Raw genomic sequence first — 117,647 nt, 5'->3', positions numbered from 1 at the left:
AAGGATGACCTGGGAGTGTTAGTTGGGCTCTCCTTGGCTTTTTCAATTGATTCACAGTTTTGAGGATGGTAAGCAAAAGGGAATTCTGGAGGGTGGCATTTCAAGAAGTGGCAGGCTTTCTTACATACTGTTGACCAGGAATTTGCATTTTACGGTCTGGTGATCACCTGTTCATTGCTAGTGACTGTCAGCTTCTGGTACACAGTTTTATCCAACATCTTCACTGGTGTACTTCCTCTTGAGGTCACAGGAAGGTGACCACAAGGTGCTGTTGTTTTTCTTCTTTATTTGAAGTTCTGGTTTGTGTTTGGTGATTTGCTTGCCACTCGAGTATCAGATACAGTTACTGAGAGGGCGGGAGCGAATGCCAGGGGTCCAGCAGAGGATATTGCTGTGAACAGATTCTGCATCGGTCTGAGTTCTCTCCCACCAAACAGCCAAGAGACCTTATGCTTATTCATCTGTAAGTGTGGAATAACAGAATTGACTTTCTGCAGATGCAACGAAAAGTAAATAGGGCAACCCTCACAAAACTGATAGAAACCCATGAAGAAAACTTACTGTTGCTGTAAAGACAATGTTAGGTATTGCAGTAAGTCTTTAGTTTCACTTATCAACAACTTACTACCACTTGGGTGACAGACATGATATCTATCGTTTTCCCTTTCTTCTTTCATCAGTGTCTATAGACTGCAGTGAATCCTGGCTGCAGGTCAGAATTAAACGAAGACCTCATTTGCATGACCAGCAACCCCAGCCCTAAAAACTATTTCTAAGAATGGCTGCACTTTAATTGGAGCACTGTTGGACTTCTTTGAGTCCCTGTCTCTTCTTGTGGGATCAAAACTGAAGTAAGAACAGCTAGTCAGCAAATAATTTACTCTTTTTTAAAGAGGCAAATAAATTAAAACTGCTATTAAAATTTAATGTTATGGTGAATGTAATATCTGAATTTTTTTATAATTTAACAGTAGAAGTGATATAGGGTAAATTGTGGAACTTTAAAGATTATACATTTGTTTATCAAATTTCTGCAACCCATCTCTTGCCTTTGCTGGAAAGATTTTATATTCTCTGTAGTAAAGTATAATTTGAGAAACAATCTATTTTGAAACACTCCACTGGCTCCCAACCCTTTTTTTTTGTCTAAAATTTCAAACTGAAATATAGTGTATAAGGCTATCATAGCTGCTGTAGAGTTGAGTGAAATCAAACTTTCTAAAACCAGAAAAGTCAAAATTACAGTAACTGTTGTATATAAAGTGGTCACGGTAGAGAACTAAGAGAAAATGAGGAAAAGTCACACTCAGAAACAGTTGTGTGCCTGTTGTGCTGACGAGCATTTCAGAGGCCTCAGCTCTCTGAGCCTCAGGTTATTTTTATTTAACAAGTGGTGCTAACTTAGCACCGGGGGGCTTAAGTAATCTTCATAAAAACCCAGGTCACTAGTATTATGCCACTTGAAAGATGAATATATTGAAGCAAAAATAACTTGTACAATAACAATAAAAATGTACAATAACTTGTACATTGCCACACAGTAGGTGAGTCACTGTTTTTTGTTTTTTAAAGATCTTTGTGTGAAACTGGGGGTGGGTGAAGGGAGAGAAAGAGAGAGAGAGAGCGAGCAAGCTGAGCTGATCCGAAGCCAGGCGCTTCTTCCAGGTCTCCCATGCAGGTGCAGGGGCCCAAGGCCTGGGGCCATCTTCTATTGCTTTCCCAGGCCATAGCAGAGAGCTGGATAGGAAGTGGAGCAGCCAGGTCTTGAACTGGTGCCCGTATGGGATGCCAGCACTTCAGGCAGTGGCTTTACCTGCTACACCACAGTGCCGGCCCCCATTCCTTCCATCTATTATATAATTTCCAAGTCCACTTGAGAATTCAGGTTCATCCATTTGTTCATATGAAAAAGCTGAAATTTAGGAACATCAGATTTCATTTGGTTTCTGCTTCCACTTTTGTTAGCTTTGAACCAAAAGTAAATTTTTATTTTTCAAAATGTTATAGTGCAATAAATTAACTGGCAGCATTTTACAAATCTTGAAAAAAAATCATGCTTTGAGATGATCTCTTGAAACTGTTTACTCTGGATTTTGAATCAGTTGACAAAAGTTATAAGGGGGGAGTTCATAATCATAATATATATATGAAATATATATTTTTTTGACAGGCAGAGTTAGACAGTGAGAGAGAGAGAGACAGAGGGAAAGGTCTTCCTTCCGTTGGTTCACCCCCAAATGGCCGCTACGGCTGGCGTGCTGCACCGATCTGAAGCCAGGAGCCACGTGCTTTCTCCTGGTCTCCCCTGCGGGTGCAGGGCCCAAGCACCTGGGCCATCCTCCACTGCCTTTCCGGGACCACAGCAGAGAGCTGGACTTGAAGAGGAGCAACCAGGACAGAATCCGGTGCCCCAGTTGGGACTAGAACCCGGGGTGCCGGCACCGCAGGCGGAGGATTAGCCTAGTGAGCCACAGCGCTGGCCCATAATACATATTTTTAAAAATATTTATTTATTTATTTATTTGAAAGTCAGAATTACACAGAGATAGAAGGAGAGGCAGAAAGAGAGATGTCTTCCATCCAACAGTTTACTCCCCAGTTGGCTGCAAAAGCCAGAGCTGAGTCAATTTGGAGCCAGGAGCCAGGAGCTTCCTCTGGGTCTCTCACACAGGTGCAGGGGCCCAAGGACTTGAGCCATCTTTTACTGCTTTCCCAGGCCATAGTAGAGAGCTGGATCACAAGTGGAGCAGTCGGGACATGAACCAGTGCCCAAATGGGATGCTGGCATTGCAGGTGGCAGCTTAACCAGCTATGCCACAGCGCCGGCCCCTATAATATACTCTTCATTCTTGGTCAAGTTGTCAAAAGCTTTGTTCAAATCTATGTCCTTCTTATCTTAACCAGCCAGTCAGAAGGAAGAGCACCCACCTTGTAGTATCTGTAGCACCAGGCAGATTCTGCTAAAGAACAAAAAAAACCCCTATAAGGTTTTTTTTTTTTTTTTTTTTTAGCAGCTGGGAAGACAGGATGGGAACAGGGAGGGAGCAGGGGATTGCAGCCTCTTCCCATTCACAGCTTCTCCCCTTTCCTTCCTCTCCAGCTCTTAGCCCAGCTGAATGTCCCAAACTTTTTTTTTTTTTTAAGATTTATTTATTTAAAAATCAGAGTTGCAGAGAGGCATAGGCAGAGGCAATAAGAAAGGTCCTCCATCCACTAGTTCACTCCCCAACTGGCCACAGCATCTAGAGCTGAGCTGATCTGAAGCCAGGAGCCAGGAGCTTCTTCTGCATCTCCCACGTGGGTGCAGGGGCCCGAGGACTCCAGTCATCCTCCACTGCTTTCCCAGGTGCATCAGCAGGGAGCTGGATCAGGAGTGGAGCTGGCACTGCAGGCAGTGGTCTTATCTGCTATGCCAGAGTGCACCCCCACAAGCTTTTAGAGCAACACTCTCCCTTCTTAATGATGGATTGTAGATTCAATTATTTTAAGAGGAAAAACGGAGAGAAAGTCTGTAAGTACACTTGTCTCAAAAAACTGCTCTTTCTTGGATAATGAAGAAGGAAATATTCTCTCAGTACGATCTTGCTCTATCACTTGGGCTTTATTTCCCTATTTTTAAAATTCTATTTCTCTTTCTAGCAAGCTACTTGGGGTCTTCACTGACATATATATTTACTAAGATATCCATCCCTGGATGTAAGAATGTGCTTGTGATTTTAATTAAATTCATAAGGAAAGCTTTTTTTCCTCTCTGGCGATAAATGAAAATATCATTGATTTCTAATAAATTTGACAATTATCTGTTCAAGTTGCTGTAATTCCTCATGTCAACAACTAACCCATACATATATCCTCTCTATGCCAATGCTTTCAACTTAAGTATTTCTTTTTTTTTAAACTTTATTTTTTTTTATTTTTATTTATTTATTTATTTATTTTATTTTTTTGACAGGCAGAGTGGACAGTGAGAGAGAGAGACAGAGAGAAAGGTCTTCCTTTGCCGTTGGTTCACCCTCCAATGGCCGCTGCGGCCGGCGCGCTGCGGCCGGCGCACCGCGCTGATCCGATGGCAGGAGCCAGGAGCCAGGTGCTTCTCCTGGTCTCCCATGGGGTGCAGGGCCCAAGCACCTGGGCCATCCTCCACTGCACTCCCTGGCCACAGCAGAGGGCTGGCCTGGAAGAGGGGCAACCGGGACAGAATCCGGCGCCCCGACCGGGACTAGAACCCGGTGTGCCGGCGCCGCTAGGCGGAGGATTAGCCTAGTGAGCCGCGGCGCCGGCCAAGTATTTCTTTGTTATATTTATATTGATGAAGTTTTAGAAAACCAAGAATAGAGAGAATTCCTACAAAATAACTCCATTAAGGAAAACAAAAACAGATGGTTTACCAAGAAGTGTTTTAAAGAAAAATCACTTAAATACTTAATCTGTCATCACAGATAATTTTTACAATAAGGGTGATGCTAAAGTTATACAGTGTATAAGTCATTTAACACTGAAGAGACCACTGATCAGAAACCAAATTATAAATCATCACACATTTACAAATAAGAGTTTCAGTATGTAGCATATGAGAGCTTTGATAATTTCAAAAAGTGAAAATTCCTATATTTCCCTGTATTCATACCCTTAGCTCCCAAGTTTTCATGTCTTATGTGCCAGGGGTGTGCTTCTCCATCAGCTGAGACATAGATAATGTGTCTTATATTATGGGAAAATATAATGATCTGGTGCCCAGAGTGGTGAACCCAAGCCTTCTGGCTTAAATTGTTTTGTGGTTCAAAAAATTTCCTATTTATTATACTTACATCTATATTGTGGAGGCATAAAGTCAAACCAGCAGGGCCACTTTAAGGCAAGTGTTGAATTTGAAACTTCAGATTGTTGGTTTCTGTTTTGAGATACTTACAGGCAAAACTAACAATCATTACCAGGGGGGTAAGTAGAGAAGAAGATTGGTATCTCCCAGTCCTTGGGATGTAATAGGCAGCTTGATGTGCTATTGACTTGAGTCTTTAGGAAAAGGTCAAGGGGAGGGAGGGTTTTTTCTGGGCTTCCTATTGAGGTTGAGATGTGAATTGTAAAAGGAGGGTGCACACTAGAAGAAAAAGGATGCACAGCCTGGACAAACTTGTAGTGCAAATGAGGGCTACTCCTCTGGGGAACCGCTGCATCCCGACCCCAGAACACTCATCTGAGTGGAGGATAGGGTTATCTGTTCCATTCCACCAGTCACTTAAACCTGTTCCTGAAAAGTCCACTAAAAATTCAACCATCCCTGTGGACTGAGGGTGTTACGGAGCTGTGGATACATCATGTGCTTGTTGTTGCATGCACACAAGTGTGGCTTAGGCTACAAAGCCATTAACAGATGCACTGTGTTTAGGGAACCCAAACAAAGTAAGTATGACTTTGTAGGACTTGGATTGTATGGCCTAAATCAAGGGAATGATGGTTAGGTCAAACCTGGAGAAAGTGTTACCCGTAATCTGGATCCAGATGCAAGTGGATAGGATGATAGGATCACAGGTTCTATCATCCTGGCCATTGGCAGAAGCATTTGTTCCTGGACAATATTTTTAGTTTTGGCCAGAAGCTAGCTGCCACAGCTACTTTTCCATGGCATCTTCTGATGACAGTGGCAACCCACACATTTAAGAGCAGACTAGGATGGAGCCTGAATTTGTATGAGCCCTGCCTTACAAATTCAGGGGCTATTGGTTACATGTATGTTTGCTCTGTGTTACAGAATAATCCAGTCTCCAGATTTTGCTCACAAGCACAGACATTTCATTGACTATGGTTCCCCTTCATTAGCAGAGAGACCTTTTTGATGAATGAACAAAAAGTTTCTTAGCAGGAGAGCTCACTTTAATCTAATGTCTTATCCCCAGAGAGGGACCATTATATGTGAGTCTGAGTCTCACTTCTGGCCTGACCAAACAGTGAAGCTATTAGTCACTGAAAATGACTAATGGCTTATTTGCTAGTGTTTTTAGAGAGCCATCCACATTGCATGAAACTTTGCCTATTTTACTAGCATCATTTGCCATGCTCAGGAAAGAGTTCTCTTTCAGTTAGAATATAGCCTCATCTTAGTCCATTCCTTTAGAAGTTACCTGGAAAAGCCATTAGTGAACCAGACCCATGCATGATCTAGGAGGTTTTTCACCTGGGTCTCCACTGGACCAGTAGAGGCAGTAACTTCTTGGATGATATATCTAGCAGACAGAGGCACACTCCTGAGACAGTCTCATTTCTTTCTTTCTTTTTTTTTTTTTTTTTTCGTTAGCTTATTTATTTCTTTGAAAGGCAAAGATACAGAAAGAAGAGGTGAGATGGACAGAGACAATGAGAGAGAGAGGGAGAGAGATCTTCCATCTGTTGGTTCCTCTCCAATTGGCCACAATGGCTGGGGCTGGGCCAGGCTGACCAGGAGTCAGGAGCTTCATCTGGGTCTGCCACATGGGTGCAGGGGCCCAAGTGCTTGGGCCATCTTCTGCTGCTTTCTTGGGTGCATTAGCAGGGAGCTGGATTGGAAGTGGGGCAGCTGGCACTTGAACCATTGTCCATATGGGATACTGGCAATGCAGGAGAAGGCTTAGCCTTCTACACCACAGCACCAGCTTCTCCTGAGCTATTTTTATGGAGTTGCAGATCCCAAATTGTCCATGTTTTCTCTGCTCCTGTTCATACAATTTCTACCTCACTGTAGAGGATTCCTGAGCCACACTCATCTGGTTATTTGGATCTATAATATGATTGGAATTTCTGGTTATAAAGCCACTCCATGCGCTCATCATCAACTAAGAAACTCCCCACCCCCACCACCGCCAAAAGAGGCTGTAGCATTAAGGAACTATTTGAAGGACGAATCCATGGGCAACAAGGCACTCAATGTAAGGATCCAGCAATCAGAAGACAAAGAAACAGAAAATTTATTTATAATCAAAGAGAAAGAAACATATAATTAATTTTTTTTATTTATTTGACAGATAGAGCTAGACAGAGAGAGAGACAGAGAAAGGTCTTCCTTCTGTTGGTTCATCCCCCAAATGTCCTGGCCACGGCCAGGAACTGTACCAATCTGAAGCCAGGAGCCAGGTGTTTCCTCCTGGTCTCCCATGCGGGTACCCGGGCCCAAGCACTTGGGCCATCCTCCACTACCTTCCCGGGCCACAGCAGAGAGCTGGACTGGAAGAGGAGTGACCGGGACTAGAACCCGGTGCTCATATAGGATGCTGGTGCTGCAGGCAGAGGATTAACCAAGTGAGCCACGGCACCATCCCCAGAAACATATCATTAAAACATCACTAGTTTAGGGAAAGACACCAACTTCTGAAATATCATGCCTGGGAATCCTGGAACACTTCTCTCAGGTCCTGATGGGGTGGGGGGTCCCTGACAGAGTTTCCCCTAGATGGGTGAAATTTCAAAGTTTCTACCTCCCAAGTTCCTTCAAAATTATTCTGAATAAAGGTGGCATTCATCTAAGTGTCCTTGTGTGACTAGGTAAGGTGTTTATTTTCCCAAGAGCTAGCTAGAGATCTGAGAGCCCACCTACACTTGTCCCTGTTTTGTATTTAAAAAATAGAGCTTGTTTTTCCTGACAGAGAGCCAGGCCCACAAGAAAAACAGCACATGCAGCCTCTGGGCTTTGGAGTTCTTGGTGCAGACAAGGACACGGAAAAGCTTTCATTTTAACCCTTCAGAGCCCAATCTAGTTCTTAATATTTAAGAAGAAAATAATTCAATCTTTCTTAAAAAAGATTTATTTATTGAAAGACCAAGTTACATAGAGAGATGGAGAGACAGAGAGAGGTCTTTCATCTGCTGGCTCACTCCACAAATGGCTACAATGGTTGGAGCTGGGTCAATCTGAAGCCAAGAGCCAGGAGCTTCTTCCAAGTCTCCCAGGTGGGTGCAGAGGCTCAAGCCTGGGTCATCTTCCACTGCTTTCACAGGTGCATTGGAAGTGGAGCAGCTGGGGCTCGAACCAGCACCCATATGGGATGCCGGCACTGCAGGCGGTGGTTTAATCTGCTATGTCATAGCACAGGCCCCAATAATTCAATTTTAAGCAAATTCTTTGAGAGAACTGATAAAGGGACAATAATCTCCTTTTGTGGAACTAGGGTAATACTGTACTGATAACAAAACCAGACAAGGAGAATAAGAAAAGACCAGGTGGTATTCTCATTGATATACATGGAAATAAAAGTTCTTTTGAAAAGTTAGATAAATGAATTCCAGATATACAGAAGTAAAGATGGTACATGATGATAAATTAGGTTTCCAATTACAAGGAAATTTGTAATTTATATTAGAAAATTATCAAAATATTTCATCATGATACTAGATGAATGAATAATATGATCATAATAGTTGGTGCAGAAAAAAGTGATAAAATTTGTCAGCAGTGATAAAAGAAGCAAAACATTAAAAAGTACTTTTTAATAAAGTTTAACTAAATATTCTATATCAAATAGCATACTTCATGATGAAATGTTGATGTTTTCTTCTGATATCAGGAGTAAGATAAAGGCACCCACTATCACCAGTTTACTCAATTCTATGTTGGAAGTTCTGAGTGGAATATACGGCAACATTAGGGAACAAAAGATAAAACAGTTATCTAGAAAGAAATGGTATTGCATTGTTCACAGATGAGTAACCGCACAGAAAAAAACAGACTTGGGGCCAGCACTGTGGCTTAGTAGGCTAACTGTCTGCCTGCAGCGCCGGCATCCCATATGGGTGCTGGTTTGTGTCTCCACTGCTCCTCTTCCAATCCAGCTCTCTGCTTATTGCCTGGGGAAGCAATGGAAGACGGCCCAAGTGCTGGGGCCCCTGCATGGGTGTGGGAGACCTGGAAGATGGTCCTGGCTCCTGGCTTTGGCCTAGCGCAGCCCTGGCCATTGTGGCCATTTGGGAACTGAACCAACAGATAGAAGATCTTTCCCCCTCTCTCTGTAACTCTGCCTTTCAAATAAATAAATTTTTTATTTTAAATTCTTCTTTTAAAAAAGGAAAGGAATATATTTGTAATAACATGAACATATCAAATATCTGTGAATAAATCTAAGAAGTTTTGCAAGAACACTAAACAGAAAATTAACTGAAAAGTGATCCCTGTTAAATATAAGAGTGGGAATAAGAGAGGGAGGAGATGTACAGTTCGGCACATGATCACTTGGACTTACTCCTAATGGTAGAACTAGAAACGTGCCAGGGGATTCCAATTCAATCCCATCAAGGTGGCATGTACCAATGCCATCTTACTTGTCAAAGTGATCAGTTTAAGGTCATACTTGATCAAAAAGATAGGATTAAGTGTCAAAGGGATTACATAAATAAGACCAGTGTCTGCAAATAAAAATTGATGGAATTAAAAAGGAGAGAAGGATCCTACACAGGAAACAGGATACACAGCAGACTCATAGAATGGCAAATGCCCTCAGAATCAGCCCTTAAGGCATTTGGATCTGGCTAAAAAGCCCATGAGAGTTTCTCAGGCATGGAAAGCCAAGACACTATGGCAAAATAAATAAATAAATAAATAAAAATAAAAAATAAAAAAAACCACCTAAATGAAAGACCTCTGCGAGTGAGATCCCAGTGGAAAGAACAGGCCATCAAAGAAGGAGATACCTTTCTCTGAAGGGAGGAGAGAACTTCCACTTTGCTTATGGCCTTGTCTAAATAAGATCAGAGTTGGCAAACTCAAGAGGCTTCCATAGCCTTGGCAGCTCATGACAAGAGCCTTGGTGATTACTGACGTCATAAATAAGAGTGTCAATTGTTAAACCAAACTTAATTTAAAAAAAAATTTTTAAAAATTTATTGAGAAGTAGAGTTACAGAGAGGCAGAGAGAAAGGTCTCCCATCCACTGGTTCACTCTCCAGAAGGCCCCAATGGCTGGAGCTGAGCTGATCCAAAGCCAGGAGCCAGGTCTTCCACAAGGGTGCAGGGGCCCAAGGACTTGGGCCATCATCCACTGCTTTCCTAAGTCATAGCAGAGAGCTAGATCAGAAGTGGAGCAATTGGGTCTCGAACCAGCACCCATAGGGGATTCCGGTGCCGCAGGAGGAGGCAGAGCCCACCATGCCATACAAGATTTTCTACTGTAAGTTTAAATACCCAAAATAAAGCCTAGGCAACAGCATCTTGGATATGTACACATTTATGAAGAGCACCTTTTTGGAAAGAAAAACCAGAAAGCAAGTTTTCTGTGTTTTGCAAAGCTTAGACCTTGGTTGTGTGGATTTGTTTACTTCAATCACAATCTCCTGGAACTTGTTATAAGCACAAATTAGTGTGTCTTTTCCCAGGTTTTTTAGATCTGAGTAATTGACAGGGAGGTAGGACATTGGCATTTTATGAGAATCTAGAGTAAACATGACATACAATATCTTTTTGTGTGTGTATATTAAGTATTCCTTATTTATTTATTTTTAAATTTTATTTAAGGTATACAAACTTCAAATATCTTTAATCAATCCACCCAAGAATCTTCTATACCTCCCTCAACTTGTCCTACAAACCCCTGCTTTAACAGTCCAATAAGCACAAATCAAATATTGTGAAGGACAGTTTCCTACCCACTTTTAGGGAAGGTGCCTTGGCGAGGTGTACGGTGTAGAACTTTTCACATTTTCTCCCCTGATTTTCTGATTTATGGCGAGTACTTCAAAAAGTTTTGGAAAATGGATTCAGAATTTTTTTTGAAATCTACCTATGTGAAGGGTCTTTAAAAAGTTGATGAAAAATGAATATTTTGAAAAAAATTATGTATGGGTTTCAAAAAAATTTGCACGAAAATAAACTCACCTTGTTATTGCATTTTCCACAACTTACTGAGAGAGCCATCATATAATTGTAGCTTCAGCTGTGAGGAGGAAAATCCAACGCCATGCCGAGGGCTACTCCGTGCTTTCCAGCCTGAGAAATCGTCTCCCACAGCTGAGAAGGCAAGGGGTTTATAAACACCTGCAGAGGCACGGCCCCTGCCCTCCTGTTTTCCTGTGGCACCGTGGGCTGCGATCTGAAGAAATAATGAAGGTTTCTGGCGTGCTAGGAGGGCTCCTCATGCTTTTTGTGTCTGTTCGTGGTTCTGCGGAATGTAAGCCAAGGAGGGATTTCTAGAGACGGTGATTTCAAGCTGCCGGAATGATTTCAAACATAGGCTGAATTGGGGGTTTGCTTTTTTTTTTTTTTTAAAAAAAGATTTATTTATTTGAAAGAGAGAGAGAAAGAGAGAGGAGAGAGGAGAGAGATCTTCCATCCATTGGTTCACTCCTCAAATGGCCACAATGGCCAGAGCTGTGCCCATCTGAAGGCAGGAGCCAGTCTGCACCGTGGCTCACTTGACTAATCCTCCGCCTGCGGTGCTGGCATCCCATATGGGTACTGGGTTCTGTCCCAGTTGCTCCTCTTCCAGTCTAGCTCTCTGCTGTGGCCCAGCAGGGCAGTGGAGGATGGCCCAAATACTTGGACCCCTGCACCCTCATGGGAGACCAGGAAGAAGAACCTGGCTCCTGGCTTTAGATCAGAGCAGATCCGGCTGTAGCGGCCATTTGGGGAGTGAACCAACGGAAGGAAGACCTTTCTCTCTCTGTCTCTCTCTCTCACTGTCTATAACTCTACCTGCCAAGTAAAAAGAAAAAAATTATGAAGGCAGGGGCCAGGAGCTTCTTCCGGCTCTCATGTGAGTGCAGAGGCCCAAGCACTCAGGCCATCTCCTGCTGCTCTCCCAGGTGCATTAGCTGGAAGCTGGATTGGAAGTGGAGCAGCCAGGACTCGAACTGGTGCCTGTAGGATTTCCATGCCACAGGTTGTGGCTTTACTCTCCACAACACAGCTCCAGTTCCAGGCATTTGCTTTTTATGGACTATGTTGCTCCAACAACTCATGATGTTGGGTCGCAGCTGGATGTATGAAACTTTTCCATCTGTCTTCACCACTGTGCTTCCTCTTCAGTCTGTCTTATTGGTTGATCTCAAGATGCTGGGTTTGGTATTTTTCTTTGCTGGGTAAAATGCTTCAGGTTTTTCTTATGTTTAGAGGCTGGTTTGTCACTTTGCAGAATATGAAGTACTTGTAGTGACTTGCAAAATCGAGAGACTGCGGCTACCCAGAGAGGAAATTGCTTAGTTCTGCATTTGGTTGCCAAGCAGTGTGACGTTTGGGCAGACTGCAGTCAGCTGTATTCAACTGTAAATGATTCCTCTTCAGAGTCGAGGGGCCCAACAGGTCTTGCGTAGGTTTTAATCCTGCTCGGCTGCCAAACAGCTAAGTGATATTAAGTTTATCTATCAGTAAGTAGGAGATTGTAATAAAATTGACATTATAGGGATATAATAAAAATTAAATAAGACAAAGAATTCGACTTGCTTAGCAGTCATAAAAAGTTATCATTAAGCAACGATGATGATATTTTATTTCAGAATTTTCTAGTTTCATCTAGCACCCCAGGTAATTTTTAAAAAACATTTGATGAAAGTAATAGTATACATACCTAGAAATGCACTTAAGTGTACAGATCCATGAGTGTTTTCTGTCATCTGGTCACCCTTATAGCCAACACCCAAATTAGTAGCAAAGCATTGCTAGTACCCCAAGAAGTCCTCACTATTCCTCCCTCTCCATTTTTCATTTTTTTTTAAACCTGTGGGTTGAGATGAAACCTCATTGTGGCTTTTATTTGCATTTCCCTGGTGGCTAGTGATCCTGAGCATTTTTCTCAGGTGTATGTTGGCCATTTGTGTTTCATCCTTCGAAAAATGCCTGTTTATATTCTTTGCCAATTTCTTAGCTGAGTTTTGTTGTTGAGTTTCTTGAGCTCCTTATATATTCTATCAGGTAATATTGAAAAGCTTAAATGTTTTGATGCAACTTAAAAATTTAATTGGAAGCATAGGATACATTTTTCCAACTGTGTATAACCAAATATCAAAGCTTTTTTATTCCTATTTTTAAAAAATTTATTTGACAGGTAGAGTTCTAGACAGAGGGACAGAGAGAAAGGTCTTCCTTCCGTTGGTTCACTCCCCAAATGGCCGCTATGGCCGGAGCTGTTCTAATCTGAAGCCAGGAGCCAGGTGCTTCTTCCTGTTCTCCCATGCGGGTGCAGGGGCCCAAGCACTTGGGCCATCCTCCACTTCCCTGCTGGGCCACAGCAGAGAGCTAGACTGGAAGAGGAGCAACTGGGGCTAGAACCTGGTACCCATATGGGATGCCAGCACCGCAGGTGGAGGATTAGTCAAGTGAGCCATGGCGCTGGCCCCTCTATTCCTATTTTTAAAATTTATATCCATTATGCTTGGAAATATGGCAAATCCATTTATGAGATCTGCTGGTAAAATCAGATCACTAAAAGACCAGAAAGATATTTAGTTTAGAACTTCTCAGGAATTATCACCTATGATTTTTCTACCTTCTTATAAAAAAAAAAAAAAACAACTTAGCCACATAGAGAAGTTACCCAAAATTTCATGGTGGGAAAATATATTAATAGAAAAACACTTTTCCTTTCTAGTTGGGAATTCAGTTGAGTTAGGAGGTTGAAAGTTTCCTGAGCCATTATTTGGGGACAGATGTATTAAATGTTTTCTCTGTATTTTTTTTTCACCAGTGTCTGTAACCTGTACTGCATCTTGGCTCCATGTTAGAATTAGACGAACGCCTATAATACATGATCTACAACCTCAGCACAATGAATTGTATCTAGGCAGTGGCTGCCCCATAAATATCATTGAGACAGACTTCTTTGAGTTCCTTTATCTCCTAAGTTTATGTGACATCAAAGTGAACGTAAGAGCAATTGTTTAAATATGTTTCTGATTGTTTTATGGCTATGCATCAGTGATCAAAACTGAGCTGTTGAAATTTAATTGTTGGCTAATGTTATAGCTCATAATATTGACTCATTTCTCTCAAGTTTTTAAATTCTTTCCCTAGTAAAAGAGACAGTACTTGGAGTTTTAAAAACTATGCATTCTTTTGCTTACATTCTACCAGAAGATCTTTTGCCTTTGATAGAGTGATTTTATATTCTCTGTGGTAAAACCTAATTTTAAAGAAACATTTTAATTTGAAGTAACTCTTCAATCCCCCATTCTTTTGCTGTTGACCTAAAATTCCAATAGACATAGTTTATATCAGATTATATTGTTCCTTTACTAATAAAACAGGGGTCAATATTTCTTGAAACCAGAAATTTTTTTTTTTTTCCTTTGTTATCTTGTTGCTGTGTTTGACAATTTGGTTTTCCTTGGTGGAAACACGTCTGCTCCATTTGGTACAAATGAATCTGTACATATTCCTGGTTACAGGTACATGACCCCATTTGTTTGCTGTTCTATCTCAAGTATCTAAAATGCAGTCCAGAACATGGCAAGTTCTCAGTTCAACACATAGCCAATACAACTCAACTCCCATATTGAAACATCAGTTTATCAGCTATAGGAACCAAGATATCTGGAAGATAAATAGAAAGGCTATGCCAAGTTTCATTCAGAAAACTGAAATGCTCAAACTGAAACTCTGTAGGGATTTTACCAGGATTTCTAGGGAAGAGGCTCACTCTTTGTCATCCGGACTTCAAACAGGTAATCTTTAAGCAGAAAGTGTTGAGGTCTCTACTTGCCACTTCTGAAGGCAGAAATTAAGAAAGAGGGGACTTGGAGAAATGAAAAGTCTGAGGTTGTTGGGGGAGAGTGAGGAAAAGTTATTTGATAGTGTGATTGTGATTCTGTTATCTATCAGTTCCTACCCAATATCCTGGGCTCTCCAGAGCATGGGCCGATATATTCCTATTTGTGAGAACTCAGATTAAAATGAAATTCTTTTTTAAAAAGATTTATTTTTCATTTGACAGGCAGAGTTAGAGAAAGGGAAAGACAGAGATTTTTCATCCATTTTTCTTCAGATGGCTGCAATGACTGGCACTAAGCCAGGCCAAAGCCAGGAGCCGGAAGTTTCTTCTTGGTCTCCCTCATGGCTAGTCAGGCTCAAGCACTTGGGCCATCTTCTGCTGCTTTCCTAGGTGTGTTAGCAGGGAGCTGGATTGGAAATGGAGCAGCCAGATCTCAAACCAGCACCCATATGGGATGCCAGCATCCCAAGTGGCGGCTTAACTCACTATGCCACAACACCAGCTCCCATAATGAAATTCTTGAATGCATAATAAATATTGTCTTGTAAAATGTTCAACTCTAAAAGTTCTTACCATGACAATTTTATTTGCTTTTGGATTATCTGAGATACCAGCACGCTTTCTTGAATAACATACTCCCTAGATGTTAGATGAATCATGGGCAAGAATTGACTATATTTGAACACATGGGAGAGTTGAGTGCTGTCACTTTTTTTAAAAAAATATTTATTTTATTTATTTGAAAGAGTTACAGAGAGAGAGAGGCACAGAGAGAGGGCTTCTATCTGCTGGTTCACTTCACACAATGGCCGGAGCTGTGCTGATTTGAAGCCAGGAGCCAGGAGCTTGTTTCAGGTCTCCCACGTGGGTGCAGGGGCCCAAGGCCTTGGACAATCTTCTACTGCTCTCCAGGCCACAGCAGAGAGCTGGATCGGAAGAGTAGCAGCTGAGACTAGAACTGGCGCCCATATGGGATGCTGGCACTTCAGGCCAGGGTTTTACTCTGCTGCACCACGGTGCCAGCCCCGAGTGCAGTCACTTTTGATAGTACCTTATGTGTTCCACTTATAGAATATAAGTATTCTATATTGTAGCATATAATTACATGCATGTTAATTGTTTTTCACTCTATGAAATTCACTACTCTGAAGGTAACTGAATGGACTGAATTTTTATTTCAATTGGTTTCCTTAGAAATATTTAGTTTGATTGCTCTTACTTGTATTCAATGTACTATTACAAATCATGATTTAAATCTATGGTTGGCAGCTATGACCAATAGGTCAGAATCCAGCCAGCTTCCTATATGTGTAAATTATTTAATTGGAGCAAAGTTATATTCATTTAATTATTGTATATGGTGTCTTTCACAGTGAAAAACCACAATGGATTTTATCATAGACACAGAATGGTCTTTAATGACTAAAATGTTATCTTTCTGGCCCATTTTAGAAAGCATTTTTCCAACTATTTATGTTATCTTCATTTTATTGATAGGAAAGATGTAACCTTTTCTGAAGTTGTCCATATTTATCCAGAGTAACTTAGTCTTCATAAGTCAGACTTTTTTTTTTTCCTTTTAGACAGTGAGAGAGAGAAGAGAGACAGAGAGAAAGGTCTTCCTTCTGTTGGTTCACCCCCAAATGGTTGCTACGGCCAGTGCACTGCACTGATCCAAAGCCAGGAGCCAGGTGCTTCCTCCTGGTCTCCCCTGCGGGTGCAGGGCCCAAGGACCTGGGCCATCCTCCACTGCCTTCCAGGGCCACAGCAGAGAGCTGGACTGGAAGAGAGGCAGCTGGGACAGAACCGGCGCCCCAACCAGGACTAGAACCCGGAGTGCCGGCACCGCAGGTGGAGGATTAGCCTAGCGAGCCGCGGCGCCGGCCAAGTCAGACTTTAATACAAATATAATGATCAAAAGTTGCCTATGCATACTTAACTGTCAAATAAACACAATTTCCCTGACACTATAACAGAAGATATTAATATATGCTAAAATCACATTTTATCACTTAGCTCTTGTGCTGTTCTTACATTTTGCATGTATATGTCTATTCTAGGTCATAAAGTCAAAATGATGATAGTTTTTAAAATGCAATAAGTAGACAATCTTGAAACTATTTGAAGGAGATGTAAGTAAGATAATTTATACCCTTTATATCTTTAGGAATACCCATTAGCTATTCTCATTGAAAGTTCAATCACATATGAGCCGATGAATTTAGATTTTACTGGCCACATCCCAATATCGTGTTATATTCAAAGGTAAGCTTAGTAGACTATCAAAATTAAAGTTATCTAATGTTATTTTTGACTGTAGGTGTTCTGATGAAAGTATAACTGTTGGATTAAGCGTTGGACCAAATATTGTCTATGTTAGATAATATGAGTACATCTAAAAATAATAATTTGATTCTCTTAATGTATTTTATAAATGAGTAAATGAGGCTTGTTTGGCACATGAAAATTAAATATACGTTCAGCAGAGATTATACTAGATTTTTCTTGGTAAATTTTGCTTTCTTGGAATATTCCTTGTTTGTGCCCACTCCCCCATGTTGCCCCATTCACAGGTATTATGCATGTATATACACAAGTTCTTAAAAATTTTAAAGACCATACTGTACATCTGCAGATGTGGAAGATGAACCAAGAGATTCCAAATTGAAGTGTTTCTCCAAAATTTTAAAGCCAGAGCTCAGTCCATCTCTGGTGACTTCCTATGAGATACAAAAATCAGAACTTGCTAATGAGCCACATTCTCTCCTTATTTGAGAACACTCCTTCAATGGGACAATGAAGGAGAAGAGCCTATTGATACAAGATCAGAGAATTCTGCTTGTGGTCAATCTCAAGATTCGACGCACTTGCCTGTGTGCTGTCTCTGCACATGCAGTTTCATTCCAATTTCCCTCCCTCCCCCAATGGTCTGACCTTTGTGGAGAAACAGGCTTAAATGTCTGATTATCTTGTAATCAGTTATTTCAACTGTGTTATGATGAAATCTGCTTTTCTTACTCTTTAATAACATCTTTGGTCCTTTTCACAGTGAACATATAATCAAGTCAAGTCCATATCTTCAATGTTAAATTTAGGTTTCCTTTCTTGAAGTTTTACAACTCTGGGCACAAAGGGTTGGGAGGAGAAGATTTCATATGATTGCAAGTATATTTTTTTCCCTCCTACTTTTATTTTCATTCTTTGTTAGAGTATGACAGAGGATGGCCGGTGCCGCGGCTCACTAGGCTAATCCTCTGCCTTGCGGCGCCGGCACACCGGGTTCTAGTCCTGGTCGGGGCGCCGGATTCTGTCCCGGTTGCCCCTCTTCCAGGCCAGTTCTCTGCTGTGGCCCGGGAGTGCAGTGGAGGATGGCCCAAGTGCTTGGGCCCTGCACCCCATGGGAGACCAGGAAAAGCACCTGGCTCCTGGTTTCGGATCAGCGCGGTGCGCCGGCCGCGGCATCCATTGGAGGGTGAACCAATGGCAAAAGGAGGACCTTTCTCTCTGTCTCTCTCTCTCACTGTCCACTCTGCCTGTCAAAAAAAAAAAGAGTATGACAGAGGATGAAAGAGGCAGAGTCTTAAGTATCTCATGGTTTTGTGGTTTACTGGCACCTGTTTTACTAATACTGGCCAGGTAATGATGCTTTCACCTTGCATGTCAAATAAGGGACCATGAAATTATTGAAGACCCTCATAGGAGATGGTCTTCCCAACTGCACAATATTTTATGGAATAGTATAGATTAGGCCTGCTTTCATACAACTCCCATCAAAGACCTCCAGCTAACTTCTCTGTTTGCTGTCTTGGTTGTCATTTTTCATTCTAGCATTTGGCTTTTGAGTTCCTCTCTCCTTTGAATAGACATGCTTAGGTTATATCCTGGAAAAATACCTACGACTCTGGTCATTACGGGAAAATTACTTAGTCATGCTACAATGTATGCTGGAGGAAAATGTTCTACCCCAACCCCACTTTCTAGTTTTCCATATATCTCATGTGCGAGTCTGCTGCATAAACAGCCACTTAGGAATCGGTCTCCTGTTGGCAGCATCCTCCGTGTTTGGGAGAGGAGTTTAACTTAAAACATACTTATTTGGCATCATAATGAAATGGAGAACTTTAGCAGTCCCCCTCTCACCTTTTTATTAAAGGCCAAGAACCCAAAGCTGTGTGTCTCTAATTAGTCTCTGAGTGGTGAGATGATTAGAGATAATATATCTACTTCAGCCACTTATCAAAAGTTTCTGGTATAGGAAACTTCTATTAATGAGCTTTGGAAGTCAGTAGAATTTTCTGGGGGTAATGAAAAACTGTATCCAATATTCTGTTAGCATTTTTTCTTGAACTGTATGAAATAACAAAGTTCCATTTTTGCCCATAATAGTTGATTTTTTTTTTTTTTGCTTACAACCAAGGATGGTTGTCTGATTTAGTTTGTCTTTCTACCCAATTCCTTCCCTATTCCCAAAATTCTAATATACACAAGGCTCAACTCTATGAAACTTTCCTTTTATTCAGAGTGTTTCCAATGACCTTGGTGATGAAAAGGAGAGACGATAATAATCATGAATGCAAAAGGCCCATAGGACAGAAGTGCTCACTATCATGTAAAGTTGAATGCTTGGGATTCCATACAGGAGCATCATTTAGGTGAGAGTGTTTTGAACTGGTACCATAAATGCTTGCAGTGCACCTATTAAAAACAGTAAAGTGAAATAATAATGCAATGAATCAATGAAATGTGCTCATGTGGTTTAATCTGGGATCATTATAGTAACGCAGTCTTAGGGCCAGCACTGTAGTAAGCTAAGCCTCTGACTGCGGCACCAGCATCCCATAACGGTGCTGATTCGTATCCCAGCTGCTCCTTTTCTGATCCAGCTCTCTGCTGACTGCCTGGGAAAGCAGTGGAAAATGGCCGAAGTTCTTGGGACCCTATACCTGTGTGGGAGACTTAGAAGAAGCTCTTGGCTCCTCGCTTTGGATGGGCCCAGCTCTGCTGTCTCAGCCATTTGGGGAGAGAAGCAGTGGATGGAAGATCTTTCTTTGTCTCTCCCTCTCTGTAACTCTGCCTCAAACAAATAGAATCTTAAAAAAATGCAGTTTTGGGTCCGGTGCTGTGGCGCAGCGGGTTAAAGCCCTGGCCTGAAGCGCTGGCATCCTATATGGGAATCGGTTCTAGTCCTGGCTGTTCCACTTCCTATCCAGCTCTCTGCTGTGGCCTGGGATAGCAGTGGAAGATGGCCCAAGTCCTTGGGCCCCTCTACCCGCATGGGAGACCAGGAGGAAGCTCCTGGCTTCAGATTGGCGCAGCTCTAGCTGTTGCAGCCATTTGGGGAGTGAGCCAGCGGATGGAAGACCTCTCTCTGTCTCTGCCTCTCTCTGTAACTTTGTCTTTCAAATAAAATCTTTAAAAAATGCAGTTTTTTTGTTAGGAATATATTTAATCTTAGCATTTCTTATTTTCTCTTCTAAAATATAAATGATATGCCATTTTAACCTCCATGGCTATTTAATATTGTCAATCCACCCCAGACAAACATAACATCTTTGGATTCTAATATGAATATAGAATGGGATTGTGAATTTCTATGAAGATTGTAACTGATATGTATGCCAACTCTTACATCAGTTTTTTGTCCTAAAAGAACTAAGTTCTATAAAAGAATTCTCTTAAATGAATCTAAGAAATATTCAGATAAAGTATAGCTTTTGACTTTTAATATGACCCAGGGACAGACTTCCACATATCAACTGGCCCTCATAATTCAAAATGAGACAATATGCTCATGTAAAATTTATGACCATTTATGTAGCATTTATTGTTTCTCTGTCTCATCTGCTTTACTTGAATTATTAAAATATTATAATGGCTTCTGGATGCTTAAAATTGATGTATTCTCCTCCCATGTTTTTGCTTTGTTGAGCCTCAATGATTCTTTAGTTATTTGATAGTTTTCTATTAGTTCTACTAATGTGACTGTTTTCCCTTCCTTTCAGGAATATTTTTTCCTTGTTGATCACAAAAATATTAGCCCTTCCTGTTGTGTCTAGAAATTAAGCTGTAAATTCTCATGAGGAAACCTGACTACTCCTGCTACCCTGGCTGCGTGAGGGTTTCCTTGGACCTCTTAGAAGTTGGACTAAAGCCCATGGATATCATTTTTTACCATTTTAAATGTGATCTTTTGATATTTTTAAATAGAAAACATGATTCTATCAATATTTATGAATTCTTTGGGTGGAATAATATAGCTTCTCCAGATAATAAACTTGTAATAAAGGTACTTTTATAAAATAGTTTTGGAATTCGTAATAGTTTTCTTTTAAAAAATGTAAGTCCTGAGTCACAGGACATTTCAAAGTGTGAGAGGATTATATTTTTGTGGTTAGGCTTACACATCATAATTTGTTCTGTGTGGCAAGTGAGTAGTTAGTGTACTATAATTCTCCAAGTAATCTCCATTTCACTATTTTTTCATGACATGTAAAATCAGAATTTTCATTATATCTGATTAAAAAAGACTATTACATTCTCTTTTTGTTTTTAAAAACCCATTTTAAAAATTTATTTGAAAGGCAAGTAGAGAAGTAGGAGCACTTCCATCTTCTGGTTTATTCCCCAAATGTTTACAATAGCCAAGGTTGGACCATGTTGAAGTCAGTAGCCCAAAATTCAATCCTGGTTTCCCCAATGGGTGGCAAGGACCCAAGTGCTTGATCACCTGCCTTCCACGGCACACTAGAAGGAAGGTGAAATTGGAAGCAGTCTGGGACTTAAACCCAGGCATTCCAACACAGGATGTAGGCATTCCAAAGAGTACCATAACTGCTATGCCAAATACCCAACTTCTATCTTTTGTTTTCCTCTGCATCAATTTCCTTTTCTTAGGGATAGTAATCTCAAGTAAATATGAAGAATTAGGATCATCATTTTTTTTTTTTAAATTTGACAGGTGGAGTTAGACAGAGACAGAGGGAAAGGTCTTCATTCTGTTGGTTCACTCCCCAAATGGCTGTCACGGCCAGTGCTGTGCTGATCCGAAGCCAGGAGCCAGGTGTTTCTCCTGGTCTCCCATGGGGTGCAGGGCCCAAGCACTTGGGCCATCCTCCACTGCCCTCCCAGGCCACAGCAGAGAGCTGGACTGGAAGAGAAGCAACCGGGATTAGAACCTGGCGCCTATATGGGATGCCAGCGCTGCAAGTGGAGGATTAACCAAGTGAGCCACGGCGCCGGCCCAGGATCATTTATTTTTATTCCATATAAAAATATAATAATTTAGGGGGGAAATAAAATTCCAGTTTTTGCATAAATTAGAATTTTTTCAAATCAAAGAGAATCTTTCTTGTCCAAATGTCTTTACTTTTATAGCAGTACATTAACTGGCAGCATTTAAAAAATTTGTAAAATTTCTAGCTTTTAGGAGATCTCTTTAAACTATTCACTGGTAATCTACATATTATGGATCAATTGATAAAAGTAGCAAGGGGCTCATACCACAACATATTCTTTGTTCCTGGTAAAGCTGTTGAATCAGAGATTAGTGCCCTGAATAAGTGAGTCTTCCTTCAAATCTCTAACCTTCCCTGACTCAGTCAGAGGGAGGCGCCCTTGCCTCAGTTTCCAAGATGCAAAAGATCTGGGGCCAGGTCTATTTTTTTTTTAAACTTCTATTTAATGAATATAAATTTCCAAAGTACAGCTTATGGATTACAATGGCTTCCCCCCGCCCCCCATAACTTCCCTCCCACCCGCAACCCTCCCATCTCCTGCTCTCTCTCCCCTTCCATTCACATCAAAATTCATTTTCAATTCTCTTTATATACAGAAGATCAGTTTAGTATATATTAAGATTTTAACAGTTTGCACCCACATAGAAACACAAAGTGAAAAATACTGTTTGAGTACTAGTTATAGCATTAAATCTCAATGTACAGCACATTAAGGACAGAGATCCTACATGAGGAGTAAGTGCACAGTGACTCCTGTTGTTGACTTAACAAACTGACACTCTTGTTTATGGCATCAGTAATCACCCTAGGCTCTTGTCATGAGTTGCCAAGGCTGTGGAAGCCTTTTGAGTTCACCGACTCTGATCATATTTAGACAAGGTTGTAGTCAGAGTGGAAGTTCTCTCCTCCCTTCAGAGAAAGGTCCCTCCTTCTTTGGTGACTTGTTCTTTCCACTGGGATCTCACTCACGGAGGTCTTTCATTTAGGTCCTTTTTTTTTTTTTTTTATTTTTTCCCAGAGTGTCTTGGCTTTCCATGGCCAGGTCTATTCTGAGACCACAAAAATACAGGCAATTGTGTAGACTAATTAGGAACATAGGTTATTAATGTTGAAAACCAATTACAAAGCTTAACCAAGTGGATGGTGATTCTTTGAACATAAATATAAAGAGAGAGTAGCAGATAAAATAGGTAATAAAAGGGCATAAAGAACAATTTCATGCCAATATATCTGAAATTAGATGATATTGACAATATTGACAAATGTTTGAAATTTGTTACTCACCGAAGTTAACTCTGTGATTATTTTGCAAAAAACAAAACTAGTCCTACAGCTACTACAGAAATTATCAAAAACCTTCCATATCAAATTCCAGAAAGAAAACAATTCTAACCTAAAGCGCTTCAAGAAAATAGAAAAAAGAGGAAACAATTGTCAACTAATTTTGTAAATCTAGGATACTCTTTTTAATACACATTTTATTGAAATACAATATTCATACCAAGAAATGCATATAATTGTACACATAAACTAATTTTTTGGTTATTTTTGCCACGTCATAGCCAATACTGTAATTAAAAATGAAGCGTTCCTAGTACTTTAAGAGCCCTCACTATTCCCCCCTCCATTTCTTTTTTTAACATGTGAAAGAATATATTATACTTTACATGTTATGCTTTAATGAAGCACTACTTATAGCTGTCTGCCAAATGATATGACATCCACACAGTTTTTAAATTTTTATTTATTTAAAGATTTATTTGAAAGGCAGTTAGAGAGAGACAGAGATCTTCTGTTCACTGGTTCAACCCCCTAATGGTCACAATGCAGAGGCTCGGCTAGGCTGAAGGCAGGAGCCTCGAACTCCATCTGCATCTCCCACATGGGTGGCAGAGGTCCAAGCCCTTGGGCCATCTTCTGCTGTTCTCCTGGATGCATTAGCAGGTAGCTCGATTAGAAGTGGAGCAGCCAGGATTTGAACCAGGTCTCATTGGATACTAGCATCACAGGCATTGGCTTAACCCATGGAACCGTAACACTGGCACCAATTTTTATACTCTCTCTTTATAATAACCACCACAAATAAGAGAAAACATATTATATTTGTTTTTTGTGTTGGGTTTATTACACTTAACAGAGTAAGCTCCAATTGCATCCATTTTTTTGCAAATGTCAAGACTTCATTTTTCTATGGCTGAGTAATATTCTATCATACACAGACATCTATATATCACATTTTCTTTATCTAGTCATCAGCTGATATACATCTAGGTTGATTCCATCCATATCTTAGCTACTGTCAATTAAGCTGCTATAAACATGGGAGTGCAGGTAACTCTTTCATAAGCTTCTTTCATTTCCTTTGGATATATTCCCAGAAGTGGGATAAGCTGTGTCAAATGGTAGATCTATTTTTAGTTTTCTGAGGAATCTCCATATTGTCTTCCATAATGGTTATACCAGTTTGCATACCCACCAATAGCATATTAGGGTACCCTTTTTTCCAATATCCTTATCAGCATTTGCTATTTTTTGATTTTTGGATGCTAGCCATTCTAACTGGGGTGAGATAAAACCTTATTGTGATTTTTATTCACATTTCCCTGATGGCTAGTGATTCTGAGCATTTTTTCATATATGTTGGCCATTTGTATTTCATCCTTTGAAAAATGCCTGTTCAGGTCCTTTGCCCATTTCTTAAATGGATTGTTTGTTTTGTTGTTGAGTTTCTTGAGCTCCTTATATAGTCTGGATATTAGTCCTTTATCATACCACAGTTTGCAAATATTTTCTCCCATTAAGTCAGTTGCATCTTCACTCTGTCATTTTTTTCTTCTTGCCATCTAATGGCTCTGGCTGTGCTGTGGCATAGAATGTTAAGCCTCCACCTGCAGTGCTGGCATCCCATATGGGCGCCAGTTCGAGTCCCGGCTGCCTCGCTTCTGATCTTTCTAAGATAATCTTTTTTTTTTTTTTTTTTTTTGACAGGCAGAGTGGACAGTGAGAGAGAGAGACAGAGAGAAAGGTCTTCCTTTGCCGTTGGTTCACTCTCCAATGGCCGCCGCGGCTGGCGCGCTGCGGCCAGCGCACCGCGCTGATCCGATGGCTGGAGCCAGGAGCCAGGTGCTTTTCCTGGTCTCCCATGGGGTGCAGGGCCCAAGCACCTGGGCCATCCTCCACTGCACTCCCTGGCCAGAGCAGAGAGCTGGCCTGGAAGAGGGGCAACCGGGACAGAATCCGGCGCCCCGACCGGGACTAGAACCCGGTGTGCCGGCGCCGCTAGGCGGAGGATTAGCCTAGTGAGCCGCGGCGCCGGCTCTAAGATAATCTTATAACAAAACTTGGTAAGAGCAAGGGAGATATTTATCTTTTAATAAAATAAATAAACATTTAAAATACTTGATAAGAGCAACAAGGAGGGGAAATACAGATCATTTTCATTGACTAATATTATTATTTTTTTTTTACAGGCAGAGTGGATAGTGAGAGAGAGAGAGAGAGGGAGAGAGAGAGAGAGAGAGAGTTCTTCCTTTTACCATTGGTTCATCCTCCAATGGCCGCTGCAGCAGGCACACCGCACTGATCCGTTGGCCGGCGCTGCGGCTCACTAGGCTAATCCTCCGCCTTGCGGCGCCGGCACACTGGGTTCTAGTCCCGGTCGGGGTGCCAGATTCTGTCCTGGTTGCCCCTCTTCCAGGCCAGCTCTCTGCTGTGGCCAGGGAAGGCAGTGGAAGAAGGCCCAAGTGCTTGGGCCCTGCACCCCATGGGAGACCAGGAGAAGCACCTGGCTCCTGCCATCGGATCAGCGCAGTGCGCTGGCCACAGTGCGCCGGCCGTGGCGGCCATTGGAGAGTGAACCAACGGCAAAAGGAAGACCTTTCTCTCTGTCTCTCTCTCACTGTCCCCTCTGCGTGTCCAAAAAAAAAAAAAAAAAAAAAAAAAGAAAATATAAAAGAATCTAAAGATAAACTATTAGAATTAACAATCAGTTTACAAAGAAACAGGAGTTTAGTATACCAGCAAAAATAATAACAGAATAAGAACATTTAATACTTTGAAGTAAACTAAGAAAATATGGGGGCTGGTGCTACGGCATAGTGGGTAAAGCTGTTGCCTGTGGTGCTGGCATTCCATATGGGTGCCGGTTTGAGACTTGGCTGCTCCACTTCTGATCCAGTTCTCTGCTATGATCTGGGAAAGCAGTAGAAGATGTCCAAGTCCTTGGGCCCCTGCACCCACATAGGAGGCCTGGAAGAGGCTCCTGGCTCCTGGCTTCGGATTGGCGCACCTCTGGCCATATTGGCCAATTAGGGAGTGAACCAGCGGATAGAAGACCTCTCTCTTGGCCTCTCCTTCTCTCTCTCTGTAACTCTGAATTTCAAACAAATAAACAAATCTTTAAAAAAATATGGATAAGAACTTCAAATAGAAAATTCTAAAGCTACTCTTAGGCATTAAGTATGTTTTAAATGAATGGAGAGATAATATGTTCATGTGTTCTAATACTCACGGGGTTTTAGATTGATTCTAATTCCTCCATAGTCACAACTTTGTTAAAAATTGAAATTTGGTGAGCTGATACTAAGATTTATATGGAGTGATAACTGGTCAAATATGGTCAAACACTCTTAAACAGAGAGAGTAGGGCTACAGTAATCAAGATAGTATAAGAGGGGCCAGTGCTATGATATAGTAGGTTAAGCCTCTGCCTGCCTATAGCACTGGCATCCCACATGGGCACTGGTTCGAGTCCTGGCTGCTCCACTTCTGATCCAGCTTCCTGCCAACGGCCTGGGAAAGCAGTGGATGATGGCACAGGTACTTGGGCCTCTGCACACATGTGGGAGACCTGGAGGAAACTCCTGGCTTTAGATCAGCCCAGCTCTGGCTGTTGCAACCATCTGGGGAGTGAATCAACAGATGGAAGGCCTCTGTTTCTCTCTGTCTCTCCCTCTTTGTCTGAACTCTCAAATAAATAAATCTTAAATAAAGATAGTATGAGAATATGGCATAAGACTATATACATAAACCCATGATCAAAACATAGAATTTGGAAATAGATATACACATAAATGAAGGCCCTCAAAATGTTCACAGAAAAATACATCTAGAAGCTTATCCTGGTGCAAAACAACCCTGAAATCTATGCATAGTTTTTTTTTTTTTTTCCATTCTATGTATTTACTGACAACGTTTTGAAGTACTCTTGTACTGACCACAAAGAGATAGACTGGGATAGCCATCTTTAAAAAATGGGTCTGGGTTGTTTGGATAGTTTTCAGTACATGCATATGGTTAAATACCTTTCCCTATTCATAAAAGATCATTAATTTCAAGTGGATTAAGAAACTCAATACGGAGAGCAAATTTGTATAGCTTTCAGAAGAGAATAGAGGATTATTTCTTTATCATTTTGATGTAAGGAAGTTATTATAGGAAACATGGAAACCACTAACCATGAAACAAAGACAACTTATACATTAGCCTGACACAGTAGTGGTGCTGAGTACAAAAGATACAGGATCTTGGGGGCAGGTGCTGCACGCAGTAGGTTAAGCTGCTGCTTGAGATTCTTGCATCCCACATCAGAAATCTGGTTTGAGTCCCAGCTCCTCTGCTTCCTGTCTGCCTTCCTGCTAATGCACGTGGGAAGGCAGCAGATGATGGCAAGAGTGCTTGGGTTCCTGCCACCCACGTGGGAGGCCTGCGTGGATTTCCCAGTTCCTGGCTTCGGCCTGACCCAGCCCTGGCTATTGCAGGCATCTGGGGCATGAATCAGTAGATAGAAGATCTTTCTCTCTATCTCCCTTTCAAATAAATAATATATATCTTTAAGAGATCAATAATCTATAGAAATGAAATTGACACTTTGAGATGCAACATTGAACAGCCTTTGTCTCAACTGTTGAGAAAGTTTTTTTCATACTATTTGTTGAACTCTTTACTTAGTATAAAATTAATTATATGTGTATAAAGTTAATTTAAAATAGATCTTAGTAAAAAAATAAGAATGAGAATAGGAGAGGGAGGAGGAGGAAGATGGGTGGGAGGCAGGTTAGGTGGGGAGAATCACTATGTTCCTAAAGTTGTATTTATGAAATGCATGAAGTTTGTATTCCTTAAATAAAGGGTTTCTGGGAATAAAAGATAAATAGTGTTCATATGTGGAAGCTATAAAAAGTTGTGCTGAACTTAGAATACTGATAATAGAGATCAGAAGGGTCAGGGGTCAGAGGCACAAAGGGGTGTTGATAAGTTCTAGTGCTCCTCGGCACAGTGGGGTGACTAAAGTTCACGGAAAGCTGTGACATATTTTATGAACAAATAAATGATCAAAGCTTGAAGGCTCCAAGCATGAAAGCAATGACAAGGTAGGGGAAGGTAATTATCCTGATTTTGTTAGTAAGCATTGTACTTTACACACTTATTCAAATATTACACTATATCCCATAATACTTACAATTCCATGTCAAAAACATTTAAAAAATTCTTTAAGAAGATGGAGTGCTAACCTGAATCAATCTTTGCAAATTGAATGCATTTATCAAATTATTACACTGTACCCCATAAATATGTACAATTAATAAAACAAACAAACAAAAAAAACCAAAATAGTGATGAGGAAAAGAAATTTTTCTCTAGGTCCCTAATAAAGATAGAGACTTATGCTTGGTTAGGTCTCATTCCTGTGTCCTGGAGGAGGTACCCCAGCTGTATTATATTTAGTGGGAAGAACTTTCACTTGAGGTTTCTGACAATCACAGATATGCCTTTTTACTCTTTCCTTGCTACATCAACACATAATCTTGGAGGTTTTTATAGATAAGCATGATAATATCCATGAGGTATCCTGCACTTAGAAGCTGTGACAATCTATGTAGTCTACATGTAATTTGTGGAGATAATTTTATAAAGCCGTGTGTTTGAGATGTAGCTTCTGTAATAGTTGTTTTCTGCCAAAATATGATCAGGAGAAATTATTTTCATCCTTAATCCCTCTCTCTGTCAGGATTTTGCATTCCTAGGTTTTATGCGACAAAAATTCTCTTGTGAACTTTTCTTTAGCAAACTGTAGATGTACACATTTGTAATAAAAGACTCCTGGGAAAGCAAAATAAAACAGAAAGCAGAGCTTTTCAAAGCTTAGAGGGCAATTTTGCAAATTTGTTTACCTGAATCAGAATCTCCAGGAGCTTGTTAGAGCAGATTAATGGGCTCATTGTGTCAGAATCATTGACTGCAAAGCTTGAGGCAGAGAATAAAGGGAATACATTTTTTTTTCCACAAAACCCCAGAGTGGTTAAGGTAACTCTACTTTTAACACTCCAACAGAAACATGTCAAGTATTTTGTAAGACACAATTTCAGTCATACCACACACTTGAGGAAGATACCATGGGTGAGAGTTGGATACAGTGTAGAACCACGTTTTCCACATTTTCTCTCTCTGATTATCTGAATGATGATTATAAAATGACTTCTGCTGGGAGGAGGAAAAGGCAACAAAGTGTTGAGGGCTTCCAGAGCTTTTCAGATTAACTCATCACCCACAGCTGAAGAGGCAAGAGGTTTAAAACAGCAGAGGCCCACTTCCCTTGATTTCCTGCTTCCTGTGACACTTTGGCTCAAGATCTGGAAGCCATGAAGATCTTTAATGTGCTGGGAGGGCTCCTCCTGCTTCTTGTGTCTGCTCATGGTGACGAAGAAGACTGTAAGACCTCGAGGGAATTCTGGAGGGTGGTGATGCAAGCCATTGGGGTGTTTGTGTATTTTTGACTGTGGTGCTTATTATCCGGTCATTATCTGCTGATATCTAATGGCTCTCGGTTTTCAGTCATGAGATATTTCTGTGCATCTTCATCATGTTTCCTCTCAACCCCATCCTAAGATGACCTCAAGATGCTGCTGTTTTCCTTTTTGCAAGTGTTTTGAGGTCTTTACTAGGGCACTTAGAACAGCTGAGGGCAAATGGAATTAACAGCTAAGTTTATTTTGATGCGAAAGCATGAAATCGGCATCTTATTTTATAATATGCATTTCTACGAGCTCTTCGAAGACACCTCCTATCCTTTTGTCTTGGACATGCTTGTCACCCTTTAAAGGCTGAAATAGTTGTGATGAATGGATGAATCAGGATAACTGGCCAGGTATCTAGGGAAAGAGATTTAGGTTCTAGTGACTTTGTCCGTATGGTATGTAGGTTGGGCAGAGTGATCAACTGCTTTCAATTTTAAATGATTTCTTTAGAGACTTCATGTAGACTAGCAAGCTAATATTAACTGGTGAAAGTGATTTTTGAATCAGTGAATCAAAGCAGCTGATGCGTAATTTCCAAGTGGTTCCAGATCTGCATCTATTATGTTTAGAAAAATTTAAAAATATTCACAAGGCTATTTTATATGTGAAAATTGAATAACTTCTAAGGATTGTGGAAGCTTCATCTTATTTCCTTGTAACCAATGTGTATAATTTGAATCTCCCAAATTTCTAGCCATCTTGTGTTCCAAGGAAAGCTTAGCATTTCCTCTTCCTGATGGGTCGTGTCATCCCCAAGTCTGTAGTATTGTACAGGCACCTCCTGACACATCTTTTTCTCTTTTTAAAAACATTTACTTATATTTTTGACTACCACAGTGACCGAGACCTTACCATCCACTAGTTCACATCTCACTTGCTAGTAACAGGGACTAGGTTAGGCCAAAGCCAGGAACTCCATACAGATCCCCTGTGTAGGTGATAGAAACCCAAGTACTTGTGCCATAATACGCTGCCTCTTGGGCATTAACAGGAGACTGGATCAGAAATGGAGATGGCAGGACTTGAATCGGCACTGCAGTATGGGATGTGGGTATCACAAGTGGCAGCTTAACCCTTCATGCAACACCCAACCCCATGGCACTCTTTATCTCAATTCCTCTTCAATTTATTGCCTCATTTTTATTCCCTTTAAAGTTGCTTGTACTCTTTGATTTATCTTTCTTTTTTAATTTGAAAAAGTTATGTGGGTGGGGATGGGTGGAGAATCTCCATCCACTTGTTTACTACCCATTCTGCCCCAGTGACCCAGGTGGGGGCCAAGCCAAAGCCGGGAGACAGGAGCTTCCTCCAAGTTGTTCCACATGGGTGCAGGGGCCCAAGACTTGGGCCATCTTCCACTGCTTTCTCAGGTGAATTAGCAGGGAGCTGTATTGGAAGTGGAGCAGCTGGGAATCAAATTGGGCCCTCTATGGGATGCTGCCATCAGAGGCCTTGGCTTAATTTGCTAAGCCTCTACATTGACTCCCTCTTTTTTTCTTGCAGACCTGCTTTAATGAGCTTTACATCAAAAGGACTCCACCAAAAGTTAATTTGTCTGGAATGTTGGTAATTTCTATATAGGAAAATTCAACAGTCACTTCATTAACAGCAGAGAACCAAGATAGTGGCAAAAAGAGGAAAGATTGATGTATAGATAAACATGATATTCCAACCTACATAGATTCTTGTGAATATAATGTGATAAAGGCTTATAATATAAGATAAAAATCCCCTGAAGAAATGGTTGTAAAAATTTTCGCATGTCTCCCTTGGAGGGTTTGTTACAACATAGATTTCTGGACCCTAACCTCACTGTACTAAGCAATAACACAATATGGTTACTGCTTAGGAATTTGAATTCCTAAAAAATTACTAGGTGATGCTGACCATATTGGTTCGGGGTCAAACTGAGAACTACTGATTCAGATCATGTGTTCTGTTTCAAATTCAAAGTAGCACAAAGTTGTAGTGAAACCTAGGTGTTTAGAAGCATGACAATAGAAGTAAGAAAGGATATTTCAAATCTTGCGTGGGGATAAGACAGAATAAAATGTAAAGGAATCATAAATATTTTATAGGAATGGGGGCAAGAAAAGTTTCCTTGATATATTCTATGTGAATAAAGGAAGAAGTCAGGTGAATTCATTTGAGTAGAGGTTTTAATGGGTTCTATTTGATTTTTAAGTGATATTTTAAAAATTGCATTTGATCTGAAGTATTGTTACTTTATATCAAACATTATTGGGTAATGACAAATTTAGCCTAAACTTGACAATATTTGATTATATTAAGATATTCTTTGTGACCAAGCCCATACTTAATCTTTACAACAGTCCCAGGGTCATAAAAGTATTCTTTTTGGACCATTAATATACTTCATGGTTGCTTCCTTCTCTCACTAGAAACATGGTTGCTTCCAAATCTTAATAGGGAATTATAGCTAAGCCTGGTATCTATTTTATTGTTAAACTGTCACATAGCCCTAGTAATACTAAACCATCTCACAGAATTAAAGTAGAATGCAAATATAGGTAACTTCTCTTACCAGATATCAGAAGATAGTCTGAATACGCTTCCAAAAGTTCATAGAAAAATTGAATTAAAAGGTAACCTTATTTGAATGCAAACATTTTTGAAGTCTGTCATTTTTTCATAATATGAATTTTCCATTAACTTTCTGAGGATGCTTTGTATAAGCCAGTAATCAAATCAATATAGGGCCATGGCAAATTGCAAAAGTGAATACGTACATGATGAATAGGATGGGAGAGGGAGTAGGAGATGGGATGGTTGCGGGTGGGAGGGAGGATATGGGGGGGAAAAGCCGCAACAATTCAAAAGTTGTACTTTTTTTATTTAGTACTTTGTAAACATATATATTTATTAAAGACAAGTAGGTACCATATATACATCTACTGAGAATACTTCAAAAAGTTCATGGAATAGTGCATTAAAAGATAAATATTTCAATACAAAAATTTTTTTAAATTCATGCGCAGTCTTTCATAGTCTTTTTCCATGAATTTTTGAAGACCTCTGGTCTGTACTCAGAAAAGGGGTATAATTTATTTGACAGTGAGGGAGAGAGACAGAGTAAGGTCTTCTTTCACTGGTTCACCCCCCAAATGGCCACTATGGCCAGAGCTACACCGATCTGAAGCCAGGAGCCAGGTACTTCTTCCTGGTCTCTGACATGGGTGCAGGCGCCCAAGCACTTGGGCCATCCTCCACTGCCTTCCCGGGCCACAGCAGAGAGCTGGACTGGAAGAGTGGCAGTCGGGACTAGAACCCGGCACCCACATGGGATGCCAGCTCTGCAGGCAGAGGATTAACCAAGTGAGCCATGGCGCTGGCCCCAGGGGTATAATTTTTCAAAAAATGATGGGCACTCACTGGCTTATTCTTGATTTGTATGTACATATGGGAGAATAAGTTTAATATATAAAAATCTTGTCAGATAAGAGGCTATTTTTCTTATTGGTAATATCAATATTTCTTAGATACTACATACATTACAGACTCTTGACTTCATACTTCATGATTCCCAGGATGTAGCCCTTACTATCTCACCCAATTTGGATGAGGAGACTTAACCATGAAAAGGTTGAATGACTCATCTAAGATCTCACAGTAGAAAACATAGAAATAGTCTGTTTTCACTCTAGAGTGTGTTGTTCAGGTCAACTATGGGGTTGAACATTTTCTAAGCTGTTGGTTGAAGACAGACATGCTATTTCACGTTTTTATTTTATTTTTTTCCTGGTCAGTGTTTGTAGCCTGTAGTGAATTCTGGCTCCAGGTCAAAATTAGGAGGGCACCTTTTGTGGATGAACTGCAACCACAACCTTATGAGCTGTATCTTGGAACTGGCTGTCCCGTAAGCAGAATATTGCCTAGTTACTTCGAGTTCATCTATACGCTTACTTCTTGTGGCATCAGGAAATATGTAAGAACAATTATTTAAATAAGTAACTTGTTCTATTTTAAAGTAAATCTACTTACTAACATTGCACTATACTTGTCAGTTGACTTTACACCTCATGTAATACTGAGTATGCTCTGCCTTAAGTTTTTGGATAGTTTCCCAGTAGAAGAAATCTCTCATTTGCAAATAATGGCTTATTTGCTATCAGCAGTTCCTGGTCAAATTCACCAACCGCTTGTATCTCAAATTTTGTTGGAAGATAAGCACATTCATTTAGGTATGATGTGACAGTTCTTATGATGTAGTGGCAGAATTAAGTATTTTCAAGACAGGTCTACAAAGACTTAAAATATTTTGTAGTCAGATTTAGAAGTTTAATGAATCTTGATTTATATTTCCATATTAAAATTGGGGAAGGTGGAACCTGCTCTGAAACAGAGTACTTAATACCCAGAGTAAGCTGCAGAGTTTATCAAACAGGTCTGGCAAAATCAGACCTTAAATCTTACACAAATGTGGTGGCTAAGAGTTGTCTGTGCAGACCCAACTGCCAATCAGATACAATGTCCTGAGCACTAAGTCAGGGGCTATTGTGGTACCTGGATCTTTTCTAAACATGGACATCTTGTCAGCTCTGCTGTCCTCATCCTCCTCTCCCTTCCTCCCTCTCTTTTAAAAAAGACTTGTTTATTTGATAGGCAGAATTACACACAGGGAGAGGGAGGAGTAGATGTGGGTAATAGAACAGCCTTGAGCTTTGGGGGAACTTTAACTTTTTATAACTGAAAAGAGAAACACTACACTTTGAGTTGGGCCAGAGATGGGAGACTTGAACTCCATCCAGGTCTTCCATGTGGGTGGCAGGGGCCCAAGCACTTGGGTCATCCTCTTCAGCTTTCGCAGGCACTTTAGCAGGAAGCTGGAGTGAAAACAGAACAGCTGGGTCTCAAACCAGCACTTACATGGGATGCCTGCATCATAGGCTGCAGCTTAACTTGCCAAGGAACAACACTGATCCCTCCTTAACAGAAAATGATAAATTCATACTCTAAATTTTACTTTTAAAATGTTTTGTAACTATCAGAATTAACTGGGTACTTTTTTGCCCTTCAGGAACGTCTATGGGGTATTCTTATTGAGAGTTCAGTTTCATATGAACCAGTATTTCTAAATGTCAGAGGTCACGTCCCAATATCATGTTCTATCCAAAGGTAAGTAACTATCCAGAGATTAAAGTTATTTAATATTTCCTTGGCTACCAAATGTTTGAGAGTTGCTGTTTGAAAAGATGGTGAGACTGACTTAATGTTTCACTCAGTCATATGAGTAGATATAGCACTCATCAAATAATATATGCACACTCATACAAATTAGTCATCTCTAATTTTTAAAGATATATTTATTTAAAAGAGCAATGTAGAGGGACAAACAGATGTTCCATCCACTGGTTCGCTCCCCAAGTGGCCATAATAGCTGAGGTTGGGCCAGAAACCTAGAACTTTCCTTGAGAGGTCCATGTGGATAACAGGGGCTAAAACACTAGGGCCATCTCCTGCTTTCTCAAGTGCACTATCTGGAAGCTGGATCTAAAGCAGAGCAGCCAGGACTCAATCCAGCACCCCAATGTGGGGTGCTGTGCTTCAAAACTAATCCTTGAATTTTTCTTAAATGAACTTGTTTAGGTGAAAAAGTTTTACTATAAATTTCACTGTATTACTATTAATGCAGCTTATAAAATATTTATTGGAAAACAAATGGTTCAGGGTTTTTGTCTCCTCCAGCCTATGCACATAACATTTTGTACTATCCCTCAGGGAAAATTTAGTTGGTATGTTAGGTTTGAAGGATTGAGTCAAAGAGACTATATCAGAAGGATATATTTATTTATATATTTATATATTTTTCTAGTAAATACTTACATACAATATAAATATTGTATAAATTTATAATACAATATAAATATATTTAATATATAAACATACATATATAAATTATATAAACATAATGTATTATATATTATATCTATTATATATTAATACAAATATTCTAGTAATATTTATATGTATTTCTAGTAAACTTTCTTTTGGGCATTCCTTATCTGCACTCTCCATCACCAACCTGTCTCATCTCCAAGGTGCTTATAGGAACAATTAAATTATTTTGTGACCTTACCATCTCTGTAGTTGAGAGGAGGATGACCCAAGAGGTTCAAAATCAAGGTTTCTAAGACTTTCAAACTAAGTGTGAAACAATCTCTATTGATTTATCTTAAGTTATAAAAATAAGGACTTGCTAGTAACCAACATCCTCTCCTGTTTGAGACACTTTTCAACAATGAGAAAAAAAAAAAAGAGCCAATAGATGCAGAGTTTAGGTAATCTGGCTTGTCCCTAATGGGTTTGTTCACATGGTCTGATTCCATGGTGGTTGGAACTTTAAATACAGTCTATTTGAACAATCTTGAGTTCAATGAAGAAGCTGCACCTGTTTAACAGCAGGTGAGCTCAGCTTTGTTACATAAAACCTTCCCTTCCCTTCCCCTCACAGTATCTTTGGCATTTTCCAATAATAAATTATTTTAATATAAACTTTGAAATTTATCTCTAATGCTTTTCTTACTATCAGTTCCGAGTACAACAGTGGAGACAATGAGGCCTCAAAATGAGCTAGAAGCCTTCTCCTGTTTCCTTATACCATGGCATGTCAGAGGAGAGGCAAAGGGTGAAATGGGGGAAGGAAGGACTATCTCAAAACTGGTACAGTTGCAGTCTGTTTCTAGTGACACTGGTTAAAAGTGTATACGGCAAACTCTAAATGTAGCTCAAATTGTGAACACTAGGGGGATGCTGCAAGGCACAGATGCCCACTGGATATGTTTTGAAGAGGCAGTTTGATAGTTCTCCTGGCTTCACTCAAATACCGCATTGGAGGGCATCTCTTAGTCCCCTAAATAGGTTGTTGGTCTTTGTGCCTCTTGTTTTATGGGAGATCCTTATCCATGCGATAAGTAACTTACAGGTGGCATATATTGTTCTGAGCTATTTCTTAAGTTATATATATTGTTTTGAGCTATTTCCTACAGACATGTAGGAAGATATCTACCAAATGCCAGGCTGTGTTCCTTTTTGTACTACTTAAAAAAATATTTGAAAGGCAGGGGAAAGGGGGACAGCAGGAAGAGACATCTGTTGGTTCACTCTCCAAATGGCTGCAATGGCTGGGTCTGGTCCAGGCCAAAGTCAGTAGCCAGGAACTCCATCCTGGTCTCCCATATGATTGGCAAGGACCCAGATATTTGTGTTAGCCTCTGCTGCTTTTCCCAAGTGCATTAGCAGGAAGCTGGATTGGAAGCAGAGCAACTGGGACTTGAATCTATGTTTCGATACAGAACGCTGGTATTGTAAGCAGCAGTTTAGCTCATGGCACCACATTGCTGGTGCCCTCCTTTCTCTTCCCTATCTGTGTATCAAAGGGGTGTGTGCAGAAGATCTACCAGTCTATTGCATAAGCAGACAACCACTTGGCAGTGAGATGTCATTCTCCAGTGTAGCTACTCTTCTGTGTTTAAGGCTCCTTTAAAACACTTTCTTTCATAAAAAAGGAAGCACTTTCATATCGCTCTAACCCACTAGGAACACAAAACTCTAATCATCTTCTGTGAACTATGGAGTGAGGTATTTGTAGATTACAAATTTGTAAGTTTCTGCCAGTTGATACTACTTTGGCTTTATTTCTGGATCACAATCACTAATTCTGGTATTGGAAAGTAATGGAGGTAATGTTCTGTTAGAAACTTGGGACCAGCGCAGTAGATTAACCCTCTGCCTGCGGCGCTGGCATCCCATATGGGCACCAGTTCATATCCCAGCTGTTCCCCTTCCCATCTGGCTCTCTGCTATGACCTGGAAAAGCAGTAGAGGATGGCCGGAGTGCTTGGGCCCCTGCACCCACATGAGAGACCAGGAAGAAGCTCCTGGCTCCTGGCTCCAGATCAGCTCAGCTCTGGCTGTTGCGGCCAATTGGGGAATGAGCCAGCAGATGGAGGACCTTTCTCTCCCTTTCACTGTCTGACTCTACTTCTCAAAATCTTAGACACTTTGCAAATTTGCAGATATAAAAATAGAAGTTTGCCTTGTATATCAAACCATTTGATTGCCATTTTATTTTTTACAACCCAAAGAGTTATCTCACTTAGTTTCTGTCCTCATATTTCTAGTCATTAAAAATAACAGTAATCAGACACTAACCTCAGACTCCTATCTTTTCCTTTTCCAGAAAGCTTTCTTTTACCTTTACATCAAAAGAAGTAGAAAGTAATGGTAGTGCATCTGGAGAAACATCTCGAGGGCCAGTGGAAAAGAAAAATTCAACATGTCAAGTAGAAAATTTTGGGACTCATCCAGGGCCATCATTTGTGTAAGTATTTTGACTTTGTATTGTGAATGATTACTAATACATTTATAAAAAGGCAAGGGTTCAAGGTGACACCATATGTGGTGTACCATGTATCCATATGACTTCAGTTTAGGACCATTGTGACCATTCATTAATGGTGATTAGGGGCATATTTTGTCATGGCATTTCCTAGTCTGATTAATATGTGGATTTTAGAAGAAGCCTCAGTAACTACTTAGGTTATCATTCCTAACATAATCACAAAATGCATTTTTGATGACTAACATGAGTAGGGAATAAGACTAGAAATTCCAAAGAACATCCATGAGGATAGTGACTGAGCTGTGTGGGAATTCTGAATACCTGTGCTTTGTTCTGTAAGGACATATGACTAAGCAGAAACCCTCTTGGATGTGAGGGACCTTAAGGATTGATCAGATGCTCTATGGCCCTTGGACTTAGCATCACAACATGGCCAGACCTTATTTTCATTTTTAGGAATCTAATAACCATTTAAAACTCTAGATGTTATTACATAAAATCTACAAACTCCTATTAACAAGAGCTATACATAAGTAATGGATAAATTATACCTGAGTTATTACAATATTGTAATAGATTATGACACTTAAAATTATGCCTTTTTCATTTTTAAGTTTCTTCTTCATTGAGCCACGGTGAAATATCTAAGGGATTTTAAAATGTAATTAGTTCCCAATAGTACTCTTATCTGACAGTTTCATTTCTTCCTTACAGGAACAGTGTTTCCCTTGGAGGGGTTGTAACTTTTCCTTGGTCTTAAGTGGAGGAACTAAGCTATAAATTCTGGTGGTTAAGGCACTCTTATTAATACTGGAACTCTGACTATCTATGGATTGTACAACTTAGAAGTTGGACTAATGTCTGAGGATACCATCTTTTTAATGTTCTTTTAAAATGAATTTGTGCTGCTGTATACCATTATGAATTTGGGTGGAAGGCAAAGGAGCTTTCTGAAACTTTTAAACTTGCAATAAAGGCAATTTTTTAAAGTTTTGAATATCTGGGTGACTATGACTCCTCTTTGAAGAAATCTTGACTTACAGAAGGCTGATACAGGAAACTTTTATGAAGGGGAATACTCATTGTCCAATGTGGAGGCCAACTGAATGACTTACACTGCAGTGTAGATCTGATTAATCCCTATTTGACTTCCTTCTAATATGTTTAAAGTGAAATCTAAGTTCCCTCTGTAAGACAGACTAGACCATTTCTAATTTCTAGCCTTCTACCCCCTGCTCCTTGTTATCCCTTTTTTTTCTGTATGGTGATAAATTCTCAAACTGACTTGAAGTTAGGTACATCCATCTGGCTCATACAAATAGAATATATACTTTTTGGTAATGGAGGTGGGCATAGATTCTACTTGATGTCAGAATTTGATAGCTTTAACCTTGAAGCAAATAGACATTTGAAAGCTTTTATAAAAATTGTAGGCCTTTAGGAGTTTCTTTGAGTCCATATTATGGGCCAGTTGACAAAATTAATAACTATATGGTTACTGTACTATGGTCTGTACTCTTTATAAAACTGTTTAGAGGGATTAAGTCCCAGAATAAAATGCGGCTTGTTTGAAAATCTGCCCTTCTTGAGCTTCTGTACTGCATGAGACCTGGGAGCAAGGCAGATTGCAAAAAAGGCCAATAGAAAGCCAGATCAATGTGCCAAGTGATACCCATCCTGCAAATGGAACAAGGATTGAATTCTCTATACAACTTTTTCTGTTTTCTACTTCACCCCCTTCCACTTCTAACAACATACTTATTAGAGGGCTTATTGACAATATGGAATATCTATAACCCTGGCTATAAGAACATTTTTACTTCAACTCATGAATTACTTTTTGTTTTCCTTCTCCAAACCATTAGGGCTCCTCAGTTCTTTGTGAATTGAGACTGAAGGTTAGACTGAAGACAACTTGTTTTAGCTGCAATTCCTTCAATAAATGAATGCTCAATGTTTGGAAAAACTTAACTGGGGAATATGTATTTTTAAATCTAAGTATTAAATACAACTTGCTCAAAGTCTTATAGAAACACACTGAAGATACAGGCACACAGATGGAAGCACTACACTACCAGAATTCCATCCTTATTTCCAATATCTGCCTATGGCACCACCCTTCTCTATTGAATGTGTGATCATGAAGTGGCAGGGACCAGTGTTGAGGACTGAGAGGTTGTAAATGGAAGGCGCTCAGGGTCAATGACATGATTTGCTTTATTGGAGAGACACAGTGGTGAGTATTAGAGGTCATAGCTATGATGTAACATCAAGGGATGTATCCCTGTGTGTTTGGGAGTGGGTGGGTGGAATAGGACACATATGTGTCAAAAGGAGACCATACTAGATGTTACTAAATGGTGACTAGTTTGGGGTTATGGAATTATTTGGTCAGTTTAAGCATGTGGAAAGAACATTTTTCTACTTTTCTCCTAAATAACACTCTTGCTTATTTCATATTTTCTATTTATCCCCATTATGCCTTCTTGTTAGTAACTCGCATACATTGGCCGGCGCTGCAGCTCACTAGGTTAATCCTCCACCTTGCAGCGCCGGCACACTGGGTTCTAGTCCCGGTCGGGGCACCGGATTCTGTCCCGGTTGCCCCTCTTCCAGGCCAGCTCTCTGCTGTGGCCAGGGAGTGCAGTGGAGGATGGCCCAAGTGCTTGGGCCCTCCACCCCATGGGAGACCAGGAGAAGCACCTAGCTCCTGCCATTGGATCAGCGCGGTGCGCCAGCTGTGGCGGCCATTGGAGGGTGAACCAACGGCAAAGGAAGACCTGTCTCTGTCTCTCTCTCTCACTGTCCACTCTGCCTGTCAAAAAAATAAAACATAAAAAGAAATAAAAGTAACTCACATACATTGACCATACCTTGTTCATTATGCCAATGTTTCACAAGCTTCTGTCACTTATGATATTTGATTCTCATTTTCTCAAATTTAGAGACAAATATCCTTAAACTATATTGTAAACCACATTCTAATGTTTATGAGCATGATCTATAAACTAGAAGCCTATAAAATAATAGCATTAAATTCTTAGCAAATTTATTTAATCCTTTTTTTCAACTATATTTAAGCTACCTAGAATTAGTGGAAAATTTTTAAAAATTAAAGCAGAATTAACTTTAGATAACCCTATGAAAATGTGAAGATACCCAAAACAAAATAAGGCTTACATAAATAACAGATCCCTTCCTAAAAACTATTAAATTATGTGTGTTAGGCCATTACAAAACACACCAAACACCGGAGTAAGGGAAAGGGTTTATTGGGGAAAACCCAGCAGACCAGAGGGAAGAGGCGAGGAGGGCAAGAGAGAAGGAGAGTATGATAGGATAGGAGCTAGCGAGGAGAGAAGAGAGCACAGAAGAGAGACAAGATGGGGAGAGGAGAGAGAGTGAGAGAGCCACGTGTTCAGGCACAGGTCCTTTTAAAACTTTGTCAGAGGGTGGGCAGGGAAGCAAGAGCAGCGAATCCCATTAGGATGGGGGTGGAGCTTGACAACAGAGGTTGGGCCGTGTGGCCACCTGGCTTCCAGCAATGGCGGCAGGGGCTAGAGCCTAGGATGGTGTCAGGGTGTAGGTTGTGCCATAGATCAAACTGCGCCATTTTCCTAACAATGTGGTCCAAAAGAACGAACATGAGCACAAAGTTAGAGAGTTAATATATTAGCATAATTTATTCTTTTTAAAAAAGGTTTGTTTATTTGGAATGCAGAGTGGCAGATATTCCTGGTAGCTTTGGGATCTGCAGGAGAGAACACCCACACTTCCGGGAATGAAAAGTCCTTGCCAAGGTCCCCACGGGCGCCTAAAGGTCAACCAGTGAGGATCAGACACACCTCAACCTTTAACCCCCATGCCCTGTATCTATAAAAGGAACCCTCTCAACTTCTGATGTGAGACTTCCCCGGCCCCTGCCCTGTTGGGACCCGGGAACCTTGCATGGGAGCGGAATCCCAATAAAATCCTGTATATTGATTCATCTGGCTGGGAAGATTTGTTATGCACAGGACACCTTGCCATTCCATTGGTTGGTTTACTCCGCGAATGGCTGCCACAGTCGGGGCTGGTCCAGGCCAAAGCCAGGTTCCCTTTTTCCCTTTGCTGATGTTGTCCTGTATCTTTTGCTGTAAATAGTCTATTTGTTGAGTCAATGTAGCCAATAAATGGAATTAGGGATGGCCTTGAAGACCCTAATACAAGAAGTAACTTCTAAAAATTAAGAAATGCAATGAAAGTTAAAAAGAAATATCTAGAAAAAAAAAGGCCAGCACCGCGGCTCAATAGGCTAATCCTCTGTCTGCGGCACCGGCACACCGGGTTCTAGTCCCGGTCAGGGCGCCGGATTCTGTCCCGGTTGCCCCTCTTCGAGGCCAGCTCTCTACTGGGGCCCAGGAGTGCAGTGGAGGATGGCCCAAGTGCTTGGGCCCTGCAACCCATGGGAGACCAGGAGAAGCACCTGTCTCCTGGCTTCAGATCAGCTCAGTGCGCCAGCTGCAGCGGCCATTGGTGGGTGAACCAATGGCAAAAGGAAGACCTTTCTGTCTCACTGTCCACTCTCAAAAAAAAAAATATATAGGAACTTACAAATTGTTGGGCAATTCACTACATAGAAATAAGGAAACAAATCAAGTAAGTAAAACTCAGGCTTAAAAAAGTAATGTGGGGCCAGTGTTATGGTATAGCAGGTAAAGCCACCACCTGTGACACTGGCATCCCATTTAGGCACCAGTTTGTGTCCCAGCTGCTTCACTTATGGTCCAGTTCTGGGTAATGGCCTGGGAAAAGCAGCTAAAGATGATACAAATGTTTGGGCCTGGCCACCCCGGTGGAAGACCCCGATGAAACTCCTGGCTTCAGCTTGGCACAGCCCTAGGTGGTGTTGTCATCTAAGGAGTAAACTAGCAGATGGGAAATCTCTCTCTCTCTCTCTCTCTCTGTAACTCTGCCTTTCAAATAAATAAATATCAGAGGCAGAGAGAGAGATCAGTCTTCCATCCACTGGTTCACTCCCAAATGGCCACAATGGCTGGAGCTGGACTGATCCAAAGCCAGGAGCCAGAAGCTTCTTCTGGGTCTCCCATGTAGGTGCAGGGGCCCAAGCACTTGGGCCATCCTCCACTGCTTTTTCCTAGAAAAGAGCTCGATTGGAAGTGGAGGAGCCAGGACTCAAACCAGTGCCCATTAGGCATGCTGGTCTGCACGTGGTGGCTTTACCTGCTACACCACAGCACTGGCCCCCAATAAATAAATCTTTAAAAAGAAATGTAAAAAAGTCCATCTCATAGAAGCTGAGTGTAGAATAACTATTAGCAGAGGCTTGAAAGGGTAGAGGGGTTGCAGTAAGTTGATAAACAGGTACACAGTTGCAGTTAGAAAGGAGCAATAGGCGGGCTCAGCTCTCTGCGCTCTGCTGAGCCACCAGCCTGGCCTGCCCAGGTGAATTCTCTCCATTCAACCAGGTAACCTCACTCTCCACCAGTCTGAGTGACTGGATGCTCTCTCCCTATCCCTCTCATTCTGAAGGAGGCCCTATTCCCAATAAAGCCTTATGACTCTGCTCTCTGTCTCACGCCTGAATTCTTTCTTGTGTGAAGGCAAGAACTCCATGTCTTCCACGGCCTTTTCTCTGGCGATATTTGGGGACCCAGATGGGACCCACAAGAAATCCACGAGGGAATTCATGAAGGGATCAGGAAGGGATTGAAAGAAAACTCCATCCAGGTCTGTATATCTTCTCTCAAGCGCGATCGGATCTATGGGAGTGACCGTTGATCTCCCAGCATCCCACAGGTCCCCAAGAATGCGGAGTCCCCCAGCCACAGTGTAGCCGTGGCCCAGACTCCACAGAGATTGAAACGGGCAGGGCAGCTAGGAAGGGCAGTTGGCTGAGAGCCTGGAGATCGCTCAAGTTTGCTTTGGCTTTCCAGTGGCTGGACTGCGACCCTAGAACTTTTCCTCTCTCTTGGAGGACTCCTGGTACGCTGCCTACTGCTACATGAGTGGGGCTTAGCTTCAGTCTAGGTTAATATTGGCCCTCCAGGTAAACTCAGACAACTAGAGATAGCAGGCAATCAAGAGCAATAGGAGATTTTGAGCAGTTGGTGAAACAGCGCGCCTACCCAACCCCAGGGCCAGTCCTATCAGGCTCAGGTGTGCCCAGTCTTCCCTTTCCCTGCTCTCTGCCAGCAGAATGGCTCACTGCACCCACTCAGGCACAGCCGGATGTCTCTGGCAAGAGATGAGTGCTCTCTAGGGCTTTTTTCCTCTCTCTTCATTTCCAATTCAATACCCCTCCTAACTATGAGGGGGGAGGGCAAATGCCTCTGGCTAGGGCTGGCCTTACAGGTTTCCCCACCTAAACAAGAGACACCTTAATCTATGAAACCTTTCCAATCTGATGGATGGGTTTTTCTCTTCTCTGCAGTTGATGGAAACTTTCCTTCAACCCCACAGGAGTCTCTCATTCTCTGCCTCTTTCTTTCCTGGTGTGTTTCACTGTCCTAAGTAATGGGCTCATACGCTGATAATCAGTTTTTTTTTTTTTTCCTGTGCTACTGTAGCTGACTTAGCTAAGGAGAGTTTTCACGTGTCTTGAAGGTTTCGTGTTTTTCTGTTGCCAGTACTGAGTCTTAAATGGGTGAACTGCATCTCAGTTGATTATGATATCTGCCTATTCGTAACGTTTGAGAGATTATCTTAATTCGGATCAGATCGAGCCTGCAGCCTTGGTTAAAATGCTCAGGTTAAATGTACTATTTTAGCTAAATGGTGTGACTTTGACTATTTAAATTCTAAACTGAGTCTTCTGACTTTGAGGCTTCCAATCGATCCCTGGAATTCTCAAAGGATGAGACTCTCAATTTGTTAAAATAACACTTGTTTGAGTCGATTCAGATTATGTAAAATACATTAAAAGGTTATAAACGAAGTCAGACCTATGTTGTATTCAAGTTACTGCTTTTCAGCTAGAGTGGTTTTGTAAAGATGAGAGTAAATTCTGTGTATACAAGCTTTTATGTTGTTAACTAAAGTAAGCCAATACAGTTGATTCAAAAATTGTGTTACTCCAAATGCCCTTTCATTGGCTTGGTTTACATGTGTCTTTGATGATATGCTTTATACTTGTTTCTTTAAAGGATGACGATATTTTCAAAGTTGTTAACATACACTAGAGTCTGTGTTTACTGTTCAGGTGGTGTTATCCTTATCAGTTACTTGAGAACATGGAAGTATAGCTTTGACCTTAGAAATAATTCAGATAATGACATAGTATTCATTAATATCTCAGTGTCTTAAGTCGTCTAGGCATCGTTGCTAAGCAAAACTTGAGAAAAGGCATCGTGTGTCTTTTAGCATCTTAGATTCTGTGAGGGGGACTGTTCAGGTTTGTTAACATGTATTCTCAGAGGTTGTCCATACATGACCATTCAGGACTACTTAAAAGTAACTTTGGGTTTAAGTTTCAGGAGCTGTGAGCAAGTCACAAAAAGTTTGAGAGAAATCTTAGAGGAAAAGTTTGTGATTTTAAAATATTGTTTACAGAGTTTCTACAAGTTGAGTGCTAATGCCAAAGTTACACTTGTTGTAGGTAGGCATACAGGATATAACTGATCAGGTTTGTGAGCTGGAAGGCCATGTCTTCACCATGCCCCTGTGTGACCTCATGCCTCTACCTGACCACACCTGTGTGCCCACCTGCCAATCAGACTAGTTAACCACTCCCCTTTAGAAGGGATTAAAGGCCTGGAGCATGATGGGCCCAGTCCTTTATATGTTGGCCCTTTTGCCTTTTGTGCTGGGCCCTTGCTGCCCCTGTGCCTTTGGGGCATGTGGCCTTTGGGCCATCCACTCCATGTTTCCTGGCCTATATGCTGCTCAATAAGCTGGCTCCTGGTACTCAGTATGAATCCAGATTTCTCTTTTTAGATAGGGCCCTTACTTTTCTATGCATCTCCCTCACTGAATAAAAAGCTTAAAAACTTATCATGCTGCCTGAGTCATTTATGCAGGTATTCAGAATTCTTAATTCTTCTCTGAGTATTAGGCAAGAACCCACACAGGCTTGTTAATATTGGGAATTTGTTAATAAGCACACAGTAACATAATTGGAATCCCATATTCCGATATCACATTGACCCAAGGTTGAAGTCTGATCTTCTGTTACAACAAGGTTTTTGAAAAATGCATATTAATATGTTAGTAAATATCTGGAAATGGCCTCAGTCATAGATCTTAAATTCTGTTTTTGCAAAAACTGTAACATCTCCATTTAACAGTTTCTGTTTCATTGGTTACTCTTTGCCATTTCTAGAGTAGATCCTGTATGCTCTTTTTGACTGTTAAATTGTTCCAAGTTATGTGGTTATTTCATGTGTTAACTCTTATATTCAAAGTTTTTTATTTCTGGTATATTTGACAAAAAACATAGATTTTGTGTTCTGTTAATCTATTGTGTTCTCTACTGTTAAGTTCTGATTGATGAAAAGTATTGAGCCTATAGGCACATGAAAAAATGTTCAAGGTCGCTAGCAATCAGGGAAATGCAAATCAAAACCACAATGAGGTTTCACCTCACCCTGGTTAGATGGCTCACATACAGAAATCTACCAACAACAGATGCTGGGGAGGATGTGGGGAAAAAGGGACACTAACCCACTGTTGGTGGGAATGCAAACTGGTCAAGCCACTATGGAAGTCAGTCTGGAGATTCCTCAGAAACCTGAAGATAACCCTACCGTTCGACCCAGCCATCCCACTCCTTGGAATTTACTCAAAGGAGTTTAAATTGACAAACAAAAAAGCAGTCTGCACCCTAATGTTTATTGCAGCTCAATTCACAATAGCCAAGACCTGGAACCAACCTAAATGCCCATCAACGGTAGACTGGATAAAGAAATTATGGGATATGTATTCTTTAGAATACTATACCACAGTAAGAAACAACGAAATCCAGTCATTTGCAACAAAATGGAGGAATCTGGAACACATCATGCTGAGTGAAGTAAGCCAGTCCCAAAGGGACAAATACCATATGTTCTCCCTGATCGGTGACAACTGACTGAACACCAAAAAGGAAACCTCCTGAAGTGAAATGGACACTATGAGAAATGGTGACTTGATCAGCATAGCCCTGACTGTTAATGAACAACTTAATACATTATCCCTCTTAGTATTTTTTTTTGTCTGTTCTACTTAATATGACTGGTTTAATTCTGTAATTAATACACAGTTATTCTTAAGTGTTGAAAATTAACTGAAATGTGATCCCTGTTAAACATAAGAGTGGGAATAAGAGAGGGAAGAGATGTATAATTTGGGACATGCTCAAGCTGACTTGCCCCAAATGGTAGAGTTAGAAACATACCAGGGGATTCCAATTCGATCCCATCAAGGTGGCATGTACCAATGCCATCTCACTATTCCAAGTGATCAATTTCAGTTCACAATTGACCATAATGAAAGGACTAAGAGTCAAAGGGATCACATAAACAAGTCTAGTACCTGCTAGTACTAACCGATAGAATAAATAAAGGGGAGAGTGATCCAACATGGGAAGCGAGATACTCAGCAGACTCATAGAATGGCAGATGTCCTAAATAGCACTCTGGCCTCAGAATCAGCCCTAAAGGCACTCGGATCTGGCTGAAAAGCCCATGAGAGTATTTCAGGCATGGAAAGCCAAGACACTCTGGCAAAAAGATCTCTGTGAGTGAGATCCCAGTGGAAAGAACAGGTCTTCAAAGAAGGAGGTACCTTTCTCTGAAGGGAGGAGAGAACCTCCACTTTGACTATGACCTTGTCTAAACAAGATAAGAGTCGGAGAACTCAAGGGGCTTCCATAGCCTTGGAAACTCATGACTGGAACATAGGGAGATTACTGATGCCATAAACAAGAGTGTCAATTTGTAAAGTCAACAACAGGAGTCACTGTGCACTTACTCCTCATGTAGGATCTCTGTCCTTAATGTGCTGTACATTGAGGCTTAATGCTATAATGAGTACTCAAACAGTATATTTCACTTTGTGTTTCTATGGGGGTGCAAACGGTTGAAATCTTTACTTAATGTATACTAAACTGATCCTCTGTAAAAAAAAAAAAAAGAAATTATCAATTCCCAACTTGACTCTCACTGGGATTAAACATGACAATAGGTCTGATCTGATTTCATCATCATTTAAAAAAAATCATCTATTATTTTTCACTTTATGTTTCTGTGTGGGAGCAAACTGTTGAAATCCTTACTTAATGTATACTAAGCTGATCTTCTGTATATTAAGATAATCGAAAATGAATCTTGATGTGAATGGAAGGGGAGAGGGAGTGGGAAAGGGGAGGGTTGTGGGTGGGAGGGACGGTATGGGGGGGAAGCCATTGTAATCCATAAGTCGTACTTTGGAAATTTATATTCATTAAATAAAAGATAAAAAAAAAAGAAAAAAAAAGAAAAGTATTGAGCCTTAAAAGTTTAAGTTATTTATATGTATTTATTTAAAAATATTTGGTCACTTTATCATTATGATTAAATCTGCTCTAAATTGTTGAAATTGTCCTAAGTGGATATCATTTCATGATGTTAAGGAATTCTATTTTTTTTTATTATAAACACTTTTATTTAGTAAATGTAATTTTCCAAAGTACAGTTTATGGATTACAATGGTCCCCCCCCCCCATAACTTCCCTCCCACCCACACTCCTCCTATTTCAACCAGATACTTTAAGTTCTCTTGGCATCTTCAACAGTTTCTGAAAATCAAAGTTCTAAATTCTCTGGACTTTAATATTTCCAGATGGACCCCTGGAGATATCAAAGGATATATCTCTCATCTTGCAGAGATAATAGCCAATTAGGCTATTTGGTTTAAAGGTGTTGCCAAGGTGTGAAATGATGCTAAATTTCAGTTATAAGCTTGTTTCTTTCCAGCTACTCCAGCCTCTGGTTTGAAAGCCAGATTCTTTAAGGCAGACTGACAAAGTCTCCATCCAGCTAACACTGAATAATCAGGCATTGCTAGTTCAAAATATGGAACAAGCGGAGGTCCAGCCAAAAGGAAGAAAGCATTCCAAAAGACACTTAGAGATGATTGGAGATGGCAATACAGCTGATACTAGAGAGCTGGGTCCTTAGAGCCCAAGAAAGCTCTAGTGTCCACAGGCTACACAGTGAAAATCCAGAAACCCAAAAACTTACTACATAAATCCAAAAACTCATTTTTGAGTTATGTGGTAAATTCTAGAATAAACTTACGGGTTACACAGTAACACTAGTTAAACCGGGCAACCCAGGCCATAACCTACCAGCTCATTGTGAACATTCAGAAGCCTAAGGATGGCAAAGATGTCTGCCACTTCTTCTCTAAGTCAGGCTATGCAGTAGACACTGGTTAAACACTGGTTAAATCCGAAAGCCCAGGAAGTCAGGCCAAGCAATCAGGGAGGCCCGACTCGCTGCCTCATTTCTCCTTTTCTCTTCCAGAAGGGAAGTTGACTATTTAGGATTCTCTACTGTGATGTACAGTTTGCTCCTCAGACTTTATAAAAGTGAGACTGACCTTTTCTGTAACAATGTCTAGCCACAGCATAGAGGACCAAATGATATAGCCAAAAAACTATTAAATAATGTTACAGCTAGATTGGTTTTTCTGTGTACACAGTAAATGGGCAGAATTACCCCTTTTAAACCAAATTTAAGGAGAGAGAGGAAGTTGTACCGATGACCTCAAAATATATACACAGATCACCATATTTGATCTTACCTGAAAGGTCATAGTTCTCCTCATGGGCATGGTTTTAACTCACAGGGAAATACTAAGTTGTAGGCAGCCCATCGCTTCTCGGCCTTTTGGCTAAGATCTCCTGTAGGCAGCCCATAGACAAGTCAGACAAGTCAAAGTCAGCCTCGGCTTGTGGAATTCCTGGGAGGAGAAAGTCACAGACTCCCATGTTGAAGGAGGATGCACTCTGCTAAAATTAACTATGTTATGACTGTGTTGCACAAAACCCAATAAGTTGCTTGCGTGTGTTGTTAACTTCCGTGTTGCCTTGAGCTGCAGCTGGTTATGCATAAAATATCGCTGAGACGCTGGAATAAAGGAGCCTTGATCAGCCTTGTTGTCTTGGCTCCATTCTCTGCGCCCTTGTCCCTCTTTTCATTCCCACTCCCTCCTTCAGGTTCTATTCGACTGGTGCAGCTGGCCCGCACACTCTAAGTGTCACAATTTGCCCATGACCATAGCTTTCTAGCACATCTGATGATATTAAAAAAATCTTAAAAATCTGGATTGGGTTGAGCACCCCCTTGACTGACATCCTAGAGGCTGCATCCGTGGTCTACTTTATTAGAGGCCAGGAGAATGAGGAGCAAGCTAGGCAGAAGGAGCAATGTAAGGATAGAAGGCAGGCCAATTAATGGCTGTTTTATGCAGTGATTTTCCATTAAGGAGACCCAACAAGGCCAGTCCACCCCAAACAGCACCTGTTTCCGATATGAGGCACCAGGGCATTAGGCAAGCAGCTGTCGTGACAGAAACTGGCTTCTGTCAGCTCTGCCAAGAGCAAAGCCACTGGAAATGGAACTGCCTTGGGTGTCGAAGGATCCCTGGTTCAGAACCACAGACCCTGTGGTCCAGAGTTAAAAAACCTTTGTTTCTGCCCAGCTTCCAACTCTAACCAAAGCTATTAGAGGATGGCCAAGGGTCAGTGAAACATAAGTTGCCTACTTGTACTAGCCTCCTATTCAGTTCTCTTCCTAGTCCAGCCATGTAGTGGGAGTCAACAGAGTGCCTCCCTTAAGGAGATTCACATGTCTCTTGTGTTTCTCTTCCAGCTCCCCATGGGTAGGTCTGGGCCTCACACAAACCTGGCCAGGCCTTAAAGCCTGTTCAAATATTATTAAGCTTCAAAAAAGCACTTCCTGGGGCTGGCAATGTGGCACAGTAGGTTAATCCTCCACCTGCGGCGCCGGCATCCCTTATGGGCAGCAGTTCTAGTCCCAGCTGCTCCTCTTCCAATCCAGCTCTCTGCTGTGGCCTGGAAAAGCAGTGGAGAATGGCCCAAATGCTTGGGCCCCTGTACCCACGTGGGAAACCAGGAAGAGGAATCTGGCTCCTGGCTCCGGATCCACGTAGCTCCGGCTGTTGTGGCCATGTGGGGAGTGAACCAACGGAAGTAAGACCTTTCTCTCTGTCTCTCCCTCTCACTGTCTGTAACTCTACCTCTCAAATAAATAAATAAAAATCTTTAAAACAACAACAACAACAACAACAACAAAAAAAGCACTTACTGTCAGTTCTAAAAACAGGGCTTAGAGTAACAGCTAACTTAGATAGTCCTACACCTATCTGCACAGGTTCTCACAGAGGACTTAAAGGACCTATCTCTTGAAGGAGATGTGAAATAATCTAAAATGTAGATGGTTAAATGTAAATGGTTTATTAGTCTATTTCCTTTCCAAGCCTGAGACTCCGGTCTTGTACATTAGCTTAACTTCCTAGCTACTAGGCATCCAGAAGGGAAAAAAGCATAGCCAGTCCACTAGAGAGTTATTTTACCCTTAACCTCACCCCTGGGAAGAGAAAATGAGTCCCAGAGAGGATATTGGCCATGCAGCAAATTCCTGCTTCTGCAAACTTCAGGCAGTCTTCGATGAGGTGTCTGTTTCAGGTCTTTGACCCATTTTGAAGTTGGGTTGTTTTCTTATTGTTGAGTTAATAAGTACTCTGTATATTTTGAATGACAATTCCTAGTCTGTGGCTTGTTTTCATTCTCTTGAACAAGTTGGTTTTTATTTATTTATTTTTTTTGTAAACAGAAACTTTGCAAGTTAATCTTAAAGTTTATACATCAGTGCAATTGGCCCAGAAAATAGAATTGGTCAAATGAGAGAGAAGTATAACTCACCATATCAATATTAAAACAGCTCTATAGTAAATAAGATAAATACATAGATCAATGAACAAAATAGACTCTGGAAAATCCATGTACATGTATGGACCCTTGGCTACAGAGAAAAAGCACGATTCTCCCTTCCTCTTAAGTGTACTCTAAGAGGCAGCAGGTGATGGTCCAAGTAGTTGTGTCCTTGCCATGTATGTGGGAGACCTAGATTGAGTTCTTGGTTCCTGACTTCTGTCCTGGACCAGTTCCAGATATTGTAGGCATTTGGGAGTGAACTGAAGGATAGGAGATTCATATTCTCTCTCTCTCTTTTTCTCCTCCTCCTCCTATCTCCCCACTGCCTTTCAAATACATAAAAAATTAATTTTTACAAAACACAGGCTTTTAAATAAGTGTGATGGATCATTTCAATACCCAAGTGGATATCCATATGATCACATATACTTTTTATTAACAAAAATCAATTTCAAGTAGATTTAAAACCTACATAGACATGTAAAATCATAAAGCTTTTAGAAAAAGATATTGGAAAATATTCTTATGGATTTCATACTGGTAAAGATTCATTGAAAGTGACCCAGAGTACACTAACTCTGAAGGGAAGTTTCATTGATTAGATCACATTAATAGTTTTTTTTTGATAGAAAACTTTTATTTAAAAAATATAAATTTCCAAAGTACAACTTTTGGATTATAGCAGTTCTTCCCCCCCGATAATCACCCTCCCACCCACAAACTATCCCATCTCCTACTCATTCTCCCATCCCATTCTTCATTCAGATTCATTTTTAATTATCTTTATATACAAAAGATCAACTCTATACTGGGTAAAAATTTCAACAGTTTGCACCACACGGACACACAAAGTATAAAATACTGTTTGAAGACTAGTTTTACCATTAATTTTCATAGTACAACACATTAAGGACAGGGTCCTACATAGGGAGTAAGTGCACGGTGACTCCTGTTGTTGATTTAACAATTGGCACTCTTATTTATGTCGTCAGTAATCACCTGAGGCTCTTGTCATGAGCTGCCATGGCTATGGAAGCCTCTTGAGTTCACCAACTCTGATCTTATTTAGCCAAGGCCATAATCAAAGTGGAAGTTCTCTCCTCCCTTCAGAGAAAGGGACCTCCTTTTTTGATGGCCCATTCTTTCCACTGAGATCTCACAGAGATCTTTCATTTAGGTCATTTTTTGCCACAGTGTCTTGACTTTCCATGCTGGAGAAACTCTTACGGGCATTTAGCCAGATCCGAATGCCTTAAGGGCTGATTCTGAGGCCAGAGTGCTGTTTAGGGCATTTGTCATTCTATGAGTCTGCTGTATATCCTGCTTCCCATGTTGGATCATTCCCTCCTTTTTAATTCTACCAATTGTTATTAGCCGACACTGGTCTTATTTATGTGATCCTTTTGATGCTTAATCCTATCTATGATCAGTTATGAACTTAAACTGATCACTTTAAATAGTTTTGTTTACTCTTATTAAGAACACCATTAAAACTTAATCAGATTTAATAAAATTAACAAGTATGGGTTCTCCAGAGAAATAGAACCAATATTAGATACATAGAAAATGGGCTCATGTAATTATGGAGTCTCAGAAGTCCCAAGATCAGCAGTTGGCAAGTTGAAGAGCCAGTAGAGTTGATAGTATAGCTGTAGTCCAAGTCCAAAGGTCTGAGGTCCAGGAGAGCCAGTGGTTAATTGTGTAGTCCAAGTCAAAAAAGGAGACCAATGTCCCATCTTGAACACAAGCAGAGAAAGTGAATTCTCCCTTAACATCTTTATTCTATCCAAGCTGTCAATGAACTGGATATGTCCACATTAGAAAGGACAATCTACTTTATTGAGTCTACTGATTCAAATGTTAATCTCACTAAGAAACAACCTCACAAACACACCAGGATAATGTTGACCTGAAACCCAGGGTTCCAGGTGTCTCAATCAAATTGGCATAACATTCTTACTATCATACCCACTACAAACTGGTAGAAGATATTCACCAAACGAATAAACCAAAATGTTCTTATCCTATTATTTACAAATTAGTTTTAAGAACACAGACAACTAAATAGAAAATTGGAGAAATGATTTCACAAGAGAAGGCAGTCAAATTGTCAGTAAACATGAAAATCTGCTCAAATTCACAAGTAATTCATGAAACTCAAAACTAACAACGAGAGGATGAGCAAGACATCCAACTGCAGATGTATCATCTGTGTCTCCCTCCTGATGCTCATTAAATCCTAAAGCTCTTGTTTCTTATAATTTAATTAACAAGAATTATGTAGGTATGAGAGATATCACATAGGCATAGCATGTTCCTGGAGATGTACAATAGAATTATTAACTTTATGACATAATATCTGATACTAAAATATCTTTTATTTTTGAGGTAACATTCAAATTTACACTACAGTCAAAGGCTTAATGTTCCACTAAATAGAGTTTAACAAGTAAAAAGTTTAAGGACCATAGCAGGTGGCCCAGATTGCCAAGAAAAATGCCTCTCAAATTTAGTATGCAAATTGACTAGTTGACAGTCTTGTTGATGTACATGTGTTGTACACTGATGCTGTAGCTCTACAGTGGAACATATTTTCTATCTAACAAGTTCTCAGGTGAGGTTGTGGAGCTCCTGCTAGCTAGCTGACGGACCATGCTTTGGGAAGTTACTAAGGGTTCCCATGGGCTACCCAGGTAGAAGGTAATTGTAGACAGCTGAGTGTGGTCAAGGTTTATAAGCATTTAAGGAAGCCCAGCTCCTTGCTGCTTCCTATTCCCTGTGAGTGTTGTGTCCTGTAGTCTGGCGTGATGAAGGCCTGTGCGCTCTTAGGCGAGTTCTTCCTCCTCTCTTTACTATTTTGGCATTCTTCAGGACTTGAGCCAGGTATGAACAACAAATGCCTTTGGAAGATGGTGATGTAGAGTGATAAGGTTTTTTTTCTTTTTAATATTTTGTATTTGAATGTCAGAGTCACAGAGAAAGAGGGAGAGAGAGAGAGAGATCTTTCATCCACTGGTTCACTCCTCAAATGGCCACAATGGCCAGAGCTGGGGAAGACTGAGGCCAGGAGCCAAGAGTTTCTTCTGGGTCTCCCATGGGGTGCAAGGGCCAAAGCACATGGGCTCTTTCTCTGCTGCTTTCCCAACTGCATTAGCAGGGAGCTGGATTGGAAGTGCAACAGCCAGGAATTGAACTGACGCACATAAGGGATGCTGGGGCTACAGGGGGAGACTTAAACTGCTATGCCTCAGCACCGGCCCTAAGATTAGTTTCTAAAACACTGCTGTATGAAGAATTATTTTTCTCCTTGATTATAAACCAATAGTTAGGGTTACTTGTTTCCAACTAGACGGTTTTTTTAAAAAAACAATGTGTTTTCATCCCCATAATCCACTGTGTTTAAGCTGTACTCAGGTGTTGGCTTTTATTACAAACCTGTTTGAAACTCTTCAGGTTGAATTTATCTTATATCACTAGCTGTATTCCAATGGCTAGACCCATGTTTCTGATGTAATTGGGATTCATATGATTTGAGAGAGCTAGGAAGAAGGGCTACCTTATTCATGTCTCCAGATTCCTGGGAAGGAAGGTTGTAGACATTTTTGGCCTATTTTCAGTGCTTGACAGAATAAAATAAACAGTGAGTAGATGAGTTTGGGTAGGTTCTAGTGAGTTCCTTTGAAATTCTGAGTTTTGGAAATGCGTTATAACCCCAATTCTGGTGCTTATTAGATGCATGAACCCGGGCTTTACTTGAAGTCTCTTGGCCCAATTTCGGCCACTTTTAAAATTACTAGGGATGGAGCCGGCGCCGTGGCTCAATAGGCTAATCCTCCACCTTGCGGCGCCGGCACACCGGGTTCTAGTCCCGGTCGGGGCACCGGATTCTGTCCCGGTAGCCCCTCTTCCAGGCCAGCTCTCTGCTATGGCCAGGGAGTGCAGTGGAGGATGGCCCAGGTGCTTGGGCCCTGCACCCCATGGGAGACCAGGAAAAGCACCTGGATCCTGGCTCCTGCCATCGGATCAGCGCGGTGTGCCGGCTGCAGCGGCGGCCATTGGAGGGTGAACCAACGGCAAAGGAAGACCTTTCTCTCTGTCTCTCTCTCTCACTGTCCACTCTGCCTGTCCAAAAAAAAAAAAAAAAAAAAAAAAAAAAAAAAAAAATTACTAGGGATGCATTTGCACCTTGCAATACAATGGTGAGAGGACCAATGAAGTGAGTTGCTCAAATGTAAGTGTTGGTATCACATGAAGTAATTGAGAGGGTAGCTACAGATTGCCTCAGGATGCCAACCTGATGGCAATTGTGGCTGATGTTGCTGTAAAAGGTTTGCCAAGGAAAGCCTGTGGACTCTGTCTCATGGCTGTAAGCATGTTGCTTCTCCACCTGTACAAGTACTTTAGAATACTGTTTCTCAACTGGGGGGTTGTTTGTCCCTCCAGGGACATCTGACAACATCTAGAGGCACACTTGGTTGCCACAGCTTGGATTGCTACTGGTATCCAGTGGATAATGGTCAAGAATGCTACTATACATTCTATGTATACAGCCAATAAGAACAGTCAACTGCGAATATCAATAGAACTGAATGAGAAATCCAGTTTCTGCTTAGTTGGAAGACTCCTTCACTATGCAGAACTAGTTCCAGACGGATATTTAAAAAAAAAAGATTTGAGAGAGAAAAAATCTTCCACTGCTTTACTTCTCAAATAACTCCAACAGCCAGGGCTGGGCCAGGCTGAAGCCAGGAGCCTGGAACTCCATCTGTATGTCCCATGTGGGCAGCAGGGTCCCTAGCACATGGGCCATCTTCTGCTGCTTTTCCAGGTGCAGCCAGTTTACCTTTTTTAAAGTTTGACTTTTTTTTTAAAAGATTTATTTATTTTGAAAGAGTCAGAGAGACCAAGAGAGAGAGGTCCTCTATCTGCTGGTTCACTCCCCAAATGGCTGCAATGGTTGAAAGACTGGACCAGGCTGAAGCCAGGAGCCAGGGACCAGGAGCTTAACCCTGGTCTTCCACATGATTACAGGGTCCCAAGCACTTGGGCCACCTTCCCTTGTTTTCCCAGGTGCATTAGCAGTGAGCTGGATCAGAGGTGGAGCATCTGGGACTTGAACCCACACTTATATGGGATGCCGGTGTTGCAGGTGGCAGCTTAAGCTGTGCCGAGTTGCTGCACCAAGCAAATAGTAGTATTAATCTTTACAGCAAAAATACACTTTCCTGAAAAGCTAGATGACATGCTCCATCTTGTGCTTGTTTCTGCCCTCTTTCAGCCATTGCAACAAGCAATAGTGTGAAGTTGTCCCTCCAGATTTCTAGGCTAGATGAGGCCACCTTTCTAAGCCAAATGGAGTCTGCAGATCACTGGATACTGCCAAGTGTCCCAGGATCAGATACTTGGTAAATGTCTCATTCAAGTGGTTTGGCAAATCATTTATTTAATTAAAACTCATGTTGAAGACCAAATGCATACCATGTAGCTGGGGATGAAGAATTGAGGATTCACATTTGGGTGAAAGATAACAATGTTTCTGATGTTTACTTGTTTAAAATGTTAATGGGTTGAGCACAGCCTCTATGGGTTAAGATGAGAACATTGTGCTGTGTATGTTTTAGTATTAAGATTTTGCTCTAGATTTAGTTTATTTTTTTTAAAGATTTATTTATTTGAATGTCAGATTTACAGAGAGGAGAGGCAGAGAGAGAGGTCTTCCATCTGCTGGTTCGCTTCCCAATTGGCTGCAATGGCTGGAGCTGCACCCGCTAGGAGCTTCCTCTGGGTCTTCCCACGTGGGTGCAGGGGCCCAAGGACTTGATCTATCTTTCACTGCCTTCCCAGGCCATAGCAGAGAGCTGGACTGGAAGTGGAGCTCTACCCATATGGGATTCTGGCACTGCTGGCACCAGCCTTGCCTGCTATGCCACAGCGCTGGCCCCTAGATTTAGTTTAGATCACTGATGCTGAATATGGACAGACAGATCTGTCTCCATAGCAACAATTTGATTATAGTACCTTACATAAACACTTTGAAATTACTTTTACCTTAAATGAACATTGAGCACTTAAGTTCTAGGTTTTAGTCTAAGATATTTCTATGCCTATGTCATTTAATCACCACCAGACCTTGAAAGGTAGGTAATAATTACTATACCTTAAATATGACTAAATGGTTAAAAAGAAACTAAATTTATCTCTTTGGATGAATTTTTATTGCAATGTAAAATGGAAAGATGCAAATTGGTCACTACCCTCAAGTGGTTATTGGAGCACTTGAGATGTGGCTATCTGAATTGTGCTTTAAGTATTTTAAATGCATAGATTTCATGAAATCTGCTTGGAAAAGAGGATTTAAAAATCTTAATTTTTATTACATGTTAATGATAATATGAGATATTAGATAAAATAAATATTAAAAATAATACCTTTTATTTTTGACTATAGCTTTCAGTTTTCTAATAGCCATAAATTTATATGGTGTGTTATGTACTGTACTGTGTTACGTACTGTACTGTTATGTATAGTACTGACATAGAAAGTGTTTGCTTTGAGATAAAGATGTGCCAACATATTAACATTTTGGGTTTTTTTTATAGCAGTGACTTCAGTGTGTTCTGACGATTGGTTGGTAGCCAGAATAAGAAAGAGACCCTTTGATAATGACACGGAAGTTAGAATTGGTGACATCCACCTGGGAAACAGCTGTCTCGTCACAAGGATGCTGTCATTCAACTACGAGTTTTCTTATCCTATCGTTTATTGTGGAATCAAGAAATTTGTAAGTGCCATGATGATTTTCCTTAAAATGCATTCTGCATTTTTCAGTCATATTGTGTCAATGGTTACTTTGTCATTTAAAAACTTCAAGATACTCATACCTTGCAATGAACAACTCTTGCACAAGAACCAGATGCTGTACTCAATTTCAGATAAGTGGGTTTGAAGAAGTTCAAAGTTATGGTACATGACTTCCAATTTCCCAAACATCATCTGCTGTCAGATTGAAATATTTCAAAGCATTGTGTGGTTATGCACAATGAGGGGCTATTTTGGAAATGTCTAATATACTTTAAAACAGTCCCTCAGACAAAAGTGTGCTGTCTCCTCTGGTGGTAGAGATGGAGACAAAGAGTTAAAAAGACAGAAGACAAGGTGAATAAACTGTTTCTCTCTCATAACTACTGCATTATTTTTGTTGAATTAATGTAAAATGGCATTTTCAGGTTTTTCTGGAACTGATATATGAAGTTCAAATCACTAAACCACCAAAATTTTGTTATCTAGTGTTAAAACTCTCAATGCTTTCAGATATTCCAAGGGAATGATGTTTTCATATTATCTGAAATCAACTACAAACCTAGATTGGATACCAGCTACACGTTCCCAGTAGTTTGCTTTATGAAGAGGTAAGTGTAGCCAACTATTCCCTTACATATATTTTCTTAAATATATCCTTTGTTGTTTTATCCTTTGTTTTTGTTGCTAATGTAGCTATTAAAAATTATCCTGGGGATACCTATGACACTACTAAGATTTCTAAAATTTCTCTATTTCTTGTCAGGAAAATTTTCGAATCTAAAGAGTTGAAAAGAACTTTATGATAAACGTCCATATACTCAATAGCTAGAGTCTGTCATTTTTCAAAACTTTATCACACACCCTTTCCCTATGTAACAATTTTTTTAGTGCACGTCCAATTGAAGGCATGAGCACACTCCCCCGAGCACTTGAACATGAATATAATGAATTGGGGATCAATATTTATTTAAAGGTAATTCTTTGAAGAAAAATTCACATACAACTAAATATATATATGAGGGTGCTTCAGAAAGGTTGTGGTAAATTATTTTGGTGCAAAAATTTCTTTTAAAATACTTGTTTGAAAGTCAGAGTTAGAGAGAAAAAGGGAGATAAAGATCTTCCTTTCGCTAGTTCACTCCACAAATGGCCGCAATGGCCAGGGCTCGGCCAGACCAAAGCCAGAAGCTTCATTCACATTTCTCACATACCAGATTCTACCCAGAAATTCTATGATTCTCTGACAACCTGTGGGTGTCAGGGGCCCAAACACTTGGGCCATCTTCTCCTGCTTTTCTCATGCCATCAGTAAGGAGCTAGAATGAAAGTGTAGTATGACAAACTGGTGCCCATGTGAGATAGATACTGGTATCACAGGTGGAGGCTTTACCCACCATGCCACAACACTGACCCCCATAGTGTTTTCATAATATCCCTTCTTCAGAAACTTTTTGAACTTTATAAAGGTTACAGAAGTTTGCATTTGTCAGCTTGTCTGTATGTTTCACACTTCACCTTGCTATTCCTGTCTATAGTTTTATATAAATGGATCATAGCATCTGTTCTTTTGTATCTGGCTTTTTTCAACTAGCATAGTATCTCAGTTTATTTATGTTATAAAAACGAATATGTTCTTCCTCTTATGTTGCTGAGTGGTAGTCCATTATATGTTTATTATTTTGATGAGGACTTGTGCTGTTTTCAGTCTTTTAATAAATCTTCTATGATCATTTTTTTGCATGTCTGTTCCTTTGAATGTCTAGAAGTATTGCTTGATTATACAGAAAGTATGATTAGTTTTGTAAGAAACTGCAAAATTTTTCCGAATAGGATGTTTGTCTATTTGTACATATATCAGGAATGTATGAGAGTCTTTTGGTTTTACTAGATGATGTCCTTAGAAAGGATTTATTGGTGCTGGCACCGTGGCTCAATAGACTAATCCTCCGCCTTTGCGGCGCCGGCACACCGGGTTCTAGTCCCGGTCGGGGCACTGGATTCTGTCCCGGTTGCCCCTCTTCCAGGCCAGCTCTCTGCTGTGGCCAGGGAGTGCAGTGGAGGATGGCCCAAGTCCTTTCTCTCTGTCTCTCACTGTCCACTCAGCCTGTCAAAAAAAAAAAAAAAAAAGGATTTATTTATTTGAAAGAGTTCTTTAGAAAGGAGAGACAAAGAATCTTTTATCTGCTGACCTATTCCCTAAATGGCCTCAATGGCTGGGGCTGAGCCAAGATGAATGTAGGAGTCTGGAACTCTATCCAGATCCCCCATGTGGGTGGCAGGGGCCCAAGTACCTGAGTCATTTTCTGCAGCTTTCCCAGGCACTTTAGCAGGGAGCTAGATGGGAAGTGGAGCAGCTGGGACTGGAACTGGCATTCATACGAGCTGCTGGCACAGCAAGTGGCAGCTTATCCTGCAGCACCACAACTCCAGCCATCGCTCACAATAAGATGTTAGTCCTTTTATTCTAGTCATTCTAAGGAATGTATAGTAATATAGTAATATCTTATAGTTCAATCTACATCTTACATTTTGCATTAACTATTAATGCTCACTGGTCTCCTGTGAGTTGTCTTCTGTCCATTTTTGTCATCATCCATCTTACTGAGTTGTAAGTGCTTTTCATATATCTTGACTACTAGGCCTTGGTCAGATGTTTTGTTATAGTTCCAACATTACTTATTCATTGTCTTAATGGTGTCCCTTGATAAGCACACATCTGTAATTTTGAAGTTTAGTTTATATATTCTTCCTTCTATGGTTATTTTTCTCCTCTTACAATTCTTTTACTGACAAATCTTTAATTTTCTTCAATCTTTGATTTTGGACTAGCTTACCTCTACAATCCATCTGAACTTAAATTTTCTATGTAGTGTGAGGCATATTAAAATTCTCTTCTCAAATAGCTATCTTGTTGATTCTGCACCAGCGATTTTGATGACCTTCCTCTCCCTCTTGGGTTGCTTTGGTTCATCTATAAATTGATGATCATATAAATTTGGATATTTTATGTTCTACTTATCTACTTGACCTCTTTCTCAGTACCATGCTTTCTGGACTAATTTCATTTTCAACTTGGCAATGTCATTTTCATCTACTTAGTTTACTTACAGATGAGCTCTTACTATGTGAAGGATCTTTGAAAAGTTCTAGAAAAATGCATATTATAAAGCACATGAATTTCAAAATTCTTCACTAAAATAAGCCTTTTAAATTCATTTTCCTGCAAATATTTTGAAGAATCCTCCATGTCCTTATAATTCTTTATGGAGAGAAGATAAGAAAGTCAACCAGGCAAGGACTGACTTGAAACTAGCATTAAAAAGGATCTCGTGCCCTTCAAATTCCACCAGTCAAATCTAAACCTGTGCTATGTGATACAGTGGCCAGTAGTCACATGTAACATTTATCTGTAAATTTATTTAAATTAATGCAACCTGAAAGCTAGTCCTTTAGTTGTACTAGCTATTTCTCAAGAGCTTAATATCAGCCTATGAGTAGGGTAACATCACAAAGTGTGGATGGAGAACATTGCCTTTATAGAAAATTCTACTAGATAGTGCTGCTACATAAGAATAAATAGTTCTGAACTAGATAGTAAAAATCTAATTCTTTTTCTAGGAGTGGTTCTGAGCTTTAAGTAGTCCTGTATCTTTTGATGCCAGTTGTCTTCAGATTGCATGATGTGAGGATTAAGACAAGAAGATCTGAAAGACGGTGATGACTAAGGGGGAGAAGGAAGCTCACTGAACACTTCCGTGATAACAATTTCCTTAAATCATCTAATTTCACCTAAATTCTATAAAGGAAATCTTGCAATCTTTACTAATGAAGATGCTGAGGCATGCAGCTATTATGACTTACTAAATGGCAGAGCTACAGCTTCTGTGATTCTCTGACAATCTGTTCTTTAAAATCCTCTGTAAATAAGATATTAGACTCTATCTTTAGACATAAGGCTAGTGAAACTAAATTCCAATTTCCAATATTAGGATGCTTTAGTCTTTGATCTTCTAAAGAACATGTTTTCTTGGCAGTATGAAGTGTTTGCAAACTGTTCTGTCATACTGCCTGGAACAAATGTAGAAAGGTGCTCGGTGTGTGTGTGTGTGTATGTGTGTGTGTGTGTGTATTTTAATATGTGGAAATATGTTTTCTCTTCCAACTTCAGGGTCTTTTCAACTTCCATGGCTAAAATGGTAGCTGGTATATTTTACAAGAACCACAAATCTGTTCACCCAGGTTAGCTCCTGAATTGGGTGCTGCCAGTCAGTTTTTCAAAAAGCCTTTGCAAACCTGTCACCTGCTCAGAGGCTGACAGCCTTGTGATAAGAGGCTCAAGCCATCAATCTTCTGTTTTGGCTGATGAAAGAGGAGATCTGCTCTAGGCAATGATCACGTAAATGTGGTGATAAAAGATGTACAGCATTCCATTTCTTCCAAGAATTCTATAAACTTATAAAAGAAGCCTTACTATTCTCCCTGCAAAAATATCGATATAGCACTTAATCGTGTGCATTTATTTCATTTTCTCTACTTCTAGGCTTATATTCTCGTCTCTGGTAACTTTTGGGTTGAATGGTCATGAAATCAATCTCTTGAGTGATAGCTCTCAAGTAAAAAGAGTGCAACAGTCATCGATTTCCTTCCAAAGTGAGAAATGCGAACCTGATTTTAGCAGTGTTCAGAAGGTGAGAATATCCAGCTTTTCCATTTTATCATGGTTAACTCTAATTGGCCAAATATAATTTTTAAAAAAGATTTATTTATTTGAAAGTCAGTTATACACAGAAGGAGAGGCGGGGGTGGGGGGAAGGTCTTCCTTCCGCTCGTTCATTCACCAGTTGGCTGCAATGGCTGGAGCTGTGCCGATCCAAGGCCAGGAGCCGGGGGCTTCTTCAGGGTCTCCCACATGGGTGCAGGGGCCCAAGGACTTGAGCCATCTTTTACTGCTTTCCCAGGCCATAGCAGAGAGCTGGATCAAAAGTGAAGCTGCCAGGTCTCTAACCGGTGCTCATATGGGATGCTGGCACTGCAGGCAGCGGCTTGACCCACTATGCCACAACGCTGGCCCTGGCCAAATATAATTTTAATGGAGGAAACAACATGAACTGTTTGCTCAAATTGCTTGGCCTTTATGTGAACCGTTTACACTTAGGAATCATAGACTGTTCTTGGGTACAGTCATAGCTTTCTTGTTAGTTGGCACGTACATTTGAATAGGTTCCATACTGATCAATTTCCTTAGCTTTTATATTAAATATCAAATTGTATGTTTTCATATAAACTATGAGAAAATGAAAATTGTCTTAGAAGGCCTATACCAGGTCTCAAATTTCAAACCAATGCCTTCAGAAAAACATGTATACATGCATACTGTATGTAGGTATACAGGTATGATACAATATAAAATGAGAGCAGGAGGATTCAGAGGAATTTTATTACTTTGCATTTGTAACTAAGCTCAGATACCTGCAGAAAAGCACTGTTCTTAAAGATTTTTCTACTAAGCTTATTTCAAAAGGGTGCTACAAAATTTGTGCAAATAGACTATGGTTGTAAAGTTTATTTCATAAGAAAGTGAGCTTTGTTCTAGAGTTCTGATAACCATTTAAAGTTGTATAGCCTAAATATCTGGTGTAATAGTTTTGGACAAGCAGTATACTATCCATACTTAGATGCAAACTATTTCTGATAACATAATGTCTAGCTTATATATTTGATTATAGTTGAGTGATGCTATAGATTACATTTGAGGACAGAAGTTTGCTTTTTCACACTGCTTCTGATTAAGCATCCTTGAGTTCTCTGAACAAATTGTTAGGGGAAGGTTTTATGTAATTGGTTCTTGACTGGTTTTCCCCCTGTCCTACAGGAACAGCTAAATCACTGCATCAACAATGCCTGTGTTATGACTTCTCCCTGAAACACAGGAGCAAGTGGTATATACCTGTCTGGGAGCCAGGTTCAGTAACACTGTGGTTCTATTACCATTTAAATACCTTCTGAAATTTGAGATACTGAAAATCTACACTGTGGCATTTAAACTTTTCAGTGAATTCATCATAAATGAAGCTATCCTGTATGTGAAATCAAGGTTATAATAAAACCACTGCTATATGAAGACTTGCTCAGGTGCAGTGTGAGTACTTTTATGACAGGTTTCATATGACTGAGCATTTTCAGGATTCGGCTACTAACTTTAAACTTCTACCTATTACTCTTAGTAATTACTTAGTGTCCAATACTGAAATATACTCCCCCAACTAAATCTTTCTTCTTTTTTATAAAGCTGGGAGAAGGGGAGATAATCTATGCTACCTGTATAGTTGCTTTAACAATTGGAAGACTTTCCCATAAGTCATTTATCTTGGCTTGATAATTCTTTTCTGATTAAAATACTTCCTCATGGGGCATTATAAATTTATTTTGGAATTGTGCATTTATCCTTCCATTACTTTGAGGCAATATTGGAAGAAAATATTCCAATTGTTTTTCAGCCTAATCTTGAGAATCATAATCAAAGAAGGCTACAATTACACCATAAACATCTTTTCCACCTACCTCTACCCATAGATAAGTGGGTTGCTGGAGGTTTCTTCATAAAAAAAACACTTGCTCTTTCCTTTGAGGTTCCTGAATGAATTGATTGACAAAATGTTGATCAAGGAGGTACAGCTACCAATCGCAAATGAGGATTCCCATTGTGTGGAGGAGGGCAAGGATCATAATAATGCCAGCCATGAGTAGCAGGAGCTCATACCTTGGCCTGCTGCATCTATGGGTTTGAATTCAGAAAATGAGGACACCACACACATGGCACTGTTTGGATATAATTCCTGTCTCATGTGTTGAGAAAGGAGACAGAGATGCATCAGAAAAGATGAGGCAGAATCACTTTCTGTAGTGTGCAGCAGCAGTCTGCCATGGTCAGCAGGTGATTCTTAATAGCCAATGAAGGGTGGTGGGTTGTATGCTCTCTAGAGCTGCAGGCAAAGACCTTATTCTCCTCCTATGGCAGGAGATACCCAGATGGAGTTGGCCTCGTGATATGAGGAGTGGAGAATGCAAATAAAGGAGAAGGAGACAGAAGAGACATTTAGGATTAAAGAGCTGTATATTTTGTACTTATACCATGGAAAATGTTCTTACAGGAATAAACTTCTACAAAAATGGCTGTCAGTGGATAAAGTCTACTGAATTCCAAGCTAAGATTTGGCTTTCTCTCCTGTGTTAGAGTATAATGACCACTTACTTTAGCAGGAGAGACCACCATTCTTGGAGAAGTCCATTTGTTCTTTTTTATCGCATCTCCAACCATCCCACTTCAAATATCTTCTAGATATATACTCAGTGGTTCTCAAATCTGGCTTCAGATTAGAATTACTTTGGAACTTTGGAACAAACCAGCATGGACATTTCTAAAACAGAGAAACTAAGGTTTATAAACTCTAGAACATTCTACTGAGTAGCTGGAAGTAGAGGCATTGCATTAACATTTCCTACCTAGGCTGTGAAGGGATTTCAAAATATTCTTGTAAAATGATATTAGGATAACTTTATTTGGGTTTGAACATTTCTTGAAATCCATGACATTTTTTCATAATGTCTTCCATGAAGTTTTTGAAGGTTCTTTATGATTAAATTTAAAGATTTATTTTGGTGTGAAAAAATTAATCCCATTTCTCAAACTTTTTCAACTTATTGAAAGTACAACTTTTTGATTATAGCAGTTTTTCCCCCCATAACCTCCCTCCCACCCACAACCATCCCATCTCCTCCCTCTCCCATCCCATTCTTCATTAAGATTCATTTTTAATTATCTTTATATACAGAAGATCAACTTAGTATATACGAAGTAAAGATTGCAACAGTTTGCACCCACACAAATACGAAGTATAAAGTATTGCTTGAATATTAGTTTTACCGTTAATCCTCATAGTACAACACATTAAGGACGGGGAAGTAAGTGCACAGTGACTCCTGTTGTTGATTTAACAATTGACACTCTTATGACGTCAGTAATCACCCGAGGCTCTTGTCATGAGCTGCCATTTCAAACTCTTTAAAGTACTCTTGTATTTCCCCATTGACCAAAAAATATCATGACAAATTTTTAAGATTTACTTTATTTGAAAAACGAAGTTAGAGAAAGGGCACGCGCGAGAGATCTTTAGTTGGTTCATTCCCCAGTGACCACAATGGCCTCAGTTAGACCCATTCAGAGCCAGAAAACAAATTCTTCCAGGTTTCCCATATGGGTATAGGAGCTTGAGTACTTGGGCTATCTTTTGATTTCCCAGGCACGTTAGCAGTGAACTGGATTGAAGTAGAGCATCCAGGTCTTGAAACTGTTGCCCGTAAGGGGTGCTAGCGCTGCAGGTGGCAACTTTATCCTATGCTACAGCATGGGCCCTTGAATCAGTATTTCTAGTCTCTGATAACAATCTTTGCCCATCTTGACATTAGTTTTACAATTATAGCAAATGTCACTTTTAGTGGAACAAATTCAAAGCAATGACTTAAAGTCTTAGTTATAAAATTACGAGCCATGAATCAAGCACAGTTAGTACATTCGAAAGTCAGACTTTAGGTGAAAATGCTTGTTGAGGAAACAGTTATACATACTTAGATATATAAAGGTGCTGTCAAGAAGCATGTAATCTTAATATATTCACTAGATAATGTAAATATTACATAGAATAAGACAAAGCTTGATAAAATATCATTTAAAATAGTTAAATGGTGCAAGTGTAAATGAACAGGTAGAATACAGATGAATTCATTCAAATAGAGATTAACTTATTTGAGAGGAAGAGAGAAGGACAGAGCTCCCATCTGCTGATTCACTTCCTAAATGCTGACAATGACTGGGGCTCGACCAGGCTGAAGTTGGCAGCAAGACATTTGATCCAGGTCTCCCATTTGGGTGGCAGGAAGCCAACCGTCTGCACCATCACCTGCTACCTCGCAGGGAGTGAATTAATAGGAAGCTGGATCAGTAACAGAGCTGGGACTCTTTTTTTAAAAAGGTTTATTCATTTATTTGAGAGGTAGAATCACAGACGGAGAGTCGGAGAGAAAGGTTTTCCATCTAATGGATCACTCCCCAAATGGCCACAACAGTTAGAGCTGGGCTGGTCTAGAGCCAGGAGATTCTTCTTAGCCTCCCATATAGGTTCAGGGGCCCAAGTACTTAGGCCATCCTCTGCTGCTTTCCCAGGCACATTAGCAGGCATCTGGCTTGGAAGCAGAGCAGCCAGGATGCTAATGGACACCAAAACAGGGGGTGTGGCCTCTACTGTCTGTGCCACAACGTGTATACCCAGAGCTGGGTCTTGAATCCAGGCACTTTGATAATGAATGTAGGCATCCCTACTAATGGCATATTTGCTAGGCCAATTGAGTATTATCACTTAGCAACTCAATTATTTAAGATATTTTATCACTGAAAGTAGCCAATCTCCCCCCAATCATATCCTCTTATAATTAGGAGATATTGCATACAAGTAGAGGAAAGCCCTATGAGTCGTCTTTCTCATCCTAACTCACATTTAAATATTTTTTTCTGCATTTATTTGACTCCTCCCCCAGATTTGAGGTAAAATAAGATGGTAGATTCCAGGAAGCTAATGTGCAGCATGCTGACTTAGTTAACAAAACTGTGTTGTGTATTTGAAAAGAGTAGATTCAAATTTTTAAAAAATTTATAGAAAGGGAATAAATTTTGTATAGTTCTTTAAGATTATTTATTTGAAAGGCAGAGATACAGAGGAGGAGAGAAAGAGACAGATCTTCCATCTGCTGGTTCCCTCCCCAGATAGCTTTAACCAGGAGCTTCTTTTAGGTCTCTCACATGGTTGGCAGGGGCCCAAACACTTGGGTCATCTTCCACTGCTTTCCCAGAGCATTAGCAGTGAACTGTATTAGAAGTGGAGCAGCTGGGACTTGAACAAGTGTCTACTTTAGGCAGAAGGCTTAACCTTCTGCTCTACAGTGCCGGCCCCTCATGTACACAGTTTTAAGAACATAATGAAACTTCCCTCTCTCCTTCCCTCTTTTCCACCCTCCTGCTTCCTCCTCATTTTTCTTTTTAATTTTTGTAATGACATACTTTAAATTTGCTTTATAATCACAAGTTTAACCCTCCACTAAAGCATTCAACAAGTAAGAGTAGATCTCAAATGTTCTCACTAATGAAGGAAAACTAAGAGCTAAGATGGCCACATACACTATGAGTGTCAGTTCAAGTTCTGGCTGCTTCACTTCTGATCCAGCTCCCTGCTAATGCACCTCAGAAAACAGAAGACGGTTCAAGTGCTTTGGCCCCTGCTATGTATAAGGGGGATTGGATCGAAGCTGCTGGCTTCAGCCTGGTCCAGCCTTGCTGGGAGTGAACCAGTGGATGGAAGATTTCTCTTTCTCTCTGTAACTCTACCTTTCAAATAAATACTTTTTAACTTTTATTTAGTAGATATAAATTTCCAAAGTACAGCTTATGGATTACAATGGCTCCCCCCCATAACTTCCCTCCCACCCACAACCCTCCCATCTCCCGCTCCCTCTCCCATTCCATTCACATCAAGATTCATTTTCAAGTATCTTTATATACAGAAGATCAATTTAGTATATATTAAGTAAAGATTTCATCAGTTTGCCCCACACAGAACACAAAGTGCAAAATACTGTTTGAGCACTAGTCATATCATTAATTCACATTGAACTACACATTAAGGACAGAGATCCTACATGGGGAGTAAGTGCACAGTGACTCCTGTTGTTGACTTAACAAATTGACACTCTTGTTTAAGGCATCAGCAATCTCCCCAGGCTCTACTCATGAGTTTCCAAGGCTATGGAAGCCTTTTGAGTTCTCCGACTCTTATCTTGTTTAGATAAGGTCATAGTCAAAGTGGAAGTTCTCTCCTCCCTTCAGAGAAAGGTACCTCCTTCTTTGATAACCTGTTCTTTCCACTGGGATCTCACTCACAGATCTTTCATTTAGGTGTGTGTTTGTGTTTTGTGTGTTTTTTATTTTTATTTTTATTTATTTTTTTGCCAGAGTGTCTTGGCTTTCCATGCCTAAAATACTGTCGTGGGTTCTGGTGAAGTGGAATGGACACTATGAGAAACAGTGACTTGATCAGCCCTTGTCATCACTGTTGATGTACAAATTAATGCTTTATCCTTTTTAGTATTTTTGTTCTACTTAATACTATTGGTTGAGCTATGTAATTAACACAATTATTCTTAGGTGTTTAAAGTTAACTGAAAAGTGATCTTTGTTAAATATAAGAGTGGGAATAAGAGAGGGAGGGGATGTACAATTTGGGACATGCTCAAGCTGACTTGCCCCAAGTGGTGGAGTTAGAAATGTGCCAGGGAATTCCAACACAATCCCATCAAGGTTGCATGTATCAATGCCATCTCACTAGTCCAGGTGATCATTTCAGGTCACAATAGATCATAATGATAGGTCTAAGAGTCAAAGGGATCACATAAACAAGACTAGTTTCTGCTAATACTGATAGAATAAAAAAGGGAGAGTAGGATTCAACATGGGAAGAGGGTTACACAGCAGACTCATAGAATGGCAGATGTCCTAAACAGCACACTGGCCTCAGAATCAGCCCTTAAGGCATTCGGATCTGGCTGAAGGGCCAATGAGAGTAAATAAATATTTATTTTAAAAGGACAATTAAATGAGTTTGTGGATGATTATATGAGGTTAATTATCTTGTTTCTGCTGATTATTTTGCAGCATATCCATATATCAAAACATGGTATACTGGTAAATACATTCAATTTTTACTTGTGAGTATTCTCTTGAAAGCAATTCTTTGCAACCATTCTTCAAGGAATAGAAGAGGCCTCTCATTTTTAAAATTTATTTTGAACTCATATGATGATCTTAATTACTAAGACATTATATGCATTCTATTTTTTATTTAATAAATACAAATTTACAAAGTACAACTTTTGAATTGTTGCGGCTTTTTCTGCCATAACCTCCCTCCCACCCACAACCATCCCATCTCCCACTCCCTCTCCCATCTCATTCTTCATCAAGATTCATATATGCATTCTATCATTTAAACTTTCTACTGTTTTCTAAGGCAGGTATTATGTTCTTACATTTACAGCTGAGAGAACTAAAGCTTTGAGTTTGTGGTTTATTCTGCAGTTCTAAATCTATGACAACAGGTGGAAAGGATGTACTTTTGTTCCCTTTACTTCCCCATGTTCTGTTTGTTCTTCCCTTAAGGCACTGCTTGCCATTTTTCTTCAGTATTCCACTGGCAATGGCTCTGGCTAAAATGAGATGAGAGTGTCACACCTTCATCATCATCCTTGCAGCTGTTTCCCCCTGACTTCTGTTACCAGTCCCCTCCCTTTGCTCACAACTAGACCCTCCATAGCTTCTGTGCCATACTCAGGGGCCAGGCCTGCTGTAGAGGTCTATGCATTCTGTTCTCCTGGCTGCTGGACCCCTATTCATTGTGCCTCTGCAACCTCTCCTGCCTCAGCTGTCCTGCCATCAGGGAACTTGGAACCTCTTTCTCTTTCCCGTGCCAGTCCCCACTTATGCTCTGGTTTCCAGGACTGGGTTCTTGCAGTGAGCATTCTTTCTCTCCCATGGATCTGGGATTGATCCAGGCTTTCCTCTCAGGCGCTGTCTTATGACCTCGGTAAAGATGATGCTTTGCATCTTCACGTACTACCTACTTCCTTACTCTGTTATTTGGCTCTGATCTTTTCATCATCTATTTCAGGACACTTATTTATTATGGATGATTATGTATAATTTGTCATCTAGATGAAAACTGAGAGGGGTTATTATAATCAGCATAAAAATTATGACTGGTTTTCCCATACATAGAACCTATGTGTGGATTTGGCACACAGGTTTGTTGGTGTGATGGTCTGGATGTGTCCTCCCAAACTCATGTTGAGATTTAATTACCATTGTGACAATACAAACAGGTTGGACCTTTAAAAGATAATTAGCTTATGAGGCCTCTGCCCTTGTTAATGGATTAATATCATTAGTGAGAAGTGGGTTAATTATTATGAGAGAGAGTTCCTGATAAAAGAATGAAGTTTTACTCTCATTCCCTCCCTATCTTTCCAATGATTAATTGCCCTTCTACCATCTTATAATGTGGCATGAAGGCCTTTGTCAGATGTCTTGGACTTCCCAACCTCTAGAACCATGAGCCAAATAAACTTCTGTTTATAAATTACCTATTTCCTGGTTGGTATTCCATTGTAGCAGCAGAAAGTGGACTAAGGCAGCCAGTTAAATGTTGGGAAATATGATTAACTTTTATTTTTTTAAATTATTTTATTTGAAAGAGTTACAGAAAAGGAGAGGCAAAGAGAGAGGTTTTCCATCAGCTTGTTCACTCTGCAAATGGCCACAATGGCCAGGACTACAACAGGCCAAAGCCAGGAGCCAGGAGCTTCATCTAGGCCTCCTATGCCAGTGCAAGGGACCAAGCACTTGGGCTATCCTTTGCTGTTTTCCCTGGCATATTAACAGGAGGCTGGATTGGAAGTGGAGCAGCCAAGACTTAAACCAGCACCTGTATGGGATGCCAATGCTGCAGGTGGCAGCTTTACCCACCATGCCACAGCACCAGCCTTCTGGTAAACTTTTCTATGCCATATCAATATCCTGAAATTAAGTGTTAGTAATAGTAGCTAGGACTTGGGTCAATGTGAGAATGGAATGAGTTAATGCATGTATGATATTTAGAATGGTGACTTGCACATGATCTTTTAATTCATTTAAACCACAATTAGTGTTGTGTCTATGACAAGTAGTTAATTTTTCTCAGCCTTTGAAAATTGAATATTATCATGCATTTAAGATTCAAAGGCACATTATATAAAATAACCTCCACCCTCTGTCTTCCAGATGCTAGTCTTACTGCCTGATATCTTTTCTTACTCTATGAACAACTGTTTTACTTTCATTCCACAATGGTTTGCCTTCATTCCTTACCAATGATCTACCCACATTTACTGCTCTTATTTTTTGCTCCAACAATGTGTTAAGCAACATCTCAAGGCCGGAAGACAGTTACTCCTGGTGCCAGTTACCTAATCATCACGAAGGCTTGGAGAAACAGGACTGATCAGAGAAACCCCAAATACAGATATGATTGGCACAGTCTTCAGCAAAACATTTTCACCAGCTCCACCAAAGTGTTGCATAAGGCAAAGAGACGTTAAACTGGAGGAAAGAGAGCCTGCCATGTTCTGGGAAAGACACAGTTATCATCATTGCACATATCATGCTTGGTGACAAGATGAACTTGGGAGAAAAGAGGTCTGCCAGAGCCTGACGCCTCCAAGGTAAACCTTATTGCTCCCCTCTCCATAGAAACCCCCAGCTGTTTTCTGTTAAAGGTGCCTCCCAGTGGGCCTCCAGGGTTGTCTGCAAGATTTTCTGTTTGGTTGACATTGTAGAGAGTTGGAATATTTTTTTATGAGGATGGCTTCCCCTTAGAATGTGATAGGTACTCCGACACCATAAGAAAAGATGCTAGACTTAATAATACAGTGATTTCTTTTGGAAGATGCCAGTATGGAACCACACACACACACACACACACACACTTTAGGCCTTAGATGTATTAAGTACTAGTGGATGCACTTGAGTTTGCCTGCAGCTCTGATAATGAGGGTGGTTTGGACATCCCTGAGATTTGGAGTTTGGTGAATGAATTTTAGTGTAATGCTAAGTAGAGCCAGAGAACTATAGTCTGATACCTAGCTCCTCAAATTTCTGGCTATGTGGTCTTTTTTTTTTTTTTTTTTTGACAGGCAGAGTGGACAGTGAGAGAGAGAGAGACAGAGAAAGGTCTTTCTTTACCTTTGGTTCACCCTCCAATGGCCGCTGTGGCCAGTGCACTGGGCTGATCTGAAGCCAGGAACCAGGTGCTTCTCCTGGTCTCCCATGCGGGTGCAGGGCCCAAGGACTTGGGCCATCCTCCACTGCCCTCCCAGGTCACAGCAGAGAGCTGGCCTGGAAGAGAGGCAACCGGGACAGAACCCGGTGTGCTGGCACCGCAGGTGGAGGATTAGCCTATTGAGCCGCGGCACCGGCCGGCTATGTGGTCTTAAGCAAGTTAATTAACTTTCTGTTCCTCAGCTGTCTCACCTGTAAAATCGAAAGATTCTAAGAGCAATGCCCACTCATACGGATGGTGTGAGCACTAAATTGGCTAACATGAATAAAGCAGTTAGAGCAGCTCCTGCCACACACCAAAAACTGGATTGGTGAAATGAACTAGGTAGGTCCTTAGGAAATCTACATTTCTTGATTCTTTTTAAAAGCCAAATTGACCAAAATTTGTAAAACGTAGCCTGTTTTATCTGAAGCCTGAAAATTCTCCCTAATTGTTTTTTTTTTTAAAAGTCAACTTGTATAATGTGGTTAGAATAGATTTCTTCCCTCCATAATGGCTCTGGAGTTTCATGATAAGAGAGGCTCTTGTGCTTGTAGATATATTTTCCATTATGATCCATGGGCTACATGGGGCTGGGCTCAGGGTATGTTTGTTTATTAAATGTGGCTTAGCTGAGTGCCCACTGTGCTACAGATACTGTTCTAGACATGGGAGTTAACTGGGTAAGAAGACAATGAGAGACAAGTATTGAGGCAATAAGAGCTCAGACTGATGAAGTGGTTTGAGGAAGGAAGCTGGGGAAATTCTGAGAATAGCTGAAACAGGTGCATCATCCAGTCTTTGTCAGGACTAAAACAGGTGTCCTGTAAAGTATGATGTGGGGCTGACACAGCCTGGTAGAAGAGCAGAAATCTTCTAGGTGAAACTTTGGTGGGAAGTGTTCCAGGAGAGGGGAATGGTGCTGAGAAGGATTGGAAACATTTGAGGGCAGTTGTAGAGACTGACAGAACTGGAGCAAGGCTGGACTGAGTTTTGAGATGGAAGAGAGTTAGGAATGAAGCCAGAGAGCTAGGCAAGTAACCATCTGATCACAAAGGAGAGTACTCCCCACCTTACTTAATCTTAGCTTATTAGATATTTCATCTAAAATATGTGTCCCAATCACAAAATAATTTAAATAGGGTTATTCTATCTTGAATTTTTCTTACACTTATTTTACATAATTACATAAACATTAATTAAAATAGATTGGTTGTAAACTTTATTGATTTTTCTTCACTTTTGATTTCTGTGCATGACCTTGAACAGGAAAGGTAAGAGTTTCTTGTCACCATACCTTTATTAACATTTAAATAGATAATGTTCCTTAATGCTAGCTGAAAATCAATATTGGTGAGACAATTTTATGAAGTTTATAATGATCTTGTAAATGGCTTTCATAGGAAAATTTTATGAATTTTTATAGCAATTCCCAGTGTGACAAAATTAGAATGTGTTCTGGCCCTCAGAACACTAATTTTAAAATTTTTTAAAATTTATTTGACAGATAGAGCTAGACAGTGAGAGGGAGAGAGAGACAGAGAGAAAGGCCTTTCTTCCGTTGGTTCACTCCCCAAATGGCTGCCATGACTAGCACTGCGCTGATCTGAAGCCAGGAGCCAGGTGCTTCTTCCTGGTCTTCCGTGTGGGTGCAGGGGCCTAAGCACCTGGGCCATCCTCCACTGCCCTCCTGGGCCACAGCAGAGAACTGGACTTGAAGAGGAGCAGCCGGGACTAGAACCTGGCACCCATATGGGATGCTGGTGCCACAGGTGGAAGATTAACTAAGTGAGCCATGGCGCCAGCCCCCAGAACACTAATTTTAAAATTAGTGTCTTAGTGATTTGTTATCACACTTGAATAAGTGTAATACGTACTCCTTACAATGGAGAATTAGAAAGGCACACATCATGAAGGGGTATGGCATGTTTATTTTGACAAAAATATATCTATTAGAAAATGAATCTATAATTTCTAACAAAAAGTACTAAATAAGATGTTATTCTAAACTCAGTCAATAGTTTTGACAGAATTCAGCAGCGCTTGGTGGATTGATAATTCCATCTCTTCCACCTCATCAGTTAGAAAAGCACGTAAGAGTTTTGCAATTGCTTTGCCTTGGAGGACTATGTATGCATCAGGAAGTTGTACTGCTCAACATTCAGAAGTACAAGCATCCTGTGTATACTTGTGTGATGTAACATTTTTAACTGTAAAGACTGAGGTGTTGGTTTGGTGAACCCTAGATCATACAACTAGTAAGTGGCCAAATCTGGATTTGAATCTGGTTCCTCCATAGTCCTCAAACTGCTTCTGTTATGCTTTATTACCATTTATGTAGTGCCACATGCAATGTATTCACTTTGAAAGTGTTGACCCTTTCCCCCCATGGCACTCTGTTTGGGGTCTCTGATTCTAACAAACCTTGCTTTAAAAATAAAGTGTTGGGCCTTTAGGTAGAATGTCTTTAGTAGAATCTGAAATCACTTATCACCTGTACAATTTTGTATGTTTCTTAATCTATATGCCTTGATTATTCTTATCAGTAAAATGAAAATAATAATGTTAAGACATAGAGTTGTTGGAAAAGTTAAATATATTATTAGTACATTCATAGCAATAAGACAGTGTCTGGAACATAACCATCAACATTAAATAAATGATAATTATTGTCATTAGATGTTGTCTAGAGCCATCCTCTTCATACAAGTGACTACTGGTCAGAAGAACTTTGTATTTGATGATTGGGTTGAGGAGAGGCATGGGCCTGCTAGTGCACATGGAAATGAGAAAAGAATTATTCTTTACACACGTGAAGTATCCAGGCTGATTACAATGATTCGTTGGTATCTACTGCTTTAAGACAATTGGAAGTGAACATTATACAAATTATTCTTCCGACCACATGCCCCATCCATGAAGAATCTTTTTTGTTGAACAGACAGAATAGACCATTTCTCTTAAACTAAAAAAAATATGATTGCTATTGGTAGAAGGTAAAGCACAAGCTTTTGGATTTCTTTTCCATGACAGCCATAAAAATCATCAATGGCTTCCCAAGAAGTTGATAAAGCATTGCCGGAGACAGCCTCAGCAGCTGGTTTCCCAGGCAGCCCGGAACCAGAGGGAGTGAGTACTTCTTCATACCAGTCCATTGAAGAGTCAAACATTTATCAGAAGGGAGAACTACAAGCCCTTGGGGTGAGTTGGCCCTGTTCAAAATATTGGTTTAAAAGGGAAGAAATTAAATATCACATGGAAAATGTTATCGTTGCCCGTAGGAATACATTCTAAGTTATTCTTCATTGACTCAATGAAGAACTGAAGAAAAGACTGAGATGTACTATAGCCCCCACAAACGGAAATGCTGCGGCATTCTCTCCTGGTAGACAGCATCATACCAAACCTTGGAAAATGGATTCCAAGGCCCTTCGATCTCTTATGATGCCCAATCAGGAGGCTGAATTCTAGGAAGCTCATATTCTATATCTTCAGTTAGAAAAATGGGTTTATGACACGTTCATGAAGGAAATGGAGTGAGGGGTATATGGGAACTCTTTGTTAGTTCCCATAAAATAAAAACTACTTCTTAGTTTTTTTTTTTTTTGTAAATTTAAAACTATTCTGAAACAAAATGTTTTAAAAAATTGGGTGGATGAAAAGGCTGAGTAGAACACTGCTTGCCATTCATCTGCTTTCAATCTGTTGTGAGTCCAAAGCATACTGGGAAGATGTTTGGACTTGAGCTATCTGATCAGCCATATCGCTAGTCTTTTGACACTGTAAGAAGAGGAGTTGTGGGAATAAGTAGAAACTGAAGAGAAAGAGAAAAGAAAGAAGAGAAAGTGAAGAAAAAGGGCTGCCCCTGGAACTGATGGGACTACTATAGTAAGCAACATTTCAGTATAAGTCCTTCTATTTAGGCTTGACATTTTATTTTTACTTTAAAAATATTTTAAATTTATTTTTAAGCTTTAAAATTTAACAATTTTTAACATTTTGCCACATATACTCCCTATGCGTACACTTTATATGTATATAGTACACACACACACACACACACACACACACATATGTAGTAGTTTTCATTGAAAACAGGGATATTAATATCACAAAGTGAGGGCTTCCTAACAATGATCATAGTGTAGGGGAAAGAAGGGTGTATTTTCACATACTGTTAAAATTCAGTGAAGCAACATTTTTATAACTATATACCAATGCTATGACAGCCTCATGGTCTTTATACTCTCTCTCTCTGTAGGCTTGACATTTACACCATTTCAAGCATTTACATCTCCTTTCTGAGGAAAATTAAAGTGGAATTATATGACTTCTCACTTCTTTTTCTCCTTGCAGGCCATCCAGATCCTGAATGGAGCAATGATTCTGGCTCTGGGTGTTTTTCTGGCCTCCTTACAATACCTGTCCCATGCGTTCAGGCACTTCTTTTTCTTTACCTTCTACACAGGCTATCCGATACGGGGCGCTGTATTCGTGAGTATTTGTATTTCCCACAAATGGATAGCTTCTACGACATCACTGTTACAAATGTTTATGAGAGTGTGGTTGGACGTTATTTGGAGGTTGCATGCTGTGGCTTTGATTTACAATTCTTGATACAAATAATTTTTTAAAAAGCCAATATCTTTCTGATTCAAAGAAGGCACATTTCCTTAGTTCAAATTAAGTCCCAAATATCAATTTAATACCTATATGTTAGATTTATAGATACTAAAAAATATTGAATGGGAAGTGAGTATTGGAGAATTGCCATGTGGTTTGCCTGGCTTAGGAGATAAGAAATGTGTCTGTTAATCAAAGGATGGTCAAGAAAAAAAATGGTAGCTACTCATTCCTTTATCTACTTTACTTCCTATTTTCAAACAGTTTATTAGTTCAGGATCCTTGTCTGTTGCAGCTGGGAGGAAACCCACAAGAATGCTGGTAAGTGGCAGTTCTTCCTCTTTTTCTAGGACAATAGTAAGAACAGAAAAAAAAGATCCTTTAACAGGGGGAAAGTAGAGGTTGGTGAATCCAGCTGAGACACTGTGTTTTATGTAATTCATGAGGAAATTAAAGCATTCAGATGGTAGGTCACCAGATGGTGAATATCCTACCTGGGATGGTTGTTCTGAATGTGTGATGAGTGTTAGAAAACGGTATCTTAATTTTTATGTGCTGTCAAGTTTTGTCAATTCTAATTATTTTGAGCCACTGGTTCCAAAACTGAATATGAAAAACTCTATTCCTTTAGTTGTTCATCAAAGAACACCCACTTCTCTTCTGTGTATGCAGTCAGTGCACATATAGCCATTTATCCTCACTTTCCTGTTCAATTCATTCACTTCCCCTCCTTCTTAGAAGCTATTTTATCATCCTATTCTTATCTCAATGCTAATCCTTTTTCTTTCATTCTTACTCTCTGTTGATAACCTTGTTTCCTAGTCTGAGAAAAATAAAGCTGTTGGAAGAGAATTTTCATATCCCCTTTATTCTACATACCCAGTGGGCCAGTCTATACCAATGTATTTATCACTCTAGCCTCTTACCATGGGTGAATCTAATCCCCCTCCTTTAATTTTGGATTCCATTCTTTTTACTCACTCATAAATGCATAAGCATTCAATTACTGTTCTTAACTTAAAAAGAGAAAATTCACCTTGACATATTTTCCCTTGCTATTACAGGCACTTCCCCCCCCCCCCCCCCTGTAGCTAAGCTCCTTTAAAGAAGTTATTCATGCTATGCCTCCAATTCTTGTCTATCGAGTTTCAATTAAATCCATTTTTGTTAGACTTTATTTTCTTCCCTACCATGCCCTGGAACTACTCGCTTTCTTTAAGATTTATTTATTTATTTGAAAGGTAGAGATACAGAGGGAAATGGGGAGAGAGAGAGAGAAAGAGAGGGAGAGAGGGAGAGAGAGGGAGAGGTGGAGGGAAGGAGGGAGAGAGAAAAGGAGAGAGATCTTCCACTGGCTGATTCAGTCCCCAAATGGCAGCAAATGCCAGGGCTGGGCCAGGCCAAATCCAGGAACCAGGAACACAGTCCAGGTCTCCCATGTGGAAGAAAGAGACCCATCTACTTGAACCATTAATACTGCCTCTCAGGACCTGCATCGTTAAGAGACTGGAATTGAGAGCAAATCTAGGACAGGAACCTAAGTACTCTGATAAGGGACACAGGTGTCTTAAGTCAAATACCTGCCTCAGTGGTTAATTCTTGATTCTCATCTATCTTAATTATGAGCAACATTTAGTACATACGGTCATTCACTCTTCCTTCCAATAATTTCTTCACTCGGCTCCCAGCATGTGTCAATAGGCTCATCTTTTGCTTTCTCCTCCTCAATCTCCTATGTTGGTTCCTTTCATTCCCCCTGACCTTTTAATGTTGAGGTGCTACAGACTTCAAGTTTTCCACCTAATCTTCATCAAAGCAATGATTATGGGTTGAGATCTCATTCATTTTCCTGGACTTGAATAACATGTGTTTATCCATGAATATTAAATTTAGTGTATATTTCCAGCCTAGTTTTCTCCCCTGAGTATTTGACTGGCATGTCTACTTGCTTCCATTTTCATATCCAAAAGTTCCAAAGCTCAGTTCCTAATCTTCCCCTTCAAGCCTTCTACATGCCTAGTCTTTCTCATGTCAGCCAAACTGCATTCCCAGATCAAAACCTTGGTATATATCTAACTCTTCTTTCTTTCACAGATCCTGAGTCCTGTTTGTGAGTAAATCCTGCTGTGTCTATCTTCAGGCTATGTCCCAGTCTGACCTTATCTTTCTGCTGATGACACTTTATCCAATGGACCATTCTCTCCTCTATGGACTTCCTGCTCCCACCCTTGAGCTTCTCTTCAGTAGTGGGGACAGAAGGATCCCCTTAACTCATAAACCTCAGTTTGTCACCCCTTCCTGAAATCCTCCAACAGCTCTGTAATTTTCTGATTTGGAACCTTTGCTTGATCTACAGAGACCTTTATTACTTAACTCTGAACTTTGTCTTCTTTTCCTAATATTGTCTACTTGCTCCAGCAACCTTGTCCCCCTGGCTGCCCTGGAGCCCTTTAGCTTCAAGGCTTTGAAGTGGGAGTTTCCTCATTAAAAGGACATCCCCCAGAAACTCTCTTGGCTAACACTTTCAGCTCATTTTTGTCCCTTTTCATGTGTCATTCCTGTTTGACATCAGACACATTTACTCCTGTCTCTGGATTTTCAGATTCTCATTAGCCGATTTTTATCTCTTACTTCACTCTATAATATTAATTACTTTCAAAAACATTGTACAATTTGCCTATTATTTTGGCTATTGTTTCCTTTGTCTATTGCTATAATGGAAAGTGCATGGTGGAGAATTGTGTTTATCAATGTTTGCCCTACATCTAGGATATTGCTCAGTGTGTAAATATTATCCAATCAATATTTGAGTAAGAGAACTGTTGCTAGGGAAACAAAATATGTGCTATATACTAACTGAAAATTCTTATTTCCTTTTAGATGCAGAACAGTTTTGGGATGAACATTGCCAGTGCTATAATTGGACTAGTTGGAGTTGTTTTTCTCTCATTGAATTTAGCAATTAATAGCAACTCACTCAAAAGTTGTCAGTCCTCACAGTCACTGGACTTATGCATTTACATGGGTTCCACATCAAATGTATGTTTCTTTAAAAATAGATTATATGTAAAATACTTTAAACAATCCAAAATTCACACAAAATAGTACATAAGGTACATCCATGATATTTTAAATTTTGTTCACTTGTTTGGAAGGCACAGTTACTGAGAGGGAGAGAGAGAGAGATCTTCCATCCACTGGTTTACTCCCCAAATGGCTGCAAAGGCCAGAGCTGGGCCAGGCCAAAGCCAGGAGCCAGGAGCTCCTTCCAGGTCTCCCATGTGAGTGCAGGGTCCCAAGTTCTTGGGCCGTCATTCTCAGCTGGATCAGAAGTGGAACATATGGGACTTGAACTGGTGCCCATATAGGATGCCAGTGTTGCAAACAGTGGCTTAACCTGCTACCCACAACACTGGCCCCATCTATAATATCTTGATTTGAATCTTGGCTCTGCTACCTATTAACATTATAATGAAGGGCACAGAAGACAGTCTCATTATGCTTTTATTTTCTCATTTTTCAAATGAGGATAATATTCATTTTAAATGGTTGCTGTAAGAATTAAATAAGTTAACATTTGATAAGTAATTATAATCGCTCAGCACATTGTATTATATTATTCTTAAAATTACTTCTTATACTCCCAGGGAGATTCAATTTAAAATTTTATTTTTATATGCTCTTACAGAATACAACAAATTTGAGAACTTTACAACTATCTCCATAGTCTGGAATGTTTAATGAAGTATTGAGTGACTTCACTTTTGAATTTACTGCAGTATGGTATTTCAAAAGGGAAGTTCTTTAATAAACTTCCAATGTTATGTTTTGTTCATGTGTACATATTCTACCTCTTAGGCCATATTAGAAATTAATATTTTTCTTCAAATTTTCCCATTTTGACTCTGATTTTCTGTAATCCATAAGCATACTGAATTTTCCCCAATTCTCCCGTGTTCTGACTCTGCTCATGGAAATATGTATAGTTTCACAGCATTATATTTTTAATTATCTAAATTTATTTTTATCAGATTTTTATTTTTCAGTGCACTTGGTAGTATTATTCCACAGGAGAAATTTTCATGTTACTTTTCTTCCAGGTGCCCCAGTGATAATAGAAGAATCACTAGTCCAGCAGCAATTCATTTGGTGTTGATCTCAGCTTTGTGTTTTAGTTTCTAGGGATAATGTAAATGCCTAAACCACTATGAGCTACCATCAGTGAAATGGTGTTAGACTTATTTGTGTTCATTTTCATAAACTGTCTGTTATCTCCTAGTTTAATACTATTCCAGTTGGGAGGGTTAGTGATAGTGTCAGAATTTTGGGTTTACAATTTCTTCCCTCTGTTGACCATCTTGTATGAATTGATATAGAAATACATCACACCTCTTTCTTCTTTTTAAAAATTATATTTTATTCATTTGAAAGGCAGAGCTGAAGAGAGAGAGAGAGAGAGAGAGATCTTCTCATCTACTAGTTCCCTCCCCAAATGGCCACAACAGTCAGGACTGGGCCAGGCTGATGCCAGGAGTAGGGGATTTATTGAGGTCTCCCATGTGGGTACAGGGGCCCAAGCACTTGGGCCATTTTCTGATGCTTTCCCAGGTGCATTAGCCAGACTGGAATCAAAAGAGCTGGGAGTTGAACCAGTAATCCTAAGGAATGCTAGCATTGCAGGCAGTGGCTTAACCAGCTGTATCACAACACTGTCTCTCAAACTCATCTCTCTCTTAAGGGAAAATGTCTCTATGCTTTTAGATTGAAATTGTATCCCTTCTACAGTGTTTGTGTGTATCTATCTTCAGTCTAATTTATGGTTCTCTTTTTCCATGATGAGGGAGGAAAATATTATGGTCTGGCTTCTTGCTGATCTCTTCTCCCTCCGGATGTTTCCGCTTGGTTTGACATGGGCATTGTATCCCCTAGGGCCTGGTATCTCTCATGCTCATCCTCACCTTGCTGGAACTGTGCATAACCACCTCTATCTCAATCATGTGGTCCAAAGCGAAGTGCTGTGCTTCAAGACCAGTAAGTTTGTTGAAATGGCTAATCCTGTAGGATTTGAAGTTGTTTTTGGCTCTTGGAACTAGAAACAAACTTTTATATGAAAATGAGTTTTGGGGGCTCATGGATTAGAGATTTTATAATGTTCAAGACAGAATGAAGTCTGGGAAAACATTCAACTGCGAAAAAGCAAGTGGAAACCTTGTATTTAATATTTAAGAAGCCTTTTTCTTTGGTACCTGGAATTAAATTTATCTTCTTGTAACTTTTAGCTTTCTAGCTTTTTGACCCAGGAAAAATTGCAAATTCTTTTTAGATATACAGTATCTTAGCTGTAAAGCTGAAATAATATTTTTATTCTCTTCTGACATTTGTTGTGAGGATTGTGTATGCAATCATAACATCATGTTTATTTTAGTATAGTAACAACATGTAAATAAGTATTATTGATGATCGTGATGATAGGAAGAAATGGTAGAAGAGGGAGACGATGACACTATTCTTAGAGACCGATGTTTTCTTTTCCAGCAGATTTCTTCACCTTCCGATTCTGTGGAATCAGGAATACCTCCTGATGAAAGCCATCCTGATGAATACTCAAGCTAAAGTTGCTAAAGTCTCCAATGAGTAGGATATTCATCCAAGAACTCAAGAGAACATGAACCTGTAAAACTCAATCCTCCTATGATAGCACCAATCATGAGAAACGTGGACCTCTAACTCAATCTTCCTTATCTTAATTGTAAATTCTATTTTCATGCTCTGAGTATGGGAGGACAAATATAATCCTTTAGGCATTCTTGGATTTCAGATCATTACTCTAAAGTTATTTCTAGAAACTGGTTCTCCTTTCCCACATAAGTCATTACTTCATAAGGCTTAAGGAAGGAAGGTAATATAATACCCCTATATAATGTATTCTTACTAAAATCCAACTTCCAGCCATCCAGTGGGGAGGACAATAAATCAGACTTTCTTGACTTTAGCTGACATCAGCATTAAAAAACCTGCCAAATTAATAAAAAATCACCAAGATAAATTTTCACTATGTTTGAGGTGGATTGAATAAGCCTCAGTGACTCTATTTCAGTCAACTACTGGGATGTACATATACCTAAATGATGGTTTAAATTGGGGACTTTGAAAACAGTGCCAATGTCTGTTCTTCAAAGGACCACGAGAAACTGCAAAGTAGACAAGACAAAAACCAGGGCTTTAGAATATAATATCTGACTTCATATTCTGACCCTTATTATCTATCTGAACTTGGGCAGTTACTTAATCTCTGTGGTGCATTTTCCTCATATGTAAAATAGACATTATAACATCAACTGCCTTATCAGTTATTATGAGGTTTAAGTGAAAACAAAACCGTTGTGAAACAGCACCACTTCTTGATGATGTGTTGCTGTTAGTGATCTTCTTGCTTCTGTTAAACATGAGGTGCAGCTGTGGTCTGATGTGCTGTAGGAAGACTGAAACCCTCTCTCGTCTGTTGTGGCTTCTGTACCTCCAATAGCTACAATGGCCATCTTTTCAAGGTAGCAATTATTTCCCGAAACTCTTTCCATCTCAGTGCCTGATTTATGAATCAGCTGAAGTAGTTATATTTCTGATTTAGAAATTAATTTTCCCTCTTGATGTTGAATTGGGACATCTATAATGTCCAAACATTCATATTCATAAGTTGCTTTTAACTCCTCATTTATCATATGAACAAAGGTTGTTCCATGCTTGTTTCTACTAGTTCATTGCCATCTAGTTATACAATATACATTCTTCTATATTTTAATCCATTCAATAATCACTTAAAGAGGGTCTACTAAGTATCATGTTCTGTGCTTAGAGTTTGACATACAATAGAGAATGAAGCAGTTTCTACTATCAAATTGCTCATGATGGAAGGTATAGACTCAGAGAAATAAGGGCTATGATAGAAAGAATATTAGGGATCTTGGGAGGCACATAGGAAGTGTTTCTAACCTGGATACTAGGGAATGTCAATGATAATTTTTCAGAATTTTCTTCTCAACTGACATGATGGGGCATTAGCATCATGAAGGGGGAAGGAACATAAAGGAATATGCGCTAATCTAGGGAGGATGTTTATATTCAAGGAACAAACAAAAGTTTACTGTGTGAGGAGTAGGCAGAAAAGACAAATTTGGAGAAGGAAGAATATGCATCACAGGTCTTAAGACAGGGCAACTCTAAGTCGTAAGAAGTGATTGAAAATGTATGCAATGCGGCTGGCGCTGTGGCTCACTAGGCTAATCCTCTGCCTTCGGCGCCAGCACCCCGGGAGTTCTAGTCCCGGTTGGGGTGCTGGTTCTGTCCCAACTGCTCCTCTTCCAGTCCAGCTCTCTGCTGTGGCCCCGGGGGTGCAGTGGAGGATGTCCTAAGTGCTTGGGCCCTGCACCTGCATGAGAGACCAGGAGGAAGCACCTGGCTCCTGGCTTGGGATCAGCGCTGTGTGCCGGCCGTAGTGGCCATTTGGGGGGTGAACCAATGGAAGGAAAACTCTCTCTCTCTCTCTCTCTCCCTCTCTCCCTCTCTCCCTCTCTCCCTCTCTCTCTCCCTCTCTCCCTCTCTCCCTCTCTCCCTCTCTCCCTCTCTCTCTCCCTGCCAAAAAAAAAAAAAAAAAGACAAAAAAATGTATGCAATGATGTGCAGCAGTGTTGGCTTGTGAGAGCCAATTTTACATTTTCTGGGAGCACAAATCAACATAATTTGGGTAGCTTGAAACTGGTTATGAGAGGAACATTTATACAGCAGAGATTGGCTGAAGCCACAAATCACACTCCCACCTTCCACCATCTCCTCCCTAGAAAGCTAGTTGTTAACCATTTGACTGAATACCACCAGATGTGTATGAATAATCCATATACTTATTTTAGAATTTAGAAATGTCATTGTGGTTACAATGTAGAGTGCATTGGAAGGAGTACATGGAAAGAATATGGTTGGTTAAGAGTAAACAAATCAGGGGCTGGTGCTGTGGCATAGTGAATAAAGCTGTCGCCTACAGTGCTGGCATCCCACATGGGCACCGGTTCGAGACCTGGCAGCTCCACTTCCCATCCAGCTCCATGCTCTGGCCTGGGAAAGAAGTAGAAGATGGCCCAAGATGGCCTCTGTACCCCTGTGGGAGACCTGGAAGAAGCTCCTGGCTTCAGATCGGCACAGTTCCGGATGTTGTGGCCAACTGGGGAGTGAACCAATGGGTGGAAGACCTCTCTCTCTCTCTGCCTCTCTCTCTCTGTAACTCTCTCAAGTAAAATAAATTTTTTTAAAGTAAACAAATCAAACAATGGAGAAATACAGATTTCAGAAGGAAATGTTTCTATTAATATTTGTAGTACCATTTTCATTAGTATTTTTCTCTATTGTGTTATTGAATACATTAATCATTGCTTTGTATTTTGAGAAAGATGGCAAACAGATCAAAATATATTAACTGCCTGTACTGGACACTGTGAATGCCTCATCAGCATTCATCCACCACGTCTCTACCCCCATCCCCTACTGATGCAACCGTGAGATTTGGTGCAGTTAACCTCAACCTTGAGCTTCAGGAATACACCCTGGAAAATCTAATTCCATCAGGACAGTTCCATTCATGATTACATTATACCATTGTGTGATAACATTCACTTGGATGAATGACCCTATGGATTGCAAAGCACTTCTCCTTACTTTTCCTTTATTGAGTCTTGGGAGGGTCCTTCAGTTAAATCAAGGCTTTATTTTCAGTAGGCAGAGAGAGTGATTGGTAGAATAGGTAGAATCATGAGAAATATTTTGACCAGTTCTGAAGAGGGGGTATTTTAGAAATATCTCAGTAAAACAGGAAAAAAATGCATTACTCATGATCTGTGACAAAAGTGTGAGACCTAAAAAACAATGGAAGAACAAAATGAGAGAATGCTAAAGGAGAAACTAGGATACTGCTGGACCAGTGAGAAACTGAATGATGACTTGCTATTTAAAAAATATGAATATTTCTGTTGCTGTCAATGGTTCCTGATGAGACTTTCTCCAAAAAGAATACTATGGAAAATTCCCACAAAGACTTTTGCCTCCAATTGATTCTTAGATGAATTAAAAATTTGAGAATAATTCAATTTACAGTGTGTATGATACTGGTATTTATGCACTGTCTGGTCACCTTTTTTCAGTTTCCCACTGGGTTGAGGACATTGGTCAATTGGTTTATTTATTCATCCAATAAATACTGAATTCCTAGCAGGTGCTTGAGATTGTGTTAAAAGTTCAGATAGGGTCTGGTGTTGTAGCGGAGCAGATTAAGCCACTGTTTTCTATACTGGCATCCTCTATCAGAGTGCCAGTTGGAATTCTAGCTGCTCTGCTTCCAATCCAGCTCACTGCTAATGCTCCTGGGAAAGCAGCAGAAAGCCTGAATGCTGGGTCCCTGTAACCCCCAGGGGAGACCAGGATAGAGTTCCTGGCTTGGCCTGGACAAGCCCTCGCCATTTGAAGAGTGAACAAGCAGATGGAAAATTCTATCTTACCCTCTCTCCACCCTCTGCCTTTCAAACAATGTCTTTCAAAAAATTCGGATATATTGGGAGGATGCACTGTGGTACATTTCTGAAGTCATAAATAAAGAGGTTTTCTCTATAATTAGCATTGGGTTTTTTTTTAGAACCATCCATCTTATTTTATGAAAATTTTCTTTCTTTTTTTTTTTTTTTGACAGGCAGAGTGGACAGTGAGAGAGAGACAGAGAGAAAGGTCTTCCTTTTGCCATTGGTTCACCCTCCAATGGCCGCCGCGGCCAGCGTGCTACAACTGGCGCGCCACGCTGATCCTAAGGCAGGAGCCAGGTGCTTCTCCTGGTCTCCCATGCGGTGCAGGGCCCAAGCACTTGGGCCATCGTCCACTGCACTCCCGGGCCATAGCAGAGGGCTGGCCTGGAAGAGGGGCAACCGGGACAGAATCCGGCGCCCTGATCAGGACTAGGACCCGGTGTGCCGGCGCCGCAAGGCAGAGGATTAGCCTATTGAGCCGTGGCTCCAGCCCTCATTTTCTTCATTTTGGTAATCAAATATTCCGTGGAACTTTGGAGCTTGATGTCAGTCTTGGGCTTTCTCAGCCCCTGACCCATTTTTATTGAACCCATACTTGGCTCTGAAATGCAGATATGAGGGAGAGAGGCAAAATCCCAGAGAAAGGCTGTGATTACTGTAGAAGTTTCATAAAATACCCCCTAAGTGATGATATGGCTTTCAATGTGTAACATGCACCTTCATGCATTTTTAAAACTAAACTGAGCATTCACCTTGAGAAAGTCGTTAGTGTGGGATCTGAAAGCAAATTTCACGTTTGAGGAAATAAATCTAGTATGCAACTGAGAGAAGACGTTTGGAAAGGCAGTGCAGAAGACAGATATATGGTAGGGGAAGAATGTTAACGCTATTATCTCTTCCGTTCAGGGTGAGCTTTGGTTAAAATGCTTAACTTGATAATTTTACCTCCCCCCCCCCCCGTCGCTCCCCCATTCGCGGGGGAACGCCACTAAACCCTGCGCTGTTCTTTTGTCTGCTCGGCCCTTCCTGGGTTTGCTGCTGGTCCTTCCCGGGTTGGCTGCCGACCCCTCCACCTCCATGGAGGGGCGGTACCCCCTGCCACTTTCCCCGCTTCTGCGGGGGAGTGGCACACTGCCGGCCGGCTCTCTCAGGGGCTGCTCAGGTGTTCCTTCAGATGTTCCCTCAGATGTTCCTGGTGCATGTTGTCTCTCTCCTCCTTTATAGTCCTCTTCCACCAATCCCAACTCTGCTGCCCACACGCCGAGCACGCTGCTCTCCTCCAATCAGGAGCAGGATCAGCTCCTGCAGCTTATCAGTCAAATTGGCGAGAGGCAGCTGCATAGTTGTTTACTCCTCTCCCAGCGCCATATTGTGGGAGAGCAGATGCATAGAATAAGTCTTAATTCCAGTAACTTAGTCTAGTCTCAGTTGCTCCCCACACCCCCCCACCGAAAATCATTTTGTTGTATATTTCAGTGTTCACTATTGTGAAAGATGAAAAGGCACAGCTGTGGGAAGCCACTGCATGGAAACACATGATGGTAAGCACCTCAGAAAGGAGGAAGAAGGTGCTGGTGAGAATGCGGGTGGGAAACAATTGGGAGGGCATAAAGTATGTCTCAGTTTCTGATTTGTACTTTGCAAGGTCCTGTTGGAAATTCTCTCAAAATGGCAACATTGTGTCCATACACCAAAGACCATCCTCAATTTATTTCCTATATAAATTTCAAGTCCAATTCTTTTTTTTTTTTACACATAAAATGATCGGTTATATACTATTAGGAAATATCCCAAGTAACAATTTCTTCAGGATTTTCACCAGGAGGTGTGGTGGGCTTCATTTCACTGAGGAAGAAGTAAGCAAATGAAAATTCCTGAGTCTGTCATTTTAAGTCTGGGCTCAAATGTCACCTCTGGGGGTTCATTCCATGAACTCTACATATCCCTTATCAGGTGGAATTGTTATACACTCCTATGTGTTCTAACAGCCACTAGCCTCTGACGTACTAGGTATAACTATACAACTTATTCTTGTTTTACTCTGCTAAGTTGTTGGCCAGGCATGGATGGGACATGACATGTTTCCATACCTGCACAGTGGTACACACAGTGCCTAGCATGGGGCACTAAGTCTCTTTTGGATGAATGCATAAATGAATAAGTTTTATGTATTAATTCCTATAGTTCATTGGTTAGCTTCACTAATTCCTGAAGACAAGGTGGGAAGGTAGCACCCGGGTTAATACATTTTTGTTATGAAACAGATGCCAATATATCTTTTAGTATCCTCTGTTCATGCAAATATTTTATTTTCTCAGGAGAGGAAATTTTATTACATCCCAGAAAACCAACACAGGTGATTGGAGGTATAATTTATAGCACATTTATTGGCATTTTATTGAACAGTCATTTAAGATTATTCCTATAATTAAACTGAAATATAAATAATCCAAACCTTCTATGAACCCCTCCCTATACCCCTTGATTATTTTGTTTTATGCCCTAAAAAGATCGAGCACATTGTATAGACTCTAATCCTAATATAGACATTCTTCTCAGTTCAATACTGTTTAGATTTCCTTGTGGGATTTGCTATCAATTTTATGTGTCCCAGTGTTTTGATGTCCCATTCTGTCATGACAAAGATCCAAGCAGCAGACAGCCAGTTTAATGTTTTATCAGACATTGAAGCCTTTTTAGTGTGAAAACTTCTTAGCTTTCATACTCTGTCATATATGGATCACAGCCTGTCCTGTTTCCAAGATCATCTGCTGGGGAAAGTTATACAAACTGCATCCAAATTACAGGAAGAGAAAGATGTGTCGATAGATATTGAAGTCAAAGATAGAAAATGAATCCAGAGGTTCAGAGACTAAGGCATACTGATACAAATACTGCTTCAGCCTTGGGTCTATCTGTGCAGCCCAGTGTGCCTTAAACAGGGACGACAAGACTTTTTAAAGCTGCAATTGGAGAACTTCTGTCATAGAAATGACTGAACTAGAACACAAGTAAGGAAAGCTCTGGAAGAGAGGTACATTTCTTTCTGAAGAATTTTCTCTCACCATCTTAAATTTTCATTAAAATGTCTCATTTTTAGTTTCTGTAAATCCTACTTGTCTCCAGCAGAATTATGCTCCAGGTGTCTCACATGTCTTCATTTCATGCTAGTCTCTATTCAGCAAATTTCTCAGTTTTGCTATTCATTACAATAAAAAAAAAAAACCCGATGATCTTAATCAATTGGTAAACTTATCTTTCAATGGCTTATGTCTGAAGATTATCATCAATGTCATGACTCAACCCATTGTAACTACTTATTCAGACCACATTGTGAGAGGAAGTCCCTCAAGTCTCAACAACATCTTTCACTATAACATAGTTTTGCTCCTGAGGAGTTAACGAAAAATGGAGACAGAACTTAGGAGCAGAGCAGAACTTGCTCTACCGAGCCCAGAAGGGCCCTCCAGGTAGGTACAGGCTTTATTATTTTTTCCAGTCATTTTGGGGCTGAGAAGATGCTAATTCATGGATTTTGCCATAGATCTATCTCGTTTAATATATTGGCTACACAGACGCTCTCAGCTCTATTTGCCCAGTGGTTCTCATTGATGGGGGGGGGGTGGAGGGAGATTTTTGCTCAGTTCATGAGGGGAATCAACAGGATTTCTAACACCAGAGAGTGATACCTGCATGGAACAGGAGAATTCTTACTGCCCATGTAGATCTCTGTGTGTCTGATATATAAGCATATTTCAAAAAGTTTGAGGAAAATTGAGTTAAAAGTTATGTTTTTCTCGATGCAAAAATTTTGAAATTTGTGTATAGTTTTTCATAACATGCATTTTCCATGAGCATTTTGAAGGTCCCTGTCATGCTGTACAGAAGCTTTACAAAAAAGCCTTCTTCCTAGTTGACATTTCTGAACGTTAGGCTGAGGGATCCTGATCTGAAAATGAAGAAAGGAATAGAGATCCAACTATCCTTTCAATCCATTCCTTTTCTGTTCTCTGAGCACTTGAACTTGAGTGTGCTATTGACAATATTTATTCAGAAACATTTGTTAAAAGAACAGTCAAATGCATAAACATGCTTATTTGTTAATGTTCACAGAGATGAATGTGAAAGGGTTTTGTAGTAATACTGGATTAAGATTTGGCATGGGTTTAGTCCTATTTTTTTCTGTCTAATCACTTGGATATGTTCAAGTCTTTGTCAGTTACTTGGGTCATCTGAACCTTATTTATTTTCTTAGTGACTGCAATGAAAATTTGAATTGCAGGGTTGTTTTAAAAAATGTGCAAATAAAACTCCTCTGTCAGTCAAGAAATTCACACATGGACTTAGGGAATTTCCTCACAATCAAATTTCCGTTAAATTTCACAGTGTGTCTGAAATCCAACTCTCAGAAGTCTCCCTTCGAGGTAAAACTCTACTGCAGAAGTCTACTTCCCGCCCACCACGACAGACATGGTTAACATTTTTGAAGAAAGAGCTGGAATTCCTGGGGGTGAGTGAGCCCCCCTCCAATCTTGACTAGAGTAAAAGTTGGCCACTGGAAAGAATCTTCGGTTGCACAATTGTTTCCCCACTTGGGTTCACCAAGAGTGAAAGGTCTCCTAAAACATGCGGTCAATGAAAAGTTGATAGTAGCTGGGCTCTTTAGGGAAGACAGAAGTTCTTCAGGAAGACTTTAAATTCCTGAGAATGGCAACGAGGAGTGAAAGATCAGTAACTTCTACTTTTATTTTGATGGAAAAATTACTGATGTCATGATGGTAAAGAAATAAAAACACATGAGACATGCATTAGCTATCTATGCATTAGGTATGCTTGTATACATTCTTACTGTGGCTGAGGGATACTGGAGAATCTCAGATGACTTCTTGAGACAGTGTAAGACATTAGAGCAATTTCTGGTATTTGGCCTCAGTTAAGAGGAAATGGATATAATCTTCAGAAAAGATATTCCAATTTCACAAATCTATGTGTTTTTTTTTTATAGGTAATGCAAATTCTGATTGGTTTCATATGCCTTTATTTTGGAACAGCGATCTACTTTGCCTTCGACATTTCGGAATTTGAAGGAGATGTTTTTTCATCATTTAAAACAGGCTACCCATTTTGGGGAGCATTGTTTGTGAGTATATATCCACTAAAGCTGCTGAAATAACACTGAACAGAGATTTTCTTTTACTCACACTAACCAGTTTTTATCTGAAGTATCAAGGTAATATTTATAATTCTTTATTAATATGCATATGGTATATGTGCATGCATATATATAAACTGCATGTATTTGTATATATGTGTATTTGTGCAGTTTAAGTACTTTTTTATAAATATGCTTAAGAAAAACAATAAATGATCCTCACAATTGTTCAATCTGAGTTGACCACTTAGCATACTTTTCTCAAATGAGAAACATGAGAGTAATAAAAGTTAATTGACATACCCAAGGAACACTTAGCTAATAGATATTGAACCTGAATTTCCAGAATGTCTTTATAGGAAAATACTCCCAAAACTATTCAACAATATTGTTACCTACACATACTATTCTGAATGAGGTCATATAACAGACCTATTACAAATAGCACGTTTGTAAGGTGTGCAATTTGATTAGTTTTGAAGCATAAACACACACAAAAAATCTCTCAAATATCCATCATCCCTGCAGATTTCCTTGTGCTTCCTTCAAATCCCTCTCTCACTCCCTCTGTTTCCTATTCTTCCATTCCTAAGCAACCACGGTCTGCTTTTTGTAACTGTAAATGAATTCGTATTTTCAGAGTATTATATAAATGAAAGTATACAGCAAATGTTCTTTACTGCCTTCTTTCACTCAGAATAATTATTTTGTGATTTTCAGGCTGATTTTTCTATCAATACCTCATTTACGAGGATATCCTAGTATTTTGACTCTAAAGAGTGATGATGCTGGCTGGGCACTCTGCTAAACACTTAGTACTCAATCACTTGTTGAAAACTCTCCTTGGCCGGCGCTGCAGCTCAATAGGCTAATCCTCCGCCTTGCGGCGCCGGCACACCGGGTTCTAGTCCCGGTCAGGGCTGCCGGATTCTGTCCCGGTTGCCCCTCTTCCAGGCCAGCTCTCTGCTTGGCCCCCGAGTGCAGTGGAGGATGGCCCAAGTGCTTGGGCCCTGCACCCCATGGGAGACCACGAAAAGCACCTGGCTCCTGCCTTCGGATCAGCGCGGTGCACCGGCTGCAGTGCACCGGCTGCAGTGCACTGGCCGTGGCAGCCATTGGAGGGTGAACCAACAGCAAAAAGGAAGACCTTTCTCTCTGTCTCTCTCTCACTGTCCACTTTGCCTATGGAAAACAAACAAACAAACAAAAAAAAACACAACACTTTCCTTAAAACTCTAACACATTCTATTAGAAACCTCTCTGTCCTGTTTCTTCATTCCAGACACTTAGTTGATTACATATCCCTCAACCTATCAGACAGTCTGAGTTGTTAAGAGATTGGGATTTGTACTATTGCTCTGTATTTTTACTAAACCCTTTGTCATGTACCTTTTCAGAATTAGTGTATATCTATATTACATACGTCAGACTTTGGAGATATACAAGCCCATCCAAACAACAATAAAATGAGGGTAGTGTTACAGCAAGGTTGTGTGCTGAATGTAACTGGTCCTTGCTACTCCAAGAATCGTCCACAGATGGTCAGGATCAGCATCACCTGGGACCAATAGACGTGAAGAACCTCAGGTGCCCTTTAGTACCTAATAAATAACAACCTGCATTTTAACAAGACGCACATGTCATACAAATACCCATTTAATTTTTAGAAATTAGGAAACAAGAATAAAAAATACTGCATTCATGAGGTAATCTCATAGATAACTTTACAAAGAACTCCAAATTCCATTTTATACTAGCAAGGTGGAGGTAAAAGCAGTAACACTGAAGGGTAGGGGACTCATTGTTTTTCCCCTTTCTTTTTGGACAGTTTGCTGTTTCTGGATTTTTGACAATTCTATCTGAAGAGAAAAATAAAATATATCTGGTAGGTCACAATTCCATCTTTGTTCATCCTTGAGAAGGTAACAAAATAGAATTATCATAGTCCTGAGGAAGACATGTCCATATATTATAGTGAATGTGGCTGAGCTGTTTTTTTTTTCAGTGTATTTTGTGTTGGGGGGGCTTTGTAATTAAAGTTGAAAATAATCATAAGAGGCATAAATTGTGTTATTTAACAGAATGAAATTTAATTACGTTAGCACTTGTTTTGAAAAAAATCCACATAGAGGCATTTTCCTGGTAGATAAGTAATCAAATAAATGATTAATTTCCAACTAAGGATACTATTTGAAGACATACCATACATATTTGTGTGGTTCTTCTTGAATATAGGCCCAGCAAGAAAGTAATAGATGCTTATTTAACTACCAGTACGTTTTCAAGATTGCACCTTTCAACCTAAATTTTGAGCTAATATAGATTTTGCAGGATTCCTACAGTTCTGAAATGCAGATCAGTTCATTGACTGTGCTGGCAGGTGCAAACCCAAATCTGAGTGAGTTTTCTTATCATCAGGCAAGAGGAAGATTGGGAGCAAACACTGTGAGCATTATCATTGCGGGGACAGGGGTCATCATCCTCATCTTCAACCTAAAGAGGAGCTCAGCCTTCAGTGAATATTGTAAGAACATTTATGAAGTTGAGAACTGCTTCGTGGCTTCTTTCTCCACAGTATGTATTTCTTCTAGAAAGGCTAAGATTCTGGCTCCCAATCTAAATAATAAGCCCTTCTTTTCTTGTGAACTCCACCGTTTTCATCACAGAGTACTCTGTAGGTTCATGCAGCCCTGGAAGGTGCCAGTGCCCCTCTCCCCGCCTTGTGGCTAAATCCCTCACGGTTGGAATTATCCACCTTGAGTAACCATTCTGGTTTCCCTCTGTATGTGTGTTACTTTACAAGGGCTGGTATGTTGGGTGAGCAGGGGCTGCTGTAAGGGGAAGGAGTTTTTGGAACACCTGCCATATGACTCAGTCTTTGTGGTTGTTGCTTGTTGTTCAACAGGAAATTGTGGTAATGATGCTGTTTCTCACCATTTTGGGGTTTTGCAGTGCTGTGGCACTCATAGTGCATGGTGTTGGAGAAGAACTCAAGAGAAAAAAGGTAGGCAGGACCCTGGTACTAAATCATGAAATGACAGGCTAAAGAATTTGAGCTTTATCCCTTAAAAATATGGCCTGGATTTTCTGGAACATTTATTTCAGAAAATTATTTATCCAAGTTTCATTATTTTGGTTTCAAAAATCTCATTTTCCCCCATGTATTTTCCTTATTAAAATCAATTATTATTATTAATTGTACTTATCTATGGGATACAGCATAGTAATTCAATACATGTGCTCAATGTGTGATGATCAGCATTCTCATCTAAAATATTTAAAAATTTGATTAACACGTCATCATTGTACATATTAGTGGGATGCAGTGTGATATTTCTCTAAATATATGTAATATATACAGATCAAATCAGGATAATTAATGTTTTCCTCCCCTTGACATTCATTTATGTTTGGAGATTTCCAAGTCCTCTGTTCTATTTGTCCATAGAACACTTTTAATCAACACTCATAGGTAGCACAAATCTCTTAGTATATCCCCTTGACTGAAGGTTAGGAACTAGAATCTATAATTTTAGAAAAAGGAGATGCCTTGAACAACACTGAGCATAAGAAATGAATGTACAGGCAGTGTATGATGGAACCACGCAGGCGTATGGTCTTGTTTTATGTCGCTAGTTTCTTTATTTTTATTGCTACTCTTTCTTTTTTTATTATTCTCTTCCTACTTACTCTGAAGCTGCAGGTTTTTTACCTCTCTAATTCTTGATTACTAACTGTGCTTTCAATTGCTTCACCCATCCATTCCACCTATGATGAGAATCCCAAGGGTAATTTTGATGAGATACACATGTACTTACTCAGATATGACAGATGAAACACACTCTGTGTGTCCACTTTTCTGAAGCAGTCAAGTATGGCCTTCTTCTTTGACCTCATTCCTCCAACGATAAGTAAGACTGCAGAAATGCTGAAGGTCACATGCAGAGTGTTCCCAACATCAACTTAACATCCATAGGCATGATTCCTTTTGGACCCACCTGGGTTGCTAGTCTGGTTTGATTTTATGGAGATGAGGAGAATCATTAGAAAATGATGGGAGAGAATGTGAGATCCAGAAAAACAAAAGGAGAAAAGGTCATCCTTTTGGATGGGTCTCCTAGTGATGGGACATTCTTGGTGATTGATCTAGAATGACTTCTTTCCTCAGGTTCCAGATGAACGCCTTTATGAAGAATTAAAAATTTATTCACCGATTTACAGTGAGTTGGAAGTCAAAGAGGAAATATCTACTCCCACTGATTCATAAAAATCGAGGGTCAAGAACATTCTGATTCAGAATAAAGATCCAGAGAGCTACTACTTAAGGGGCTACTGGGAAAATTTCTGTTGTTTCCACACCTGCTAATTTTGCATTACATTTTTTCTCCAGATGGCAATGTTTTGTTTTTGTTGTCTCTGTTTACCTAAACATACCCTTTTCTCCATTTATAGATATGATAAACCCTACTTTGTTTTATTTTACAATTCCATACCCATCTCTTATGAGAAGTTGACATGTAATAAACAAACTTTCCCTGTGTGTCTGTAACTGTGCAAATAGAGCAAGACTGGCTGAGAGTTGAGTTAAACTTTGATAGTATGATATTTGTTAGTTATTTTTGGATTTTGAAATAGCTACAGGTACACATAATATACATTCATTCATCCATACCTGCGTGTCCACACCAAAATGCATACATACAACACTCACATACAGACATATATGATTTTCTATATGCAAATATTTTATACCCTATTGATGATAATACATTTTGTTTGCAAATAAAACATAATGTTTACAGATTGATAAGTAGACACTGGGGAGTTTCATTAAATTACTGAATATCTGTTTAGATATATATGTACAACTCAAGAAACCAGAAATGGTGCATTTATTGAATAAGGCATATGTAATGAAAGAAGAATAAATTAATGAAGACCTGAGCTGATATTATGTTGAATGGAAGAGAGAGATCTAAAATAAGTAGAAAAACATAGTGGGTTATCTTGCCTATCAACAAGTTAAAGGAAAAAGTTAAATAAGAAACATTGATGAACAAATTAAGTGTTTGAGTCTAAACTCAAAGTAGAATACTCGATAATGTTGGAAAAAGTGATAAGATGTAAAACAAAAGTATGATAGGCAAAGGAGGGGTACATATAGTCACATTTAAGCTAGGCTCATTTTTAGACCCTCATTTTGAGGAGACAAAGGGAGATAGAATTGAAAAGGACATAATGGCATTTAATATAAACTTTTGGTTAAGATAAAATTTTGTAAAATAGGTTTAGTGTCATTAGAAGAGAGATAATTTTGAAATGAAGCAAGCTAACATTGTAATGTTACTCTGAAACATAAGTGAGGTAAACTTAAGCTTCACATGCCTATAATCAGAGGGAATATGTAAGGATGAAATCTAGAAGGTATAAGTTCACTGTGGGACATTAGACAGTAGGTATCTCCCAGATAGAGAAAGGATAGACAGAGAGAGAGTAATTAACCAATCAGAGAGTGTATATGTAAAAAGTCCGTGGTGATAAATCAATTCCAGGTAATGCATGAAGATGGGTAGAGAAATTATCGGTGGTGAATGAATTAAAAAGGTAGAGGAATTCTATACTGGAGAGTAAATGAATAAAGCATTTGAGAAGGTGTTTAGGAAAAAAAAAGGGAGTATGTGTGAAAAATAAGATAATATGTAGTAAAATAATTTAGAAAAATAGAAAAATGATTTTTTTGCTGTTGCTGTTTAATTTTTTTTTAACTTTTATTTAATGAATATAAATTTCCAAAGTAGAACTTATGGGTTACAATGGCTTCCCCCCTCCATAACTTCCCTCCCACCCGCAACCCTCCCCTTTCCCTCTCCCTCCCCCCTTCCATTCACATCAAGATTCATTTTCAATTCTCTTTATATACAGAAGATCAGTTTAGCATATATTAAGTAAAGATTTCAACAGTTTGCACCCACATAGAAACACAGAGTGAAAAATACTGTTTGAGTACTAGTTATAGCATTAAATCACAATGTACAGCACATTAAGAATAGAGATCCTACATGAGGAGTAAGTGCACAGTGACTCCTGTTGTTGACTTAACAAACTGACACTCTTGTTGCTGTTTAACTTTTAAATATTTGAGAGGGAGAGGAAGGAAGAAAGGAAAAGAAGAAGAAAGTGAAACAAAGGAAAGGAAGGGAAGAAATAAAGAGAAAAGAAAAGAAATAAATATAAAATGAGAAAGAGGGAGAGGAAGAAATAGAGAGAAAGAGCCAGCTCCCATTCCTTGGTTAACTCCCCAAGTGACTGTGATGGCCTGTATTGGACCAGGGTCAAAGCCAGAAGCCGGGAACAATCCAGCTCTCTCACGTGGGTGGAAGGAGACACATTGCTTGAGCAGTCCCTATCACTGCTGCTTCCCAGGATCTGCGTTAGCAAAAGCTGGAGTCAGGAGGAATGGGTGCAAACTGAGGCACTTCTATGTGGGATGTTGGCATCTTAACTGAAACCTCAATTTGTAAGCCAAGTGCCTAAGCCTTGTTTTAATTTTAAAAGAAAGAAAAATAGTTAACGCCATTAGCCTAAGTAGAACAGTCATGTGAGGAACTGAAAAATTAGTTTGGGAGTGTTGGTCATTTCTGCCTGTCTTTTGTCCACCTGCCCACTAAAGCGTGCACAGACCACACAGCTGATAAACTCTTTACACTTTCATTCTCCAGATTAATATCTTTTTTTTAAATATTTTTTTTTGACAGGCAGAGTTTAGACAGTAAGAGAGAGAGAGAGAGAGACAGAGAGAAAGATCTTCCTTTCCATTGGTTCACCCCCAAATGGCTGCTACGGCCAGCATGCTGTGACTGGTGCACTGCGCTGATCCAAAGCCAGAAGCCAGGTGCCTCCTCCTGGTCTCCCATGGGGTGCAGGGCCCAAGCACTTGGGCCATCCTCCACTGTCTTCCTTGGGCCACAGCAGAGAGCTGGCCTGGAAGAGGGGCAACCGGGACAGAATCCGGCGCCCCGACCGGGACTAGAACCTGGGGTGCCAGTGTGGAAGGTGGAGGATTAGCCAAGTGAGCCGTGGCACCGGCCCAGATTATTTCTAAATTTCAACCTAAAGGCTATTCTCTCCATGAAGCCATCTAATACATACTTCATATTCTTCCAGGGTAGTATCTTGCTCTATAACCACTTGATCACTTGACACAATGTGATATGATTAATTATTAATGCACTTGTTATTTTGTATCCTCAATTACTAGTATCTTTGCAATAAATTGGAACCGCCTGATTTCTCGCCTGTGCTTGTATTTGCGTATAAGGATGAGGTACTAACCAAGGATAATGGAGAATCAGATCATCAATTAAATTATTTCAAGGACCAAGAACAGTTTCTGGAATCCTCATCCTTATCCACAGTTTAACAATTGGGAAATTGATAAGCAACCCATGTGCATAAACATACTGTAAGAATAATCACTAGCCATCTCTTGGCAATAAATGGTAGAATAAAGTTGAAGAGGAACTGGACAATAGTTAGTATTACAAGTTAGTCCTGATTCTAGCTTATTGCTATGCTGTGTGGACTTCAAGAAGTCTTTTCTTCTTGTGAATCTGAATTAGGAAACAGAGAATAGGAGATGATAGACAGGTGTTGGATAATAGCCTGCTAGATTAGCTAGATGATGCATGATAAATATAGACACATGATAGATAATAGATATACCACTAGATATGCCACTGTCATCTATCTTCTATCTAGGCTAGATAGATGGTGGGTGACAGATATAGATAAATAGATTGAGATGATAGATAGATACATAGATAGATGATAGATGATAGAACATTTATTCATGGTATGGCTCACATGCTTACTGAGGTGAGAAGTCGTGACACACAGTCTGCAAGTTGCAGACCTGGCATGATCATAGCATAGCTCAGTTCAAGTCTGAAAGCCTCCGAACCAAGGAGGTATAGTTCTCAATACCAGGTCAACAGCCTGGTAACTTCAGGGGTCTGCTGGTATAAATCCTGGATACCCTAAGCCTTTGAATTCCTTTCTCTATGTTAACCCAAGGGAGATCAGACATCTCCTTTCATGGAAGGATAGCCTTTCATCTGTTTCAGGCAACTAATCAAATAGTGCCTTTCATAACTCTCTGAGCTATAACCTTAAATGCAGAATATTTGATAATTACGTGGACCTTTATCAATAAACTCAACTTGATCCCAGTTTTTATTCCTTTCACTCTTATCCCAGGTTTTTAAAAACTCATTACCACATATGTTCCCTGGATTTCTTTTCTATAAATTAGAAATTAGAAAGCTCTAGGTTTTAAAAGATTGTCATTGTCATTAAGTACTTCTTGTTATGGGTGATGGAGTATTTAATTATCTTTCCTTAGGAGAGCCATATTATTTCCTTTTACTGTCACATAGACTCTTCATTCAGAGGAGCATGTCTGTGATTATGTTACTCTGATCAACTTCTAAAATTAAATGATTAATCCTTAGCAATTATTAAATGTACATATGCCCCACTCTTCTTAATAGCTTCTGTAGGTTATTCATTCATTAAAAGATCTCCTCCTTTAAGGAGCCTATAACCCAAAAGAAGCCCAAAGACACAAAACTCAGTAATTCAGGAAAAATTCTATTGTGTAGAAAAAGGTGCCGTGAGATTCAGACTTCTGAGTTCTAGCATACTAATGGAAGACTCTGTGGACAAGTGAATTGTTGAGATGTGAATTTTGATGTTCACTGGAGAAATTCTGACAATGGGAAGGGGTTCTGGGATGTGTATTACCTTTCAGAGTGTTTCTAGTAAGCAGAAATGGCTGGACACGTATATTCCTGCCTTTAGTTATCTGATGGGGGCTGCTAGTTTCAATGCCAGTTGAAACATCTCTTTAAACTTGAGGCAGATCAGTACAGTTTGTTCATTGCATTCCTCACCACCGACTATCAAGTCCTTTGAAGGAGCATCTCAGAAGGACATTGTCATATTTAATAGGCGACTACTGAGAGTGGGACATGTGGAGGAAGACATCAGACGAATAAGGCATGAAAAGACTTGACCACAGTGAATAGTGAGGACTTGATTTTCCTTTTGGTAACCTTCTCTGATATTTTTTGGAAATATTCATGCTGACTTTGAACTCTGTCTTGAATCCTGAATTTGAAAGATGGTCACTTACCTGAGTGCCTAGCAATACATTCTAAGTATCCCCAGTCTTATTGAAGAAAATTGTAGAAAACTGGGGTATTTTACTCAGAGAGAAGGATTGCTCTTCATATAGCTTTTCCTTGGAAACTTGGTATTTTTTCTCTTTTCCAATGAATGACCACTGTATTAAAGAACATAACTCTTAAGGTTTTCAATTGCATTCTCTTTCTCTGATTTCATGTGAGATGGGATTAATGTGAAAATGAGCCACCACACTACTCAGACTTTACATTGCTAAAATATCTCTGAGGAAATCCTGAAATTGGCTGTTCTTGCCACATCAACAATACTCATATGTGGTCGGAGAAAAACAGGTAGGTCACCAAACAGTGGATAACAGAGATAAGAAATGTCAAGTCATTTGCATTTAATGCACTGAAGGTTTATCATCATTCATCACCTAGGAATATTTCTATTTTATTTATACAAAGAGAAAATATTTCATGTATTTCATATATACAGTTTTAAAAACATGATATTTCCTGCCCCTCCCTCCTTACCTCTTTCCCACCCTCCCTCCTCCTTTCTCTCTTATTTTACTTTTAATTTTTGCAATGACATAGTTTCAATTTATAATCACAAGCTTAATCCTCCATGAAATAAATAATTCAATAAGTAGTAAGTAGAAAAACCACTGTTCCTCAAGAGTATAGACAAAGGCTATAAACAATAATCAAATCTCAAAATGTCAATTTAGCTCATATACATTATATTTTTATAGTCTGTATTTTAGTTCCCCAAAATCAGGGACAACATATGATATTTGTCTTTTGGGGACTGGATTATTTCACTAAACACAGTGGTCTCCAATTGCATTCATTTTGCTGTTAAAGACAGATTTTCAGTCTTTTTTTATGGCTGAGTAGTATTCTATCATGTATATATATATATATATATATATACACCACAATTTTTTGTATCCAGTTGTCAGTTAATGGACATCTGATTTGATTCCATATCTTATATATTGTGAATTGAGCTGCTAAGGAGGTACAGGTAACCCTTTTGTATGTGTATTTCATTTCCTTTGGGAATATTTCATGTGTCTTCTCAAATACAGGATCCAATATATCCCATTTTTTATTAAACTAGTTCAACTTGGAAATATATCATTCATAAGATATAGAATCCTGACTGATGTGAAAACCAATATAAAAATTTGTTTTTTTTTTTAAAGATTTATTTATTTATTTGAAAATCAGAGTTACACAGAGAGAGAGAAAGAGAGAGAGAGAGAGAGGGAGATCTTCCATCCGATGGTTCACTCCCCAACTGGCTGCAATGGCCGGAGCTCAGCTGATCCGAAGCCAGGAGTCAGCAGCTTCCTCCAGTTCTCCCACATGGGTGCAGGGGCCCAAGGACTTGGGCCATTTTCTACTGCTTTCCCAGGCCATAGCAGAGAGCTGGATCAGAAGTGGAGCAGCTTGTGCTCAAACTGGCTCCCATATGGGATGTCAGTGCTTCAGGCCAGAGCGTTAACCCGATGCGCCACAGCACTAGCCCCAGAATTTGGGTTTTGAAAATACAAACCTTGAAATGTGGAATTTGTGTGAGTTGAACTGATTGAGCTATCTCTGGTACTGGCTATTATTTCTGATGTTGTCAATCTTCTTTAATTAGGGCATGGACAGCACTAATTTTTTCCTTGCAAATTGATATACATTTTCTGCTGTTGCTCACTTCATTTTCAATATTATTTTCAACACTGACCCTTCTCAAGACGAGTTATCCATTGCAAATGGATGATTTTTTTGGGTCATTGTTCTCCTAAACTTTTCTTAAAGCACCAATGATTTTATCATTCTTACGCTCAAGCATCATAAATTTGATGCTTTTTCTGTCTTCAAGTTGAGCAGAAGTTGTGTTGCTGTTAGGGGCTCTTTTCAAAATGATGTCTTATCCTTCTTTCTGCCTCAAACCAGATCCCATTATTATGAGTTTATTGTGGTAGAAAAGATTGAAATTCATGCACATTGTTTTCACTGTATGCATTTAACATGAATTTTTGATTCACCCTCATACAGGATTGGGCCTATACCAACCCTGAAGGCAGAAGTAACTTCCATACAGTGGCCCAAATGACCATGGTTCCCACTTTTCCTGTATATCTTCTCTCTCCCAGCTGGCACCTATGTCTTTATGGGGCATTCCCTATGGTCAACTGATAGGAGAAAAGTAAAAATTGGTTTTCTATGGTTCATACATTATTCAGTACAGTATGCTGGTATCAACAGTGGAGGAAAACTTACAAATTCCCTATTCACTACTCTGAATCTCATTAATTGTGATATATCTGTGTTTACTTTGCTCAAAATATTTCCTAATTTCTCTTATGCTCTTTTTCTTTGGAAAATACTATCCTTAAATTTCTTTAAATTATCCTTTCAAGTTTTCCTTGATTTTTTCTTATAGTTTATATCTAATTTATTCCATAATAGAGAATAAGTTCTTTCCGTTTTTTTTTTGTTAAATATTTATTTATTTATTTGTGACAGAGTTATGAGAGGCAGAGACAGAGAGAAAGAGGTCTTCCATTCACTGGTTCACTCCCCAAATGGTCACTTTTTTTTTAAAGATTATTTATTTGAAAGTCAAAGTTAGAGAAGGAGAGGCAGATAGATTGAGAGAAAGAGAGAGAGAGAGAGAGAGACAGAGAGACAGAGAAATCTTTCATCTGCTGGTTCACTCCCCAGTTGGCTGCAATGGCTGGAGCTGCACCAATCTGAAGCCAGGAGCCAGGAGCTTCCTCTGGGTCTCCCACGCGAGTGCAGGGGTCCAAGCACTTGGGCTATCTTCTACTGCTTTCCCAGGCCATAGCAAAGAGCTGGACTGGAAGTGGAGCAGCCGAGAATGAACCAGTGTCCATATGGGATGCCGGCACTGCGGGTGGCGGCGTTACTATGCCAGAGTGCTGGCCCTTCCTCATTCAGGTTTAATCTACACAAACTTCTTCAATGACTTGGCACATTATTCATATTGGGTAAAATTCAAAGTCTATGAATTCATTTTTTTTTTCATTTTTTAAAGATTTGTTTACTTATTTTGAAAGAGTTATGGGGCAGCAGGGATACAAAGAGAGATCTTCCATCCATCAGTTCACTCCCCCAGATGGCCACAATGGCCAGGGCTGGGCCAGGCCGAAGCCAGGGGCCAGGTGCTTAATCTGGATCTCCCACATGGGTGCAGTGTCTCAAACACTTGGGCCATCTTCTGCTGCTTTTCCTAGGCTGTTAGGAGGGAGCTGTATTGGAAATGGACTAGCTGGGACTCAAATGGGTGCCCATGCAGGATGCCGACATCTAGGTGGCAGCTTTACCTACTATGCCACAGGTTAAAAATGATCCATTTTTTCCTTATAATATTTTGTTGTATTTTCTTACATATTTAAATCTATCCACAGAGGAAAAAGTACTTACTAAGTCAATAAGTAGAGCTCTATGTGAAATTAGAAGTTTCCACATACCAGTTTTTCTTCTAACTAATCCTTAATTCTTCCCTCAAGTTCTTCAGTTCAACAGGCAGATTTAATTCATTTCTCTTGTGTCCTTACTGGCCAGTCATAAAGCCTTTCTTTTTTTATGATTTATTTATTTATTTGAAAGAGTTACACAGAGAGAGGAGAGACAGAGAGAGAGAGAGGTCTTTCATCCAATGGTTCACTCCCCAATTGGCCGCAACTGCAGGAGCTATGCCAATCCGAAGCCAGGAGCCAAGTGCTTCCTCCTGGTGTCCCATGTGGGTGTAGGACCCAAGCACTTGGGCCATCCTTACTGCCTTCCTGGGCCACAGCAGAGAGCTAGACTGGAAGAGGAGCAACCAGGACAGAACTGGCGCTCCAACCGGGACTAGAACCCATGCCGGCGCTGCAGGCGGAGGATTAGACTAGTGAGCCGCGGCGCCGGCCAACATCTATTTTCTGATTTTGATATATCCACAGTACTTTCTTTTGATTTTGATCTACAAAGTATGTATTTTCACATTATTTTACTTTTAACCTACCTATGCCATTATGTTTAAGTGAGTTTCTTTCAGATCCAAATTCTTGGTTAATTTTCTCCCAACAGCTGTTTTGTAATTGTTATACAAATTTAATTTGATCATGCTAATTTAATGGGATTATTGGCATATTAGAATTTAATTCTGCTATTTTTCTTTTTTTATTTTCTGTGTGTTCTCATTCCTATCTTATTGTTCTGCATATTACTTACATTTTTAATAATTAATTTTTGAAATATTTGTAATATATTCATCTTTATATTTTTTTATAATGGTTATGAGACTAGTCACTGACATGAACTGTAAAACCCTTCTATTTACATGTCTTTACTCACCCACATTTCTAACACATTTCTAACATTTATAGTTATTTTAACTATTGGATCTATAGTTATTTAGAATTATTTTAAACAATGTTATAGTTTCAATTCAACTATTAGATATGATTTATTTTAATGATTTTTTTAAAAAATATTTGAAAAGCAGTGTTAGATTCTGCTGATTCACTTCCCAAATGGCTGCATTGGCTGGGGCTGGACCAAGCCAAAGCCAAGAACCAGGAGCTTCTTCTGGGTCTCCCACCTGGGTTCAGAGATCCAAGGACTTAGGCCAGCTTCTGCTGCTTTATCATGTGCTTTAGCAAAAGAGAGGGAGAGGGAGTGGGAGAGGAAGAGAAAGAGGGAGAGAGGGCTGGCCCCTCTATGGGATGCTGGCATCACAGGCAGTAACCTAAGAAGAGTAGTCTACTATATTTTTTCAGATATTTATCAGTCACATTGCCGTTTCTCCATTTTAGACATTTCAAGTGATTTGTTATTTTCAACATTTCTGTATCAAGATAATCAGTTACTTTAGAGCAGATTTGCAGCAACAAATACAAATGCTCCTTTGCTTATTATGGGGCTATGTCCAGATAAATCCATTGAAAATATCAACCCGGCTGGGACTAGCGCTGTGGTATAGGGGGTAAAGCTGCTGCCTGCAGTGCTGGCATCCCATATGGGTGCTGGTTGAAGTCCCTGCTGCTTCACTTCCAATCCAGCTCTCTGCTATGGCAATAAAGTATTGACTATCTCATGTAACTTATTAAATATTATTCTTAATGCGAAAGAGAATGATAGGGCAAGCTTTTACACCATAATAAAGCTGAAAAAAATTGTTAAGTACATTCATCCTAAGTCAGTGACCATCTGTGCTTGTTTTTTATAACCATACACCTCTCTTGTACTTTCCTTCCTGAAAGTTATTTTCACTGGTGTGACAGACAAGATGAAAATGATCTTTGTGCTACCACATCCAGGTATTCACATCTTCCAGGCAGTCACACTTTCTTCATGATGAAGTATTTGCACTTGTAATTATTAATCAACCATGTTCACATAGCTGGGATACTGCAGAGCTACTGCTGGACACTAGCGGTCTCTGAATCTGAAGCCCTTGTACATTTCTCTAGGGGTGCTCCCTCCTACTTTGCCACCTGACAGCTGCCTTTCTCTGAGTTGATTCAGTCTGCCAAAGTAGCTGCATGCAGTGGTGCGAGAATAAGACTTGGAAACATAACATCCGCCATCCAGTAGTGTGAGAATGAGACTTGGCTTCAAAGAACTATAGGCGGTAAGGACTAAGATGCCTTCGGTACTAATTGCTGAGCTCAGTTTGGTTTCTTCTCTGCATCATTTTTGGCCCAGGGTTTCTCAGGTTGCAAGAGGCCAGAGAGCATTTGGAGAGACAGGAGCTGTACTACTGTGTGGCAGCCTTAAATTAGTGACTCACCAAGATCATACATTTAGAAGACAGCAGAACCAGAGTTAAAACCAGATACTCCCTTCATTTTCCCTTTCTATTTCCAAAATGCTCTAGTGTCTCTGGACTTTTCTCAAGGAGCCTCAAGTTAGATTACTCCACTAGTGGAGTCCCAGCAAGCCTACTTTTCCCCTGTGGATTAGATCTTTGGTTTCAGCTTAGTTCTTAGAAATTCCCAGGAGATTTTAACTCGGGGCAGAGGGGAAGGGGTTCTCTGTCCTATCAGTAGTTCCTACTTGTCTTTATCTTCTGAAAAGTTACTAGCCCTTCTTTAGGCCTGTGTCTACCACTACAAAGGATGTGATGCTTACAGAATACAGATTTGTGAAATATGCCTGTACTTCCTGTTTTGTAAACTCCTAGCATCTTCAGAAAAAAAAATCACACATAGAACCACCTCCTGACTGGAGGACTGGGGGAGTCATGGACCTTCATCTTTGAATTGCTACACCAAAGCTTTCCATGTTTGCAGACTAATCTTATTTTCAGAGCCTCAGCTTTCTAATCTGTTCCTTGGGAGAACAATATCAACAATGGAGAATTGTTATAAAGATGAGAGGACATGTTTACAATGCTTATACAGCTTCAAAAGATCACTTAATATCACTACTAGTAGTAACATTGCTAGTAATAGTAATATTAACTCGTGCTAACATTTAAGTAAATATAATTCACCACAGTGATCATTATTAGTAGAATAATGACTATCTTGCTTTCAAAGAGCATTCAATGCTAAAAAATATTATTTTTGTAGTTTTTTTTCTCTTTCCAATCTCTGGGCAGGCTGAGAGCACCCATTTCTTCTATGCCGGCTGCTTTGAGTCATTTTCCTCTCTGGTCATTCTCTTTCTCTAACAATAGATCTGGCACCTCTAGGGAAGTAGCGTAGTCAAGTAGGATACAGGAGGCAAAGATTCAATACCAGGACCTGAACACATTTAATAAATTCGCACTTGGACCGATTTTGTGAAGACACAGGTTCCCTGTCCACTTCGAACCACTGATGGGCATTCTTTGGAAGCTGACTTTCACATATATGAAGAAAGGGAACCAACGCCAGCTGCAGCAGTGGCTCAGCCACGCTCCATGGTTTCCTTCTTCCTTGGAAACCTGCCAGAAGAACCCAAGAACAAGCCTGAAATGTTACCGCTAACCTCTGAAACGGGTGGAGTCCACATTGAACTCCACACATCAACTCTTCTGGTGAAGAGAGGAGTTAAGAAACACCATTTTAGTGGTTGGTGTAGTCTTGGGGCCAGGATGGCACAGAAATTACTAAAGACTACACCCTATTCTCATGTTCTAAAGGTGAGTCTCAGAGGAAATTAATTCATCCAGAAATCTGTGGGAGAGAGAAAGAGGGACATTTCTTTCCCTCTGTCCTGTCTTCTTGGCATGCCTTTCTCTTACCTGCTGGTATTTTCACGTCATGCCCTGTGCTTTATTCCTATCCTAGAATTCAGTGAAACATTCGGTCCAGCTCTCCTGAGCTTTGACAAAGAAGGAATGTGGTCCCTTAAGGGACAACCACATCCTGTTTCCTCTCAGGGGAATTTGCTAATAAACTAGTTGAAACTGACCATCCAAGCAAAGATTCACTCTTTAATTTTTTCTTTTGCTGTGGTAGTACAATTTTAAGTGATATATACGAGTGGTTAAAGATTTCATGGAAAAATGGAATTTGAGGAAGTTGACTTTGGTGCAATAAATTTGAAATCCACGCCTATAAGGAGGCTTCAGAAAGCTCATGGGAAATGTGCGTGGTGGAAAATCTATGTAGGATTGCAATTTTGTTATTGTTGTTGTTTTAATTTTTTTATTTTCTAAAAAAATGTTTAATTAAAAATTCTAAATTATACATAGTTATAAAGTACTAAGTGAATGTTTTGATACATATATATGTTGTGTAGTATCCAGTCAGGATAAATATATATCACCTCTAACATTTAAAATTTTTTATGGTAAAATAATCTAAAATTCAAACTAGTTTTTTTTTAAGTAGAGAAATATACAGTACATTGACATTATCTATACTTGCCTTGCTTTGCATTCAAATCCTAGAATTTTTTATCCCTATCTGGTGATAACTTAGTACCTGTTCACCAAGATTTCCCCATTTCAATCTCGCCACTGTGCTCTCCAGCCTCTTCCAGTCACTATTACACTTTTAACTTCTGTGAGATCATCCTTTTTGTTTTAGACTATACATCTAAACGACATCATGCAATACTTGAATTTTTGTACTTGGTTTGTTTTACTTAATGTAATGACTTCCAGTTTCATCCATGTGCTGTGATTTTTTTTTTTTTAATTTTTGACAGGCAGAGTGGACAGTGAGAGAGAGAGACAGAGAGAGAAAGGTCTTCCTTTGCTGTTGGTTCACTCTCCAATGGCCGCCGCTGCAGCCGGCGTACCGCGCTGATCCGATGGCAGGAGCCAGGATCCAGGTGCTTTTCCTGGTCTCCCATGGGGTGCAGGGCCCAAGCACTTGGGCCATCCTCCACTGCACTCCCTGGCCATAGCAGAGAGCTGGCCTGGAAGAGGGGCAACCGGGACAGAATCCGGCGCCCTGACCGGGACTAGAACCCGGTGTGCCGGCGCCACAAGGTGGAGGATTAGCCTATTGAGCCACGGCGCCGGCTCATGTGCTGTGAATTTTAAGATCTCATCCTTTTTATGAATGAGTAGTATTCCATTGTATTTATGTACTGTATTTTTTTAATCCATTCATCAATGGATGAATACAGTTGTTTCCATTTCTTGGCTATTGTGAAGAGGGCTGCAATAAACATGGGAATGCAAATGTCTCTTTGATGAAGTGATTTCATTAATCATTTATATATACCCAGTAGTGGAATTACTGTATTATATGGCACTTCTATTTTTAGTGATTTTTTTTTTTTTTGTGGTACCTCCATACTGTTTGCCACAATGACCAAACCAATATACTTTCCTAGCAACAGTGTTCAAGGATTCTCTTCTCTCTTCATCCTTGCCAACATTTCTTTTGTCTTTTTGTAATGGGAAATCTGAGTAGAGTGAGCTGATATCTCACTGTAATTTTGATTTGCATTTCCCTGATGATTAGTGATGTTGCATGTTATTTCATGTATATCTTGGCCATTCATATATCTTTCTTTCTATTGCCTTATTTCAGTTGGGTTACTTTATTTATTTATTTATTTGCTATTGATTTGGTTGAGTTCCTTATATGTTCTGGACTTTAATACCTTCTCTGAAGTACAGGTGGAAAATATTTTCTCTCATCCTGTAGATTGTCTGTTCACTTTGATGATTGTTCCCTTTGCTGTGTAGATGCTCTTTAGTTTGATGAATTTTACCTATTTTTGCTTTTGTTTCCTGTGTTTAAAGGATCTGAACCCCAAAATTCTTGCTCATTTCAATTTCCTGAAGTGTTTCTTCTACTAATTTGAAAGTTTAAGGTCTTCATTTATGTTTCTTAAGTGTTGAAATTTAACTGAAATGTGATCCCTGTTAAACATAAGAGTGGGAATAAGAGAGGGAAGAGATGTACAATCTGGGACATGCTCAGGCTGACTTGCCCCAAATGGTAGAGTTAGAAACATACCAGGGGACTCCAATTCAATCCCATCAAGGTGGCATGTACCAATGCCATCTCACTAGTCCAAGGGATCAATTTCAGTTCACAATTGATCATAATGAAAGGACTAAGAGTCAAAGGGAGCACATAAACAAGTCTAGTACCTGCTAATACTAACCGATAGAATAAATAAAGGGGAGAGTGATCCAACATGGGAAGCGAGATGCTCAGCAGACTCATAGAATGGCAGATGTCCTAAACAGCACTCTGGCCTCAGAATCAGCCCTAAAGGCATGCGGATCTGGCTGAAAAGCCCATGAGAGTATTTCAGGCATGGAAAGCCAAGACACTCTGGCAAAAAAAAAAAAAAAAAAAAAAAAAACAACCTAAATGAAAGATCTCTGTGAGTGAGATCCCAGTGGAAAGAACAGGTCTTCAAAGAAGGAGGTACCTTTCTCTGAAGGGAGGAGAGAACTTCCACTTTGACTATCACCTTGTCTAAACAAGATAAGAGTCGGAGAACTCAGAGGGCTTCCATAGCCTTGGAAACTTATGACTGGAGCATGGGGAAATTACTGATGCCATAAACAGGAGTGTCAATTTGTAAAGTCAACAACAGGAGTCACAGTGCACTTACTCCTCATGTAGGATCTCTGTCCTTAATGTGCTGTACATTGAGATTTAATGCTATAACGAGTACTCAAACAATATATTTCACTTTGTGTTTCTATGTGGGTGCAAACTGTTGAAATCTTTACTTAATGTATACTAAACTGATCTTCTGTAAAAAAAAAAAAGAAGAAGAAATTATCAATTCCCAACTTGACTCTCACTGGGATTAAACATGACAATAGGTCTGATCTGATTTCATCATCATTTAAAAAATCATCTATTATTTTTCACTTTATGTCTCTGTGTGGGAGCAAACTGTTGAAATCTTTACTTAATGTATGCTATACTGATCTTCTGTATATAAAGAGAATCGAAAATGAATCTTGATGTGAATGGAAGGGGAGAGGGAGTGGGAGAGGGGAGGGTTGCGGGTGGGAGGGACGTTATGGGGGGGAAGCCATTGTAATCCATAAGCCGTACTTTGGAAATTTATATTTATTAAATAAAAGTTAAAAAAATCCCTTTATAATTTGTTTTTGAGAGCCGGCGCCGTGGCTCAATAGGCTAATCCTCCACCTTGCGGCGCCGGCACACCGGGTTCTAGTCCCGGTTGGGGCGCCGGATTCTGTCCCGGTTGCCCCTCTTCCAGGCCAGCTCTCTGCTATGGCCAGGGAGTGCAGTGGAGGATGGCCCAGGTGCTTGGGCCCTGCACCCCATGGGAGACCAGGAAAAGCACCTGGCTCCTGGCTCCTGCCAGGATCAGCGCGGTGCGCCGGCTGCAGCGGCGGCCATTGGAGGGTGAACCAACGGCAAAGGAAGACCTTTCTCTCTCTGTCTCTCTCTCACTGTCCACTCTGCCTGTCAAAAAAAAAAAAAAATTTGTTTTTGAATGTGGATATTCAATTTTAAATTTCCCAGGACCATTTATTGAAAGAACTGTCCATTTTCAATTTATTTTCTTAACACCTTTGTCAAAGATCAAATTGGCTGTTGATGTGTGAGTTTGTTTCTAGATTTTCTATTCTGTTCTATTGGTTTATGGATATATTTTGATTTTAATATCATGCTGTTTTAATTATTGTAGCTGTGTAAATATATTTTGAAGTCAGAGTCAGGTACTGAAATGCCTCCTACTCTGCTCTTTTGTTCAAGATTGCTTTGGCTATTCAGGGTCTTTTCTGGTTCCCTACAAATTTTAAGTAGTGTCTTTCTAGTTCTATGAAAAATATAATTGGCATTTTGACAAAGATTGCATTGAATCTGTAATTTGCTTTGGGCAGTATACACATTTTAATGATAATTGGTTCTTCAAATCCATGAACATGGGTTGTATTTCCATTTATTTGTGTCTTCAATTTCTTTCATCAATGATTTATACTTTTCAGTGTGGAGAAGTTTTACCCCTTTGGCTAAATTTGTTCCTAGGTATGTTCTGTTTGTTCTTTTTTTTTTTTTTTCTTTTTCAGTACCTGTGGGAAACAAGATTACTTTCTTGATTTCTTTTTCAGATAATTTTCTTTTGATGTATGGTAATACTACTGATTTTGTATGTTGCCTTTATATCTTACAACTTTGCTGAATTTATTACTTCTGCCATCTGTTTGGTGGAGTCTTTGGGGTTTTCTATATATAAAATTATATCTTCTGCAACCAGTGACAATTTGACTTCCTCCTTTCCAATTTAGATGCCCTTTATTATTTTTTTTCTTTTGCCTAATTTCCTTGGGTAAGACTTCCAGTACTATGTTGAATAAAAGTGGTTAAATTAAGCATCCTGATCTTGTTCTGGATCTTAGTGAGAAAGCCTACAGCTTTTCCCTATTCAGTATGATATTAGCTGCTGGTTTGTTATATATAGTCTTTATTATGTTGAGTTATATTCCTTCTATACCTAATTTTCTGAGTTTTTATCATAAAGTGATACATGTTGAGATGCTCATATAATTTTTGTCCTTCATTCTGTTGGTGTGGTATATCACACTTAATGAATTGTTTATATAGAAATATACATTCCTGTGATGAATCTTCCTTGATCATGATGAATGATGTTTTTAATGTGCAGTTTGATCTGATTTGCTAGTATTTTATTGAGGAGTTTTGTACATCTATTCATCAAAGATATTGGCCTGTATCTATTCATTGTTGTGTTCATATCTGGTTTTGCTATTAGGGTAATTCTGGCCTCATAGAATGAGTTGAAATATTCTCCCTTCTCTGTCTTTTGAAATAACTTAAGAAACAGTGGCATTCATTCTTTAGATGTTTGGTAGATCAGCAGTGAAGCCATCAGGTCCATTTCTTCTAAGTGATCAATTCATTGCTATATAATTATTTAGAATAATAACCAACAATCACTATATTTTTGTAATGTCAGTTGCAATGTCTCTGCTTTCATTTCTCATGGATTTGAAGCTTTTTTCTTTTTTTCTTAATCTGCCTAAAGGTTTGTCAGCTTATTTATCTTTTCAAAGAACAAGTCCTTTGGGGCGGAGCTGTGGGGAGCAATCCGGACTAGACTGAATTACTGGAATTAAGACTTATTCTATGCATCTGCTCTCCCACAATATGGCGCTGGGAGAGAAGTAAACAGCTTCCGCACAGCTGCCTCCAGTTCAACCAATAAACTGTAGGACTTGCTCCTGATTGGAGAGCAGCGTACTCGGCGTGTGGGCAGCCGAGTTGGGATTGGCGGAGGAGGACTATAAAGGAGGAGAGAGACGGCATGCACCAGGAACATCTAAGGGGAACATCTAGCTGAAGGAACACCTGTGCAGCCCCCGAGAAGAGCCGGCCGGCGGTGTGCCGCTCCCCTGCGGAAGTGGGGAATGTGGCCAGGGGGAACTGCCCTTCCACGGAGGTGGAAGGGATAGTAGCCAACCCGGGAAGAACCAGCAGCAAACCCGGGGAGGGCCGAGCAGACGAAAGAACAGCGCAGGGTCCTGTGTCGTTCCTCCACGAAGAGGGGGAGCGACATAATGGTGCCGTGACTCGGATATGAAGCCTAGGCAGGGTTTAGTGTCGTTCCTCCACGAAGAGGGGGAGTGACATAATGGTGCCGTGACTCGGATAGGAAACCTAGCTCGGATAGGAAACCTAGGTCCGATAGCAAACTTAGGAGGGAAGAAACGGGAAGAACTGGGAAAATATCGGAGAGAGAAACTAGCAAACAGCCTAGGGAAAATACCGGAGAGAGAGACTAGCAAACAGCCTAGGGAAAAGCCGGACGAAAAAGGTGCCGGAAGAAGCTATTGAAAGCCTAGGCATAGATTCAGATACGGACTACGGGGGGAAGCTGGGAGAAATCTCTAAGGTCGAAAGCGAAAGTGAAAGCTAGAACAAACAGACTCGGATACGGACTGTGGGGAGAAGCCAGGAGAAATGAGGGAGGAATATTGTTGGAAGAAAGCTTGGGGAAACATACCGGGTAGAGAAAAATGTTAGGGAAATTGAAGCCGCGGGGGGCAGGCCAAGGCGGAAACGAAAGCCACTTTGGGATTCTCAAGTTAGCCCGGGAATAGGGGGCGAAAAGTTGAAACCAGAAGCTGAAACGTAAGCCAGATTGGGATCCGTCTGATTAGCCCGGGGAGCAAAGGACGGGAAGCCAAACCGTGGGGCGGAGACGTATGCTGGGTTGAATTAGCCAGGCTAGCCCGGGGAACTTAGATTGAATGCTAGTGGCGGACACGTAAGCTACGCTGTGTGACTCGTGGAGGCTGCCGCGCGCAGACAGAGCGTGCGGGGCTCAAGTACATAGGGAACGCGGGGCTAGCGCGGAGACCACGGAGTGTGCGCACAAAGCCGAGCCGCGCAGAGCCGCGAAGCCTCGCAGATGAGAGAGGCACGGGCTGAAGCGGCTCAGAGCCGGAAAGCTGCCGAGAAGCAGCCTTGGGGCGGGTGCAGCCGGGAAGCCGCGGGGATAAGAATGAGAGCGGGAAGCTGCGGGGATAAGAGAAATAGAAGTTTAGAAGCAAAGTGAGAGAAATAGGAATGCTGGAAGATAGAAGTAAAATGGGAGAAATAGGAATGCCCGGAGATAGAGAAATAGAGAAATAGAAAGGCCTCCCCTCAACATGGCAATGAGAAAGCTTGGATTCGGTCTGCCTGATTAAGTGAGGCGATGAGCACCTGCGGCGGCTAGCAGCTTATGCGCCGCAGGCCACCGAAGACAGGCACGAATTAACATCAGTAAGGCCTCCCCACAATACAACAATGAGAAAGCTTGGATTCGGTCTGCCTGATTAAGGCGGTAAGCGCCAGCAAGCAGCTCGACCAGAGTATGAGCTGCAGGTCACCGAAGATAGGCACAAACTAACACTAATAAGTCTCCCCCACAATACGGCAATGAGAAGGCTTGGATTCGGTTTGCCTGATTGTTAGGGCTTGTAAGCCCCTGCGGGCAGAGCAGAGCATGCGCTGCAGGGCACCGAACACAGGCACGCATCAGCGCCTAAAAACCTCCTCACAACATGGCGAAGAGAGGACCCGGATTCGGTTTGCCTGATTGATAGGACTTGTAAGAACCTGTGGCAACTCTAGCAAGCAGAGCAGAGTGTGTGCCACGGGGCACCGAAGACAGGCGCGTATCAACACCAAAAATAAAAAGAAAGGGGGATCTGTGGGGAGCAATCCGGACTAGACTGAATTACTGGAATTAAGACTTATTCTATGCATCTGCTCTCCCACAATATGGCGCTGGGAGAGAAGTAAACAGCTTCTGCACAGCTGCCTCCAGTTCAACCAATAAACTGTAGGACTTGCTCCTGATTGGAGAGCAGCGTACTCGGCGTGTAGGCAGCCGAGTTAGGATTGGCAGAGGAGGACTATAAAGGAGGAGAGAGATGGCATGCACCAGGAACATCTATGGGGAACATCTAAGAGGAACATCTAAGGGGAACACCTGTGCAGCCCCCGAGAAGAGCCGGCCGGCGGTGTGCCGCTCCCCTGCGGAAGTGGGGAATGTGGCCAGGGGGAACTGCCCTTCCACGGAGGTGGAAGGGATAGTAGCCAACCCGGGAAGAACCAGCAGCAAACCCGGGGAGGGCCGAGCAGACGAAAGAACAGCGCAGGGTCCTGTGTCGTTCCTCCACGAAGAGGGGGAGCGACAGGAGCCAAGATGGCGGAATAGTGAGGGTGCGCACCGATAGTCCGGGAAAATTTAGTTTAATAAAAGTGGAGTTACGGTAGCCTCAGAGAAAGGATCAGGAAAAAATTGCAGAGGAAACTCTTCCGGATCTAGTGGCTGTGACTCAGAGGACCTACTGGGAGAGCAGGGTCACCCACCTCGTGAGGCCGAGCCTCGGGAGCCGCAGGGTCTGCGCGCCAGTGTGGGAAGGGGAGTGGATGTGACACAGACACCAGTGGGGAGAGGTGGGATGCCCAGGGCTCCGAGTCCACACA

At 40.2% G+C, this 117,647-nt stretch overlaps 4 protein-coding genes, 1 long non-coding RNA gene and 1 other non-coding gene across 8 annotated transcripts; all 6 read left to right on the top strand.

Moving 5' to 3' along the window:
- The first annotated feature begins 11,032 nt into the window (after positions 1–11,032).
- OOSP4A (oocyte secreted protein family member 4A) lies at positions 11,033–19,313 on the top strand. The gene is made up of 4 exons (XM_051834896.2): positions 11,033–11,123; positions 13,635–13,813; positions 16,825–16,922; positions 19,178–19,313. The coding sequence occupies exons 1-4, from the start codon at positions 11,057–11,059 to the stop codon at positions 19,311–19,313; spliced, it is 480 nt and encodes a 159-aa protein (XP_051690856.2). The 5' UTR covers positions 11,033–11,056.
- Positions 19,314–29,488: 10,175 nt separating this feature from the next.
- LOC100356950 (uncharacterized) lies at positions 29,489–34,824 on the top strand. Its single transcript, XR_011383776.1, has 3 exons — positions 29,489–29,602; positions 33,456–33,634; positions 34,727–34,824. It is a non-coding gene; the product is annotated as an uncharacterized protein (transcript).
- Positions 34,825–37,643: 2,819 nt separating this feature from the next.
- On the top strand, positions 37,644–39,047 carry LOC138846301 (uncharacterized). Its single transcript, XR_011383762.1, has 2 exons — positions 37,644–38,029; positions 38,765–39,047. It is a non-coding gene; the product is annotated as an uncharacterized lncRNA (long non-coding RNA).
- Positions 39,048–54,775: 15,728 nt separating this feature from the next.
- On the top strand, positions 54,776–64,692 carry OOSP4B (oocyte secreted protein family member 4B). Its single transcript, XM_051835042.2, has 5 exons — positions 54,776–54,851; positions 58,568–58,749; positions 59,280–59,377; positions 63,310–63,457; positions 64,642–64,692. The coding sequence occupies exons 1-5, from the start codon at positions 54,776–54,778 to the stop codon at positions 64,690–64,692; spliced, it is 555 nt and encodes a 184-aa protein (XP_051691002.2).
- Positions 64,693–72,899: 8,207 nt separating this feature from the next.
- Positions 72,900–84,398, top strand: MS4A3 (membrane spanning 4-domains A3). Of its 2 annotated transcripts, none has more exons than XM_008271816.4 (7): positions 72,900–73,127; positions 76,757–76,924; positions 78,080–78,217; positions 78,611–78,667; positions 81,227–81,385; positions 83,276–83,377; positions 83,882–84,398. In XM_008271816.4, the coding sequence occupies exons 2-7, from the start codon at positions 76,772–76,774 to the stop codon at positions 83,957–83,959; spliced, it is 687 nt and encodes a 228-aa protein (XP_008270038.2). In that variant the 5' UTR covers positions 72,900–73,127; positions 76,757–76,771; the 3' UTR covers positions 83,960–84,398. The 2 variants fall into 2 exon arrangements, with proteins under 2 accessions (XP_008270038.2, XP_069920234.1); XM_070064133.1 differs by having other exon boundaries at positions 72,928–73,127; positions 83,885–84,398.
- A 6,819-nt stretch (positions 84,399–91,217) lies between these two features.
- Positions 91,218–97,866, top strand: MS4A2 (membrane spanning 4-domains A2). Of its 2 annotated transcripts, none has more exons than XM_017346722.3 (7): positions 91,218–91,373; positions 92,290–92,413; positions 92,909–93,043; positions 94,884–94,940; positions 95,474–95,629; positions 96,008–96,059; positions 97,224–97,866. In XM_017346722.3, the coding sequence occupies exons 1-7, from the start codon at positions 91,312–91,314 to the stop codon at positions 97,232–97,234; spliced, it is 597 nt and encodes a 198-aa protein (XP_017202211.1). In that variant the 5' UTR covers positions 91,218–91,311; the 3' UTR covers positions 97,235–97,866. The 2 variants fall into 2 exon arrangements, with proteins under 2 accessions (XP_017202211.1, XP_017202206.1); XM_017346717.3 differs by having other exon boundaries at positions 95,961–96,059.
- Positions 97,867–117,647: the final 19,781 nt, after the last annotated feature.

The sequence above is a fragment of the Oryctolagus cuniculus genome, chromosome 1 (genome assembly GCF_964237555.1).
Source record: "Oryctolagus cuniculus chromosome 1, mOryCun1.1, whole genome shotgun sequence".
NCBI classification, from domain to species: Eukaryota; Metazoa; Chordata; class Mammalia; order Lagomorpha; family Leporidae; genus Oryctolagus; species Oryctolagus cuniculus.
Note: the sequence above shows the minus strand (reverse complement) of the source record. Positions and strands in the feature narration are given on the sequence as shown.

What these genes read in the sequence shown, in the direction of transcription:
- MS4A3 (XM_008271816.4), top strand. Translation starts at nt 76,772, where the DNA reads ATGGCTTCCCAAGAAGTTGATAAAGCATTGCCGGAGACAGCCTCAGCA. An exon ending in GAGAACTACAAGCCCTTGGG is followed by an intron (nt 76,925 to 78,079) that starts GTGAGTTGGCCC and finishes TTCTCCTTGCAG; the next exon opens with GCCATCCAGATCCTGAATGG. An exon ending in GGAAACCCACAAGAATGCTG is followed by an intron (nt 78,668 to 81,226) that starts GTAAGTGGCAGT and finishes ATTTCCTTTTAG; the next exon opens with ATGCAGAACAGTTTTGGGAT.
- MS4A2 (XM_017346717.3), top strand. Translation starts at nt 91,312, where the DNA reads ATGGAGACAGAACTTAGGAGCAGAGCAGAACTTGCTCTACCGAGCCCA. An exon ending in CATTTTGGGGAGCATTGTTT is followed by an intron (nt 93,044 to 94,883) that starts GTGAGTATATAT and finishes CTTTTTGGACAG; the next exon opens with TTTGCTGTTTCTGGATTTTT. An exon ending in AGAAAAATAAAATATATCTG is followed by an intron (nt 94,941 to 95,473) that starts GTAGGTCACAAT and finishes TCTTATCATCAG; the next exon opens with GCAAGAGGAAGATTGGGAGC.
- OOSP4B (XM_051835042.2), top strand. Translation starts at nt 54,776, where the DNA reads ATGAAGGCCTGTGCGCTCTTAGGCGAGTTCTTCCTCCTCTCTTTACTA. An exon ending in ATTGTGGAATCAAGAAATTT is followed by an intron (nt 58,750 to 59,279) that starts GTAAGTGCCATG and finishes CAATGCTTTCAG; the next exon opens with ATATTCCAAGGGAATGATGT. An exon ending in GTAGTTTGCTTTATGAAGAG is followed by an intron (nt 59,378 to 63,309) that starts GTAAGTGTAGCC and finishes CTCTACTTCTAG; the next exon opens with GCTTATATTCTCGTCTCTGG.
- OOSP4A (XM_051834896.2), top strand. Translation starts at nt 11,057, where the DNA reads ATGAAGGTTTCTGGCGTGCTAGGAGGGCTCCTCATGCTTTTTGTGTCT. An exon ending in TGTTCGTGGTTCTGCGGAAT is followed by an intron (nt 11,124 to 13,634) that starts GTAAGCCAAGGA and finishes TTTTTTCACCAG; the next exon opens with TGTCTGTAACCTGTACTGCA. An exon ending in ATATCGTGTTATATTCAAAG is followed by an intron (nt 16,923 to 19,177) that starts GTAAGCTTAGTA and finishes CCTTTTATTCAG; the next exon opens with AGTGTTTCCAATGACCTTGG.